General features: G+C 40.9%; 1 protein-coding gene across 34 annotated transcripts; it reads right to left on the reverse strand.

Moving 5' to 3' along the window:
• Nucleotides 1–4,013: 4,013 nt before the first annotated feature.
• tcf7l2 (transcription factor 7 like 2) lies at nucleotides 4,014–92,709 on the reverse strand. 34 transcript variants are annotated; one of them, XM_053866127.1, is made up of 16 exons: nucleotides 92,045–92,706; nucleotides 91,864–91,930; nucleotides 91,563–91,687; nucleotides 65,156–65,257; nucleotides 57,172–57,231; nucleotides 23,210–23,342; nucleotides 21,885–21,987; nucleotides 20,479–20,565; nucleotides 15,449–15,589; nucleotides 15,210–15,372; nucleotides 13,235–13,343; nucleotides 12,654–12,716; nucleotides 11,870–11,920; nucleotides 10,320–10,392; nucleotides 8,226–8,250; nucleotides 6,039–6,185 (listed from the first exon to the last, which is right to left on the reverse strand). In XM_053866127.1, exons 1-15 carry the CDS (start codon nucleotides 92,231–92,233, stop codon nucleotides 8,244–8,246), a joined length of 1,473 nt encoding a protein of 490 aa, XP_053722102.1. In that variant the 5' UTR covers nucleotides 92,234–92,706; the 3' UTR covers nucleotides 6,039–6,185; nucleotides 8,226–8,243. The 34 variants fall into 34 exon arrangements, with proteins under 34 accessions (XP_053722078.1, XP_053722077.1, XP_053722081.1 ...); XM_053866122.1 differs by having other exon boundaries at nucleotides 8,226–8,286; XM_053866124.1 differs by lacking the exon at nucleotides 8,226–8,250 and adding an exon at nucleotides 9,799–9,871 and having other exon boundaries at nucleotides 6,042–6,185; nucleotides 92,045–92,709.
• Between the last annotated feature and the right edge of the window lie 28,098 nt (nucleotides 92,710–120,807).

Below are 120,807 nucleotides of genomic sequence, written 5' to 3' on the forward strand. Positions count from 1 at the left end.
CACAAGAATGATAGACGAAGCACAGAGTCATGCTTTTGATCACCCCGGCTAACGCGTGCTAATGCGACGGCAATAACGTCCTCTGATCTTCTGGTGCCAACTAACCATCAAAAAGACCTGAGTGAAGGTGAAGGAGCTTGCGCAGCCACACATCACCCCGTTCGATCACAGTCATGTACATACTAGCTTAGTCGAGCTATTAACTGCATTATCCAGATCGTGCAGCAAGACTAAAAGCAGCTCCAATTTCTTAGCCAGACTAATGCAACAAATTGGTTATTTGGGCCGTCATGGAGCCATGCTCACAGATATGACGTTCATGCTACATCGAGGAGCTTAGCTTGTCCTAAACTTTCATGTCAGCAGAATCTGTGAATCAGCTGCTGCCGCTTTTAAAACAGTGGGTATGATGCATTAGCCGCAGACTGAAACACCAGTTCAGCTGGATTTCAACTGAATTTAAGCATGGAATTCATGCTGGAAATGAATCTAAGGGAAGAGGAGGGAAGAGATCCTCACCAGGAACACTGCGCTCCTCAAATCAGCGTCTCATTGGGAGTTACTGTGACGTCAAAAAGTTGAAAAGCAGCAACAAAGCATGGCACATTGTTGGACTTTAGTATATATAGTTCAATGTGAAATGGTTTAGCAGTGAAGCGGTATAACTTGAACATGGTAAAACCTTGAAATAACAAACAAATCTGGATGTGAAGTCATTCTTTCTGTATATTTCTGTATCTTTCTGCTAGTATAGCAGTGCATTTACCTTGACTGTACTCTGTGGTCTTAATTTTAAACACGATGGCTCAGTTTCAGTTTTCGAAAAATAATTGAAGATTTAAATTTTTTCTTATCGGCACAAATTTTTGAGTGGAAAGGTTAAAGTGGAAAAAACTTTATTATCTTAATTTGACCTTTGAGACATCCAAAAACACAAACAGATATGGCTGACTCCGGTTTGCTGGGATGCACATGCTACAAGAATGGACTGGCACTGATATCTACACCAGCGTTACTGAAGATAAGACAAGCTGAATTCCACGGGGGTTCCATGGCTGAGTGTCATTGACTGGATTGGAAAGTCACGTGCCTGCCTCCTCTGCTTCACCCGTAACAAGTATTGACATGACCCCAGAACCCCGGATCTCTGAAATTGCTTCTCTTAAAACTGCAAAACAAATCAAGTGCCTCCAATGCACTCTACCTTCGGATATGTGACTTGAGTCACTGGAGTGAGCGACTCATACAGCCAACAATTGCTTGAGTGCTTTCGATATCCCAGTCTCGTCGGTGCACAGTGGCCCTCTTTCCTGGGGCTGTGGAGAAAATGCATGGAAGTTGATAAGGAACCAAAAGACAAGGCTTCCCTAGGATCATTCAATGCAGAAGCAATCACAGAGGCTTGTTTTCAAAAGACCAAAGAGTGACCTCTTGAAGAGTTTAACTTTCGACTGAAGGTAAATGGACGTATAATAAATGAAGGGATAACTGTGTAGACAGGCTGAGCTGCAGCATTGTCAGAAGTGTCACCTCTACCCTCCTCCTCCTCCACTATTTTTGCTATCACCCTCCCATCGCTCATTTTAGTTAGAGCGCCACTGCGTGAGTCACAGGTCTCACCACTCTATTCAGTGGCTTTCGAAACAATGTGTTTTGTTTATTGTAGTCTAGAAAACATGTTTAATGTCCTGCAATGTTTTTTTGATTTGTTTGCTGCAGCGATGGCCTTCAACATTGTTACACAGCACACACACATCAAACCAAGCCCGTTTCTTTACTCAGAATTACAAAAGACTCTTCCCTCCTTCAAATGTAATGGAACCATAGCAGACATGTCCACGGCTTCTATTGATAGCCAGAACGGTTTATAGTTCAAGGGTATTGGCGTCACAAATGCATTAAGTGGGCCTACTGTATACATCCAAAGGCAACAAAGAGGAGCCCCAGATTCACTTGATCGCCCCTCCCCCTTAACTTCTTGGAGGACAGAGTGTTTACATCTCAGCAATGTTCAAGTACAAGCATATGTTATGTTGCACCTCAGATATTTCTATCGCCATCTTCAGCTTCGTTGGAGATTGAAGACAACATCAAATAAATAAGGAGTCAATGTGCCGCTCCTCTGTGTCCCTGAATTGATAAAACTCACAAACATAGCTTGTCCATTTGCAACATCACACAGGTGAAAACCAAAAACAACACAACAGCCTTGCCAACGCTTGTTTGCTGCGTCTTTGCACACGGATCTCCCAAATGTTTTTGTGTTTATTTTGTACATTCGCAGACCAGAATATCATTATTGGAGTCTTTGATGAAGCCTGCCTCTTGTCCAGTCGAGGCCGGCAGCACCATCCCGCAGGTCAGTGCCGGACAGAGGTGAGAAGATCAAGAACACACCCTTAATTCACAGATGGAAGACTTGACTGCTTTTGGAAGGAGAAAAAGTTCATTTCAACCGGCCGTTGCAGCACACAAACAACAACTGACGTCAATGTCATGTCCGGGATTGAAATAGGAGCAGAATGAAGACACTAAAAATAATGTTTCCGCTTTATTGTTGTATCATTGTTAATAAGGTTTTCTTCTCTTTTTCCAGATAGAACTATTTCCGCAGAGTCATGTTAAGGTGTCTAGTTTTGCGGGTTGTTTTGAGGAGAACAGGACATGTCAGAAGATATTAAGAGATAGTGAATGAAACGTCCTTCAAAGGTTTCCCTGATCCAGAAGGCAATTCGGAACACAACCAAATAGCTCCGTTTTTCATTTAAAGATGTTTGGACCTGACTTGCACACTGCCAGTGTTTTGAGTCTGTTTTTTACAGCAGAACGCAATAATTCCATTTCTTTCAGCTGGTTGACCACCAGGTATCTCAGCTCTCAGGCATAGCTCCATGTTTCTGTGTGAATAGCTTTGTTTATGTGGCTATGGGGGTAGCCCTCTTCCTCTGGGGTTCGGTAGCTTGCTACCTATGGTTGGAAAAGTGTAAAAGCTCTGACAGAATCATGAACAGCATGATGTCAGAAATTGTGTCAAAGTTGAGTGGCAATGCGTATTGAGAAGAACTCATCCACTTAGCCTGCATGCAAGGTTTGGGCACTCCGCTCCGTCTGGCTATAACCATCCGCTGTGAGCAGCAGTGGCCAAAGAGAGAAGGTGAAGACGACATCACAATTTCAGAGGTGGGCTGACCCTGGCCTGTTGACAAAAACTTCAGTGGCAGTACTTTTCATTGTTACTTTCAGTGGTAGACCTTGACAACAGCACCATTCAAACACTTCTGAACTCTGACTTTGTAGTCACGGTCCTTTTTACAGTAAGATTTGTCTTCCATCACTGAGGAAAAAGAACCCAAAGACTTTCTCTCATTTGTTTGCATCCCTGATGGGTGAGAAAAATGTACTGTATCGGTACAAAAAGTATTGACAGTTACTCTTTTCTAGTGTGGCGTTTTAGCTCTCCTCTCTTGTTGGCGATCATTGTTACTCTCAAGATGTGAAACATATATATGTATAAAATAATTAACATACATATATATATAATGTAATTAATCACACTTTTGTGACACGCAAACCTACAAGTAACTTGAAAGAAGGTTTTATCAGCAGAGGAGTTTGTTACAACCCATTAGAACAGATGCAGTACAGTCCAGGATCCTCTCTGGGCATGCCCTAAAAACAACAGCACAATGATGGTGAACTTACACAGAAGGAATGCTCATCTTTCTTTGGCTGAGAATGAGTTCAATTTACAAGTACGTCATTACACGACTTAACAGTGCATCAAGTAACAAGCAACCTGTCATTTCATCAGGCTTGTTTCTCTTTATTCTACTGACGGTCACGGTATCAAATAGATATGATGCCTAAAAACCTTGGATGATTTGATATGATTTCAGGAAGTTCATTTGTTAACCAGAATGTCACTCCACTAACTTCCTCATCACAACCGACGCTAAAATCCCCAAATCGGCTTCCCGTGATTTCACCTGGGAATAAAAGTCCGCACACGCGCGCACATACTAAGTTGCTTTTATTAATACAGAACTGCATGCTACAGAGACTGTACAGCATAAACATTTATTCATTACAAAAAAACATGGTTTAGAAACCATTTAAAATAACAGAAAAAACAAACAGAAAAAAAGATAAGAGCATAAAATAGAACAGGAACATCACAGCCGTTAAGGAAACATTCAAACTATTTATCATTAGCATCTTAATAAACCAGAGAAGAAATAGACAGATTACAGTCGCGTCATGTCAACTACAATGGCACCGAGTGGATGATTCTCTTGTAGCTTTTTTTACAGCCTCTTGCAACATCAACATGCCTATTTTTTCTATCTACCTATATGTAGTAGTGTACTTAAAAGTGGCAGTTTGTGTATTTTTTTGTATTAATAGTTTTTTTTTATGAACCTCCTAATATACATAATTTGGCCCTCAAGGGTTTATACAGCACAATGTCCGTCTTTTATTAGGTTTAAATTTAATATTTGACAAATTGCTACCAAACACATTTGTTATAGCAACATTTATACTACATACATAGCAATCTATGTAACGTCACAGCAAAGAATGGTATCAAAATGAAAGAAAAAATAAAGGCCCTACTGCTTTGTTAGAGGGTCAGAAATTAATTGTCACGAAATTTTGGCACGGAAAAATCTGTACACAAATCTACAGTCTGTGACTGTGCAATAAAAAAGAAGGGCTTTTAGACATTTTCCCGACCACTGAAGACACGGTACCCGCTGCCTCTGCTTCAAGTTCAATCTTCTTCTTTTTGTTAAATGGCTTATAGACGCAGAATTTCTCCAAAATGAAGTTGTGCATACTTCTGTTCATGAGATCTACACAGTACACAGAGTGGAATTCCAGGTTTTCAGCGAAAAATTGATTGATGACAAAACAAAACAAAAAAAGGATTTGCCTTTTCAAAACCTCCTTGTAAAAACAGATCATTCTTAGAGAAGTCGCTTACTTTAAGAAAAAATATTTGTACAACATATTTAGAAAGAAAATAAAGGTCAAAAAGAGACACGTACAAGATACAACAAGCAATCTCTAAAGCAATAAATACTACTGGTCCTAGCGTTGTGACATTTTCAATTGAATAACCCTCAACCCGCCCACCCCGACCTCCCCTCAAGCCCACCCAAACTTTCCTGACTCCGCCCCCAAAGGTAAACAAAGAAAAACAGACAAAGCAGTGGAAGAATGCATATTCAACACAGTACCCCCCCCTCATCCCCGTTATTCTGTACATTTAAACAAGAACAAGTAACAACACAATTACATTAGGGAGGTGGGGGTCTCTCGCCCTCCCAGAGTTCCCACTGATGACAGATGATTGGTTCGCAAGCTCGTATTTAATACAAATAAAGAAGGAGAACCAACTCTTTTCTGAAAAGGGCTCACTGAATAAACCCGCCCCGCCTCTTTATATCTGTCTATTACACATTTTTGAAGTTGAATTAGAGTTTCTGTTTGATCACTAAACGTAAAAACTACCAAAAAAAAAAATAAAAGATTTGGCAAATTCATAAAGCTATATCCTACAGCTCATTGTATCCTTTCTGTATAATAATTTGATTTTCAATAACGATGGGTCAAATATTGACCAATGAATTTAATACAACAATAACTAAAGAGTTCGAAGCCATGTGGCACAGAAACAAAAAAAAACTGACAGCAAAGGTGTGTGTTGTTAGAAAAGAGGAGGAGAAAAGGACTATTCTATAGACTTGGTCACCAGTGACAGAGGCTGTGAGGCCGCAGAGGAGAGAAGCGAGTGGGAATGACACAGCAATGGTGAGGGCCGGGCCATCGACGACGCCACAGAGGAGCCCGATTGCCGCGACGACGAGACGTCTCCGAGCTCCAGGGCTCCGTTGTGGGAGGAGGCCACTGCCGTTTTGTGAGTCGCTGTGTCCAACTGACCCAAAGATGGAGGTGGAGGCCCAGCCAGGAGGTGCGGGTGGTGGAGTGGCTGGTGGGCTGGTTTCATAGTCAGTGAGAGAGGTTGCATTTGTTCAGTCTGAGGTTTGGACTCTTTTGCAGAGGGGGAGGGAACAACGGAGGAGGGAGAGGATGGGGGGGAGTCTAGTAAGCTTCCGTCCGAAGAGGGAGGACTGGCACAGCTGCCTTCACCTTGGATGTAGCGAATGCACTTTTTTTTTCTCCTGTGGGACAAGGCCAGATAATATTGCAGTTAGCATCACGTTGGTGTTGGTGATTCGCAGTGAAGCTTTCTTGAATGCACAAGTTTCCCAATTCAGTTGATTATGGTCGTACGTGACCATGTTTGATTTGGACAGGTACATTCAAGAGGCTTTCTAAAAGGCATGCAAAGAAAGGAATGAGGAGGAAAAGTACATGGAGCAAGGATCACAGGTGAAGCATCTGGACAGAGAAAGCACTGAAACAGGTGGATGGGGGCGGGACAGATGAGTGAGATGTGGTGCCGACTGCTCTCCAACAGTGAACTCTGCATTTCTTACAGGCAAAACCCTCAACTAGGGATCATTCTGTTCTCTGCAGCAACGTGAGGTTACTGGACCTGGTTCTGGTTCTCCTCCAGGGATCTTACTTTCTACACAATAAAAGTCAACAAGCACCACACTATCCACCATCTGCCCCACAGACACAGTGTGTGTGTGTGTTGTGTGAGAGAGCGGGGTCAAGATGTCATGTTTATATTCCTGCCTGAGGTTGGGACCCTCTCCCTGCCTACCCAGTCCCGAGGCTTGGCCCATTGCGCTCAGTGGAAGCTGACAGTCGGGCATGTGGAGGGGGAGAGGGGATTTTGTGTTTGTCTTCGATGGCTCTGCTCAGAGATGGTTAAGGGGAGATCTCTGCCCACCTCATCTTTAGCCTGACCCTGGCAGTGACCCCTCTCTTAGCTCGCCTTCCTTAAAGAAGGATGCCCAAAGGCCATGGAGCTTTTTTACCTTTCCCTTCCAAGTCAGTTTTTTTTTTCTTTTTTTTTTCCTTTTTTCTCCCTTTGATTCGTTTCACACGTCTTCCAAGTACTCAGTACTTCCAAGTCTCAGACTAACAGAGTATTCATATGTTAAAGGTTGGCATATGAATAGAGTTTAGTATACGAAGGCGTTCACAGCCATTTTACCAGCACCTGAATTCTGGTTGTCTTACTTGAAATATCAGTTATTCGTACTTGCTAAGGCTTACACATTTCATACTCGCTGTGAAACTTCTCTGGGAGCATGAATCCATGGAACAGTCTGAGTCACTGCAATTTAAACTTAAAATAAAATGTAACCACAGTTGCATACACTCTCTTTATCAATCTATTTTATTTTGTTCATCTGCGTCTGTCAAGTCTTCCTCACTTGGTTTCACGAGTAAAGCTTCAATATGTGCATCTTTATGCACTTTATCTTCAGCACCTGTTCTTCACATATTACTATTTACTAGATTTACACCAGCAATGCACCTTATCGCATTGAAGCTGGTATTCCATAATGGTGTCTTCAAAATCACCTCCTGTATGACTGACAGTCAACAAGTGAGTCTCTGAAGTCTGATGGTTTTGTATTCATTGGCATATGGTGACCATTTTCAATGACTGCTCCATTAAGGGTTGCAGTTTTGGTGAATTACCATACACGTATACATTACCTTTAACTTGGCTTTTTACATTAGCCTTTGGTAATAATAACATTAGGGACCTTCTCTGTTGTTAATTGAATCTGGCACTGACACGGCATACAATGGTGGTGGTGAGTATCGACCAGCAGTAAAAAGGTATCGTTTTGCTGTTATCTAGGCATTTGCTCTCACAAACTGTCTGTCAAACTGCAACAAGTGAGCCAAGTATCCATTTTTTTAACAGACACATCGATTGATAGTATGTGTCTGTGTATGCTATTGATTTTTCCGTCTCAGGGGAAATTATAACAGATGCTTCTTTTCCGAAATGGAGCCCAGCGAGAACTTTTAACCTCTCGGCTCCTCTAATGAGGACTGAATTATAACACGATCACTGCCCTCGACCTTGTGATCTGTGATTATTATATTGGGACTATAAATAGCATGTTGGCTCTATGTCTGTAGGTTGATGTGGGAACATTGATGCATTGAGAATCTGTATTTGGAACAAACCACTTGTCAAGATGGTGGAAAATAAAACAATAAGAAATGTATCATGGGTGTAGGGTGGACACAGAGAAGGGAATAACTTAGCAGAAACAAATACCTACCATGAAAATATTCCCAATTCAAAGACTGCTTGTGTCAGAACAGAAAGACAACAGGTAGGGACTAAGTAAGGGTTATTGAAGAGGAGTTTGGAGGAAGAGAAGGTGGAGAGGAAGGAGGAGGAAGAGGGCACAGAAAAGAGTGTCACTGAGCAGGCCCTCAAAGACAGCAGGGCGAAATTTGTAAGCACGACATAGTTATTATTATATCAGGAAGCCAATTAGGATACACATGACAGTTAAGGCTACATCCACACTACCACACTTTCAGTTCAAAACGCAGCTCCATGTTCAAGAGGTGAAGATGATAGAACACTTTGCAGTGCTCTTTTTCTGACCAGCACTAAACTAATTGGTCCTAAAATGTTACCCTTTAAGATTTGGTCATTGATAGTGTTTATACATTTTCTCTAACATTGTTTCTCAAACATGCTAAAACATAACTAAAAAAAAATCATTGATAGACCTACCTCAAGTCAAACTATGTTGAAAACAATAATGGACTAGAATGGAATGTTGCAAAACAGGCTGCATTTGTAGACGTCCAAAATTACAAATAAAGTTTTTCTGTCTGTTAGTGAAATTGTTTAAATTGTAGTAGTGTTCCCGATAGCCATCTGGAAACAGAAACCTTCTGGCAGTTTCATCACTGACTTGTGTGGCATCTACAACTGCACCGAGCGAGAGCTGCAGTGCAATGCTGTGTTGTGTTGTTTAAAAAAAAAAAAAAAACCCTAAACAACTTCTACCTATCGGTGGTTGTAATAGCGGTGTTAAACGATAACAATGATCTCACTGAAGAAATAGCCGTTTAAGTGTAAGCTTTGAACATTGTACAACGACATTGGGTAAAAGTCACATAATGGGAGGAAATGGCTTACTCGGTGAGTGTCTGCACTAGCCAACAGTATTTAAATTTAGAATAAAATGAAACAACTGCTCAAATTAGCATGTTTTACAATAAAATATGAATAGAAGTGATAATTTGACCATACGTTGCAACATTTAGCTGCAACTCCATTTCACTCCTAATTTTTTACTCTCTTTCATGTCGGGTTGGGGTTTGTGCCAAAAAACTGTGCAAAACGTAATCATCAAAACTTCATCTGGCGTAATTGTTTGCCACGTAACAGTAGCTATGAATGTTTCCCATTACATGCTGGTGGTCATGTGATTTAAGGCAAACATTTGTGAGCAAAACCTTGATTTCTTTATGAATGTCCAACCTATGTTGAAAAAAATGTTTCACAGAAACTCTGTTTAGAATGAAAACACAGTAGTGTGGATATAACATAAGATGGGAAGGAATGATCCACTACTGGGACAGAAAAATGGATTTCAATGGGATTTCGTCAAATCAAACAATTATATCAATTTAAGCTATGCAGTTATCTTTGAAATCCACTTTCTATCATCAGCATGAAGGGAATTTGTAATTAAGAATATGAAATAAACAGCAAATTAGTTTCCCATCCAAATTCCATATAGGACATATTTTTGCAGGAGAATCTTTGTAATCCAAATATTTTGAAATGTGGATTTCTTCCTCCCATTTGGGCTTCTACAGCAGTTATACCTGCATGGTTTGCACCATAAACTCAGCTGGTCAAGCCCGAACAAGGCACGACACTTCTTTGGGGTATTTGCATCTGTTAGCCAAAGAGGTAGACACAAACACAGACACAAAGACGAAAAAAAGGAGGACAAAAAAAAAAGAAAAGAAAATGGACACATCAATACACAGACAAAAATATATGGCCAGGGCTTTTTTGTTCCGGCTGGGAAACTGGGACGTCCTCCTGTTATCATTCTTTTTCTTCAGACCATCAGCTCGCAGTACCTCGGCCTACCAGTTAGGGGATTTGTTTTTGAAAGCTATAAATGTTTTCACACAAATGTGCTGTACCCGCAGTTAACATCCCCAGATATACTGGTAGGACCGTGACTGGTGGAGACTAATGATGGTGTGACAAACAAGCAGCGGGGAAAAGGAAATAAATGAAGACAGCCACTGAGCGAAAAAAAAGAAGACGTCCCAGCACTGCGTGACCAAACCCTCACCAAGCCCCGGCCTGTGCAAACACACACCATACACACCTGCATGGGCCACACCAGTTATTCTGTTGGTCGAGCCCAAAACGTGCTCGACACTTCTTAGGAGCACTCAGGTCTGATGCCACAGCGCAGAGGGGAAAGCCAGCAGAGAGAAGAGGCAATAAAACCAAAAATAAAAAATTGTAACATAAATGAAAGAGAGAACAGACAATAGTGAGTCTATGAAGCACAGTAGTGAAGATAAATCCCACCCACAACCCTTGTAACACGAGTATTAGTCATATTAACTTCCATGCAAAAGGCCAAATTAATCTGTCGAAATACTGTTGCAAAGAAAGCTGAAGAGGCGCTAGTACTTGTTTGATGAGTGCTGGATGTTATTGATGCTCTGATTGTAATGCAGTCAAGAGGTCAGAAGCTATGCAGCAGTCACGGTAGCAGATAGTGAGTGAAGAATTTGGAAGGTTCCAACATGAAGAGGCGCTCTAATCATTGAGCTTGGGCTCAAACAATTGGGCTTTTTTGTTACAAAAACTGTCAGTCAATTTCAAACTACAACTGGTAGTATTGTCTATCAGAAGTAGAATGCAGTGGCTGTGTCAATGTGCCTCCACTGTTTGAGTCTAAGCCCATCTCAAGCAAAAGTCTGATGGAAGATCATGTGAAGGCTCAAGTGCAGCAACTGAAGCGACAGATTAAGGAGGTTTACCCGGCATCACATCATCGGACATTCTCCTCAGTAACTTCACAGGCCGACGCACATTTATGTCAATATTTGAAATGTACTCTAAATACTATATAAGAACCGGCAACAGTTGTAGGACTGCACAATGTACCCATGGACATCAGACATGAATTAGATCAAACTTGGGAACAGTAAGTAAGTTAACAGTAAAAACAAACGGTTTCATTGATAAATGACTTTTATTAGCTGCATTGCTGTCACTCAAAGTACAAGCTCAAGTACTTAAAGAAAAATAAGTGCTGCTTAAGTGACAAAGCAGGCGAGTAGTATTCATATTAAGTATGTTTATTATATTCTATATACCATAAAGCAGTGTGCTGTTACTACGCAGTTAACCGCCATTATTATATTGCTGCCTTATGCATCTACTTTGTCTGCTGTAGACTCAACGTTGTAGCAGGGACACACATCAGAAGTGACACATGATATCCTGCCATCCAGCAACCAAATAGCTCAAATGCTTTCATTTAGTTAAAAAAAGATGACAAGACTGAAGATGAAAATGGAGCCAATTGACTGAATTACACATGTTCAATTAACTTGATTTTAGATTAAATGGCCATTGCTTAAAACAACTTGCTTGATTAAGTAATGTCCCCTCCCAACAGCAGCAAGTAAATAAGTTAAATTCATGTCGCAAGGGTACCGGTAATTGTGCAGTCTTACTATATAATAAACACAACAATATATGGAGAATAAAGAACAGCAAACATAGCAGAGAAATTATTTGATAACCTTACTGACACACTGACTAAAAAAACACATCCAATGGCAAATACATGATTTAAAAAAGGAAAGGAAAAAGTAAACAAGTTAGTAAATTTGAGACTCAAAATGACATTAGCACCTGTAATCGGAGGGAGTGAAAGGCAAGGGTTTGGAAAATATTCTCTGTGTTCTGAAACAAAAAAGAACAGATAGAGAGGCCTTCAAGAAGAGATCCGTCACCAAAAATAAATAAATTAGATAAATAAAATTTGAAAAACTGGGCGGAAGAATGTAAATAAAAACAACAACATTGCTCCCGACATGAAAGGATAAGATGGATCAGTCAGAGACAGAAAGAGAGAAGAGAGAGCAAACCTCCTTAATATAATGTATTGCTTTAATTAGATTAGAAAGCATGCAATAGCAGCAAGCAAGGGGAAGCAGACAGGCACACACACACGCATGCACACACTTATACATTACAGAACAGAAGTCTGTGCGGCACAGGCATCGTAAAACAGCCATATACAGTCATGTTACACATAATGCTGCCAAAGTTAATCACTTTCACAATGTTTTAACTTCACATTCTCAAAACACACATCACAATACAAGAAAGCTAAGGGGCAAAGGGAGAGGGAGGTTGTTGGGACAGGGGAAGGGCACGGGTGGGGGGAGGTTTGAGCGTCTGGGGATGTCATGCATATTCAGTTGTTATTAGCAAGGGATAGTCATGGGATGAGGAGGGATAACAAGAAGCTAGCATTTAAATATTGAGTAGCAAATCAAAAAAGGGCAGGCAAAATAACACGCACACACACACGCACGCACACAAAACAAACACTTTTATCTTGCAAGATGTCACATGTGCCTGACACATGATGGGGCTCTTCTAATATGAGAGATAATTGCAGTTCACTTACCGTTGCTCTCTGCTTGCTGCTTCTCCCTTTTTCTCTTCTTCCTTTTCCCCTGTTGGTTAGCCGCCAAAAAAATAGAAAGAAAAAAAAAACAGACACAGACAGGAACCTTAGTTATTATATTGCAGAATGCCCAAAACATGAAACAGAAGAGAACTCATGGTGATGTTTACTTATTTATTCATCTATTCTTTTCACTTTTTTCCCCTCTCTGTGCCTGCCCTGCGGTTTGGATCAGCCACTGCAGGCCACACCAGAAATCCTCTCTTTTTGTTCAAATCTTTTGTCTTATTGTTCCGTCTCTACTCTTAAAGACTGTACGTTGAGCTAAACTGGTCATCCAGAATCAAAATCCCACATCTGATCAAAGTTTGACACTGTTCATCCCTCGGACAGATAATGAAGTCAAAGACGGACAGCGGTCAGTGAGTTTGCTCTGATATTCATATCAAAAGAGCATTACAGGAAGAGATGAATCCCTCTAGGCTTGATTTGGAAAAATGAATGGAAAGGAGCACTAGTCCTGTTCAGCGAGAGCTGAGGGAAAAGAACAGGATGTTACGACTTGAAAACTTAAAAACTTACATAGTTGTCCCGCGCTGACCAGCCGGGGTACAGCTGCATGTGGAGCTGTCGTTCTTTCCTGGCCAGTTCATAGTACTTTGCCTGTTCCTCTCGTGATAGTGCATGCCACTGTTAAGAGGAAAGAGTAGTTGATGAGAAACAATTCTGGTATAAACCGCTGTCATCATGTTTTCTCTGTGTTATGTTGTTTTCAGCATAGTCAATAACGATAACCACCACCGTCATGTGTCTCCATTTCAATTTCTGCAGCAAATTACTATGGTCATTTCCTTAACAATAGACCCAGTGTGTAAAAACAGCTGATGTACACTATGTTACCAAAAGTATTTATTTCAAAATCAGGTATCACAATCACTTGGCCTGGCTAAAGGTGTATAGGCATGCAGACTGTTTTGACAAACATTTGTGAAAGAATGGGCCGCTCTCAGGAGCTCAGTGATTTCCAATGTGGAACTGACATAAGATGCCACCTGTGCAACAAATCCACTCGAGAGATTTCCTCGGTCCTAAATATTCTACAGTCAACTGTCAGCTTTATTATAAGAAAATGGAAGACTTGGGAACAACGGCAAGTCAGCCATGAAGTGGTAGGCCATGTAAACTGATGGAGAGGGGTCAGCGGATGCTGAGGCGCATAGTGCAAAGAGGTCGCTGACTTTCTGCACAGTCGATTGCTACAGAGCTCCAAGCATCATGTGGCCTTCAGATGTATACTACTAAGTATACTACGCAGAGAACATCATGGAATGGGTTTCCACGGCAGAGCAGCTGCATCCATGCCATACATCACAAAGTGCAATGCAAAGTGCCAGAAGCAGTGATGTAAAGCCACCACTGGACTATAGAGCAGTGGGGACGCTTTCTCTAGAGTGATGAATCATGCTTTTCCATCTGGTAATCTGATGAACGATGGTCTGGAGGTTGCCACGAGAACGGTACATTTTGGACTCCATTGTGCCATATGTGAAAATTGATGGAGGAGGAATTATGGTGTGGGGTTGTTTTCAGGGGTTGAGCATGGCCCCCTAGTTCCAGTGAAAGGAACTTTGAATGCCTCAGGATACCAAACATTTGGAACAATGCCATGCTCCCAACCTTGTGGGAACAGTGAGGGAACATAGCGGATCAGTCACCGATCGATGGGAGCATTTCATTTCAGCGTGATTGGTGAATGCTGATCACGACCTGTCATGGCCGATCACAACAACTGATCACATATGACATCCGGTGGTGTGATGAAGCCCGGCTGGTTGTGATGCGTCCGCTCCTCCCTACACACTACTCACTGGGCAGCAGCATGTCTGCCGTGAAAATTCTTTCAATCTGTCATGTTAAGTTTGTATCCTGCAGTACATGCACAGGACAATGGTCCTCACAGTCTTTCTCCTGTGTCGTTTATACGGAGACGTAAACGGAAACAACCGATTCCATTGAACCTTTTGTAGTCAGGTTCGTCAGCCACCTCAATCTGAAGCGTCCGAAGGGGAAACTTTCGTAAATGGAGACCCGCTACAGGCGGCCAGTATGTAAATATTTCACAGACATAGTGAAGTCTCCATAGATTCACTAAACTGGGATGTCTCACATCAAATTAAATGTTTTTCAGTTGGTCCTTTTGACATAATAGTTGCTGCATTCTCCAAGTTTTTTTTTCTATTTTGTGCCACCTTGAAGAGGTATATTAAAATTTATCTGAATTAAAATGATTTAATGGTTCATATTTTCACATCATCGACACAAAAGGTCTCATCATTTTGATTAAAAATTCATTGTCAATTAATGTGATAGTATCGGCGATCGGCACTCTGTCTGATATTGGCAGCAAAAACCCTGATCAGAGCATCCCTAAACACGACAATGACAATTTATGTGATTATCAATATATTAATCAATATATTAAGATATTTAAAAAACAATTATGTAAAGATACAGTCTTTTCATACACAAATTCTTTCTAAAGGGTTTTGGACTCACCCTTCGCCCGAGGATCTGGTTGATGGCAGCACTTTCCTTCAGTGTGCACTCGGCCACCACCTTGGCTCGCATCTCCTTCATGTAGAGCATGAAGGCATTCAGTGGTTTCTTTATGTGGACCTGTTTCTTCTTCTCCTCCTCCTTTTTAGCATCTGACTGTTTCCTGTCAGAAGTTAAGAGCAAGTTGGTTTGAGACTTGTATCAGAAGTAGGCACTTAATTCTTGAAAGGTCGACTCACGAGCTATTCAGGGAGCTGATGTCGCTGTGGGAAGATTCCTGCTTGACGTTGGGTGTGACGATGGCCGGGTGTGGGATGCCCGTGGTGTGCAAACTGTGGTGAGGGGGTACCATGTGTGGGGGGAACCTAGAGGACAGAAGACTGTGTAAATCGTCAGAATGGACACGGGTGAAATGAGGAGATGGAACACATGTCAGCACACAACTGTAAATATCTTATTCTCTTCCTGTTTGCACATGCAAGCAGTCTAAAAGATGCAGGACAGGAAGGGAATAAAGGGATCGGAAGACAGACATTAGCAACAAATTCAACACTGATTGATCCATTTATATTTTGTTGTTAAAATAGTTAGTGAAATAGATAGTAGAACTATTAAAGGAATTATGGAAAGAAGCTAAATATTGTGTGGGACCAAAATTAAGTTAGTACTGCACTCTGGAGTCATAACATGTTGTCAAAGATTTACACTGAGTTCATTTCAGGGGATTAGACATGAACAATTCTTTCACAATGACTGTTTGACCAACCATCTAAGCGTATAGTTGGTGATACTGTAGTTTGTGGCTTATGTTCATTCATTTAAGCAGGCTTCTTATTTCAGAGACTTGGTGGAGTGGGATGGGTAACCGTCTGGCCACTGTAAGCCCATCAACAATAGATGGTAAAACACAACAGTTATACCACTTTCCAACTGCATTCTCGAAAATGATGTTGTGACGCAAAATGTAGGTGCATCATGAAACAAAAGACACAAAAGTTTCTTTCAATACAACTGCAATTGCTCTGTTGTGCTTGGTTAAGTCTGCACAGTCAGCACAATCATTTACACCCCACACGACAGCCATCTTTCGACAGCTTAGGGCTGCTTCAACTCACAACCCCAAAACCCCGATTTAGTCGCGCTGACCGCTGCTGTCCCAAAATGCTGTTCTGCTGCGTGTACGAGTAATTACTTGTGAGATATTATTTGAACATGCACGCGTATATTCTTGTGTTTTTACTGGTGGGGGAGCTTTGGCTTTATGTGTCCATACACAAATTTACTAGAGAAGCAGGAGATGAAGAAAAAAGAAAAAAAAAAGAGACGGAATAATTCTTTGCTTTTTTTTTTCCTTCTTCTTTTTTTTTAAAGCAGCTCATTATCCAGCAGTGTCTGGCTGCATGGCTCCGAGCCAGAATATAATGATGAGAATAAACTCGCCAGGAACAACTAGTTTCTGTTGGAGGCCATCTCAGGGGAGTGCCAGTGCTCTTCCCCCTCAAACTCTTTCCCTCTTTTTCTCCTTTTCCCCTCTTCTTCCTTCATCACTGACACATTGGTGTTTGTGCCATGTCATCTGTTGATGGGGAGCTCGGCAGCAGCAGCGGCGGCTGCATATTGCCCATCATTAGAGCACTTTTACCCCCCGCACTTCGCTTCCTCTCTGTTCAGCCTCCCTCCTTCTCTCTGTGCACTTGTTAAAATTTTCTCTGTTCCAAGATCTAGCTTTTTTTTTCAACTGTCCCTTCACCACCTCCATGCTTCCTTCTTCCCCTCCTCCCACTAGCCCAGCATGGCCCAGGTTATGGTTTAAACATGACGACTGTCCCTTTGAAGCGCAGGGGCATCATCGCAGTCGTCATCACCATCATGGCTTATCAGTAACAAGCGGTGCCTTGGACCAATTTACCCAACACAGACAGGGTTGTGAGGCACCTCAACCCTGCAGCTGCTACATCTCAATCTGAAAGGTAAGATAGCTGCCGGTGGTGAGAGAGGTACAGGAAGGGAGGGTGGGTCACCGGTGCACCAAGCCCAGTGTCATCCAGTGCTGCCTAATTACCAGACAGAAACCCCTCCTATATGCGTGCTTAATGTATAATGATCTGGCCATTGTGATTCTGCCTATCCCATGGAAAAGAGACGGCGGGGGACATATCAAAGGGCAGGCTTAAGCATGTGGGGCAAAGGGGGCTTCACATCCTCCCACCTGTCACACATAAATTCACATGTACACTCACTATGAGGGACTTGCACTGGCTGCAACCCCATTATCAAAATAATGTCTTTCATTTGCTGTACTGACCATCTCTGTGCTGCCTTTCCTGTCCTGAAATCATGTATTTTTAACAGGACCTGGGTGTAAGGTATTCGCTACAGGATGACAGTCACCCCCCTTGCATCTGAACTCTGATTGACGAGAAGTCTGTACTACAGTGATGCGATCCTCACAAAAGTGAAAGGCTACAGTCAGATCTTCCACATTTCCATGGCAGCCAAAACGCTTTTTGCCTTCATTGCCAAGCTTTTACAGAAGGCATGGAGAATGTGCTTTTGCATGGGGCTGACATAATGTGACCAACTATTCAACTGATAGAACAGCTGGGCATCAGGGACAGATATTTTGACAGTTGAACTACGCCTTTCTTCTGCCACTACAGCTGTGATACAGAGCAGAGAATGGATCTCTTCACCTGACCCTTCTAACTGTCACATGATGCTCAAAAAGACAGAGGTGAAAGTGACATCTTTAGAGATATACAACACAATTTATGTGCAGTAACATTGTTCAAGAACACCTGACAGTAATACTGGAATAAATAACCGATATCCCACTACTCTCTCTGCAGTTTTATATCCCAGGACGACCATCTACCACATAGATGGTGTTATTCCAGTATTGACAATGCTCCAAGGAGGTATAGTGAGCAGTGGCTAGCACAAACTATTAGCCAGCCTACTCCCTTATGCCTGATGATGGCCTGATAATGTCTGTCACCATGTTCACAAAACTGGCAACACCATTAGGTAGATAATACAATACAATGAGAACAAGTGATGTCAACAGATGTAGGATTTTCCGGTCTGAAAGTGGGAGAATCATCACCACCCAGAGTACGCAATCCAAAGGGCTTCACCGAACATAAATAGGAAGTAGAAGTTTTCAATCAATTAAATACAGCAACATAAACTAACAATCTGCGAATATGTTTCATGGACACAAACATCATCTTTTCCGACTTCCATAACTGGAAGGCACTGAACTCAGCTGGGACACGGTCATAATTTCACCAACATTAGTAATGTAATGCTAATACTGAGAAGTAAGTAATTTTAGCAACTGCCTAAAGCTAAAAGGATATGCCACTATAGATTTACTTTGACTCTGAACACAGGGAACACAAACTGACTAGCTTCTCTTAAACACTGTGGTTCAATCCGTACAATTCAGAGAATGTCATGCAAATCACTCATTTCCATGTCACATGTGCTTTATTTAAATGACATTATACTACATATGTGCATGCTGAGAAAGGAAAGCTTTCTGGGACACAAATATCAACAGAAACATTAACAATATGGCAATAAGCAGAGTGTTCTTTTGTAGCGTTTACATGAAATATGTAAGGAATGTTCAGAATGAACCACAGTTGATATTCCACCATTTCCTCCTCGGAGTATTTTTCTATATCTGAGGTCAGTAATGGACTGAACATTTCTGTAAAGGATGGGGAGTTGTTAAAACCCTCCCATTCTCCAGAGAGCTCTTAGAGCCTTCCATCTATTTGGTTATCCTAATTAAATTAGGGGCCTCATCACAGGGCATTAGCTCATCCCCATGTACACCCCCCACACCTCAGACAGCAGATTCAATTAGCCACACTGGAAATATGATGATCACATTGGAGAGGCCGTCATTAGGTCGCAAATTAGCAGTCACTTACAGCTCAAGCCAGCGGGATGCTGCTGCCAGATGCCAATGCCTTGTCCAGCCTACCGTCTGCCCCACTGCACCTGGCGTTCGCATAGGCAGGACCTGACTCCTAACTGGGTATTTGGTCAACTGCCTCAATTCTATTATATGCAATTACATCGAATCATGGAAAGACAAAAAGGGGAGATATTTTTCTGGCGGCCTCACGATGACCATGATAATTAGGTCAAAGGATTTAACGTCTGCTAGAGTTGAAGTTAAAGTTAAAGTGAGATTTCCATTATGGGTTATAACCTAGACAAAAATGTTCCCGATCAAACCACCACATAATAATTGAGATTATTAAACTTACTGACTTAAGTTAGTAGTTCATTGTTATTGGACAGGCATTTTCATTTGCTGGTTTAGTAGGTTGGTTTGGCTTGGCTGAAAACTAATGACTTTCTTGTGGCACACTGTCACGTCACGTCACATCTGTCATGTGAATCGATAAGCTGGAAAATTGGCACACAACCCCACGCTGTATACTATTAATATAAATTATAAATCAAAAAAATAATCGATAAAATGCAGAGGGTAAAGAGAAAATTTAAGTGTGAAAGGCATAGACACCTTGGTAGAAGTATGTGCACTCCCTGTTCCTCGATAGTGTATGTACATTATATGTACAGTGTTTTGATATGAACTGCCCAGTGACTCTGAAAGATGGGTTGTTGTTAATTTACTACTGATGTTCCCACACGTGGCTAACACAGCATGTTTCCTGTTTGAGAAGAGGAGCCAACTGAAAAATTCTAATTGAAATCTTTAACTTCCCAACATAACATAACATAAACGGCCATCATTTCATACAAAGACATGTACAGGATGGAAACATACATACATACACTCAACAGCTGCACAGAGGTACACAACAGCAAATATGCTGCGCCCTAACAGCTGGAACAATGTGCTACCCAAGTGCCAAGCCTGGGCTTTTATTGCTGCCCTTCCTTTGTTTATTTATCAGCTCCAACTCAGAGCAAGGATGAGTGCAGGCTCATTTTTGTGTGATATGCAAAAGGGGTAAACGTTCTTCCGGGGCCTCATTAGAAAATGATAAATATAATTAATATTTGAGAGTGCTCTCTGGAGCCCCACACGGGAGGATTGGCCTTTTGAACAGACAAGGGGTCGTCCTTCAGGGAGAACTTACTCTTAACCATTTCTGCATGAGAACACACTTGAGAGTTTGGCTTTGAGACCGACACAAAAAACATTCATGTGCACAATAGTGTGTGTGTGTGAGACGGAAAGAAGGAGAAGTGTGTGTTTAGTTCTGAGGACTCGACTCACCTTGACATGGATGCATTGACAGTGAGCGCTGTTGGGTAGGGGTGTCTGAAGCCCCCTGTCGTGATAGGATAAACAGGTTGACCTTGCCTGGGAACAGAAGAAGAAAGGTAAAGCAGGAGCGATGATGGAAGAGGAAAAGGTGAAGTCCCGTGTCTGTCTCCTCTCCCCACTGTGGGCCTCTTTATTCTTATTTGATCAGGACAAAAATCTAGGGGATTGCAGAGTGCGGATCAAAGCCAAGAAAACTCGGAACAATTTGACTGCTACAAATCTTGATAGCGATGGCTAATTAAATTTCATAACCCTTCGCTCTGTATCGACGGAGTGGGGACCTCTTCCTCCCAAAGCTGGAACTAGGTGTTTTGTTGTGATAATTAAAGAAGACGTGCGGCTCTCTTTAATGGAGCCATCACGCTAATTGAGGTCTACACATCCAAAGACAAACAATAATGAATGTAAATTTATACCAAAATAAAGTGCAGCAAATCAAAGGCTCCATGGCTGTGCTTGGGGCCTTTCTCACTATTTAGATGGCGACGAGAAAACATTAAATTAACAGAGCTTAATTTGTAGCCTTTTGTCATATTAACAAGTGTTGACAAGAAATACCAGGGGACAGCCCCCATGTGGAATTGAGGGTAAAATACAGGCAATCACAATTCATTACACTCATTGAACCATACAGAGACATGCTAAACAGTATTTGCCACAAAGTAACAAGTTGAGTTTGGCAAGGACCAGAACCAAGTGTCCATGAGGGGATTTGGTTGACTGTGAGACCTGAACACCATACAACTTGGCAAGTCAGCTTTTGAAGCCTTGCTTGATCATGTAAAGTTCATACCCCTTTGAGACTTGTTATTCACCTTTCTCTTGATCTAATAGGTAATGGCCAATGCAATAGTACCCTGTATTTAAAGGTAGGTAACAAATCTGACACTTTGTACATCTCCAATGTCGATTGCATTAATACAAATTCCAAATTAATAAAAATACCTGCCTGAGTTGTTGTGATCCACAAATTCCCCACAAGCTCCCTTAGAATACCATGAATGCATTACAATATTAAAAACAACAATATTGTAACAAAGGCTTCGCCTAGGGTTGTTGACATTTTAGCTTTCAATTGTATCTATTGTATGCATAGTAGTAGCATAATTTACTTGTGCCATTTTATCCGAAAAACAGAAGGCAATCAGAGGGTATAGCAGACGTTTACCAGTACTGCTTCAAGATTTGCCATAAACACTGGTAGTCACAGAAAGAAATCGTGCCTAAATCAACATGAATGTTGTTCTCCACATGTAACATTTGGACTGCATTAGTGAGTAAAGACATATCAGGTCACATCAGTGACATGGTATCACAAACACGGAGCAAAAGAGGAATAAAAATGGTTTGCTTACTGTGGTACTAACCATCCTAAAGGATGGGGTATCTGGCCAACCGTGCCAGGTGACAGCGGGTAGTATGGCGATATATCTGGGGGATGTGGAGGCCGTGGAATTCCTGTGGAGTGAGATGGCATGAATGGTCTGCACAACGCATACACAGCGATGATTTCAAAACATGAACAGTTTTTGTCCAAAATAATAAAGAAGGTGGAAAAAAACAGGTTAACTAAGCTCATTTCTGAAAAAAAAAGTACTGATGTTCCCTAGCTGATCTTACTGTACGTCTTTATCTCACAATAAAGCTTATTGTACATTTTGGATTGGGGAGAGTGAGAGGGCTATCGAGTGCCAAAGGTACCATGGCTGTACAAAGATGCCAAGCCAATGTCACCAAAGGACTGTTGTTTGGATATCTCTGAACCAAACTGCACCAAGATTCAATGAAACCCTTGCCTATATTATCCAATCACCACCCAGTGGTTAAGACATAATGAACTTGATTAGTTAATGAAACACAATGAGCAAAATTAAGATGCCCCATTAGGCACTACAGCAGCTACAACAGCAGCTGGCAATTGATTTCCTTTCGTAGAGGCCATCATAATAACACAACATTATTACCTAAAGCAGGCTGCGAGCGCCCCCTAGAGGGCTACTTAAAGTTTTTTTGTTTTACATGGCCGTGAGAGGCTCAGTTTGAAAACACTTGCCACATGTGGCGGCTGTAGTGAGTCATTGAATTATCTGGACAGCTGCAAATTTGTGATAGTTACCAACTATGGAGAAGTTCTTGGAAAAAAAATGATAAAGAAAGTGATGGCGTCCCAACAGTAAAAACTGTTCATGAAAGTACCTGTTGGTGCAGTTTTTAAAATTAATGAGTAGATTTTATGGTGGTACTTTCATTAACACTTTACTTATCTTCTTTTTAGTTTATTTATGAATAAAATGATATTTAGACGTCTTCTATTATTATTCTAGTATTCTATTTATTTCATTGAGACATCTATTCATAACGAACAGTTTGCATCAAGTACATATTTTTTCCTTCTTATTTTCTTCTACTAAATTTGATGAATATGACTTGCACCTGATTCTGCTGCTGGTTGGACTTTTAGATGACAAATATCTTTGTGCTGATGACATGGTTTCATGTCATTTCACAAGGTCTTGGTTTGTTTACATGTATGCTTATTGAACATAAATGAAATCAGTAATAGTAATGAATCAATTCTATCCCACCATTTGTTCTGGTAAAGGTGGGTCCCGAGATAAAAAAGGTTAAGAACCCCTGACCTGCTGCATTGATAGAAACCAACTGGGTTCTGAAGTAATACCTGTTTTGGGATCCACGTCAGTTTGTAGGTGTGGAGGGGGGTTCCCTGGTGTGAAGTGCTCATTGCTGTAGGTGATCAGCGGTGTGAGAGGATGCACATGGTGAGGGTGCTGTACCACTGGAACCTTATTAGACTGTGAGAGGGGATACAGAGAGATAATAGAATAGAACAAAAAGAGATATAGGTGTTAATATTAGATGCAATTGTTAAATGTATTCATAAAGCATACTGCAGAATAAAAAGCGTAAAAGACAGCACAGGTATAGTTTGAAAAAAATGCTTTACAGAAGGCTCTTCGAGAGCAAACCCTATCACTTTCAGAATGTCCCTGAAATATTGTAATGCATGGACAAACATCACTAGACCCATTTTGAGTGAGAGTTGTGCACACTGTCAGATGAAATACCAAACCTACAGCGCGATTAAGGTGGCAAACCACAAAACTTCAGAAGAAATACTGTGAAATAAAAAGCACTTCTGAGGTGTCCCATTGGAATTTAGAAACATAATCTGAGGAAACTCATAAGGTTGCCAGTTCACATTAGGAGCACTTTTGAACCGCTGTTGTAGTCAGGCAATCGATCTTCCGTAAATGACAGCATGAAGGCAGCGCGTATAAATCCACAGTTGTTACAGTCAAAGCTCAGCTCCCAAACCATCCTGTTTCTCAGCTCCAATCCCTCATCTATTCCCCATGGGAGGATTGGTTCGTGGAGTATGGGACTATGTTGCAATAAAAGTGTTTGTAGAGGGGGGTGTGAGCTGAAAATCCATTTCTGTATTTTTGCCAAATTAGTTTGAGCTATGTAATCTTCTCTTTGTGCTCCTAAGTGGTGCAGGCCCCCTTTTTTCAATTACCCAAAGATTACAGTTGAGCTTTAGGGGAGTGTTGCCGTGGGCCCCTGTGTTAACCAAAGCTCAGTCCCTCTCATCAGGGCAGGCCCTGGATGACACTAATTCATGCATGGTCCCCGGCCACAAGATAACTAGATTAGAGCTCTGCTGTAGATTAGGCTAGTGGCAGCTCTCGCCTCTTTATCCACACATCCTTATCCTGCCCTCAGCAGTCAAAGAAGCAGCACTAATCAGGCTTATCATAACGTGGATGATATGGTGAAGGGGAGAGGAGTGAGACACCAAGCTGCATGCGTCCATGCGAGTTCAGTAAGCTCCCTGGCAAGCTTGTGCCACGTGTTCGTCAGCTACTTATAACAATGCGTCTTCTGACTACATAATACACAGGTTTACCGAATATTAAAAACCTACCAGCTGTACGCTCTGTACAGCCATGCCCATCTTGACTTATCCCGTATAAAAAAGAAAAAAGGGAATGGGGCATTCCCTATCGCCATGGTCTCAATGAAAGATTAATGAACTCCACTAGAACTCGAGGGAGGAATTGAGACTCCAGGGACTCATTCAGTGCCGTGGGCCGAAAAGGCTGGGGAGAAGAGAAGGAGGTTGGGGATGTGTGTCAGTTGGGGAGGGGGGAGTATGAGTAGGAATGAGATTTGGTAGGACAAGCACAAACCAAGACACGTCTGTCAATGGTGTTATTTTTTAAGTATTTGAGTAAATGACAAACAGACACCAAGACGTTGAAATGACTGTCGTCCACCTTACTACTAATTAATAATTAGTTTTTGCACTATTGCTACATAAGAATGTTGTCAATTCATTATCGGGTAAAAGCATTACTTAAGATACAATTTGGGACGCAGGGAGAAGACTTGACTCACAAAGACTGAGGTAACATGAGTCAGGAAAGCAGGCAAAAACTCAAGTACAGTTGTAAAAGAAAAGTAAGTCGCAGAGATGGTTGAGCAATATGCTCATATTTTACATAGATTATGTGATACCTGACCCAAACAGTAAAATACAAAGGCATGTGACATCTCAATACAATAAAATGTAGACTGCATACATAAACATACCTAATATTAGATTACTAGATATGCTTGGCGTCACACATGTAGTGTTTATAAACTTTCCAGCACCTAAGCAATGTTCAGAACAAAACCACAAAATATTGACCAAATAATACATTATACTCAACAGTGGATAAATAACTTATAAATAACAGAATTTCATCATTCACCAGGATCAGGTGTAACTCATGTCAATAAAAAAGTCATCCAGCAGACCACTAGTCTTTCATCAAAGAAATAATACCAGTGTAAAAGACATTACCCACACGGGCAATGATAGCCGTCAAATGGTGTATTTAGAAACAGTAATTCAAATATATGCTTGATCTATCAGCACACTGCTTTGCTCTGCAGTGATATGTGGTGCTTGTGCTGAATGAATGAATACGACTATTTTGAGTCAGATCCGCTGGACAGGAGAAAGCACAGGGTGCGAGAAACAGCAGCAGAGCAGAGTGAGACAAAGGGTGGGCGGCAGAAGCGTAGAAGTCATTCAGGAAAAAACAGTTGGCCTTGCATTTCCGCTTGGTGGCACCTCATAGGACCTCTGTGAGCCCAAAACGTGAAAGTGATGACCTTGAGGACCCCTGGGGAAAGAGGGGTTCCTGCCTCTGTCTCTCTGCTTCACGTCTTGATATGATGAGAAGCCACAACAGCCTACGGTCACTAAAGAGTTGTGTCGTGGCCGAGGCAGGAATGATAGGCAGTGAAGAGAGCAGCAATGTAGGGATGACAAAGCTTGACGGATTGAAGTTCTCTTAGGTCAGTGAATTCCACAACAAGCAAAGCATTTGGCTGGAACATGCATGTGTGTGGACAGACATGACGTAGAAAAGAAACCTGTTTTGAAGGTGAACGACAGGTCACTTGTGAAAGTAATTGCAAATAAATAGTGCAAATAGTGGCAAAAAATTAGTGAACACAGTAAACACAAAAGTTGTCTATTTAGAGGTAAAGAGCACCCCCTCCAGGAAAATATCTTAACTTCAAAGCAAACTTCATCCACACAAGCATGTTAGAATTAGAGTCAGTCACATTAATGGTTGAATTCAAGAAGACCATTTAAAGAGATACTCGGAAATTAACGCCAGTGGAATATGAAATGCTCTGACAAATTTCAGGCTTTCTGAGGCATGATGCAAGAGCAAGCAGAAACGATTAAAAAATGTTACAGTTCAGAAGAAAAATTTCTTGGTTAATCAGGAGACCTAACCTGGGAATTGTGGAGAAAAGAGGGAGGAGAGGGATTTGTAAAAAAGATATGGAGGTGTTGATCAGTTCTCTTGCAACGAAGATGCGTCTCAGAGGGCAAAGGGCTCTTGAGACGGCAGTATATTTAAGTTAATCTATTCACTTTGCAGCCATGGCATGCCGACTGCTAGATCAGAGCTCTGAACAAAAATATTATGTGGGCCAAAGTCTTTCACTCCCTTTACTCCAGCTCTCGTTACTAGCATTCAAGTCACCACTCATATTTGCTTCCCATCTTTGATAGTCAGCACATCAAATAGAATTGCAGAAAGGACAAATGCACAGATATGTGACAGATAAATAAAACGGCACACAAATCACTTAAATATGAAGTGGTATTTGGTAGAGCTGTTGTACTCTGTGAAGACAGACCTTCTCAGACATGAGTTGAAGCGTTCCATTTTACCGTAAACAGCCTCTTGAGCTCTTGCACCTGAGATACAGGAATTTCTGAGAGGTTTTTTTGTATACCAGTGTTAACAGCCAAGCAGAAGTCTTTCGTTTGAAATGCAATCACCACTTCAAAATTGCAGGTGAAAGACAAAGAAATTAATAATGCAACCATAACAAAGAGATATGTCGATCTGCAAGTTTTAATTTACATTTCACGAGCTAAATATTGTTTTGTCAAGTCTGTACTGTTGCAACAACAATAAAACATATTTGATATATTTTATGTAAATTGTTAAATTGCTTGGTAGAATATGAGGAAACAATGGTAAAAGTTCTGATACAAAACAACATATATTGAAATGAGCTGCAATTTGATGAGAAGCTATACATCCCCACCCGACTGTCAAGAAGAATCTCACCACCACTTCATCAGAAGGAGTGGCCAGAAGAAGCAGCAGGGTAGTTACATACACACCTGCCCAGATTGAGTTGCCAGCACACCAACTGCTGGAGGTGAGACAGCCCAGGGCCCAGCACTTGTGCCTGGCCTCCCATCTCCTCGGGCCCAGCTGGAGAACCACCCTGCGGGTACATGACCCCCTCCCTTGCCCCTAGCTCTATTCCCCACAGCCCGAGCTCCTTAGACCCTTAAATAATGTTGCTTTGGTCGATTGCTTCTTTGGCATTTTCTTCCTGTGTTTGACGACCAGGTGCCATGGCATGTGAGAATGAACTTATTGTCGTTTCTCGTTTTGAGGCTGGCTGACCATAGTTCCCAGACTTCCCAGTCATTTGTCTTGATTCTTAGGCCAACTTATCCCCAAAACTGACCACCTATGCAAATCTAGGAAAACCTACCACCCACCAAGCTCCAGCATTAAGACAAGTTCCCTCGAAATCCTTCAGTTAGCCCTGGCCTTGTCTGTTTTAGGAAAGTTTTCATGCTTGTGACAAGTACCAAAGACAGAATTACTATGAGCACCATCTCACCATCTGCAGCAGTCTTCCCACAAGCGATACTTAACAAAAAGCACACTCACACACTCAAAAAAAACTCTTATTACCCAAATCCCGACTGCACATAGTGAGTCTTGTTGTGTGCCTGTGTGTGGGCTCTGCTCTGCCTCCAGGATGCCCAGAGACCAACTGGCAGCTTAAAAAGCTTTGGCTACAAGGTAAAGTGAGCAAGGCGAGAGAAGGAGACAAAGACGAGAAACACACACACATACAAACAAGACAACAACATCCACAAAGGGAGGGCATGCTCGATAAAGAATGGCCAACAGTCACTTCTCCTCTGTGATGCTGACAGTTGCCTCTTTCCTGGGGGAAAGTGACAGCGAGAGAAAGTCCTCTCATCGACGTCGCTTTCTCTCTCCAAACAAAACCCCACAGTTGTGAACAATCTCCACTTCTCCCAACCTCCCCCAACTTTTGTCTCTATTCAGCGTTTAACATGAACAAGGCCTTGCCCCCTCCTCAGAGGCCTCTTCTCCTCATTCTCTATTCATTTCTACACAAATACACCTTCAAGTCTCTTCTTTTCAAGTTAAATGACTTTATGTGGTCATGGCACTCCCAAAGCAGGGCAAGGGTTTATTCCCAAGTGATTGGTGGTCATCACTCACAATCACACATCTCTATATATAAGTTCCTATTTTGACCATCTGTCATACCAGATTATATGTACACAGAACATTAAAAAAAACAATTTTGTTGAATCTGTTTCATTTGAAAGTATAGGGCATAATATAGGGAACTATTTGTACATTGTTGGCCGAATGAAATCATACAAAATAAAACATATTTTTAATGGTAATAATATGGCTAGGGTAAGCCTTGTATTTATGACACCAGACTATACACATGCATTTGGCCTTTATTATTATTTTAATTAACAAAAACAATGATAACAAAAAAAAAAAAAAAACAGCAAACACAAGCATTAAACATTAAGCGATTTAGAATAAAGACAACTGAGTAGTGCCATAAATCGACATGTAGAAATTGCTTTGGCTTCCACTGGCATATGGAAATACTTTTGTTATGATCTTCATCCAGTTATGAAATACTGTTAAAACTATACATATATGTGCATGTTCATATTTTCAACTACAATGTGTCATAATGTGTACTGTCAGATAAGACCAGAATTCTGCATATCATAATTAATACACCTGTCATCCCACAAATGTGTTTTTTATTCTCTTACAGCGTGAACCTGACTACGCGACCATGGAAATTAAATATTTATAGAATAAATTATCTCTAGTTCCACATGGGCATGTTTCATATATATTTGACAATGTGATTATTAAGACTAACGAAGATTTGTTAAGTGGCAGTAAGTGCGGACAGGATCTCAATTTACACGGCAACGGTGGATAAATGGAAATTTAACACACAGTGCATTTTTAAAAATTGACTACATTTTTTTTATAAATTTCCCTGAGCTGAAACTTGATTTTTTTTTTTTTTGGCTTTTTGCTGACTGTTCCTGGGCCCTGCAGCAACATGCACAGGCCCATCAAGGCAAAACAAAAGGCCCCGGGAATGTCCTTTACACAGTGCGGACAATAGCACCGGGGCTCCAACTTGACAAGTAAAAGCGCCCCGACAAGGCAGCAGCTAATTGCCCGCCCTCCTTCCATTCAGCCGTCAAGCCACGCTCCTGCCATCTCCTTTTGTCCCACGTGCATTATCTTAAATAAAGTGCCAGCGCGCCGTCCAATGATGGACAGCTCCCAATCGCGGTGCCACAAATGCAACATCGAAAATAGTGTGAAAACAGACCAAAAACAAACACCAGGCTAATTTTTTTAACAACAAATGAATAACAACTGATTCATTTTGATGTAAAAGCTCCTGTTTTTCTTCATTAAGAATCATCACAGCCCTTTTAAAATACATTGTAATTTAAAAAAAAGATACGTATGCAATAATTGATGAATAAAATTGACGGTAAACTAATGTAGAAAAATAGATCGGAAAAATGAGACGAATTTAAAACTCAATAATTTCAACATCTTAAAAAGCATATAACAATAAATGTAAACAATTGTCATCATTATGCCCATTTTATATTGTTTAAAAATACAATTTTCAACTTCAAATAGCCAATGTATTTGAATTAAAAATAACAGTGCAGCTTTCAGAATGAACACAAAATGAATAGATTGTTCAGTAGGCACACTATTTTAATTGCATGTGGCATTATTTGGCCAAACATTTTCGATTTTAGATAGAAGGTTTTTGGTCAAATGAATAATAGAAGAGATAACAATGAATGAATAAGTGAATTTGTTTAAGGTCAACAGATGCCAATTCTAATTCATCCACCTTAAGCCAAAAAGATAATTACCACATAATCCTTTTTCTTGACAGCAAAGATCAAAATACTGTGATTTATCTGTGCTTTACCAGCATATTTATGATCAGATGTAGCAACATTCCAATAGTGAAAGTAAATTAGAAAATGTTGCACTTAACTGCAAAAACAGAAAAATATATATGCATTTAGATGCAAATATTACACCATAAAATTCAGATTTTTCCTGTTTAACTAGATGTCAAAGCACAGCGCAGCGCTGTCAGGCTGTCAGGACAAAGCAATCAAACACTGCCTTTCATTATCCAAATTGTCAATCTGTCACTTAGCAACATAAGTGTTCTAAATTGCCAAATGGCACCCAGAAGACAAATGTATATCGGAGGATAAATCTAACCATACTTAGCAACAAATAAGCGGAGGAAAAGGCAAGCAGAGCTGGAATGGATATATTTAAAAGTCTTACCATTTAAAAGAGCTGGATTTGGGATGCTGCTCAGCTCCTGGTTAAAACAAGCATGCTGCGACTCGTGCTCGTGCACACACTCCAAGCAGACTCCCACCACCATGTCAGCCACTAATCCGCTGGGGGGCAGCACCACGACTACGGCAGCCCCCTCGCAACCGCCCGATGGGTTAAGTCGATAAGCGAGCGGCCGATGTAGCGGGAGAGAGCCGGGGAGATGGCAGACGGAAAAAGCTCTCTCGGACCAGAGAAAAATGGAGCGGCTGCAGTTGCACAGGAATTCAGCCTGCTCTTTTCCTTGCCTGTCCGGGACTCCCTCGTCCTTCCCCCCCTTGCCCATCTTCATTTCCCCCCTAATAAGCCCCTTTGTGTCCATCTCTCTTTCTTTGATAAGTTAAAAAAGGAAGGAGAAAGAGCGAGCCTTTCATTCAGGCATAAAGGTAGTGGAGTGCCGTCTATACGAGTTGACCTAACTTGGCTAAACTCAAGCAGCAGGGTGTCTCTCGTCATGTCATTAATCCCCCAAGAACTAGCCGCGCTCCATTTGCCGCTAGTCACAGTAAATTAAACGCAAAATAACACAAAACAGGAGCTCAAAAAGTATCTTAAAAAATAAAATCAACAGTCAATGTCGATGCAGGGATTCAATACCTGACGACCAAGACAGACGTCAACCTCACATGCCAAAAAGACAGAGAAAAACGAATTGCAAAACAAATATAAAACAGTTTGGTTCTCAGGCAAGGTGGTGAGCCAAAAATTCAGACGGTCCAACTGGAGACTGAAAGAGAGGAAGCCCACTCTTAAAGCCGTGATCCGACCATCCACTCCACCACCGCTGTGAGCCTTTCAACCACAGCAGAAAAAACACACCATTGATCTTCAAATGGTGATAATTGAAACGATCAAAAAGATTAAACAAAAAATATATATATCACGAGGAAGGAGAAAAAAAGTGACAACTTACCATGTTAAGAGTCTTTTTTGTTGTTTTTAGGAAGAAATAAAAGAAAATATCAGCTCAAAGATGCAGCATTTGGTGTCAATTTCCCTCGCCGGCTCTTGATCGTATTACTTCCACAGTCCCGGTTTCCAATGCGTCTGAACTTTTTCCCTTTCTCTTTTATTTTGTTTGTGCTACCTAGCCTTTTTTTCTTTTCTGAGGTTTAAGACTTAAAAAAAAAAGCCTTGAGCAGAGTAAAGCTGCACAAATTATCTCGCCACCTTGCTCAGCTCTGATGCTTTGGCCGCTAACTTTGGAAGGCCCTTTACTACTGCATCAGAATTAGCATTGTCAAAGCAGTTAATGAATATTAATATTGTATTTGTCATTGGAGCTGGCCCAGTGCTGAACTCAGAGTCCTCCATCAGGGACAAGATTAAGCACACAATTATTTCTGACTGACAGGGACCAAATCTGGAAGAGGTTTTTTTTTCCTCCCTCCCTTCCAACAATTTAAAGAAAAAGATACAACATCATCTTAAGGTTCCTCCCATGAGAGTGGACCAGATTAATACACTTTTAATGAAGCAAGAGGAACAGCAGGAACCAACGGCCCGGAAGAAAGAGCAGTAATACTATTTAACTCTTTTTTTTTTTATGATTTCTTAAGGGCTGTGAATAACAAATTACTTATTTTTAAGAGAGTTTTAAGGTCTTTTCTTGATGCTTTTTTCCCAAAGAATGTTAAATTGGCTGAGTGATGATAGTTTTAAATGTGGATGGTCACTGCTTTTTCAAGCGCATTCATTGTAATTTCAGCTGACGGTAATTGTTATTTGTGACTCTAACAATTTTTTTTCTTTCCCTCTTTAATCGTAGGAAACAATAGATATGAGTGTTCTTCTTTTCTTATATAGAAGTCCATGCTTGTTCTTTTAAAATCACATTATAACTGTCATAAAAACAAATCATATATAATTCTCATCTGTTTTTTTTTCCCATTTTCTTTGCTTCTTTGTGCAACACCGTGTTCCTGAAGTTTAAAACAATTTTGTATTGAAGATGCTTATTTTACATTATGAAACTACAACATTATGATTGAAATTATTTTGTTGAAGAAAGATCTCGATACATTATCTTTGCACTTGCACTGATTCATCCATTGTATGAAACACACAGTATTTTCATCGTTTATTTTCAATTAATTTGATGAGTTAATTTAATAATTGATTTGAGAAACCATGATTATGATCAATACAACAATATTTTATTGTTCATTCTGAAATTAATATGGAGTTTATAAAATTCAATCAAATGAGAAATAACATCAATATGATCTTTGATCAATTCATTTGATAATTTAATTTTGACACAAAAATAATTTTCTTAAATCGTGGTTCATAATATATATAATTATATTATTATTAATGATAATAACTTATTATTATTTTATTATACAAGTACGCACAACTTTTTAATACTGCTCAGTTCTAACATTCATAGACACCTTCATCCTGAGTGTTTGCACATGCACAAAAGGCTATAGCTGAAAGATTATCTAAACATTTTAATTCCAACCAATCTTGTTGCAATATCCTATGTAAATGACTTGACCTAAGAAATAATTAAGAAACAATCACCTTGAAGAAATAGAAACATTGTCTTAAATGTAGTAATAATCTCACCACATGTACTAAATAATCTGCAAATGTTACAACAGAATCTTATCATCTTGTGTATTTTTCTTTTATTTATTTATTTTTTAAAGACAGTCTTATTACAAAGCCTCATTGAGCTGGAAGGTTTAACACACAGGTAGATTGTCTGACCTTAAAGCCTAAAAAATGCTCTCACTTTCCCTTTAAATCAACAAAACCCCATTATCCCTGAAAATGTATTAGTCTGCTTTATCCTTTATATATTAATTTAAAGCAAATATTCAGCTGAATATTCAATAAATCATTAAAAAGGAACTTAAAAATGAATTATAATTACATTATTAGAAGTACTACAAATATACGATTAATAAGGAGATTAATAATAGGCAAGGGCATTGCAGATTCATTCCAGACATGTTCAAATTGAGACAAACGCAGTACATAGACAAATATAATGTTGAAGAAAAAAAATGAAATTATTACGAACAATTCACAACACGCCTGGACTTTCAGCGCTCTGAGCAGAGCCAGCACAACGCCGACTGCTGCGGACCACACACGAAGCCTCTGTCTCTCTCCATCCAACACATCACGCTAGCATGCACGGCATGGTCAAACACACACAATATTTTTCTTCTAACATTGGAAATACTAATTTAAGTGGAAAAGATTGCTTCATCGACTCATTAAAACCACAGAAATTTAAGGCTGACGGCAAACTCATACAAATCTACATTTAAAAAGACTGTACTGCCTGAAGCTGCAAATATGTTTCACATAATAATGAGCAACACAATGAGCTCAACTGTTGAATATCAGTCAACAAGAATTTGGATCAATGTCTCACCTAAATTTTACGGCAGCGAAAGAGATGGGGCAAATAAAAAGTGGTGAACGTGGCAGATGCGGGGCACTAATGCCAGCGGGCCAGTGAATCACTGGGAGTCTGGGGGTCAAGCAGCAGCCTCACCTTGCTGCATTAGGCCCCCGCCGACCACCCCGCAGGCAGCCTAATACCATTAGCAACCCTTAGATGAACACATTAAATTGCCCTTTTGTTCTGCAGGTGCCGGTCCGGCCTCCAGTGCTCACTGGCACCGCTGCACCAAATACAGATGGTTCTGCAGCATTTAAAAGAGAGAGAGAGAGAGAGAGGAAAAAAGGAGGATTTTTAAACAGACAAGGAGAGCTGCAGAACCAGCTGATTTACACTGTCTTGAAGCCGACGGCTTGGCCGGTACTACTCAAAACTCCCTCAATGTTAGCTCAGTAGAACATGAAAAGTACAATTACAAAACTATTTGCAATGTAATACAGATGTCCACCTCATTTCAGTCAAACAAATTTCAGAAAATGTAATCAATTAAATAAATAATACAAAAAAAAGATAAATAAATATGAAGAATGCATTATTTTTTAGGTGAATTACATAAAAATATGTTATCATATTTTGGGATATTGATTTCCGTTTTCTTCTTTTTGTTTAGAGTTTAGGTCAGAATTTAAGATAAACGGACAATTAATAAACAGACACTTAGGCAAATAAAAAAGAAATAAAAAGTAATGAATTCCAGTTTCAGTTGGGGCCAGACAAACAATCATTTCTTCAGGCCATTTATGATTATCCGACACCAAACAAAGCATTTCATGAAGGATAACTTTTGGTTGACAGCCTAAACCAGGTCCGACAAAATGTTTACACTGTTAATCAGCACTCAATATCAATAAACTTAGTGACTTTCAAACGTATCAATTGGCTATTTGGACTCTAAATGACTTGATGAAGTGAATCCTGTTGCTGATGACAGACCTCAAAAGTCTGTCACCAGAGTCGGCTGCTTTGATCGGCCACTCAGCTCCAAAGGATCAGCAGAGAGGGCTTCCCAGTGAACCCCCGATCCAACCCTTGTCTCACCCTGAGTCCAGCTCTTTCTCTAGCCCCCTTTTTCCAACACTGCTGATGACCCGTAAAGAAACCATTGCCAGCAAGTTCTGATTGACAACAAAACAACTGACACAAACACGTGAGCGGGAGAGAGAGAGCGAGGGAGAGAGAGCAATATGATGTCAAAAAACATGAATACAGCGGCCATCTAAGCATGCTGGCATTAAAATTCCATAGCGATAAGATGGGGCTTCTTCATGCCAAATACAGCATGTAATAAGGTCGACAATGAGCGAGACAATGCAGGGAGAGAGATAGCAGCACTATTGTGAGCTGAATACATCCCCCTCTTTGCTTAAGGCCACTCTTCCCTCTACATGAAATGGTGCGTGTGTCTGTGTGTGTTGCCAATCACACCTGCCTTCTCTTCACTGCTGGTACCACTGGGTGGAGGTAGCTGTTAATGTTTGCAGCTGTGCTGCATCTCTATTAGACCTAATCCAAAGCAGAAGCTGCAGCAGCACAGCAAAATGTGAGGTAAAAAAAAAAAGAAACAATAACGCGAACATTCGTCCAGCTCCTGCACGTTCTGCCGAATTTTAGAATTATTTTTCCCTCCACTGAGCTGCCAACTAAGCAGGATGGAGGAAAATAAATATCAACAGCTACATTAATCATTGGCGAGACAATGTGTGCAGTTCTCACACGCAGCGTGTGTGTTTCTGTGTGTCGGGCTAAGCTGTGTATGTTTAATTAAGAGGACTAAAGCAGATGACAAATGTGAGATAGTTAAACATTTAATGTGCGCTCATCTCCCCCTCATTTATTTTGCTCAGCGCCTCAGAGTGGGTGGTGTTCAAGTGTGATGTGCAGGAAGAATGATGGAAAAATTTGAAGCCTAAGAAGTATATGCCGTTGCACACACACACACACACACACACATTTAATTTTGGTGACGCCTCAAACAGAATGATCAATGAAAACTGATGCACAGCTTCTCGCGGCACTGACGGACAGAATGTATACCTATGTATGGGTGAACATTTACAATGCATATCACATGACTACACACAAAGAGTTTCTGCGCGTGTCAAAAAATGCCTCTTGGTTTTTCTAAAATGTAATATTTATATTTAGTTGAATAATCAAAAATGTTACACGTGTGACTTGTAAAATGTGTGTGTGTGTGTGTGTGTGCGCAGCTAGTAAAAATCGTACATTTCCAAAACAATGTTACAATTGCTAAAAAATGCATAGATGCAGCACACACTTAAAAAAACACGAGCATCAAAACCTCCACACGCATGCATGCTTCTACATACACACACACACACACACACGTTTGCCCAACCAAGCCCCCACACACACACACACACACACACACACACACACGATATGAGGTTTAAATACCGTTGATGATAGTTCAAGCAATTCAAGATATAAAATACTACATTATATAAAACTATGCTTTGCATTCTTGACACATGCATGTTACTGAATGCCCACACAAATTCAAGGACACATGAACTTGACGCATGAAAAATTATGTTGATAAGTGATGAGGGACACTAAAAATGTGCTTAAATACAAAAGTAAGTGTTAATGTCACTTGCATATAAATATATCATTGTTCTTTGTAGCCATTAAATATGTAGCTCTCCAAATGGCCTTGTTTTTTGTCCATTTCACCTGACATGTATTTCACTTTTTCCAAGCAGGTTGAACCCTAATGTGTGTGTCCACGTATGCGTATCTATGCGTGTCAATGCGTGCGTTTCTGATGGACGTTGCCTTCAGTCAATGTCAAATCCCAACTCCGATAGCTTCGCATAAAAATATAGAAAGGAAGACAGCCTGCGGCACATACATCTCTTTACTCAACCTACTTCCAATATAGCAGACAAACTTCTCACTACCAATGTGACAGTGTTCACTTTAAAAGCAGTGGCCTTATATATTTATGCGCATCTATGTCTAACATGGACAGATTGTCCCAAGAAAGGTACAGCTGGGTGGAATATGCTGAAGTGTAAAAAAATGCAAAAAGAATGAGAAAAAGAAGAGTAAGAGGAGGTAGGGGATTTAAAAAAAGAAAAAGAAGAAAAAAAACGTGTGCCATGAGCATATATAAAAGAAGCCTTCACCAATTAGTGAGGAGAAACGAGAGAGGGTGCTGCTGCCGCGTCGGCACTCAAAGAGCCAGGCCTCGCGGCAAAGCTGTCATGTCGGCAGGATTGATCAACAGGCCTGCAATTTCTAATGGCATGTTGTCATGAAGCTGCAGCCACAGGGAGCCACCTGCCGTGTTTCTCGCTCTGCTTTGCCAGTAGGTGTGTATGTGCATGCATGTGTGAGAGACCGAGTTGGGTTACTGCACCAAATGTATGGTGCTGTATCTTTTCATTTGGAACCAGCCTGAATGACACTCCTCCCACTTTGCCAACGCATACTGATGGTGGGAGGATTGCGCAGTTTTTTTTTTTTGCTGTGCATAGCGCGTAAATGGAAGGTGTATGATTGGAAAAAGCCAATGAAAGCAAATGGTTTAGGTGATGTGAAATCAGCAAAAAAACGAAGATTGGAACACAAAAAAGCCAGATATTTTCCTATCTTTGCCGCTAGCTATCAATAAAAAGACTGCATGGATTAAATGACTCAAAGTAATAATGCAAAACCCACTTGATTTGGACTTCTCTTCATTCAAAAAGAAAAACCCGTAAATGAGATCCTTTACAAAGTGGAAGGAAAAGGACAATTAAACTCCGCATTTGTGTCACAGTACTTCCACTTCAGCCAGTGCGGTCACACCAACGCTAGAAGTCAAATAAAAGTTACCGAACTTGACAGTTCAAGGTAGCCGCAGCTAGTTGGTCTGCGTGTCACGTACAGTTAACCTTTTTATCGGGCACGCCTGTGGTCTCATCAGTCGATGGGATTCTTTGCCGACGGCGCTGGCTCAGCCGAGGGACACGAACCAATAGAAAAATATTTCATTGTGTTAGCATTTCAAATGGCGGATGGAGGGTGGAGAGGAGGGCATCTGGAGGGGCGGGGGGGAGACGCTCGAAACGATCGTTGCCAGCCGAATTAATTGCCTATTCTGAGAATAATGTCCCTTATCCATCGTTCCTCGGAGGGCTGAACGCCACTAGCACAGGCGACTTTTTTATTCTTTGTTTGGCATCTTCAAAAAGAAGAGCGCTTTGGGGTTCTGGTCATGCAAGGGGGTTTAGCCCAGCTCCCTTTTCGTTTGGAAAAATTAATGAATGACTAATCGGTGCAACAATATAAAGAAACAAACAAGTAAAAAATTCATCACGAAAGTCGATAAATATTAAGGCTTAATTCAATGTGATACTATTAATTTTGAGTAAACTTAAAAGTGCATCTTGCGCTTTAAGCTGGATAAACGGCTCAAGACGGAGAGACCCTGGTGGCTCGTCTTTCTTTTTATTTCAGGGGATTTGGGTTCAGGCTCCCTAACACAGTGGCCAAACAGATTCAGTGACCCAGACGTTCATCGATACATCTTTTTCAGCACATCTTAATCTGATCTTTCTTTTTCATTAAGATCCGTCACTTTTCAAACTCAAAGCAGCGTGAAGAACAATCATCGCTGAAGTGAGGAAAGAGTCAGTAAAAGAGAAAAAGTCACGGCTCTCCATTCCACACAAATTCACAATAGTGGAAACAAGAAATAAATCAAAATAGGGAGAAGTCTAAAAATGTTGTTTAAGGTGGAAGGGGTGATTGGAAAGTCTTCATCTGTCCGTATCGACCTCTGGAGCCTCTTCCAGTCCGGTGTCGATTTCATCCGTCGGCAGATAGACGGACGAATTTGCAGCCGTTCCCATTACACGCCTCTCTGTTCACTTATTGTGAATTCAGTCAACGAAGTCAATCTTATTAACTTCCGCGACGGTTCACACGACATTTTCCTCAATTTTCTTGCCAACATCAAATACATCAATTAGCTGCCCGAAAATGGGAAAGTGCGAATGACAGACTCTGATAACGGCAAGGCATTTGAAGCCGTGGGTAAATCTATTCTCTGGGTCTGAATGTGTTCATTACAATTGGTTTTTCAAAGAGGACCTCCAAATAGCAATACAAATTAAATTTATCTCCCAGAAATGTACAGAAATTGTTTTTAGCCCTCTTTGTCATTTCTTTTCCTTTTTTTAATCCCATGTCTATCTCTGTGCCTCAGCGCCATACCGCTATGACACAATGTGCATGTGGGCTTTTTCTCATTACAACAGATCACAACTCAAACAGAAGCAGAAACCTGGCCTGCTAACCACTAGTGAAACCTCAAAAAAGATCTTGGATGTTTCCACGGTAAAATAATGATGCCAGCACAGACTTAATACACAAAATTGTAAATATCTAGATAAGCAACAAGATAATTTCATACATCAATGTCTCAGATCTGTCTCAGTGACGAAAACAAAACCCACCTCCATTGTAAAACCAAAAATCCTAAATGAATAAATAAATGAAAAAAAAAATTATAGAAATCAACAAGAAACGTAGTCAAAATAAGAAGCAATGAATAGCAATTTCAGAGGAACAAGTGAATGGAAATGTGGAGGGAAAAGTAGCTACTAATCGAAACAATTCACAAGTAAAAAAAGGTTCTTCTTTTTTAATGACAAACAAAAGAAAAAATCTAAATAATGTTGTTAATATTAATATATAGTAATATTAATTTGTATTGAATTATAGAATTATATTATATAATATATTATTATACTATATAATTTTCCTTCAGGGACTGGGATTTCATACACACACGCGTCTGTTTTTCTATCCTTGTAGGGACATTCTGAGGCCCTCTCATTGAGATAATGCTTTCCCCAGCCTCTCACCCAAAACCTAGCGATCCCAAAACAAATGGCTCACCTTAACCAGGACTCTGAACCAAACTTAAACCCAATTATAACGACACAGTTATTTTGAAGTCTTGAATATGGTGCCCACCAGGATAGTGCTTTGTCGAGAATAGGTCCCCAAGTAGTTTAAACAAGCACACACACAGACACACACACAAACACACACACACGTATATATATATATGTTAATCTATATATATATATATATATATATATATATATATATATATATATATATATATATATATATATAAATAGATTAACAATACAACCATTTAAAATGCATATTTTTGTGTGTAGCACTCAACATCCAAACACAATTGTATTGATCATTATTTGCTCTTTGCCATGACATTCTCATCAAAACGTGAAACAAAAGCCATCGCATTAACAGTGCTCTCCCTTCTGGCAAAGATGTAATTCAATAAAAGCCGTAACCTTTAAGTAAAAGGCTATTTCTGGCCCAGATCCAAACCATTGTCCAGTGGCTTTCTTATGCTTGAGTTACATCTCAGAGGGGGTGAAAAAAAAGCAACTTTCGTGGCAAAGATACAAGGGTTGGGGATCGCGTTCCTGTCTGCCATTGATTTCTGATCTTTTGACATTATTTAGTAGCTTTTTATTTTCTCGCTCCTTCGTTATTCCATGTCACAAAAGACAGAGATGTCCAAACAAACGACGTCGGCCGTATCTACTATCTGTCAGGAGAGCAGGCCTCTTCCCGGCATTTAAGCAGTCCGATGCTCGGATGCAGTGCCCAGAATCAGTAGGATGAAAATATCACCCTTTATAATGGAAGCCAGTCAGATACTTTCAAGCTATAAGGAAACATGCGGCGTGAAAAAGCTGTAACCAATACACTCCTGGAGCATCAGCGTGACCCCTAGTACAACAATCAAAATACACTATTCCATTATCTGACTTACTACTTGCCCCCACGAATGGAGCTGAAAGGACAGTGCACATCTTCAGACACTGCACAGGATGAACGTCAAACACACGAGCATGATCAGTTCCATTAAGCAGAGGTTTGATCGTCATCTCCCTAGTGCGCTTTCAGTGGTCTGCTCCAGATTAGGTCCCTGAGAAAATGGCCAAATGATGTGTTTATCTCTTTGTAATTATGCTGAGGTTTGATGACAGAGATCGGTTGTTTGCAAGCGACTTAACAAGTGCACAATGGGAGGCGTACCAACACACACAGATGCGTGCTCTCCAATAATCCATTCGAAACTATGAAACAAAAATAAACGGAACAGAGAAATGTAATTAAAGCAGAACATGACTAAGCATCTGACTGCATTTAATGCGCTTTGTTGACACAAATGGACTTTCAATATGGTTGAAAAACAGTGACAATGTAAATTGTGGGTATGCCATCAAATTTATGATTCGTGAAAATTCATTGAACAGGTATATAAAAACTTAATTAAATTACTGAATTAAAATGACTTAATGGTCCATTTTTTCACATCATGTACACAGAATGTGTCATTGATTACAAATTTATTGTCAATCCATGTGATCGGTATCGGTGGTGATCTGAACTCTGGCTGATCGGTATCATGATCGTCAGCAAAAATCCTGATTGGAGCATCCATACTAATGATGTCTACTATCTAATTATGCACTCCAGTTTGTTTGGTCATGTTGTAAACAACAGCTTGACCTGCGAAGAATTGCTCCTAATCCTTGAGTAAAATATCAGAATAAAGTCTAGTCTAAGTCTAAGTCTCTCAGTCTAAAGAAAATATTAGTTTTGGTTCAATCTCTATCACCTTTTCTTCACCAGTGTTTTTGCCGGCGACTTCAGATTTCAAACCCTTTCGTCTCTACCTTGCAATTACTTTTAAGAGTTTTGGATGGACCCATTTGCACTTTCATGTCCACTATAAGTGGATGAGTCAATGCTTCTGGCCATGAAGGGAGAGCTTTTTTTAATGAGCTGAGGTTTAGGTTAATTAGTTGGTTAAGATCTTTCGTTCACTTGGCCTCACATGAAATTAAATCTGTTTCCTCATATCTTACATTTAATAACAAACACTTGGGATTTGGGTTCAGGCTCCCTAACACAGTGGCACACAAGCACCCTAATTTCTGAGTTTCGAAAGAGAGGGAAGAGGGGTTGGAATGTTCACGCTTGGGATTATTAATTGCTACTCAATACTTCATACAAAAAATTGCCAGTGGAATAATTATAGAGTCAAAAAGCAGTTTCAGTAAAAACGCTAGAACATAAAAAGGAGATCACAACAATAATAATGCTCAAAAGGCAAATTGAGCACAATGAGACATAAGACTGAAATCAACAATAACTATGTCTACATCAGTCATGCCAACTTCACATCCATCTACAGAATCTATGAACCTCTTACTTCTCAATACAAACCTCAAAAATATTCACTGGCAATCAACAAAAAATGTCTGCAGTGTTTTACGCAAAACAGAAAATGTAGGTCTTTTTCAGAATAAATGTGTGTTTATACCACATATACTACATGTTTTTAACAATATACAATACATCATACTTGCACACACCCTCACACTCATGTATACATTCAGATATGTCCGTAAGATCAAGACGAACTGAACTGCAAGCTGACCTCGTTAAACAAGTGACACTGACGCTCCACAAATTGCTTGTTTTGTTTTCATTAAACTAACAATTGTGGCTGTGGCCATTGGCTGATAACTCTGTTGATTCAGTGTGAGGCCTATGCATACACACATGCACAAACAAACAAGCACGCACACATGCACACAACTGAGGCATTCACTTCCCATTAGGAACTACATGAAGCAAAACGGCTCAGACTAAAAGACAACCCAGCTGTAAATGTGTTAAGTTTAGTGTCTGAGAGAGGTGAGTGTAGGGGGTGGGTTCAATGGTCTTTACACTGTAATTACGGGTTGTCGCCACAAAGCAGAGACCAGCGCACTTAGCACTAATTCAATCCATCTTCATTTCCAGGAGCAACGCCCCAGCTATTGATTGATAGTTATCATTAGAGAGTGACAATGCACTGAAACCACTGAGGCGCTAAAGAGTGTGTGCATGTGTGTGAGTCCGTACATCTCTTAAGTCAAGAATTCAGCAGGATGTGTCCCCTCAGATTCACATCACGGGACAGTAGGATTATATTTAGATTACTACAAAGTTGATTAAGAAGCGAGTGGACAGGGACACTAATTAAGAATGATGTATGTATGCACACGCAAAAGTGTCCGCAGACACACAGGGGTGCACACCCTGCGTACAGAATTCCAGGGTAGGACATACATGCGTGTTCACATACACATCCAAATTGTTGTTATACTGACCGGACACAGAGACAGGCAATCTACCACTCACCAGCCGTTTATAGCCAGCAGCTCAAAATACTGAGGCGTGCACGTAAGCACGCAAGCACGCACACACTCCCCCTGCTTTTCACTTACATACACACACAAGTCTAGGCACCGTCTGCAGCCAAACCTGAAACCACAGGCTGTTATTGAGGAAAGACTCCTCTATACTTTTAGTCTATATATTCAGTCATGACCGGCCTGTATGTCTTAATTATGTGCGCCAGTTCTTTTCCAAAAGGACATGGCAGCAGATTGGTCGGCAAAACAGCTGTGGAGCAGCAGGACCCTGACTGAGTCTTAATGCGGTCACAAGCTCAGAGACTGCATCATTACTTAAGTTTAGCCGAGGACAGAAACCAACATGGCCATTCCATTCAAGAAGGCCTTTTTTTTTTTTAAAAACGTCGAACACTCACATAAGTAATACAGACCATCAGAAATTCCTCTATCCAGATGGTGATTCAGATTAGTCCTAAAATTGAATCTTTTGTGCCTTGTCATCCATATCTATGCATAACCTTTCAAGTTATTTTGAACAACTACAGACAGACAAACCAACAACATTGAAAACGTAACCTCCTAGGTGGAGGTAATGAAAGGACTTTTAAAAAACAATGAGATGACTTCCACTTTGTTTACCTATTATGTTAAATATCACGGTCAGAGCAGTTTAGTGAGAACAAAACAAACTTGCATGAGAAAATGCTTCCCGGGTTTATATCAAGACAGAAATCAGTTGATAGTGTTCATAGCAGTTGCTCTAGTAGGTGTGTCCTAATCTAATTATTCATTATTATTTTGCCTCTCATGATGTTGCCAAAGGAATATCAACGGTATTGTTGCATCAACAACATATTCATATTCTTAAAATTCACACACTGGCACGGACACGAGCAAGCAAAAAACAACCTGAGCCGAGCTGTTTAAAAGACTCAATTGCATCTGTGTCTCCCCTTCAATCATGTTTAGTGACCCAGAAATGGCCCACATGGCGAGTGTCTGCCTTGTATTCACTGACGGATCATTTTTTGGCGGCACCGTTCGACAGCCAGCAGGGGGGGCTGCAGAGATATATTTTTTTATAATGCAAATTAGGACTTGTAATGCAGCAATCTACTTAAAAGCAGCAATAAAGCCTTTATCTAGTAGGCACAGGATTCAAACCAGCAGGAGGAGGTTCATTGTCATATGACACTGCCTGCTGGAATTCTGACGATTCTCTGACTTGCACGCTCATGTTCTGCTGCTTTGCTCTATAAAACGAATGTTACATCCCCTCAATGTCCCATTCACCTGCAATTACATTTAACACTCACTTGCACATATTTCTGCGATGCGTGTTTATGAAGGCTTGTCTCATAGGACTGAGAGCAGCGACCAGCATGCAGAAGCAGACCGGCTGGCCTACCAGCAGACCCTGTAGTTTGTTTAGCAACACTCCTTTTGACGACGCCCGAAGGGTGCAATTAAGCCCAATTAGAGCCTGTCGGTTTTATTAAGAGGCACAGACTGGCCAGGCTCCGGGGCAGTGTGGGGAAGAGGAGGAGGGAGGAAGAGTAGAGGGGGAGAATTTGCTGCACCAAGGAGCTCTAGCCTCAGCAATGTTCAGAGGGACCTAATGTAAATGCATTCAAAACTTAAATTAAGTTGAACAGACACATGACCCAACTACTTAATAGCTGGGTTCAAAGGGTGACCCATCTGAATTAGGGGCAAAAGGGAAAAAAATGCACATATTGACATGCAATGTATCAATAAGTCCATATCCACCGTTAATTGGCGAGGCATTCCTCTCCACCCACCATGCCTCCTCCGCTGATATTGAGCTCAAGCCCAACAACTGTAAATGAAATTAATACAGGTACAGATTTATGGGCATTATGATGTCATCACAATTGACAAAAACCTTCAACTTCATTGAACTCCAGTGCTTACACAGAGACTATATGACTGAATGCTAACCGGAGCTAACGTTAAGCACTTCTTTTAGTTAAACCTCATCTTAAACTGTTTTTTTTTAAATCAACATTACTCAGTTCACTGAACCGACAAACACATAGTTACTTTGAACCCTTTATAACTTAAAAAATATAATCAACATAGGTTCTGTGCAGTTTGGCTGTGACAAAGTAATAAACCAAGTAACGCTCTGTCCGAGACTCCAGCCGACGACAGGACATCAAACCCTGGAGTGCGCGCTCCAGCCTCGGAGGTGTTGAGAGTGAGCACCTCCCCTGTGACACTCTACCACGGTCCAGTACGGAGACAGGAAAGGTTTTACACCTCAATATGAAGAAAAAACAGTAAGTAAATGTAGCTAACAGGACACGTCTGCATACAGAGGCTGCGTTATACACAATAACAAAGCGTGACGTGGGTCAGCTGATCGGTCCACGCACGCTATGTTTTTTTCCGGCTTATTTCTGGAGCGTTCGAGTTCTGGATTTTCGTTCGAAATCTGAGGTAAAAAAATCTAGAAATGTTTGTTGTCCGAGACGTTTGAAAACCAAGGCACCACTGAACATACGTCATAAAATTGTAAAAGTACTAGTTAAGTAAAATTGAGGCACTATAGATGTAACACACAAACATCCAAAAACAACTGAAACTATATTCAGAATTATTGAGAGGTCTGTGTTTGTGTTTTGCGGGGTTTAGCAAGCAGTAACTAGGGTTGCTTCTTCTTCTATTATTCATTATTATGATAATCACTACGGAAATATTTTATTAATAATAGTATTATTTATTTAATTACTTTAATCATGTTGATTATATCCAGAGTGCAATGAGCTTGATCGGATAGAAGAGGGTCATGGAGCCCCTATGGTGCAATCAGACTGGAAACGTGAAGCGGAGGGAATGTATGAATTGTGTTATATGAACTACAAGTTTCCTGTTCATGGAGCTGGTCACATGACGTGATATTGCCTTGTTATTCTCAAGGGAAATCAATGGGGAAAGAAACAAACAAAAAAACACCCCTAAACCAAGCAAACAACCAGAACAACACCAAAAGCAAATTACTGAAGTTACCAGAACTTAACGTTTTGCAGATACACACTACATAATTACTGAATGTACAAATAAACAGAAACAAAATACATATAATTTTATGATGAGGATTACTATTGAGCAGCGGTTATCATTACAATACCAGCAAGTGGCATGCTGTAGGACATACAGACTGTTTAGTCTATCTACATTTATTTTAGAATCATTCCATTTTTTTCTGTCACAAATCACAGATGCTATCCAATGACGGTTTTCAATGGATAACAACTCAGGAAAAAATGGGTTAATCTGAAAGCAATTTGAGTAATTACAATACTATACTACAATATGTGGATGGCCCATAAACACTCAAGTAGGCACTCAACATCCATGTACACATCAGGTCAAAGGCCAATAAACAAAGATGAAATGAGTACAAATTTAACCCAACTGGTTCATTTGAAAACAAAAATGAACCATTCTATAAATAGTATCAAGCAAGAGTGAATGCAGGCATGTGTGGATGCAGATGTCACAAAGCACTTTGTAGAGCGGGTTAAGAGGTGGCGGCTGTGTAGTTGTGTGTGTCTGCCCTCATATATTAGTGGTGTATTGAATAGGGCAAAACAGCTGTCTCGGAACAAAAAATGCTGCATCTCTTTCATCAGAAAAAAGAAAGAAAAGAAAAAAGGCAAATGAATGTATCATTTTCGCTCCATACAATTCCTTTTCAGTCGACCCCAAAACGGAGATGTTTACAGATAGCTATCATTTCTCCTCTTTTTCACATTTGAGCTTGGACACGTTTCAAAAGAGCTGGCCTTTTCATCTGCATTCTCGCAGTGAGGAAATTTGCTCCTTAATAGCTTTCAAAACAGGAAGCTCAAACAATAAATAAAGGAGAAGTGAGAAGAAAGCTTTGCTCCCCAGTCGCCTCTTCAATCGACGCATCCTTTGCTAAGCTGCATGCGGCACTGCACCCGTGCCAAGGTGCCAACTGTGCCAGTCACACTGACCTCCATCTGCAGGCAACTTGATATCATCTATCCAACCGCTGCATGCACCAAATGAATGGGCATGCTCAGTCACACTAATGTCTGAATGCCACAGAAGGCTCAGTCTTGGAATTGTGTTTCATCTTTGTGTGCTATTGTGAACTTTGTTCACAGCTGCTGGGGAAAAAAAATCCCTATATCACTACTCTGAATACTAAATCACTTGCATGGGTGGAATGCGCACAGGAATCTATTACCATCTAAAAGCAAATTACTTCACTGTCAGGCATTTAATATGTCTTTATCAATAACCCTCAAAGGTGCTAGGTAAAACTACTACGGACCAGTCTCAAATTACTACTTACCGTGGTCCCTTGCCAAGTACTAGGCTTGCTATTTTAATAGTATATGTAGGTGTCTGTTTACTCATGTTGTATTCATAAATCCGCCTCCTGCAGGGCATCTGTGTCCACCAAGTGCCCTTGAACATGCCATGAGTAGTCTTCCCGCGCCTCAACAAAAAAGAGACCTGAAAGACAGCTACACACGCTTCAGCACAGTTGGATAAAACAAACCTTAACCACACAATTCAACCTCAGCAAAGAACTTGCTTTTGGTTCAAAAGGATGTTCAGATGGGTGTTTTTTTCTTATTCTTGTCTTTTCTCTCCTGGGGTAGAACAAATGCATCATTTTTCTTATATATATATTTTCTCCTCCCCCCATTGTGCCATTTCCGTTCATGGGAGTTTTGCCTCCCACTGATTTCCACCAAGCCAGAGTTCTACCAGGCACTCTCGCCTGGTGTCATCGCCTTCGCTTTTAGCTTAGTTTTCCCTTGTGTGTCACATCTCAACAAATGGCCTATAAACGAAGGCTGTGCTTCGGGAGGAAAGAGTGGTACATGAGCTCAGCGTTTAAGCAATTGATTTCTTTTGATGATTGAAAAAAAAGAGAAAATGCTATCATATGGATCAAGCCTATTTGATCACCAATTTGATCTTTTTTTTATTGAAGCCAATATTATGCATAGAGGGCCAGAAATCTCTCTCCCCGAAAATAGAGGGCAGAGATTCCTTTTTTTATTTCAATTCCCTCTGTCTTGTTCTTTTAGACACTGGTCAAAATGTGTGACTATAGGTGAGAGTAGGGATTTAGTACGACCGGTGCGAGAAATGATATCCATAGAAACTATAAACAGAAAAAGAGTCATGGCATTCTCACTGCAAACCAACCTCAGGCCTAATTCCAGGGTGAATCAAGTCCGGGCAAGGACAGTCATTGCTTTTTCTTTTATGACAATCTTCAGTTCGAAATTTTGTCGAGCTGCTTATCTTTTATCCTGGTTGTCGTGGGATACTATATAAAAAAATATGTTGTAAGACAACAACAAAAAAAAAGCACTTTAGTGTTCCTAGGAGTGAAAAAAAGAGTGGAAAGAGCAGTAAAAAAATCCAACAACCAAGACAGTTGATGACACGCCAATACATGTCGAACACCCTCGTCAAGATGAGACTCCAGACGAGACAGAATAAAGAATTGGTGAGAAAAGCTGGTAAAGCCTCTCTCGGTTCTCTTCGACCCTATGTGATGTGAAATGGTGTCCACTGGGGGCTACAATTAGCCCGTCAAACTCATTCAAGCCAGGAATTCACACAACACCTCTCCGATTCCCTTTTCTGCTTCTGCAAAAGACGGCAATGCTCTAAAGAGACAGCAGACTTGTAAGACAAGGGGGGTAGTCTTTGATGTGCACCCATCTGCCTAGACCCCTTTTGCTCATATCAACGGTGCTGAGAAGATACAATTAAAATTGTAGGGAGGGAGACGGGCATACAGGGATTCACCTAAACTAATCAGGTCATTCAGCATTTGCATTTTTAAGAGAACTATATTAACCATGACATTTGTGGCTAAGGCTGGGCCATTACCCAAACGTTAACCGATTTAGAGCTTCTAACCAACACTAAACTGCTGTTTGTTACTTCAGTTCCTCCCTGTGGTAATTCCCTCTCTACAAGAGTGTCCTGAGTTTCCTCAAGGCCCCCTTGATTACGCATCTCTAAGGTGTCACTGACACGTTCAGAAACACGCTCAACACAGCGGCAAAAAAAAACAACTTTAACATTGTAGGCAAACATTTATTTTTATACCCGAATCAACGTATACCAAAGATGCATTGCAAGACAGTTAGCCAAGCTATGCTAAGACAGAGTTTCTCATTATCACGCCTGTGAGGTTGCAGACACTGGATTAATACTCATATAATCATGCTCGGGGCTTGTTCATAGGATGGTAGGGGAATGTGCCCTTTCCTTGCCCCCTGACTGGCTAGAATGGCTCTCCTCTGAAAGGCTTTTCCCAATTGGCTGGGCGAAAAACTCATCTTACGTTCATGGCAGGCTGAACTAAGGCAAGTAGCTGAACAGTGGCACATGTATTAAAACAAGCTGTGCATTTATCCACAAAACAATTGAGTTTGAGAGTGGTTAGGGTTTAGGTTAGGGGGTAGGAGTCATTCTAGCCAATCAGAGGCGAGGATGATAGGACCTTCCCCTAACAGCCCATGATTCGCATATTCGCATTCTGGGGTGTAGATTAGAACTGTGGTAGAATTAGTATGTTGGTTATTAAATCAGGATCAGGTCACTATATGATGCAGGCTCTCAATCACTGAAGCAATTTAGCACCAACGTTTTACTGACATAAGGTGTTCTTGCACATAAACAGCCTTGTGTAGGTATATAGAATAAATAATATTCTTTAACACTTTTTGCCATAATCACCCGGCCCAAGTTGTGCCCAAATATAGCACCTCACACCTTGTGTATTGATGCTTAAGAAAATCATAATGACTCATGGCGGTGGTTTTCTAAGCAAGTCGTTAGTCCTGGATGGAATAGTCCTTAATGGAGTGGCAGCAGTTAATACAGTTTCTGTTTGTTCTATCACTTGGCAGCCATTAAAATTATTACTAGGGCTATAACAATTCATTTTGTAGCTCGATTAATATCCCTACAATCCCACTAGGTCAATCTGTGATCCGCAGGTTGGCCTTCTGAACAGCATATATTGATCTAAAAGTTTTCAGAAGTAACAATCGATACAAGGAAGTGATGCAGAGTATTCCATCATGGCAGACTTTATATAAATGTGTTTTCTGCACCTCTATAGTGATAAAAGTGTCACTCAATTGAGCAGACCTGACTCAGACATCACGTCATGACGTCATCGCTGCGCTCCTCCACTGCAGCTGTAAACACGGATGACGGAGTGGAAGCAGCGGAGTAAGAAACAATCAAGTCATCATTGTGGTCCAGTGTTTGGAAACATTTTGGCTTGTGTGTGTTTTCATGAGTATTGTCGAAGTTAACTTGTAATTGGTGCTGATGGCAGTTTCTCTCCCAAATAAAATGTGAAACAGTTTGTTTGTGTCCAAAATTCATTAATATTGTATTCCCTAACGAGAAACAGACATTTCACATGCACACGTCTAGTATCGAGGTCATTATTTAACGGTTACACAGGTAGCACAATTGTTGGATTCAAGGCTATTGTATGACTTCAAGAGATCATATCGAATCATATCCCTCTAAAATGAACCAATAACATCCATGCAATGATTCAGCAATGAATCCCCCAAATTGTTATAACCCAATTGTTACAAGCATTTCACTTATTTTCGACCGAGAAGTTGCTTTGTGAAAAATAAGCTGTAAAATTCTACTTGTACAAAAATAACTTCTAAAATCAAATAATGGTTAATAGAGATGAATTTTGTGGCTGTTGCCACATGAATACTTTCTGATGCAGGAGTCTCCTGGGCAGGTCATTTACTTTACTGACAGTTTTGTTCATCTTCTTTTATATATTTATAAGGAACAGTTGTATCAGCTGTGTATCAGTTTTCTAAAATTTTACACCTTTAAGAAATCATCCATTCAAACGAAATATATATGAAGGCCTGCCTCTTGATTAAATAATAATAATAGAACCACTTAAATTGTGATCCCTATTTTTGCCATTTTGCTTGCATTCGGCAAGCGCAGTGCACCATGCAGCGAGCTGAGCTGTGGCGCTGTCATGATAATCCTCCAATGAAATAATAATCCTTCAATTAAAAAGCTCAGAGTTAGATTTGCAAACAATTGTTTAAAGTTTGGAACTTATCAGGAGTTTCCTATCTGGAGTCATCATCGTCAGACATCCCATCAATCCCAGGCATTGAAAAACGGCGAATTTCAATTATATTCAGAGAAATTATCGGGCGGAATACATACATACATATATACATAATTATTATCCCCTAATCAATAAAACACAAAAATATATGACTTTTTCCTTCACCCCAAATCTGCAATGTGAAATTTTTGACACACGTATATCCCACCACCTGTCAATTTTGTATCATGCAATCTGTTTAAGAGTTGAAAACGCCACTCAACGTTGCTAGTTAGGCATTTGTGATGCTTGACTAGGGCAGTACACAATAAGAATGTTGGCCAGAAAGCAAGTTAATTACAAACAAAGCAATAGGGGAGTCATTCTTCATTCAAAACATGGTATCATTTCTCGTCCAGTTCTGTTATCTGGAAAAAGAGATTTGATTTGGAAAAAAAAAATACAAGAAAGAAAAAGGAAGAATTGCCAGTTAGACCTACGCAAGCTATTGATGCTGCCTGTTGATTTAGGTATGCCTCGCTTCACACCCATCAACCCAGACCCGGCCTCACCAGCCCCTCACTTGTCTGCCATTCCAACAGAAGATGGAGATAGTGCCAAAAGTTCCAATTAAAATATCAATTTGAGATGTCAACCCAGGGGGACAAAAGACATTCACAGAAAAAAAGCTTTTTTTTTGGTTTTGTTTTTTTTCCCAGACAGCATAGGAGAAAAGCACAACGAAAAGCTGCCAAAATTCTGTGGACAAGCCACATTCTTCAGTTTTTCAGTCAAAAGAGAGTATTATGTGTGTTTTTCTGTGTGGTGTGTGTAAGGAAGGCAAACAGCGTGTGCATGCATGGGAGTGGGAACGTCTTGTTATGGAGGAACAGAGCATGTTGCAGATAAGAGGCCGACGGTGTTCAAAGAAAAAGGCAGGATGATAAAGTGTGCGGATTCGACATCATCGCCTACTGTCCCTTAATGAGCCTGGAGAAGTCTGGTGTCCACAAAATCTACTCCTGTCTAGCTCCAATCACACTGCCAGGCTTTTTATTTAAATCTTGCATAAAACTGTCACACAGTCAGTCTGGCCATGCTGTTTATCCTACTCTGGGAGGATGTTAACAAGACAAATGAATGAATAAATACACAAATAATGCATTTAGGTAGTGTTAATAATGTATGAAATGGAAGCTGCTTTTTGACAGTAACACTGCACAAAGAATTTCTCCGAACGCGGTGACAGGCTAGTTTATTTTTTCCCAGCATGCAATTTCTTGTAGCATTCACAACAATAGCTGAGCACTGCTGAGCTTCTGGAGCCAATCTTGCTGATTAAAATGGTGCTGTGACACATTCATTTAGACTTTTCTTTGGTTAAGAAGGCTGTCGAGATGGATGCACATCCCACTTCATCCCAAACAAACAGAAGGATGTTCGTGAGTGATCAGAAGTTTCTGATTCACCTCATAATACTCTCCACCTGATGTCTTGTCATCAGGCCATCAATTATCAGGCCATTTAATTAGAGAAGACATGACTTGCACAGAAAAAAAACAGTGAAGGTACATAAGTGTAGCAGCAACATTCGTAAGACAAAATGTCGACTTTTTGGATTACTTGAGAGAACTGCAGAACAAGAGTAAGAATAGCACAGGATGGGAAATTACTTTTTATATATATATATATATATACTTTTCTCGGCCGAAAATCAGGGCCTTAGACAGGCTACACAGCCTTGGAAGATGAAGCGTAAAAAAATAACAACGTGCACATCAAAACCTGCGCAAATCCGAGGGGAGTTCAGATAGGTCTTCATCGAATCTGCCGAGAGGAACAAAACCAAATAAATTGGGGAGGTTATACTTGTTCAAGCTGGCCCGATAAACCAGAAAATACTTTTCACAAAACATGGGGAAGGTGACAGAGGACAATGCTAAATAACACTTGCAAACTCCTACGGAAAGCCCCCCCCCCTGTTTTAAATGGGCACGGATGGAAAACTGAATACTAGGCAGCTCAAGTGCTTTGAGGAATCACTCAGCATTGCTAAACACAAACATGTCCAAAGTCTAGATATGTCTGTGATGGATAATGTACCTATAAAAGCTGGTTATCCTTTGGGGAATTTGGCAAGGCTTCCATTTCTCATCATTGCATCTAAACCCAGACTTTCTATAAATTTGTTTTCCACAATGGCACTCTATATGTATATGTAATATATATTCTCTGATGGAATGTACTAAATATGAAACTTTGCATACTGACTCAGACTTGATGACACAATCTAAACATGGAGAAAAAAACAACATAAGGACGAATGCACCGGATGTGCCAAATTTAGCCGCCTTTCGGTGATGAAGAGTGACCAGGTGGATCAGTGCCTAGTTGATATGTGCTAACACTGCGATGCCAGCACCGTTTCCTGTGGAGCACTTACATGCCGACAATGAAAGTTACCAATCTGGGCCCCGGATTCAGGTGGTGAATTGTGTAAACGAAAAATGCATCTGACACAAAACACAGACGGATTTAGTCGTGTCCATCTCTGTGAAAATGGCACCTGACCATCCAGACACTTCTCAATCTCAACGCAGCAGCATGCATTATAAACCTTGATCCATGAACCTTTGGTGTCCATTAGAGGGCTAACCTAACTGCAACATGAAAAATAGAGACAATAGCATTGCTATTTTTTAAATCAACATGTGCCTTTGATATATTACAAAGTCATGTAACAATAACATTTGGAATAATTTCAGGCCGTTAAAATTAAACTTGTCACAGTTGACAGAAAAAATACACGACACAACACAGAAACTCCTCAGTCCAATTGGGAAGAGTAACAGATAGAAGCAATAAAGTGTTTAAAGTCTTTCCTGGCTTAATATGTTTTTTTGATTTTTACATGTACTACATTTGGAAAGTTGTCGCAGTGACTTACCAAAAAAAAAAAAGAGATGGAGATAGTCCTGTCAGAAAAAGAAATGGGAAGCTTAAACGAAACTTATAAATGGAACTCTTCCTTGCTAGGACAGCTCAGTGTTATCTCTACATATCTGTAGGGAAAAAAAACATTCTATTGGGTCTCATTGTAGGTGAGATGAATGCATCATCAACTCGCTATCATTCCAGCACCTTTTTAGAAGTCCTCTGCAGCATATTGTTTTTCAGAGAAACCAGGAGAGCAGATTCTGTCATAACAAATTGACCTCATTACTACAGCATGGAGAAACACCCCACTCTTCCCTGATTTGGGCAATGAACATAACAGAATCCTTGTAATGGCCACTGAGACATTATTTTCTTGTACTGAAATTGTTCTTAACTCATCACAATCTATTGTATCAAGAGTATGGCAAAACCATGTCATCAGCAAACACCATTTAGAGAGGAATCAGGTCTATTTGGTGTTTGTTATTCATCAAGCAGTGCAGATCAGATAGACATGATACACAACAAAACATCAACCATCGAAGACTGTATGCGTGTTCTGAATGGGGAACAAATATTGGTACAATTCTTGTCAATGTTGTTTTTTTTTTGTTTTTTTTTTGTACCTCTGTGTCGGATATACCAATTAAATATACAGAAATGATGACGGTACAGATTGGTTAACTTGCAATTAGTGGCTTCCAAAAATGTAAAAATATATTATTGGATGCTTTGGTGTATAGACATTATTACATTCTACAAAACTGAATTTTTACTCAAAGAGAAAATGCATAAAAAAAAGTAGGGAATCCATCTCATCATATTAAAGTTTGCTTTGTTTTGATCATGCCTAAATTCAGGATAGCAGCTAAATACTCTCATCCAGGCCCCTCTACTTAGTCACTTCTCTACCTCTCCCTCCTTTGCACTCGGCCAGTGCTAATTGGTAAATCAGTTGAAGCATGCCAGTGCCAACAATGAGACACCTGGAGAACTGTTAAAACGGGTTTCTCACTGAAATCAGTCTCCTCTGTTAATACAGTGACTGAGAGCTGCTTGGCCTGTTGTCTGGCTCAGCTGCAGAGAGGAATCAGGACAGAATGTTTTCCAAAAATTCTACAGGACAAACAGAGAATTTCCCGATCATTTCTAACATTAATGATAGACAATGTTATTTTCCTACGATAGGCTCCTCGTCATGCAAGCCAGTGAGTCATGGTAATAATCTATGGGTCAACAAGTTCAAGTTGTGTGCAAACAGAGCACTGTTCTGACCTCACATGACCCAACTCTAGTCTCCCTTCCCTGAGATAGTCATGGTACACATTACACACAAAGATACAACCAATATTGTGGTGTAGACAAGTCTGTTTGGAAGACACACACAGTAAGACAGACAGCCACACCCAGATATGATCTTAACAAACCTTGTCAAACAAGTTCTAGGAGAAGCACTGAAGGAAAAGGAGCACAGCAGCAGTATTACAAAGGTCAAGGAATGTTTTTCTCCCTGAAAGTCGGGGTCACAAACAAATCCATTGTCACAACCCATCCTTCTGGCTTTACACTATTTCAAAGGCGAAATAGCTTTAATACACGTGATCTGATATCTGACAGAAATCTGTTTCGAATGATGACATGAATTATTTACCCACAGATCTGATATTCGTCTTGAATCGCCATTATGAAAGCGGATACGTATGAAGTCAGGATATTTATGGCAAAGCAGAAAGTCACAGCTTCCACTGTCCTACAAATGACGTAGAACAAATTCTTTTGTGTTTGGATTTTGTGTTATAAAAGAAGCAACAATGCATCGTCTCTTCCTTTCATCATGTCAAATTCTGCTGTTGCAGGGACAACAACAGCACGTGACTGACTATTTTGGTCACTACTTTAATATTGTTAATGTCAATAATGTGAATACTAATGTATTTATCAACTTATTACGATTAAAGCATTACAAGACAGGTTCAGTTTTGATCAGATTTAGATAAAAGACCATCTTTAAATCGCAATTTGAGACATCTTGGTACGCATTAATACAGGTACTTTCATGGATACAGATATGTGAGATGAGAATGTGGGAAAAATGCATTGAAGCAACCATGTGTCTAGAGGGCCAGGAAGACTCAATACTAGGTGTTATTTGCAGACAACAAAGGCCTTTGAGAAGTGTGTAAAATCAACAACCAATTGACTATTCAAACAATCATAAGTGTGCGTGCACATTGTGGTCACAGTGCAGCTAACTCAAACACAGCAGGAAAAAAAAAAAACTTTTGCAGTTGCGATCCTATGCAGTCCCAAATAAGACTGATCAAACCTAACTATCTTTATTTCGTAGACTGCGTCACACAGCTAAGAACAGCTTGATGATCAGTTGTTCTTCAACAAATTGAAGGAATAAATAAAAGACGACAAATAAAAATGTCCCACTGCCATTTGGAAGAGGTTAGAATTTTAGAAGGGCTTTACTAGGAAGAAAAATGTTGTCCGACAGTTACTACGTCTACCAAATTTTAATCAATACCTTCACACTGCGGACTGAAAGGTCAATTCTTCAAAGTGACTTTTTCTCACACCTGAGACGCCTGTATGAAAACCAAGGTAATGGAAGCACAAATGTCAAAAAAAAAATCCCACCAAAACAGCAGCACAAATTACAACACCAGAATTGGACAGTTTCTATTCAGGACACTTGTCAATAATCATTAGTTAATTAGTGTGTGTGATCAACTGTAAAATCCATCATAATATTGTTGGAATTCAAAGGTCTCTCACCAAATGAAATTGGTTAAGGCTCAGATCTGACTGTCCAGGGATTTCCCAGCAGAAGGGCCCCTGCAAGGCAAAGATGGATGTTCCCATGTCACACACTTGTATCAGCTGGCCATAATGATCTTTTTCTCACACGCACATGCACGCACACGCACACGCACACACATATATACATGTGCGTAGTTACATTTCTGCCTGAAATTCTCAAACTAACTCAATGAACTACTTTCTGCTGATTGACCTGGCCATAAGTGTTTTCTAAAATAACACAATACTGCACTTGGTTGTATTAGTGAGCATCTAATACAACTATAACATGAATGTTTGCAGGATATGAACGTGATAGACTGATACACATTTAGATACGAACTACAGTGATATGCAGAGTATACAACTGTAAGATATACAAATTATTTTAAAAATGCCATAGAATTAAGGATGCTCCGATACCGATCAGCCAGAGCGCCGTTCACCAATGAACACCGATACCGATCACATGGATTGATAATGAATTTGTAGTCATAATGATTAGACCTCCTGAGTACATGATGTGAAAACATGAACCATTACATCATCTTAATTCAGACACGTTTTAATGTATGTCTTCAAGAAGGCAAAAAGTAGAAAAAAAAAACCTTGCACAATGCAGCAACTATTATGTCAAAAGGTCAATTGGAAGCATTTAATTTGATGTGAGACAGCGCAGTATGGGGAATGTCTTTAGACTTTGCTTTGTCTGTGAAATATTTACATCCTTGCCGCTTGTAGCGGGACTCCGAGATAGAGGGCACTGCATTTATGAAAGTTGCACTCCAAACACTTTCAGAAGTTTCAGATTCAGGTAGCTAACTAACTTCGCACCCAACTCCAAAACTGATTGATCCAGTCATTCATGTCGCCGCATAAACGGCACCTGAGAAAGGCTGGTCATCGAGCTCTGTGAAATGAATGATTTTTTTGGGGGGCAATTCCGAATGTCACGCTCGGACCGACGGGTGTTGCTAAACGTCAGCAGCCAGTTGTCTCACTTTCATGCGCCCAGAAAACTCTCCATGGTCCGTCAAGTGTTGGCGCTTTAAATGGCGTGTTTAATTTGAAGGCGCTTCCCTGCATAGCATTGCTCCATGCATGTGCAGCAGGATGCAAACTTAACATGACAGATTGTAAGAACTTTCACAGGAGACATGCTGCTGCCCAGTCGGGGATTCATGGAAGCGCCAACTGTCACACGTGATGGGTTGTTGTGATCGGCAATGACAGGTTTCATTCACCGATCATGGTGAAATCATCCAATCGCGATCGGTGACCGACCAATCGGAGCATCCCTACATAGAATATTATGGATTAGCACCAACTTCATGTTTGGACACTGAAAGAATAACAAAATGGGGAGGAAAAATAAGAAAATGAAGGAAAAGATGTCTAAACACTCTTGAGGCAGGGAGTATACAGATGGGAACTACATTAGGTTTGATAAAACTCATTCATTAAGTATTTGATCTGACCTTGACCCTTCAAGGCTCCAGTGCAGCTCTGTGGTAAAATGTCATACAGTGCACATTTATGAACACAAATATCCTTAAAAATGTGTTTTTCATTTTCCACATGTCACACATTTGCTGGATAATCTTATAGTATGTTGACCAGGGTTACAAATGCCACAGAATGCAAAGATGCAGCAGAACAACGCCTCTTCATCTATTCATATATTAAAAAAAACACGAAAAGCTTGCATTTATCCACGCTGCTAATGCATATTGTTTAATCAGTAGATGGTCTTTCTTCGATGGGGATGATTGTGATTTTTAAACGCTTTTCCATTAGCGGAAAACCATTATGGATGTTTACTTGAAAAGGTTGTACAAAGTACATACAAGGAGCAGGAGGTTGGCATTCTTGCTGGCAAAGCAAACACTAGAGTGAACTGTCTGTGGGATCCTGCTGCCATCCAGACTGCTGAACACACAATGACTGAGGTGCTCTCATTCTCATTGTCACTGCTCTAGGGCCTGACACCATGTCTCGGCACCGTCACATTTAGGCCCAAGCTGATGATGTAAGCATCACCCCTTGAACAAACGCCTTGTCTAAAGGAGACATGAGGGGGTGGGTAAGAAGAAAAGCCTTTCCCAGCATTGGTCCTATCTGCTTGACAGTCGGCAGGAGCACATTAAAATTGTTCTCAAGTCAAACTCTCTTCATAGTTGAGTAATAAACAGATGGCTGGTCAAAAAGAATGACGGCTTTGTGCATTAGTAGTGTAGTGATTTTGCATATGACAGTAGGGCACTATGAAATCTGTTTTATTTTTTGTTTTTTCTTTTTGCAGGAACCATGTTATTTATATTACTTATTTCAGAACCAAATGCAGCTTTTTTATTATTGACAACTGAAATTTTACAAATTTAATCCAAATTAACTTAATTTCATGAGGTAAGAATTCAAACAATACATCACATGGTCCATTAATTAACAATTAGTTATTCATTTATTTATCCAGCACAGTCTCAGTTTGAGTGTGAACAATTGTTCTTATGCACTAATCCACGAACAAGAGGGAGCGCTGCACGCAGCACTACACACTACAGCATTTTTTTTAATAGCTCCGGCTGTGTAGCGGGCTCCCTATGCCTTCCAGAGTAGCTTGCCTAAACACATGTCCCCCTTCCACACAAAAACAACTCATCAGCCACATTATGTCAAATTCTGTGATGTTCCACGTTGAAGACTAGATTTCGCTTTGATCAGCCAATTTAGCCACTTCATGATTGCAGAAGTCATAGGGCCATATGAGTGCGTACGATCTTGAATACAAAGAGGGCACTGAGCAGTTGACTGTAAATGAATGAAAAATCATTATTGAACAAAAGGCGGTGTAACATGTTATCATGCATTAGTTGACCAACTATCACTCTCATTAAGCATTCTTGCAGCTTGACTCAAATTTTCACAATGTGGTTTTACAAGCCAGAAGGTGAAAAAGTACAATCGAATAGTGGGAATGTTGTGTAGACATATCTAGGCTGTGAATTCTAGTCTTCTAAATGAGCTAAGCAAGATCATCGCAGACATAGGCCCATGAAAAAAGATAAAAATGGATAAGTTATTTGTCCACATTTTATTACAGAAAAAGAGGGTAGCTAATGATCCCAAGAAGTCATGCTGGAGAAAGTTTAGTAGGTGAAATCCTAAGTGCAATGTGTGGGAGTCCTTTGCTGACTGCAGGTTCGCTCATTAACAGCAGAGGCAGCCAGGCCTTCCTGAGACTCGAGAAATTGTCTGCACAGTCCAGGTGCATGGTCCATTCAACCCTCGGGAAGCTTCCTTTATCCCCATTTTTCAGAATGGACAGAATCAGTGTAAAGAAGCTGAATGTGGCGCAGGCTATATTTTTTCACTGACCAAGGGTACCAGTTGCATGGCCATCCATGGCGCACTGAAAGGATTCACATGGTCATTCCTTAATATATGCATGGTCACAACATACATTCTTTTTTTCATTACATTAAACAAAACAAGTCCCTTCTTTTAGTGCATTTAAGTACACAGGCATCATACAAGGGGAAAGAGATGTTGACTGGTTACAAAGACTGAGGTGGGAGGTCTAGTTTAGATTGCATCACTTTTGCTTCACTAATTACCACGGATCTAGATCAACGTACCCTCCTTTCCTTAGTTCCTAGTCCTCCACCTACAGCACAAACATGGACGCCTGCGCACGCACACGCACACACACACACAAAGGCACAGTAAGAAACAGTTGGGAAATGGTTAACACACCAGCCATCCCCTGCTGCCAGTGAAAGCCTAAAAACAATGGGGACATTGTTCATTTTGAGACTGGGCTTCAGATGCTAAGACTGTGTGTGAGAGAGTATATATTCTTGTCGTGCATGTTTCTGCCCCAGTTCTCAGGAGGGTGAGATAAGAAACATAATTTAATCCCCAAGCCATTATGCAGTGGTATTTAATGATATATGTAGTGCATCACGCGACCAGATCAAAAAGGCACTCTCCTAAGTCATCAGTTATAGCTTGTGAGGATGAGAGACCTGTTGAGCCAATCATTGCAAGCAAATAAAACCTGTGTACATATGGCTCAATGATTTTTAGGGGAAAAAATCCAACACCAGTTTTTCAATCTGCAATTGTGATTTTGATCTGATGCACAATCAAATTTAAAACAAGCACTAGAGCCAAATTCACATTGTACAGTAACCTCTTTGAAGATGACAATATCACATCCTACATTATAATATTATCGCTGATATTGTGTTACTCAAAGCAACTTACTTTACCTAAATGTTACTTATGAGAAACACTGACAAACATTCTATACAACCTATTAACTGAACCTTTATAAGAAATCTTAGCAACCTGATCAAAGTAGGTGAGGGAGAAAAATTGAGCAGCAACTGGAGCAACTTCTCCAAATTGTTGAAACAAATCCACGAGTAAAGCGCATAGAGCAAGCTGAGTGGCCAACAGGGTTCTAAAGAGAACGTGATCTCGCCATATACTGTGTGGTGCGGCCATTTTTACTAAGACAGATGCAGCGCTGCAAGTGAGAGAGAACAGACACGGAAAAAATGGATAGCGCAGCAGGTCACACAGCACATCAAAAAACCATTGCTTTTGACATGACTGTCTTGTCTTAATTTGCAGTTTCTATCAGACTACATGCATCGTTTTCGAATAAATGTGTGTTTAAGAATAGAACAAGATCAAAAACATCATAAAATTGGAATTTGAAATCTGTAATCACATTTGTCTTTACTGATGCCATGAATCGACATAATGGTCTTGACCATGGTTACTTTAAAAATCTAGCTAGAAGGGATGTCGGCATAACAAAGATCGTCTAGACCAATGCAAAAATACACATCAATCAGAGCATAAATATGAAATCACTTCCAGCCAATGACAGAAAAGTTCAGCTGGTAGTCGGTTTTGGGGGCTGCCTGCAGGGTGGTCAGGCACTTCAAACGGGCACTGCATGGCCCTCTTTAAGAGCATTGTACACAGGGGCAGGCAGTGTGGCCTTAAAAAGACGAGCCAGCAAGAGGTAACTTCCCTACTCTGTCTTACTCCCAACGTTTCCATCAGTCAGGCAGAGACCAGCATACATTTCTGTTCATCCCCTCCATTCTCCTTAGCAAAATCCATCAACTAGTAGCGATGCGCAGAAATACAGACAGTATATTTTTTATTTAAATCTCTTCATTTTCATTTGTCATGTGTATAATATGCAGTGCAACCACCAATAGTACACTATAGCTGAGTGGTGTTTCAGAAGGACTGGACTAGATCAGGATAAAGCATTAAAAAGAAGTAAATCATGTCAACAGCTCCACAGAGGAATATATGGACATTGAGTTGGAGAACAAATCAGTGTTTGTTCAACAAAAACAGGGTTGCTCACATAATTATTTAAATGTGCGAAGAAGATAAATTGAAGATGCTAAATTGAATCTGCAATTACGGTAGATACATTTCTAGAAAACAACATTGTATACAACAATCCCATCTGACACTGCTGGGAGCATATGTGGGGTTATGATTGGCGTTCCTACTGCTGTCCACAATAATCCTTCTACTCTTTATGAACGACAAGGCAGTATGATGCAAACCAGGGAAACATTCAATCCCACTTCCTTCTCAGTCAGACGAGGATGGCAGAGCAGGATGGAAGCAGCGGCAACAATGCTAGGAGCATTTCACGTTTAATTTCATCACTGGCGCCAACAGCGAGTTGTGAGCCTGTGCGGCAATGCTGCAACGTCTCTGATCTCAGCAGCATGTGTACTCCTATCAAACAGATCACAGGGGGCCCAGGCAGCATGACCAAAAATATTACAATTAGTGGTGCAATAGATCACCACTGATCTGTGATCCATACAGGACGCTCACCACAGTTCGGCATGCACATGGTCCGCAGATGGGTTGATGGAAAAAAATGTACATGTTCACGGTAAGGCTAACAGTGCCCAAGTTGCCCATAACTGCTTGTTTGAAGCAGAATCACTGCAGTGCATCATTGACAGGACCCAAGATGAAGGCAGCTCTACAACACTCACAACCACTGCGGCATTCAAGCAGCCATTTGAATCCAACCTGGCTAAAGCCAGTACAGAAGCTATTAGTAACAAACTCTCACACAGTTGTCATGCACATTGTGAGCAAATTAACAACAGCAGATCCATCTAAATCTCAACACGTAGACTGATCCCCATCAAAGTGTTTGTAAAAGTAGGAAGCCCTGTATTTAGTGCTGCAGACACAGTGGCATACTCCATCATGCTAAACACAGAATTCAAATCCATGCTTAAAGATGATTACATGATCACATCTTATAAGTGGATTAATTATGCCAGGCATATAATGTGAAAAAAAGAAAGCCCAAAATAAGGCATGACAGGTTAACATGGATATAACATGTATGTACATCTGTATAACATGTAACATGTATACAATCTTCAACAATCGTCTTTGTCTGCTTCTGCTTCTGTCTCTCTCTGTCTGAGCTCTCTAGTTACCTTGGAAGTCTGTAGTGAGCACGACGGGAGGATGATTTAAATTAATTTCATTCATTGGGCAAATGTGCATTTGGACAAAGTTATACTTGTTTAAACGGGTGATGTCAAAATCGTAACTTCAGAGCGAAAACAGTTTTGATTATTACCACAGTAAGAAGAGTGTCTTAATTTCCGCATTAAATTTCATTGGTTAAAATGGACAGAAATGTAACAATTCGTAAAACAATTTCCGCTCATCCTATTGTGATGCAAATAGATTTGAGTCTGTACCTCATATTGTTCATCTTAATTTCACAGTAAAGAAGTGGCCCTTAAGTCTTATATAAAAATAACAGCATCATTGAGGAAGAAAAGCCGGGACTGAACAGAGCATTTTTTTCTTATTTCAAAAGTAACAGTCATTGGTAGTACTGCATCTGAAACACATCATTTGACAAGGTTTCTGTTTCAAATCAAAAGCCATGTCAACTGCGGCTATTTTGAGATGTGCTTAACTGAAATGGGCAACTCACCAGGGAGTCCATGGCTCACAAAACTTTCACCAAACTCAACAATATGGTTTTAATTCTACACTACTAGATCTACTGTGGAAAACTCACAATTGCAGTGTGATAAGGCATTTAATCGTAAACACAATAGCATTAACAGTTACTTAGCCGTGTGTGTGTGTTTTCACAATAACATGCAGAAGATGGACATCTCAAAAACAAGACAAATTCAGAGTGCCAATAACAGCTCCAGGCATTCATGGTCACCTCGCTAATTCTGTACACTCCCCGCTCTCATTGATTTTCTTGGCTCACTGACCTTGTGACCACGAACAAATACCTCCCAATGCTCAACCTTTGCAGTGACCTCTCGAAAACTTTCTGCCTCTGGCAAAATGTTAAGTTCACACTCAACTCTTGCTTCATGAGCTCTGAGCCTCTCAGATATTTGCATGCCCGAGGTGGAGGAGTCTCTTTTCTGTGTATGTACTGCATATGCCCCGGTGGCTGTCCAACCAACTCTCTCAAACAACTGTCCGAATGTTCCTCCAACTCCATTGAGGGGGAAATCAATGTGGAAGGAACACCCACACTTGGCTCAAAAGCTGTGTTTTAGTACATCCGTATTCCCTTCCTCTTCACACGAACTAAAATACTAAAATTCCCATCAGTAGTCAAACACACAAACTGCTTTACACAGAGTGTAAGGATGGTATTTCAAAACCCAACCTATACAGCACCAAAAAGGTAACCCCACAACAAAGCCAACATTTCATTGTGAAATTGAACCAAAGAATTTGTCTCGTTGTACTCATTATAAATAAATGCAAACAGAGTAATTTCAAACGGCCATTCAAAAAGATAAAGCCAATAACAATGCAAAAGGCTTCAAGATGGACAAGCGACAGACAGAGGAGCCTTGAATAGGTAAAGAAGAAAAGTACCGAGTATAGTGTTACTTACAACGATGTGTGCCGGTGATGGCGACCTGGCATCTTTAAGTGCTTGTCTACTTTGAAGACCTCCTTGTTGAACATCTAGCAGGGGCCATTTCATCTGTAGATACTGAATGGCAGAAAGAAAACAAAATGGAAAGAAAGAAACAAAACATGTTAACAATGCAGAAAGCAAAAATCAAAAAGGAACAAATAAAAATAAGACAAAGAAAGGGGAAGGGGGACATTTCTCGATGGTTGTTGAAACACATGAAAATAATTAAGGATCAAGACAACAACAAGATGGATGGACTGAGAATGGCCTTCAGTATTTGTCACTAGTTAGGACCTGTGGCACACACTAGTGTTTCACTTTAACTGACATCAGTATGGGGGCAAAGGTCAGATACTGTAAGTATGCACAAGCTAAACTTGGAGATGGCCAAATGTCATAAATGACTTTTATTGGAGCCCATAAACAGGCTGTAACGTGGCGTCTTACCATGCTTCTCCGAGGCTAGACCTATTGTTTAATTCTATAAATGATTTACTCAGGTGAAGTCCTTGCTGTGGTAATATAGTATCTAGCAAGTAAGACAGGCTATGCCGAGGGGCTAGAAACCCCAAGTATATTCATGTCAAAGGTCACCCTGTTTCATCGAAATTAGGTCAGTCACTCCACTACAACCGGCAATACTGCGCATATACGCGATAAAAGGTAACAATGTTTTGAAGGGCTTCATCATTATTCAGCATTTTATGTCGACATGCTGCGAGATTTAAAGTCATAAGCATTCCTCAAGAAACTTTTTATTTTTAACTAGCTGGACAAAGTTGGGCATTAGATGTAATGAGGGGGGTAATAGACATATAGCTATAACTTGTTTATAGAGGTGGCAATATGACAATATTAGATTGCGAACGATGCATACGTTTTGACGATCTGCCAATGTACTGGACCGTCTCTGTAACATTCTACACACTATAGATCTATGCTGACGCATGCTGAAGACAGTGAAGGTGATAGCCTTGACTGTGGCAAAAGGAGTGGGAAATAAGGACATCCGTGCAGGAGAGGGACGCAAGCGAAGCACAATGCTTACCAAGTGGGTCAGCTTCAGTCCAGCTATTGCAAATGTTCTCACACACACTAATCTGTCGCAGGTTTTACAAACATGCCAAGGAAAACTGAGCCCTGGCAAGGACCAACAGCTTTCCGACATCCCCCGCCCCAGCCCACTTTCCCTCAACCCACTGGGCTGCCCTGCTAACGGACATACTGGCTGGGTTTGAGCAGGCCGTGACCCCTGACCCTTCTGTGCTGCACTACCCCTTCCCGTTCCCCATTCTCTGACCTGAAAACTCTTGTGCTGGGGGGGGGGGGTAACTCAAGAACCATTCCAATGTGACAAATTGTTCTGGAGTTCCAGGGTAGCTCTTTCTTCTCTCTCCTCTTCTCTGCCTCCCACTTACATAAACGCTAACCTGCCCCCTTTTTGAAAGACCCCCCAGCCTGGAGGACCCGCCAGTGGTTGTGCTTTAGCTTTGGGTTGTTCAGCAGACTTTCCCTTTGAGTCTCCTAACAGCCCACCATCCCCCAAGTCCTCATCCCCTGCCCTGCGCCCCTCTGTCCTGCCAGCCTCACAATAGCAGCTGAATGAATCAATTGTCTCTGATGAAGTGAAAGACAAGAGAGTTCTCTAAATCCTAACAGAGGGATGAACTCTCACTCTCACCCTCCTCATTTTCAGTTTCTCTTCTTTAGCCAGTCCAATGAACACATAAGGGTTTCTTAATGTCCAGCCACTATTCATGCTGATATTTAATAATGACGACATAGACAAGTTCGGAATCAATATAGTAGATCTTAATATCGATCTTAATATATCTAATTATGTAAAGTCATATATTATAACATAGATATGTCACAAATGTATTCACATTGTACAAAATAAAAACACAGCAATATCTTAAAAAGTAGTGAGGAATGTTCAGCCATTGAGCAGGTAACGGGAAAACACTGCATTAGGCTGAGCAGCACAATATTAAAACAATATTAAAGAGGCGCTCAAATTGCAATGAAATTGGACCTAAATTATGCAGAATAAATTATTGTTCCAGATCAACCAGGTACTAATACATTAATGCACTGTAAATGTGTTACATGACAAGTTGTGACATGACATTTGTATAAGTATTATATTATTATATCACATGGTTTCATAATGGTTAGATTGCACGCAATTCAGTCAATATTCATTGTTACATTATACAGAGAGAAGAACCGTTTTTGTGATTGCTGCCCCTTAATTCCACCTCGGAACGACAGTTGTGTGTATTGTGTGGTGTGTTACTGTCACTCAGTTTTGTGTTTGTTTGTTTGTTACTTTAAACCATGAACAGAGAGGGAAGTGATCAAATAAAAAGCAAACAAAGGAGACATGGGTCAGGCAGTTGAAATAATCTTCGACTGGTGTGAAACCACTCCTGCTCTGTTATCACTAGACCAGTGCTGATGAGTGTTTTGACACGTTCACAAACAAACACAACGCATCCAGGGGACGTTCTATAATTAACCAGCTATTCCCACAAAGCTGGTTTATTGTGTCCTTTAAATGCCAATAGTGAGTATTATATATATGTATATATATAAAAACATATGACCCCACAGCAGAAGCAGAAGCCACACCAAGGGTGGACTTGGACTTAGCTCATTCAAGCCACCAAAAATATCCTCAATATGTCATGCCTTACTTTGTAGCGGTGGACAATTGGACCAATGACGAACTGAGCTGATGGATCATCAAACACTTTGCTCTTGACAAACGTGAAAAAAGGACAGGAGACAGAAGGATTGAGAGCCGGCATATGGATGCTGGGCACTGCTCTACATGGTCCAGATGATTAGTAATCCATCTGTGGCCAGACTGTGCCACAGTCCGACACAATATGTTCACACAAAACACGGACTGTTATATGACCCTTGCTATTTGCAAGTTGTACACCTCAAAAACAACGTTAAAACATGGTCAAGGCAACAGGCTGTGCTGGCCTCAGGGATGCGGTTGACAGCTTGCAGATTAAACCAATCACGCAGCTGTAAAGAGCATTATTATAGTCTGAAATGATCAAGACGGTAAAAGGAGTGGTTTCAAATCTTGTTGAGCTTAAAGGATTAGTCCATCCAGTGTGACTACAACGATTTGCCTATAAAAACAAGCATGTATGCTCTTGATCTGTTACTGATTGTGTTGGATGTCTCCTCAGTAATAAAAGACAACATGTTATTGAGGAGGGGGCCACCAATCTTTCTTAATTGAAGCAGAAGAAGCCTTCTCTTTAATTCCTGCAGTAAAGACAATTTTGATTAACATTCTTCAAAACAACATTAGTAGAAGGACAAAACTGATCAAGTTGGCTGAGCGTGAAGAGCCCATCAGAGCTGCTACGCTTCTCATAGACGTTTTATGAGTAAATATTAAAAGAAAAAAAGAAACACACATATTCCCACACCTGCTCTGATAGCCGGCGGCATTTTGCAACCAGGAAAATAAAAGCGCAATGTGGGCAGGCCTGGGGTTTGTGTGCCCTGGGGCAGGAAATGGTCCGCTGGGCCTATATTTTCTAAAAAGCCACAGCCGCTTGGGGGTTCTACTGGGCCCTGCAGTGCCTAGGTTGCTGACCAAATCCAAACCCTGCCCTTCGTCTATTTCTACCCTGTGTGCCAACGATCTCAACCCGTATATGAACTACAGGTAACTATATAGATGATGGGGAAAAAAACGTTACTGGCCCCTCTCAAAACAGAATGATCCAATGACCAGTACTGCCAAGAAACCAGAGTTATGAAGAAACTGATGAAAAATTTACTGGTTGGGATTGTTTTTCGTGAGTAAATAGGTAACGCAAATAATAGTCTGGGACAATTAAGAAAAAATCTGGCATTCATCTGGCAATTCTCTCTTTTCCAGGTTTTCCGCTGCACTTTATAGCCTGCCTTGATTACATCTCTAGATCATGGATGAGTTCAGACACATGCTCAGCAAAGCAACCAATCAAATATTAATAATTAATGCGACAAACCTTAATTTTCAAACACAACTACAACAAGAACTTGTGGCAAACTGCTGGTTTGCTAGATCCACATTAATGCTAATTGCTGTTAGCTGCACTTTGCATTCTGTGTTTTGTTTCTTTACGCCTTGAAACAGTGCCTTTACCAAAGATATCATTGTATTTTTCCCCATCTTTGTTGATGTCTTAATTACTTAGATAATCTTAGCAAGAAGCTATTGCCCATAGCTATGCTACAGATGTTTAGAGTGTAGTGTCTTATGATCTGTCTGTTCTCTTTTCTAACAATTCAATAAAAAAAGAAAGAAAAATCAGGATACTCTGTTTCTCTTCTTTGACAAATTCTATTTCCTCTGAATTCACATCAGCCTCTCAAAAAAATTACATTTTACCTACAGCTTAAAAGGTCAGTCATTCTACCCATTATTAATGGGAAGATCTGAACTGCAGTGCAAACATGCCATATTCAAGCTGAAAGTGCAAACTGTGCCACTTCTTCTGCAAATTGTGTATCACAATCAAAATGCTGAATTGCCTTCGCAACTATAATGGGAAAATTTACTTCACGGCCTTTCAGTCACTGGAATTACTTCAACGAAACTAAAGGTAACCATACATGACCGCCACATGAATTTTGCGCATGCTGAGCAGATGTGTTTTTTAAACAACCAGCAATTGACCAAAAAGTTTCAAGAGATTACACAATACGCAGCAAACAATTCACGGAAGTGAATTACACTGACATCTAGACAGACAAAAACAAAGATTAAAAACACATGGCTACCCAAATAGTATTCTTCAAGGAACTGAGATGGTGACATTATTGCCATCTAAAAACGTCCAAACAAGTCAAAGGACGTAAACAGCTTTTCATTTCTGACTTTTACACCCCTCCCCGTCTCCTACTGTCCCTCTCACTGTGTCATTAAGGGTATCTCTTGGCTGCTCTATAAATAGCACTGGGGAGGGTGAAGGCCAGCAGGAGTGGGCTAGTCTACCATCAGTCGCACTAATGAACAGGTGCTCTGGCACCTTTAGCATCAAGCTTCCAGACAGTTTGCCTCTGCTTTTAGGCCTTTCTGTTGCTTCACAGGGTTAGACATGCCCCTCCTCAGTCTTTTTATTATTATTTTTATTAGTAGTAGTAGTAGAAGTAGTATTCAACCCAAATGAATAACCACATTAACAATTTCATTACTCCCTTAATGTAACATAATTCTCCAAATATTATATGAAAGGGAAATTATCTATTGGACTGAAAGGAGAAATCTATTTCTGCATGCATGTATTCAAATATCATATTGAATGAAACTGTGAAATCTGTGCTCCACCTAAAATTGTGTCTTGTGTCAACATTTCATCATTTCACCAAGTGTTATTTCAAATCACAGACACCTCCTGTGCAGACCTGTGTTAATGTTTCCAGCTGTGGAGGGGGAACATTCTACTTAACACTGTACCTAACTTTGCAGAATTTTAAGAGGCCAAGTCATTTATACAACACTTTAAACTTTTCAAATGAAAACTGCTCTGACTCCCCATGTACTAATTCCGAAAACAATAACATTTGCAAAAATATCAAATGTGATACAGCTAGAGAGAGAGCTAATATCCTGCTTCAACTTTGACACATATTGACCTACATGAGATCAGCATGAGGTAAACAATCACATCTGCAGGTGTGCGTTAGGGCTCTTGTGCAAGGTGTATAATAACTACATGTTTGTTTGCACCGAGTAGTGTCAGGAGTGTGAATGAGAAGAATCGAGAGAGTAAAGGAAGAAAAAGGGGAACAGCAGCAGAGCTCTGCTCAGGGAGATGAGAAAGCTGATTGCAGCGCCCACATTGTGCTGGAGAACGGCGTATTTGTTATTGCACTGAAAGAAAGCTGAACGCTGCCCTTGATGTTGGGTGTCTGGTTTTGTTCTGCGAGAGTTCACTATGAATTAGTTAAACGGTAGACTGGATATAAGGAAGCTCTGTAACATGCCTCAGAGGGAGACAATGTGTACAGTCGACAAAGGCTTCCGATATTCTGAAAATGCTGTACGCTATCACACAAATCCACCTACACATATTCATCAATCAGGAATGTGGAAGGCATCAGAGAACAGAGAGATAGAGACAATTAATCTTCACAAAAGCATCACGGAAAAAAATAAATAAAAATATTCAGCTGGTTTCTTTTTGTCTGCACCTGCAAACACTCCTCGAAGCAGTTATGCCTCAATATTGATGAGGTCTGATTCCACCCTCAGTTTGTCTCGAGTGAGGTTTGAGGGCACGGATTTAAAAGAATTTAAGCTAATTCATAAGCCTAAAGCTTTTGGCGTAGGCCCCCAAATATTATCAGAATGATTGCTACATATACTGTATTTCCTCTGATGTCTCTGGGAGAAAACCATACAACTCTGACTAGATGAATGTATGCACTTCCAGCATGGGTGCCAAAGCTTCATCAGAAATTACGCAGAATCCCAAACCAATGTAGGCTGCTTCACTCCTTTCCAACTCTAGTCCTGTCTTTTGTCGGACGACATGTGAGTTCAAGTGTAATGTACTTCAAGCCCCAAACACACGCACCCAGACATCCAACAGGCTCTGTCAGTGATCCACATACCACCCCAGCCCCGACTTCCCTGACTCCATCTTCTACATGCAGCAAGAGTCAAAAAAAAAAAAAAAAAAATTAAACACCAATTGGCTCAATCACTTTTGATCTGTCCATTATGTTCTCAGAAACACATGCTAATAACGGACAAACATTTAATGTGGTGGTTTACAGATTATCTATCCCTTCAATCAGGAAGGAATTAACACATCTCTCATGAGAAGCAACTTTAATACAAATCATTGGAAACGGAAGTGATGTACAACACATTAGCCCTGTATAATTATGCTTGTTCTGAATAGGCCTTAAAAGAGGCTTCATTTCTTTTTCCTATAGCTCGCTCCAATAAAGCCCCAAGACAAAAATCCCACGCCACAATAATATGTCAATAATGAGCCAAGGCCATCTATTGATCAGCTTAATTTTGCATCTATTAGCAAGGGAATGGCTTGCTCCGGGGGCGAGGGGAGCCAGGCGCTAACACGCACCGACAGGCTGGATGGAGATCATTACAACTGATGTTCACACACACGCTGTGATTGACATGGAGATAAGGTAGGAGAGGGCTTGAGCTTGCATGCCTCCCTGCACACTAAGCTAATGATACACCAAACATGTGCTTAGTGTGTGCTTCAGTGTGTGTGCGCATGGGGCACAGACTTGACAGAAAGTGTCTATCTTGGAGGAGAAAAAAAATCAGAAGTGAAGAAAAGCAGCCCTTTGCTAATTGGAATGGTCAAACAGGGGAGGAAAGAGGCAATATTTAGACGAGCACCTTAGCTGAATCCCCTTACCCAATTATTTACTCAGTGAAGTGGCTGTGGCCTGAATTGCATCTATTTCTCTGATATCTCCTTATGTTCAGGAAGTTATGACAGGGAATTCATTTTATTAACTAGATCATTGATTGAACAAAAAGGTGATACCAGGTGTTAAACAAATACAGTGTGATTCTGCCCGCTCTACTTTACAGGACGTTCCAACTGCACTGGTCCGCGTTTGGTATTGACGCAACCAGCTGCAATATAGGATGCTGCATGTAACTCAAATGTAAGGCGGAAAGGTAAGGCCCAGACAGTGGAAATAAATCCTTAGCTTGAACGCGGAATAGAAATAGATGATACAGTATATGAGAGATGACCGGAGGAGGTCTTTCTTTTACGCAATATGGGTTCCATAGAGGTGAAGTCAGTAGCAGAGAGAGAAAAAGAGAGAGAACACCGCTACAATCTGTATGTTTTTGTCAGCTGAGAGATGCAGCGCAGGGATCGAGGGAGCAGGGATGAGATGGGGAAGGGAGCGGGGCAGAGGAGGAGAGAGGAAAAAAAGCCCTCAGCCAAGCCATCAAGTTGAACATTGAACTTCACAGTAGTAGCTGCCTTTCTCTGCCTCACCGTTTGATGTTACCTCCAAAGCTCGCGATCAAAGGCTAGGAGTGTGGCGTGGGGAAGTCCCAAGCTCTTAGCCTGCCAGCCCGTGATATATGCAAACGTCAACGCCAAAAAGAGCACTGAGCTCACTAGCTAAGAAAAAAAGAGTAAGCCTGCATGGAAAGCAGCTACATAGGAAGGTTTGTGACTAATGACTGACAAGGTGGTGATGCAACATATCAGTTAGAATGTACGTGATGGAGACACACACCTGAAGGAATACTCTGTAGGGGTTGAATGAAAATATCGAGAGGCATGATGTTCCATTTTTGACTTATAACATGCCATTACTGATATACTGGGTTGGTAGTAGAAGAGAACACTGTGCTATTTACAAACAGCGTCAATTCATGGTTTTGAAGCTCCTAATAGTTGACTAAAATCCAGTGTCAACTGGTCGACAATTCGACACTTGGGGATTGCACATTTTTTCAACAGGGGGCCTCAACTCTGCAATAGTCAGACTAAGAAAGCACAACTGGCAGAGTTCATGCCTTTATCTCAATCATTTTTATAAACACATTTTCATCAACCAGATCTCATGATCTGGTGTCTATTTTTGGGTCACTAACAGGCACATAGAATTCACTGCGTTGAAGTGGGTATTAATATGGAGAGCAGTGAAGAAAAAGAAAAAACGCAAACTACAAGGCCAGGATTTTGTGTCGGAGTTTGTCAACAGGGTGATTAAGAGAACAGCAGAGAGCATTGCGCATCATTAAAGGTTGTCAATACACCTGCCTCATGACATGGGTGCATTTTTGAGAAGCAGGAGAGAGAGGACAAAAGAAATGTATAGGAAAAAAGGACGAGTACTGTAATGAAATCCTAATTTCCAGGAAAAACAGCTACATTCAAAATGCTGTATGTCAGAATGTTTTCAGCTATGCCCTCACATAATTTGTTGAAAATGTTATTTCTGATTTTGTACTGGGGATCACAATGATGTAGGGGTTTCAACAGTTTGTAATGTCAACAAAACACAGTGATATCTTGTTACATCATTTCTGCTAGTATGTACTTGTCAGTCAGATAGTGACTAAAATGCAGTTGTTGTGGTTGTGACATGATTAACAGCTCAGAGTGTTGATCATGTATATGTCTTATGCCTTGCGTCTTCATCTGGAGTAAAAATCACATTTACTCATCGATGCAGTAACCGGGCCCAGTCGCTTAGTGGCAGCGAATTTGCAGGGTAGCAAGTAAAAAACAGCACACTGCTTCAAAGCCACCGCACTCTAGTATAGTCTAGGATAGTCTAATTAAAATAAACAAAGGTGTAAAGAAGATAGTGGACAGGACAATACAAACCAGCTCATTTGGACTGATGAGGATGTATGGTTATGGTCGTAACTTACTCACGTGCCATCGCACAGACCTTAACTGTGCAGTGACGAGGTCCATAACATGACATTAGTGGTGGTGCTGCTTAAGTGGATATAGCAAGTACATTTTTGGACAAAATTGGTTAGACTCAGCTTTGGGGGAAATTTAGGTGAGGTTAGGTAGCTTTATTGTCACATATGCTACAGTACAAGACATGTAGCATGGATGAAATATCTGACAGACCTGGAGGGCATGACATAAAAATCAACAGACAGGGACAAATAATAATTGCAAATCCAAGTCGCGACGTTTTGACAACTAACGAGAACAGACAAAAATCTATTTAACAATTCACCATGATAACACTGGCAGGGCAGATCACAAGTAAAGACTTGGGCTGGCAAATTGGATGAGTGGGGGAAAGCAGAAAGATTCGGGTGCAAGGTAGGAATAAGAATGAAGCAGTGAGAAAAGGAATAAGCGGAAAGCGAGCAGGAGATGGGAGAAAAAAAATCACAATGATGACACGCGAGTGCAAAGAGCGATTAAGGATTTACTTTCAAAAGGACTACCATTGATCTTTTTTGATAGACCTGCAATAAATCAAACTGGATTGACTCGACTGAGAACCAAGCTTAATCCTTTAGTCAGATCCAGGAGAACTCCAACCAAACCAGCTGTTAATTTAGGCTTTACAAGATAAAGCAGGAGAAATCCAACCTGATGTACCCTTGGGCAGGGGCTTACATCATCTCTGTATAGCAATCAACTTATTGCCAGTTTGGAGAGGTAATCAGAGTCCATACTGAGGAGGGAAAATGAGAAAGAGCTGGTATGCCGGCTGGAAAGAGGAAAAGGAGAATCTGAGGAGACAAGACAAGGTTGAAGGGCTGAAGACACAAACACAATAATGTCTGCTTAGTTAAAACGGTATGAGCCATTAAGCATGCTGGACACAGCATTTCTGCCTGAATCTTTTAAAATCATTAGTGTTACCCAGAAAAACATATTTAAGTCAAACTTAATCATCTGATCTAGGGTTCACAAGAACCGATACAAATTTGGCACAAGCACACAAAAAATATACCAGCCTCTTGCAGCACAGTTAGTGCCGAACATTCTTTGCCGCACCGCAGGGAGCAGTATACACGTGAGCGCACTGAAATTTCCACACCAAAGAGGACCACTGGCCATCCTTTAAAGAAAATGGAGGTGCTGTGAAAACACAGCACTTCGGCTTATTGCTAAACCAGGTAGTTGAATTGGTGAGTTTAGATAAGACGCATCCGAAGCGGATGGATGTGGAGCCGCTTTAAACTGATATGCAGGCGGTGGAAACACTTCAAACCTGGTGAAACACCTGAAGGTTCAAGCTTCACTTGTGTCATGCTTAAGACAAGCACACAGTGCACTGATTAGGTGAGAGAGAACCCTACATTAATGTGATGCTATATGATGGCCTTTCGAGTCATTTACACTACACATTGAATGAACTTTCATTTTAATTCAGACACATGTTTGTGGCAAAAAATAGAAAAACCGTGCAGCAATTATTCTGTCAAAAGGACAACTGAAAAACATTTAATTCTATATGAGACGTCGCAGGTGAATCTCTAGTCCGTGAAATATTTACATACTGTAGCAGGACTCTGAGACAGAGACTGTTCATTCATGAAAGTTTCCACTCCGGATGTTTTCTAAATTTTCAGATTCAGGTGGCTAATGAATGCTGCACCTGACACCAAAACGCTGAGGGATCTGGTTGTTTCCAATTCCGTTTCCGTTTCCCCGTAAACAACACCTGAGAAAGGCTGCTCATCCTTCTTGGTGAAATTGATAATTATTTCTTATCATTCCAAATGTCACGCTCAGACAAGCGGATGTTGCTAAGCATCAGCTGCGCTAACAGCCTGCTGCTGAGGAACCAGCGGCCTCACTTTCATGACCGCAGAAAATTCTCTGTGCTCCGTAAAGTGCTGGCACTTTAAATGGCGTGTTTAATTTGAAGGCGCTTCCCTGCACAGCATTTTCCCGTGCATGTGCTGCAGGATGCAAACTTTACATGTCAGATTGAAAGAACCTCCACAGCAGACGTGCTGCTGCTTAGTGAGCAGCGAGTAGGGAGCCATGGACGCATGACAACCGTCACAAATTCGTTGTTTTAGTTTTCTATGCGATACTTCAGTACTGGCATCCTCTTCATTGTCCCCGGGTTCACTGATCGCAGACAAACTCTTATAGAGCAGTGCTAATGCTACAACCCGGCATAAGTTAGGGACCATCAACAAATTGTGATTCGGTCAAGGCATTCATGAAATCTTCAAATATGCCAATGAAAAAACATTTTAGGAGAGAGAATTGTGCAGATGGGTCCACAGTTAACTTGTTAGGAGACATGAGATACATTAGGGGCAAAAGAGAGACAGCTCAATTCAGCTGGCAGAGCAGTCTGTCAAACACAACCAGGTTCAAGGAGACATGTGAAACATTGAATTTCTCATCTCTCCATTTGGTTAACTATTACATTTAAACATAAACAAATGGTGATGTTGGAGACAAACGCCATTGATAAGTTTAATCACATAATCTGATCATTGTTACATTTCATTTTAATATTCTATGACTGAAAGCCATGTCTATCCATAGGATATTTTATTGCAGAAGAAAAATAACTTGCATACATATGTTTGAAATCATCAAGCAGTTCAGTTGTGATGAAGATTTTTTGTATGAGATGACAACAAGCCAAGTCAGACACATCATATCAGAGGCCATTGGTATAATGTAACCAAAACATCACCTTTCTTAATTTCTCTCAACACCCTGTTAGGGACAGATCACGTCGAGTAGGTGCAAATGCAGTTCAGATGTAAATGGTACGCAATGCACTAATATTACAGCTTGTGAATTTATACATTTCTTTCGTGGCCACGTTGTTTTGAGATAGTAGCATATCGTTTTGATGGCATTTTAGTCCACCATCAACACCTTCAACCCATCTTCAAGAGAAAACAGCTTGATAGACAACGTTTAACGCAAACAATCAGTCGAGGCCTGAATCTTTCCACACAAAAGGTCCAATCTCGTTACATCCAACCCCTCGCCGTTTCAGTTCAACCAGCCACCCCACCCTGCAATTACCCAAGAGGCAAGCAAAACTCGTCACCATTTTCAGTGGTCAGTGTCACCTCAGCCAGGGTTCTGTCAGCCATGCTGTGGTGAGACTAGGGCACAACCACAGTAATTAAAATGGTTATTTTTATTTTCAGGCAAAAAGGGGTGATTTTTTTCCCAGACAAAAGTATTGTTAGGCTTAACCAACACAGTCAGATCTTTGTTTACTGTATGTCATCATCATGAGGTTAAACTTTGGAAATGCTTGTTTAAAACCAGGTTAGCAGACGCGGTGGTTAACGATTGAGAACCACAAAAAACAGCTCCATATCCAGCAGCCATGCACCAACACTAAACTCATTAGATGGTTCTCTTGTCTGTATTAACCACACTGTTTAGCAAACAACAACCAGATCATAGCTGGGATTCATTGATGGGCTGTGCAGAACCCTTTACGTCAACCTTGGAAGGAAGCTTAAGGGAAACAGGCATTGTTTCTGCACACAGTCCAAGGAAAGTCAAACCTAAGGGGTCCGAACAAAACCACACATAAATCAGTGTTAAGAAAAACAGCCTGCAGTCAGTCTGTCATGACCCTAACAGCACACAAAAAAACGGAGGCCCCAATCCTCTTCTGGTTACACAGCATGCACACAGGGATCACAAACTACATGGAGGCCCCCTTCCTATCACTAAATTGTCTGAGGCTCAGTGATTTTTGACTCTAGTTCATTCAATTGTGCAAACATCAACATGCGTACAGAAAATGAATCCATGTTGTGGGGACTAGTACTTGGGGCAAAATAGCATAACATTCATAAATGCAGGAAAAACTCTTCCCACTATTACAGCCTCTCCTAAATTTTAAATAAGCAGTCCTGACCAATTGGTGGTGGATGGCAATAGGCACCTCCCTCTTTAATCACAAGGTCACACTTTTAATTACACAGAGAGTAGTAATCTCAAAAGACAGATGGTAAACAGGCTGCCTTTCGATTACGTTATACCCAATTTAATCATTACAAATGTTATTTTGCCAAATTCTACCAAATAAAACACAAAATAGGATTGAAACAACAAATAAGGGGTTGAGGATTACAGGAATCTGTTGCCAACAGACTGTAACACTGTAGAACAAACAGGCATCTAACAAAAAGCAGTGGTCTCTAGCAGCAGCCCTGTCCATTTTTTGGCCACAAGCTGCTACGTTAATTTAAGTGGGTGCAGCTATAGCAAATATGACAGTACCAAGCTTCTCCCACAACTCAGCAAAGAACAGTGTGTGCAGGACCAACAGTCATCGTGAATACCTTTAGATGATCGTTCTACAGGGTTAGGACAAAATTAAGGAAACACCCTCAAGCTTTTTTGAGCTTGACGGTGTTTCCATTATTTTGTCCAACCCCTGTATGTGGACAGGTGCTCAGACACAAGAGTAGGAAATGCAAAGGAGACGCCGGGGGAGCAGAGCTGGGAATTCAGGGAAACCTCACAGCTTCAGAAAGTGCAAGTTATCTTCGACATGTCAGTCCAAAAAGGTAAAAATGTAATGAATAGGTGGTTATTTGTAAGTGATTTGTTTTACAGTGAACCAGAGTATCTCAACTCTCCTCATCAGCTTTCTATAAGGCCCACAATTTTAACTGATGTTTTCTCTTGTCCATACACTATTTAACCACAGTTTATCTCTATTGACTGACCTCATTAATGTCATGAATTACCTGCCTTAACTGGGATTCATCCCAAATGCAGGGGCATGACGAGGTATATCCAACCTACTCCAAAAAAAAAAAAAAATAATCCAATGCACATGACAATTACAGCTTGAGCTTGAAATTGGTGTGTTCACTTCAATTTTCTGTTTAACATCATATATAATATGCAAATTCCACCTTCTAAATCAGTCCCACCATCCTGTCCAGATATAACTATCTAGCGCAGTTTTCTAAACTACTTCAGTCTTAAGTGCCTTTGACAAGTTAAAAGTGAAAGAAAGCTGGAACCAGATGATGCAAAAAAAAAAAAAATCAATAATGAAATCTCAAAAAGCCTTTTTTGTTGTCAACAAATGTTGTTAATCAAATAAAAAATAATATAGCATTGCAGTTTTTACCCAATAAACCATGTCTGTAAGTTTAATATGTGTTCGTTCTGTCACAGAGCTTGTGTAGCTAACACTCACTGAAGCAAAACCACTCAGTTACTCGAGCTCGGCGAGCTCGGCGGTATGCAAAAACAGTGGTTAGCGTGCCGCCGGCCCACTGAGAGGCGTTGGGGAAAGCTTTGGTTTCAGCAACAAGCCACAGCCTGAATCAGAGAATGGTGGATATCAGACTGAGACACACATGGATAAGGACTCTCTCTCTCTCACCATGATACACACGCTTTTTAAGGGCTTTAAATCACACTTAAGTGGTTCAGTAGGGTTTGATTGTCACTGTGCAGTTGCACACAGTGACGCAGTCAATGTGTGTTAGCATTTGTCACCTGACAGCCAGGCAGCCGACCTCAGGAAACCAGAGTCAGTGTGAATGTGGAAGCTTGTCAAAGACAGGTGCCGGCACTGCCACTCATACTGGTTGCACAGCAGCTGGGGAAATACTGAGGTCCACGGTCAATGAGCGGCCTCTGAACGGCTCTACTTGAATTCCCAATCAAAGCTCAAGCCCTATGACTTCTCTACCTAAGAGGCTATATTGTCATTTGACTTTTCAGACAGCAAATATTTACTAGATATCAGATATAAAAATCAATTCAGATGTATTTATTTCTTTATTTCTAATCAGGAAGAAATGAATTAACATGATCCAGTTTGGCTTGATTCCTCAAAAGCCATCATTAAAATTAAGTTCAATATTGTAAAATATACGTGCCTAGAAAGATCGACACAATTTTGCAGTTAGTGTAGGACTGGTTGATTTTGACTTTTGCCAATTATTTCGAGGGTAGCTTTTCAATAACATATTAGCATTTAGTAAAACTTAAATAACCAATTTTCCATAAGCTGAATTAAAGATCAGAAACGCTACATGCACAAAGAGGATCTGTATCTCTCAAATATTGTACACAAATCTGTTTAAATATGTATTCATGAGCACTTTACAAGCTGAGAGGAGTGTCTTGGTTGGACAAAGACACAAACATGCATTGGCATGCAGACTATGGAGTGTGCAGTTGTTGGCCATGACTGTGTTTCTCTACCACCAAGTCCACTCTAAAAACGATTCACAGAATAGCCAGTACATCTAACCCAACGTCATTAACACAGACGACTGGTAGACACTCAGTCCCAGACCTCCCTTACCACCACCTCACAGAACATCTGACACCAGCCACCCAGACAGCAGATGAACCAGTCTGTTTGCTTCAACTAAGAATGTCAGTCCTCATATGAGTCTCGATTTGACTGCGTGTGTTGTGTGTTTTTGGAACTGCCTTGAGTGGATAAGCTGTTTCAGGAGAGGTTGTTCTCTTTATGGATGAATCCTGGTTTTCATTGTACAGTGTAGACAGTGTGTATGGTGTCAACCGAGTGAGCAGTTTGCAGGTGTAAAAAAAAAAAAACTGTGGTTGACAAGTTATGGTATGGGAATGTGTATGTCATGGACAATAGACAGATGACAAGTGTGATCGTGGTTTTGCTGGTGTTTTTTCCCTAAAATATTTCATACATAATGCTACACGTTACATAAGTCTAGACCAGTGTTATTCAACCTTTTTCGTGAAGGTGTGTGGTCAAGTTAGAGGCACATCAAGTTTAAAAACAATTCAAAGTTGCGCATTTGACTGGCTTCTTCCCTGTGAGTGTGTGGAAAGAGGAGCATAGCGCCCAACACTGCGTGTGCAAGTGATGCATACATCTATAGTGTATAGAAGGGATGTGAACGAATCTATGTAATCGCCTCACGATGGTAGATCGCCAACAGGTTCTCATTGTTCATTATTTATTGTCATCATATCGTCCTCCTCCATATCTGGACAAGTTGGGTGAAACTGGATCACTTCCCACAGCACACCGGACAGTCTCTCACTAGTGTACCACAGCACACCGATTGAAAAACACTGGTCTAGACCATCTGTGGCAACTTCTTATGGGAGAAACACAGTTTTCTCACAATGGGCTTAATTGCTTTCAAAGTAACTTTCACTCAGAAGACTCCAACACCTTCCCTAAAGTTGTTGTAAACATGCAGATTAAGTGATCATGATCATCTGGCATGATATGGCTATCTTACCTTGCCAACAATAAAGCTACCATTGCAGGAGAACAACTGTTCTGAGGGGTCTATAGGCCACAGGAATTCCTCACCCTGACTTGGAAAAGAAGAATTTGTGGAAGTTTTCTATACGCTCTCAGAGATCATTTTACATCAGACAGGCCTCCCAGCACAACTGTTCTCCGTTAGTGGCAGGTTGCCAATCTTATTACAGTCACAAGTAGGACAAATGTTTTTTCCCCACCAATGTATTTGGTTTCAAGCTATAGTGCTTGCGTTACCCTCTGTGGATCAAGTCTCTTACCTTGTTACTTGGAAACTACTTAAATTCAGACGTAAACGGCTGGTGTCAAGAAATGATATTATAAATATATGGAATAAAATATGTACAATACGCATTTACAATATGAATTAATAATAGAAAGTTTGTGCAGCAATGCCATCTGGTTATGACTACATAATTGTACGCTAAAGGTGACTCTATTCATCCTCTTGCGAATTGAGTGCTGTTATGTTAGTTTGAACTTTGACCTGGAACAATACATTTAAAATGTCCAGCTGGAAAATTTAGGTTTGACAGGTATATGAGGGTTAGAATGTCTTGTAAAAAAAAGAAAAAACAGTGGACATTTCCTGCGTGGCTCTCTTCATTTTGTTGTCAAAAACCTGCAGCCATCCACAGTCATCACTCAACAAACACACACATACATACCTTGTGTTGGCCTGACTAATGTGGCCTGCCATTCATATATCATCCATAAATTGGGCAAATGAATTAACCACAGTGCCTGCTTAGCTTTACAGGCTTTAAATGGATTTCCCTCTCTCTAGGTCAGTCCAATAATTGCATTTATCAATCTTGCTGAAGCTGGTTTTACACACTTGCGAAAGATCATGCCAATCCCCAGAAAACATTTGACTCACAGGGGTTTGTTGTTGAATCATAACAGGTTAGTTTGACAACTGTGCCGCATGTCAGTGCCTGGCTCCACATAGGACTTAAGGTGAGAGTAATGAAGTGTATTCCCTTAATCAATGTGTGCACCCCATCTTGTTATGTCTGAGGAAGACAAATTAAGCCTTTCCAGACTGAATCCATCTTGCAGGCCTTTGAGAGGAATCAGCAAACTGACACTGCAAGAAATCACATGATCTACATTGTTCAACCTAACATCTTGGGAGAGCACAGAGCTAGAGCTGTGAACATCAGTGGGTGTCAATGCCACACTTGTGAATGCTTGAACAGAAGTGCATTAGACACAAGGAAAAGAAGAAGGGAAGGGGGGTTGAATTGGCACAATCCAACTACGTAAACATGCAGCAACTTCCTCCCCACCGCTTCACCGGCCATTCACTGAGACAAACCACTGTTTAAACACCATACATAACATTCTTGTAGACGCGCCCCGGCCAGCTGCTGCGGCCTCGCAGTAGGCAGATCTGCTTGGGAAGCCATAAAAACCAGCCTTACAACAGTAAGGGTGATCCGCAAAAGACGAAGGGCTTTTTACGGGCTTGCAAATTTGTGCCCATCTTGGAGAAACACGACGTCCCCAGACATAATTAACTTGAGCTTTGGTTTCTGACGCCACCTGTAATGACAACGCTGCATCGTTATCTTTATTGATAATTCATATATGCAAAGTGTGGTGGCCACTAAAGATAGAGTGGGTAGTAAAAAGGAGATAAGAAGTCTCCCAGTTCTAAAGGGCACAATGACGAAGCATCACATGACCCAAAGGCCATCGTAGCATATTGAAGCTATAAAGTTGTACCTATGACAGAGCAGATTTATGGTTAGTTCTGAACCAAGTTTCAGTTATGTTGCGGTCAAACCATCTGCCATGAATTATAAAAAGTGTTGCTTAACAGGTATTTCATCTTACTTCGAAAATTATCTTCACACCGTTTTATAGAATCAGCATTTGTTAAAAAATATGAACTTAATCACTATGATCGTTTGTCCGTTTTTATGCTTTACTTTTGTAAGCCACCACTTACAATACATACCTTTATATTAGATTATTTTTCCACTTTACAGCTCAAATGCCAATAAGTTTAACCCTTGGAGTGTGAAACCCACTCATTAACTCTGTGAAACTGCTGTCACTAGATTCACTATGACCCCTCAAGAGGGAGTTGGCCAATTGACAACTAGATATATACATACACAAATACATACTCAGGATGTTACAACTACATTAAGAGGAAGACATTCTGCTATCAAAACTATGTTTGACTACATTGACACAGGGTAGTTTGTAATCCATATTCGGCACCTCCAACACCACGTGCATGGGCCTGCCATGTGTGCCAGTCTCAAGCTGTTCAAATGAAATGTTATCTGGAGCTATACACAAGTTGACAGCTGTCTCTTAACGCGTTATTGTGCCTAAATCGAATTTTAACAGCTGGTTAAAGAGTAAACGTGGGAGTTTATTCCTAATCCGTTTTCTACTGGAATTGGCTCGTCCCTTGCAAAAACAGGAGGAATTGGCTCCTCATGAGTGTAGATATTCCATTCCATTAGCTTCATACATTTTAAGTAATCTCACCAACGATTTTCCCGAATCACACTGTAATCCGCAGATGAGCAAATTAATATATTCTGCAGTTAAAGGCTGCTCTCACCTTTCTGTTGTGAATGGACCACCTTTAAGGGTGGCGCGGCAGACGATCGCCTCATTAGTGCGCCTGCTCCGCTTCCCCAACTAACACGCACATAATCACACACACTCCTCAGGGCTTATCCGCCTACAATTAAAAATGTAATTAGTAGATTAAAAATACATGGATTAGAGATTTATCACCTTAAACCCTCCATTATGTGTTTAGCACACACAGTTTGCTTCCCTTACGGGTCAGTTTTATTATCAGTTTGCCGGGCTAAGTTGTGGCCAAAGATGAGAACAAGACAAATAATTATTGTCAGTACGTGTGCCAAAGCAATTTACTTTATTTTGACATACTTTCTGGAACCAATTTTATATAAGAGCAGCATTGCTTCCCATAAAATACAATGATCTCTTCGTGTATTTTGGCTGCCATCATTGAACTCTACTCAAATAGTTTGAAGATCCTAAAGGGTGTCTATTGGGTGACCAATGGCAAACAAATGATTGGGAGTGAAGCCAAATTTTGGCCTTAATAATTTTGTTCAGCAGATAATCACAATAATGCATAAACATGGGAAGGCTGTTATTAGAATAAACTTCCTTCCGGACACCAACATGTAAGAGTAACATACTTTACTCTTATAGTGCAGCGCACCAGAACTTGATATGTTTGAGTATTACATATGAAACTCGTTGAGCAAATAAAACTGACACTACTGAAAATACAAATATTCCATACACAACCCATTATTTGCAGTTCTGCATGACTACTGCTTTGAACAGGTGAAACTATAGATAAGACAAAGAGGCGTTATTGTGGGAGAAAAAAAACTAACAAACAATAACTGTCTCATGTGGGTTTACGGACTGTAACGTCCTTCAAATAGTAATTCAATAATAACAATCATCATCCCTTGAATGTTGGATTGAATGTGATTATTTCCTCATGGCACATACCAGAAAGTTCTACCACATCCCTGAATGGTGTTATACCACAGGTGTTCCCTGCACACTGACAGAGACGGTCATTATCTGGCCCGACATGATCATTAGGCGGTGTGACAGCCCTGTGGAGCCTCACCCACTGCAAAAAAAAACTCTACAGAAACCCCTATCAATCACTGAAAGAAAGATCGGAGAAAATAAATTTCTCTTTCGACAAAATAAAAATGTCAGTCAGCGACCTTTGACCCTTTTTGAATGCGCCACAATCCAGACGGTCAGCTTCACCAGAATTCCTTCAGCATCATGGCAGCCTACGGCCTCTATTGCCATTTTTTGATGACAACAAGGGTGGGAAGCGATGTGTTAGAGAGGGGAGGAAGAGGAGGAAGAATGGGGGAGGCGGGAACTCATGCCTGCTCGTCAAGTGTGGCTGAAAACTTAAACTTGCCTGTTCCAATCGGAGCCCCTTAACATAGACCCTGCTGGGGGTTTTTTTAAACGCAAAAGATAAATGTGAAGCCCAGGGGCACCATTGTTTGGACATCTAACCAGGAACTGTCGCTGCTCTCATTGCCCCAGCATTAACAGCAATTATGCGCCCTATTCAGACAGCTTTTGTGTGTGCGACCCCGAGGCCCCCCTACCCAGAGTTGCCACAGCTCGCGTCTCATTGCACGCACACACAAATGCAAAGTCCTTGCACACATTTCCCGCTTTTCTCCCATTTACACCCCTCTACAAATTCTGCCACTGGTGAGCTGCTGGAGGATTCTGATCCTGTTCTGAATAAGCTTTGTCAGCACAAGCATGCCTGAACACAAACAGAAACACAAAAACCCAAGGAGTATTGTAGAATTGACACCTAAGCTCAAACTATTCTTCATATACACATTAAAACCTCCTGTTAAGGGACAGAACGTATCACAGCAACATTGTGACATGTCTCTTACTGCGAAACCATTACTGATTTTAAGAATGAATGTCATCTGGCTCCACCACCTATCCCTGATTTTCATTGTTTTATGAAGACAAACAAAAGCATGAAGTTCTAGACACACTAGAGTGAGGAAAATAGCAAGTGTAACAGAATTAGTACAATTTCAAAACAAATCTCCTCTGCACATTAAAGTTGTAATTACCATTAAACAGACATCATGAAAATACCAATAATAAATAATAATTATTCTGCACTAAGCATATTTGCAGCTGTAAATGTCTGGAGTGAAGAGTAAATTCAACAATTAATTTCAACTATATGAAGTACCTTTGTTCTTGTTAAAGTGACATCCACTCATCAGTTATCACCTCACGACATCAGTTATCCACTCCACAGTTTCAATCAAATCATTGGTATATTCAGCGCCAATAGGCTCACAACAACGTAACGTATTTATTTACGATTACGTACTTACTTGAATGATAATGAATCTGTCACGACTGCGTGTGCATTGCCTAGATACAACCGATATACATGCATTGCCCTCTAAATGGATTTGCTATTGGGTTCTTTTTAGAAAATTGTTTCATTGACAGAATAATTGATAGAATATGCATTACTTAAGTCATGTAATGCTGCAGCCCAAAAAAAAAAAATAATTAGAAAACATTGGATATATTGGGAAAAAAAGAACCCATCAAACCACATGAAGAAACTGCGAGCATCCATAAGGACAGCATTGAAATTATCCCCTGAAATGGGATCATAAATAGCTATTAAAAATATTCCAAATATTATTCTCTTCAGAGTACAGCTTTATTTCTCTTAAGGCTTCTAGAATAATTATGTAAGCAAGAAGAGGTACTAGTATTATTATTACAAAAGGAAAAAGACTGAAATACATAGAGGGGAAAATATATTTTCAGAGTATCTATAGACTTTATAATTGAACTTTCATAGTTCAAGGATCCTTGCAGCCTGTGTACTAGCAGCAGTGACATCACCGATATTTACCACATGACAAAAGTTGCATTCCAGATGTACAGTACTATCTTTGTGTTGGCCTCCATAGAAATGCATGGAAGACAGCGGCAGAGAGAGCAGCGAGGAAGAGGGGTGTTACACTGAGGCTAAGAGGGGGGCACCAGTGCACAGCTGTTAAACTAATGCCTTTTTATTCTTTGCTGACACTGAAAGTGCAGTTGTTCACCATCGGAAACATGGAAAGACAAAGGAGGTGGAAATGGATCGACACAGGATTTTTATGTTTTGATGGGAGTTGAAGAATAATCCCCACATACCAGCCATAATCTACCACAGTACAGTGAAGACAGAATAAGGCAGTAGTTAATATGGCATTGCATTAAAACATCAATAATTTCATTTAACCAGGGTGAGTTGCAAACCAGGTGACTTTGCCACACCAGGTCTCAAAGTCATAGCTAGTAAAAACACTTGATGAGAAACACATCCACGAAATGTTTTCCTATTTTGTTCGCCTCATTGGTGTTTGTGAGCAAGTGACAGACCGAGAACATAAGCGGTCACGCAGCTCAGCTTGCCGACATCTTCAGTATCAGTCAACTATCAGTAGCTGCCACAAATATTTTCACACACGTGCATTCTCATGGTCGTGTTTTTCTCACAAAATCTTTTTCATTCACCCACCAGGCCTCCAGAAAACCCTACTGTACTTCATCCTGAGAACCACCGCCTCCTCCCCACCAAACCCCCTACATCTGTGATTCATTGACTTTACAATTTACCACATGTCGAGATGGGAGAGGTCGAGCCTCCATCTGAATCATGGCACAAATATGCGAGTGATTTATTGTTTTAAAAACCTCAGGACAATTTGGAGCAACATTACCTCCCCTGAATACTCCTGTTGGCAGAGCATGAACAATTACACTTTGGACTAATTAAGCTCTGCGTTAGCACTGCTAATGTCTAGCAGGCCTTAAGTTTAGTTTAATGGTGCCAAACTTTGCTTGCATCCCCCCTTTGGTTCCTAACCTAGCTCCTTAAATCCAAAGCAGATTTTCATGAGCATTTATTGAGTCGAAGGAAAATAAGAACCCATTTCCCGCCTTTTCCTGACGGTGGATGAGTTGAACAGCAGCACGAGAGGAAGCAAGGGTAGTGGGAGGGAGAGACGGAGCGGCAGCCGCTTCCACCATACTTTGTAAACAAAAGTGATTTGCAAGACAAAAGGAGCGCAACCTTCCGACTAAATTGAGAGTACAGCTTGTGGCTGGAAATGTGTCCGTGTTGTGCCTCGGAACCCCCTGCCGACACCAATTAGGCTCCATTATCATTTAAAGCCAATTTGATAAGGTGCGAGCTATATCCTTTAAATCCGCATTAAAATATCTCTGCTCTTGTCAGAGCCAAAAATCCATTTACAGCAGGCGAACACACATAATCCATAAGATCTACTATTGTTATGGTGATAATGCAACGCGGCTGGGGAGAGACAGTGTCAATTGGAGGAGATAAGGAAAACCAGCACAAAGCCATTGGTGAGCTGTTCAAAGCGTACGATTCATTAGTTGCAATGAGGATATAAACACTGATTCTGTACATGCAGGTTTAGATATATATATATATATATTTTAAAACCATGCTGACAAACCCTAAAAAACCCTGACAAAACCTAAAAATTAGTGACGTTTACAAATCAGAATCAATTCTATTGTTTTAATCACACGTGGAATTTCCACGCATATATTCCATTTAGAAGCTGCAGAGAGCGAGGGATCAGTGCTTCCCCATCAACCTCACGCTCACTTGTTCTTCCTTAAACTACACATTGTTACATGTTGAAATTCTCCACCAAAAATCTGTAGCCAAACTGAGAAGCAAAGCTAGCAGTGGTGTTCAATATCTAAACATTCACAATGTCTGAGAGGCTGTAAATAAAGCTAGTGGATTATGGGGCCTGCGTTTCTGGCGTAGAATAGCTGGACCTCAAACATGTCATACTCTGCTCTTGCAGACACACCCTCTCACCCACCACCCCCCTTCCAAAAAAAAAACATTATTTTGTACCAATTGTACAGCAATGTAACAAAACAAGTTAAATCAGGTTTGGGGAAAAGGATGGCCTGACCACTTGGATTTAGCAAATATGTATAAGAAGGCCTTTGTGCGACAGTGGAGGACAGGGAGGCGAGGAAGGCTTTCAAATATCACACACATCATCACGTTAAATTTCAAAAAGATACTAAATGGTCACTTTAGAATTCTCACAGTAAAGCATTCTTTTTAATATCCTCATATAGCAAGTTCACAATTTTAAATAAAATACAAAAAACATTTTGACGTCCTAAAAATAACATCAGAGCAGTGTCACTCTGAGAGAAGCAGCCGGGTGAAAAATAAAGAAAAGAAAGGTGTCAAAACCTTCGAAAGACAGAGAGAAAGACCGTCTTCAGTAACAGCAATAGCGTTATATTATATGCCTTACATGAGATGTTACAGAGTAAGACAGCTAATCAATGTCCAGGTGAATTATTTATGCTAAAGTGTAATACATTAACATTCCAGGGCTACTGACTTTTAAATGAAATTGGCAGGGCACGCAGCTCACTTGAGACAGTCGGGGGACAAGGCTGAAACGCCATTTAAGCTTAACAAGCTTTAACATTTAAGCTATCTATTTAATGGAAAATGGTAGTGAATTGTTTTTTGGTTTTTCAGTTCTCTAGAGTTGAAATAATGTTTTCTAGACACAGAATCAAAAGTGCAAAAGGTCAAAGACAGTTCCAGCATCACTTGGTCATGCTCCATAATTTCACCACATAGAAGTGAGATAGTCACGCAGAAATCAGGCAAACATCGAGCCACAGAAACAAGGAAGTGATTGAGTGTGGATCATGAGTGCTGTTGTGCATTTCTGTGTCAGTGCTGATGAGAAAATGAGTGACTAATTCTGCGGTGCAGCCGACAGCTTTAACAATACAGGGTTGATTAAGAGGGACAGAATGGTGAAATGCTCCGCCATATATGGTAGAGATGACTTTTGAAAAACAAGTCAAGTATGAGTTTTAAAATCAAACTGAAGCAAAATATGCAATAAGAACACCCTAGCCGGTTCTGGTTCTGATGGTGAGGAACTCAACAGTTGGAATTGTCACCAACACAAAAGGGTGGCATTATGTGTCAGATGTGCTTAAATTTTCAAGGCGTGCACCAAAAAAATAAAAATAAAGGTAAGATTATCTCTTAGCTTTAGCCGAGCAGGTGGAGGGTTAAATGAGGGTGGGGGGTCATATTTCCTAATGCTTGGTCTTTTGCCTTAACCTTGTAAAATGAGATGACAGGTCCTAAAGCATAGACTTGTAATTGCAACCGTTTAAAAAAAAGGGGGCAAGGAGAAAAATAGAAAATAAAAAAATGACACTGCTGAAGAATCGGGCCGTTGTCCATTCGCACTGTGAGGTGCTGAGCAAATCAGCGAGTGTGCACAATTACCGCACAGTATAGTGTGGTTAAACATATGACATAAATGTATTTACAATTGCATGCTATTGTTAAAAACACAGACGGCACACTGCATTGCACATACCGAACAAGTCCAATGCTTTTAAAAATGGAAATTAATTTGAAATAAAAAGACATTTGAAAATATTCCAAATGTATGCACCTGCAGATGTTTTGACGCATGCAAACAACCTCGTTTGCATATTGATTTTTAGTTTGTACTACATTGTGTGAGCGCAGCTAATGTTTGCAGGATAAAAAAGAGCATTTTTAATGAGGTGGCGCTAACACAAGGCAAGTGCATAATTTAGTGGTGCGGAAACATGCTTTTCAAACACACTGCAACTGTCACTAATAATATATGTCGTGGAATTTTTTTAATCACGTGGATTTTTGAAATGGTCGAATAGACCGCATTAGCGTGTTTTTTTTAATCACGTTATAAAGAACGAAAGGCATTTTTTTTCCCTGCTTGACAATACATTTGAGCAGCATTAGCATGCTAACATTCGCATGTTAAGCACTGGACTGCGGGGGGACAGTCCCGTCCACTTGCACTCTGGCAGGCTCTCACTTGTGGGTGACAGCTGGCCCAGTTCTCCGGTCCGGCGTGTCTATGAGTTTTGACAGTGACAGAACCGGAGTGTGTGCGGACAGAAAGTTGTAAATAAATGAACTTACTGTGCGTGCTGTCGGAGAAAGTGATCCGTTGGGTAGGTAGGGGCTTGTGAGATCCGGAATCATTATAAACGGATAGCCCGGGTACGGTGGGCTCTTGAACAGCCCTCCATCTTGCCTTTTCGCAGCTAACATGGCGGGGGGAGAAGAAGAAACTTTTTATATTAAATAAAGCCAGCGCGTTATTTTTCTGAGGCTGCAATAGCAGTATACAAAGCTTAACTGTCACCCGACGGGTGCAATTGCTGTCATAAGTCCTAAACAGACGGGAATATTGACAGTATTGATGAAAATCGAGACTCACCCTCCTCTAAACTTTCTCTGGTTTTGTCCCTGAAAGTTTCAGACCTAGGCGGAGGCCGTCTTTCCGCCTTCAAATACAATAAAAACACAGGGTTGAGAAAACTCGTGGGCTGATCCTGAAACACTGGTGGGTTGCGTTTAAAACTCAAGTACAGTAATACGGGGAAAGTGTGACAACTCACCTCGGAATCCGACGAGCTGTTTTGATTAGTTTCCGACTCGTTTACAAGCGACGACTTGACATCTGCTAAATCCCTTTCTGCCGACGAGTTTTCCGAAATTTTCTCCTCCTGTTCGCCTTCGTCTTTGAAGGAAATCATTTCATCGTTAGCGCCCAGGTCGTCACCTCCACCGCCGTTGAGCTGCGGCATTTTCCCCGAGCAGGAACCGTCCTGGAGGAAGGAGCGCGCGGCTGCAAAGTTGGGAGAAAAAACAACTTGATCTCTGAGAAGAGGGAAAAGTCCCGAGTTTCACCGGGTCGGTTGCACTAGTGTTGTCCAAAAGCTCTGGCGGTTCAAACTAAAAAGGAAAAAGGGGGAATGTTGGCAGTAAAGGGGGAAGCCGGAGAAGGAGCCGAGGCGCTGGATTGAGTGAGTTGAAGTTGGTCGGAGTGGTTTTCAGTTCAAAGGCGGCGCTGATTGACAGATAGAGAGGGATGGAAATAGAGAGAGTCTGGATTCGGGATTATTGACAGCGAGAAACACACAAGAAACTAATGAGATTCAAACAGGGAGGGACTTCAAGTGACGTTTTCGTAAATAGGAGGGAAAAAAGAGAAAGAGGAGGAGGAGGAGGAGGAGGGATGGTGGATCTGCAGCATGTGAGAAGGAAAAGCAGTGATGGTGAAAGAACAGCAAGTTGCTTACAAATATGGATAAAGAAAGGCACATATGGGCGGTCTCCGGCAGGAATTGGGGGAAATGGTTTTCTGCGGGGTGTTTGACTTCAACATTTCCACACAAACGCTCCACGTTTTCATTTAAGTGTCCCTCTCTCTGAAGTCTTATTTTAAGGCCCATCAAAGCGGCTATTATTCTCACACTGCTGCTTTGTCATTTCTTCAGATCTATATTCGATGCTAATTCCTCAGATCTATTTATTTAATTACTATTATTTTTGGACCCCCATGTTCCACTTTACAACAAAAGACGACGCTGTCTCTTAGTGACACAACTGAGACGAACGATGTCACAGAGACAGCAAAGACGATCACAGTCGCTGATGAGCCGCCACCACCATGGCTCTTCTCCCTCTACACCAACTGCTGCACCTCCAGCCACCAGTCATCGAGTTTGCGGATGACACCACCATCATCGGGCTCATCTCAGATGGAGATGAGTCGGCTTACAGGAGGGTGTCCTGGTGCAGCCACAACAACCTGGAGCTCAACGCACAGAAGACAGTGGAGATGGTCATAGACTCCAGGAGACCCCACTGACCATGGCAATAAATTCTATTCTGATTCTGATTCTGATTCTGGACTAGCGCTTCCTGTTGCCTTGACAGGTGTGACTCCCTCTGGGACCAACCAGAACTTCTCAGCAGATATTCATTCCATGATTTTATTTTTTACCTTTTTTTTTACCCTTTTCACCTGGACATGAATTATTTGTTTTTGTTTTAGCGATGCTGTTCATACAACAACAAATCCTATTTGGATTACATATATACAGTATATTACTTTTTTATGCTATTTGGACACAGAATTCTGCAAAATTAGCATCTGAATAAAATTGAATCTGTAATCTATAAATCGATAGTTTTATTTATTTTTAAATAAATTGAGAAAGACGGGGCTTCAACTAAAATGCAAAATTAACTATTTTCAATTTTCACGTCATTTCTAATTATTTCTAATTCATGCAGTTGTCTTTCACACCAGAAATAAAGTATTTAAAAGACAAGGCTGTAGAAGAGAAATGGCCATGTTTGGCTTTGCATTTAAAAGAGGACATTATTCTCTGTTAGTGGTATTTGAAGCGTGTGTCAACGTGCCATTCAAAAGTGTCGTATTCATAACAAGAGGATGTCTATGATGATACATTGTATAACCTAGGCCAAGATGGATTTTTTTTTGCTCTCTGTGGATTTATTGCATTTCAATAATAATAGTAATAATAATAATCGCTGTACATTGTTTTCCGTTGCTAATCTGAAAGGATGTGATGATTAATTGTAACCACCCCACCTAATTAAATTAGTGCTATAAAAATATAATTACATACAGCACAACCCCCTCATAAACATTTTTTTAAAGGTAAGTCCAAAGGTTATGACAGTGAGAAGGTGCGTTTAATTGCCGGAGAGTGTGCACGTGTGGTTGCCCGCGCATGTTTGTGTTTTGCCACTGAGCTCAGCACCTGGGACTCGCTAACCTTATCTCATCAGCTCAGGTCTTGCCATCACTATTATATATTTGTTGATGGAGCAATCATAAAACAAAATCAACAATAAATGTCAAATGCAACAGACAGGAGCACAAACACACATCGTGGCAGAAACACAAGCTCCTTTCAAGGCAAATAAATAATATAAGATGAAAACAAGGCAGAGAATTGCTGATTAAGAATATTGTTTCATGTCATGGGGATGTTGTAGGCGTGCAAACTAAATATTGTGACACTAATTCATGTGTGCGAGCTCCCAGCAGCGATGTCAGACAGCAGATATGGATGCGTGGAAGAGAAGCTGCAGCACAGAAGCAGAAAATTTAGCTCAATGAGGTGATGGGGGATGAGTGCGCGAGTGCTTCTCATCCAAGTCTGTATTTAGGCAGCCGTTGGAGGAAGAGGCACCCCACCGCTCTAGGTCCTCCAAAACCTGTGCCCACACAGACCAGACCAAAGCAGGGGAGCTCAATACTGGCCTCTCCCCGGATCTCCACAGCAGGTTACTGAGATTCTACAGTGGCTGGCAGCATGCAGTCAAGACACCTGCGTCTGATTCTCGTGATTCTCATTTGCAGCGCCTTGAGTAAGAGGAGAATGAGGACGCAGGTTAGTTATCTCATCACATGATTGCCACACATACGCGTGGAGGCGTGGGTGTGAAAGTCAAAGGCCTTGCCTGTGTGTGATCAGTATACTCTTTATTTGATCAGAGGACAAATCCACACACTGATTCTGACCTTTGATCTTAACATTCACCTGAAGTGAATGTCATCATGAGCTATTTAAAGTAGAAAGTAGAGGTATATGTAATATGCAGCTATGTATAAAGAAATGTATCACTTAATAAATTCATTATAATCACAGACAGTGGTTTTGACAGATAAGATAAGAGAGTCTCCAAGATGTTGGGTGTCAATCCAATTCTGGATGCCTGTTGTTCCGTAGCCTTGTTGACGATTTTGCCTGTGCTCAATGTACTCAAACCCTGGGTTGCTACAATAATATCCAAGAATCCCCTGAGCTGTATCACTGTAATATCACTATTATGAAGCATGAGTGTAAAACACACGCAGAATAAGAAGGCAATATAGCATATTTCTCTGTTTTTGCATTTAAATGAAGTCTTGAACCATTTTGGCTTTGTTGTCTCCAAACCTTTTGCTGTTGGCTTTGCTGTGTAGATATGTTACCTCCAGAAAATTGCCTGCTGCTGCAGCACAGTTGGCCATTCCTTATGTCATTGATTGATTAGTCTGGTCAGTGTACTCAGCAGCCACTTTGGATTTTAAACCTATTTCGAATTGAACCATCAGTGCAGTCATCTTTGTCTCGACATTCAGATTTTAGGTTCGATTGAATTTCTCAAAAACTTCGATGTCTTCCATCTGATTCATAATTGCTGGCCGTCCTGGGCAACACTTAATGGTTTCTCCCAACTGACTTCAATTCAAGTCTGTGTGCATGGCGGTTCACGGCTGATTTATGTGTGTTTGTTCTGAAGAATTACAATGACCCACGATTCCAGTCAGTCGTCTATTCTCCTCCATAATCTCAATCAGCCTCTCCCACTACAGGCTGAGTCAGATTGTCCCTCTTATCATCTGGCACCTTTTTTGAGGATTTTGAAAGTAGCGATGTATAATGCATGATGTGAATTGTAGTCAAGTCAAATTACTCAAAAAATGACTCTCATCAAAGTACACAAATAATCTACTGAACTGCAGTAACGTGAGTATTTGTAATTCATTGCTTCCACCCCATTTATGCTTCACAGCATCACAACACCAAGCAAAGCTGACCCAGTAGAATTACAGGTTTAGGTACTTGACCCCAACTTGATCAAACCACTCACTTGGCACAACATGGAGTGCTTGAGTCAACTTCAGTTGACTAGAAAACATTAAATGCTGAATGTGAATTTTAGTAACTTAAGCAATAATTAAACACAAAAGTGATCACACAGCCTTTCAGCCTTGCATAAAATTTGAAATACATAGTCGGACCGCCAGATCCAAGTGAGGTTTGTGAGGAGGTTTGAATGGAGTACAGCAACGTAATTTTGATTGAGAAAGATTTCAAACGTACTCATTGTATGGCCTTCTTTTTGGAACAATCTCTGTGGCCAGTTGTGCTCTATGCGTACCCACTATTTAGGAATACATTTGAGAACTAACACAAAATTGCACTCAAGTTTGGTTAATGACTAAATGATTTAATTGGCATTTCCTTCTCTTATGTCTAAACTTGCATATTCATTGTGGCATCATAACTGGGCCGTTTGCACGTTTAAATGACACACATCTTTGAATGCTCTCTTGAGAAATGACTTTGTACTTTTTGGGATGTAGAATGAACGAGTTTGCATACATTTAACCATCCGCTAGAGAGATTTACAAAAACACATCCCCTTTAAGCAATTTGCCTGAGAGCAAGACAAAAGGAAAGAAAGAAAGCCAACACAACCAATCATATGAGGTCAGACAAACTGCAGGACTGGTGACACAAAAGTGTATTTCAAACACGAACTACAAACTAAAAGGCTTCCCCTTCCAAGTTATCCCCTGGAGTACATAAGTGTGATCTCAGCTCTCTGCAGCCATCAAATTTTTCCACATGATTTTATATTCATACCCTCTGTTGACCACAGAGCAAAGGACAAACTTGAAGTTTCTGGTACGATTGGGGAAAACCCTCAGTCAAAAACAGTTTAAGAGTTTTGTGGTGAAGAACTGGGTGCTGGTACAGGAACACAATAATGCAGTCCGCCATGAGAAATGTTTTATGATATGTCAAAAACGAGCGATTTTGGAAAAATCGACCTCAGTCAGAAAAAAATGAATGCCGCAATTTCACAAAATAACGTTGCTGGTACGCAAGCTTTTATTAACAGTTAGTTTGTAACAAAAATCAAGAGGTGCAAAATATATTTCATACGTTAGAAATTAACAAAAGTACACATCATATTTAAAATCCCAAAAATTCGCCAGTAAACCCATTATGTAAAACATAAATGAAACTATATCAGTGTCAATATAAACTCATCGTGAAATATCAGATTCTCTCTCAAAAAAAAAACTAACAAACAAACTATGGTACATTTGATTTAAATTTTTTTTTCTCTTTTGTCCGCTTTAGTATTCAAAACTCATTTTCTCTAAGAGCAGCTTCGATTAAAAATTAAATTGCGTATTTACATAGATATATCTTGATTACGTTTTTTTTAAATGGCCAGCTTGCTTAAAAATATGCGTTTTACAAAGTCCCTGTCACTCACAGTCAAAAACACACTTGCTATTTCTTAGGAAATTCTGTACAGTAAGCAAAAGAAGTTGTTCTGTGAAATCAGTCGGTGCTGTGGAGGCAATATTTTTAAGGTGCAGTGTGTCATCAATCCCTTGATCTGTAGGCGAACTAATTGGGTAACATATAGTGTGCTTATTTTTAAAACAAAATTACACAATTGAACATGGTTCTTTCACATTTGAGTATATGCCAAGGTGACGTGTCATCTCCCCAACACTGTATAAAACTCTTAAAACAAGGATATGCACAATATGGCCCATTTGAATACAAATATTAAAGCACCACAAAGAATACTGAGGGGAAATTAAAGGCCTAACACAGGAAACACTTGATTCATTTCAAAGTCAATTGTGTCTACATGCAACACAGACATCACCCTGGGATGGAGAAGTCCACTTGGTGATCGTCACTAAATTTTGTCTCCTTGGTGGCGGGAAGTCTTAATTAAGTTAAAATATGTGCAAACTTTCTGAACCTGTTAACCACTGTTCAGATGACCTATTATTGTTCAGTACTGTATGAGTCAAGGGATGACAGTGACTCAGTTGAGGACGAAAAAGGCCAGATCAGGACTTGAGGCACGTCTTGCTCTTGATACACGCATCAGGAAGAAAAATGTAGGTACTGGTGTCTTACCTCAAAGATGACTTCCAGAATCATAGAGAAGGGAAAGCTTAGTTCCTCTAGCATCACCAGGTTTCAATCAGTTTGGATAAGATACATGGATGTATTCTCAGTGGACTGTTGAGAGTCTAACAGTCCAACAGTCCAACATCAAAGGCATCCACTTTGTTGCGTCAGACTAAATGAGGATAGGGTGGAGGTGAAGAATCCCATAAGCATCAAAATTGCACACTCAGCCTCTGTGGTTCACTGGAACAAACTCAAGGTTAGGCTAGTTAGGGGAGCTGCAATGCAATCTGAGTTGCTGTAACTGCTCACCTGAGGTGGATAAAGGCTGGTCCTGGATCACCTTGAACTTTTCAGGGTCCACTCTCACCACAGTGATAAGCAGCTCACAAAATCGCATTTGTGGTGGTTTTTCCGAAGATACTGGTGAACCTATTGTAGAGTGGTTAATGCTCCTGGAAGTCCGATGAGAAGATAAGAATGTTGCCCATATATATATGAGAATGACAAAATAAAATTGACCATATGTATTTAAAAACCATGAACTTGAGTGTGGAACACAGCCAAGGAACCAGTCAGCCCAAAAGGTATTGCTACATACTCTGTACATACTCTGTACCAAGAAGAAGCTGGCACTGAAATTACACAGTAAGAGCATTTACATGGACAACTATTATTGGAATACAGTGGTACCTCGGTTCTCGACCACAGTCTGTTCCAGACGGCCGTTTGAGAAGCGATATGTTCGAATCTGAATCGATTTTTCCCATTGCAATTAATGGAAAAAGAAATAATGTGTTCCAAGCCTTAAAATAGGCTTTTGTAGGAGTGAATGTAGAGTGTCTGCTGCAGGTGCGCTGTTTGTCTATGTGTGTGGCCGCTGCATGTGGGAGGGGTTGCCGAGTGAGTGACGTCTCTCCAGAAGTGAAGAGGTGCCCGGTGCGTGTCCAGCTCTGAATGTACGGTTCTGTGCAGTTTGGCTGTGACAAAGTCATAAACCAAGTCACGCTCTGTCCCAGACTCGCCTCATCCCTGTCCCAGCTCCAGCCGACAACAGGACATCAAACCCTGGAGAGAGCGCTCCAGCCTCGGAGGTGTGGAGAGCGAGCACCTCCCCTGTGACACTCTACCATGGTCCAGTGCGGAGATAGGAAAGGTTTTACACCTCAATATGAAGAAAAAATAGTCAGTAAATGTAGCTAACGGGACATGGCTGCATACAGAGGCTGCGTTACACACAATAACAAAGCAGGTCGTGGGTCAGCTAATCGGTCCGCGCACGTTATGTTTTTTCCAGTTTTTTTTCGGGGGCGTTTGAGTTCTGGATTCTCGTTCAAAATCCGAAGCAAAAAAATCTCAACATTTTTGTTTGAACTCCAATTTGTTTGAAGTACGAGATGTTCAAAAACAGAGGCACCACGGTATACAGTAAAAGTCAAACAATAGATAAATTGATAAAAGTATGATTGACACAAATGTAATATATGCCTGAAGTAATTAAAAGAAACTTTTTTAGTACATTTGTACACAATATTACATTTAAAGGCACTGATGAGATCCAGAGGCCACCGATAACAATCACCATTGTCTTGTAACATCCAGGTGGTGTGGATGAGATCTGGGCGGAAAGGCACATTCAAACTACCGGTGCCCTACTGATCACTGAGCCCAACTCCGAGTCCCCGGACTCAACCACTTCAACAGTGGACGTGCCTGTGGGAATGAATAACTATTAAAAGGCTCATCTCATCTGATGACTGGACTGCAGGCAGTGCATTTTTATTACATTATGTTGGGCACATTATTATCAGACTTCCTTTGTCATTTCCTTGGTCACATGACCCTCTACCACTGAACTGAAAAAACGAAAGTTTTGATTCCAAACACTTGTTTATACCGTTTAAATACAGTTTTATTTGACCAGAGAATTTAATTTAATTTAATTTCATGGAGAAACAGGTTTTACGACTTAAATAAGGCAAAATGTAGTTGAATGAAGATCATTTTCTGGTAAAATCTTGAAGAGGTCCTCTACCTTTCAACAATGCCCCAGGTTAAGGTCAACATTGTCCCGTCTCCACTGTACACACTTGTGTGTCCCCTTCAGCCATTGAATGTTTAAAAGAATCTCATTGAGGCTGACTGAAAGTACTTTTCACTGATCTCTCATGACTTTCCCCTAATGACAGCCAATGCCTTACACTGCTTGGTCTTTAGATATGTGTTATTTACCTAGAGTCTCATGAGCCGAATACACTTGACACCCCTCCTTACATTATTGTTACAATACGGTGCTGCTACTTCTGCAGATTTTTAACTATTGCTTATACCCTTTGCGATGGAACACAGTATTATTAATATTACTGCCAGTTCAGTTTCATGTGTGACAAATCATTGCTTTTGATGATGATGTTGTTTTTGCCATCTATCTATCTATCTATCTATCTATCTATCTATGTGTATCCACTACGGAATGCTGCGGCTGGTGGATCCAGGCCGTGGAAGTTGCCATGTTGATAACAAAATCATCAGCAGCAACAAAAAGTCAACATCAATATATAGGCGTGAAAATTGGAGTTGACACACCATATAGATCAACACTGTACATGTTCACAAGGGAGAAAAAACTGAATTTCGGATTGAGGCCGATACTTGAGCATCTCAGAAAAATACATATTAACACAATCATCTTGATCAAAAAAGAAAGATGAAATACTTAACGCACAAATTATATATATATATATATATATATATATATATATATATATATATATATATATATATATATATATATATATATATATATATATATATATATATATATACACACATATATGTGTGTGTGGGTTATATATATGTAGGTATATGTAGGTTCTCACACAGGTACCGCTGCCTCTCAAAAGGTTTCATCTCCAGTCACAAGCCCCTCCACTTGTATCATAATTTCACACCACCATTTCCGAGTGTGTTAATCCTCGACAAGACGATAAGGACAAAAAAAAGAAAACATTAACTGAAAAATACAAGACATGGAGCTCATACCTAAATATCCTGAGTTAATATTTTATCACACATTTTCCCCGTTGCCCTCCTGAATTCAGCCTTATAAATCAATAATCTGAATGTAGGCTGTCTCAGAGGATGCTTTCCTCCCTCAAATGGGACCAGGAGGTTTCATGTGTGGACTTGCATCATTAATGTGCTTTTTTTTTTTTTTTTAATTCGGCTATATCAGAAGCATCGTTCACTATAACGTGGGAACCTAAACCAGGCATGGTATGTGAACCAGTGCCAAACACCCACAAAACAGAAACAGATGAGAGAGTCATTAATCAGGGTGTGAAACAGGTCCTGATCTTTTTAAACATGGAAAGCATCTGAGAGTCGAGGTAGCCTGTTTGACTCAGGCATACACACACTAGCGTCACCCGATCAAGCAGATGACGGCTGTTGGCTGCAAAATCTTACCTAGAAGTCAGTCAGCAGACGCACCAGTTGTTTGACTCACATCTTCACCCTGGATCTCTGAAGGAGTTTTGCATTTTGTTTTATTCTGTTTAGGTGGCGATCGAGAACATTATCTTGAGTCAACACTATCAACGCTGCTTGAAAATGATTGTTAAAAAGGTCAAATACAGTGGTGTCATAATATACTGGACGATAAAAGTATGTGGGTTAGCTAAAAGTTAGAAATTGCAACATAGAAGCAATAGTGGAAAAAATAAAATATCAAAATATTCAACATCACTTAAAAACAATGAGCTGCCACTGGGACAAGGATTTTTACATGGAGAAAAAGAAAATGAGCCAAGCACGCCTGGAAGACCGCCGATGCATTGAGATCACGAAGAATCATGAATTGATACCTGGACTGATTCCTTTTCATCCAAGGTGTGGATATAGCCATATGTGTGTGCCATATCTCCTCAGGAGAAATAAGCTGCGTTGTGAGAGTTAGCCCTGCACATATTTATACTGTACACAAATATCATGGCGACAGTCATGTCTTTAAAAACGTTCATTTTGGTTTTGTTAATGCCAATCGAGAATGAACTGAGTACCGTTCGTTTGAAACAATTAATTACAAGAAAATGGATTCACGCATTAGGAAAGAACTGTGACAAAAAACAACCAGACAGGACCTAAACATCCAAAACAATACAGGAATCCATTTCACCGCTAATCCGTTATTTACGTGCTCAAAATGGATTTCTTCAAATTCTTTGATAAATGTAATGGCATTTCCTTCATTCCTTCTTTCCTTCCTTCATTTATTCATTTTCTTTAGCTTAGTTGTTAAGGCTCGCAATGAGTTAAATCATATCGATGAAATCGTACTGATGAAATCAGTCAGGATCCGTACCTTGCTGTCTTGCCTGAAACATTGTCCACAAGAACAGCAATTGCGACTCATCATTATAGTCATAAAAGCATTTTATATATGAGGCTCGTATGTATGTGAATTTGATGCAATATATATTAAAATAACAGGGGGATTATTGTTAGGCAAGCAGACAAAAGGAAACTTTTGTCTTCTCTGGTCATGAAAGATGTTTTAAATTTGAAACGTTTTCTGCTGATGTTCACTGTTTGACTTTGATTGCACATTTGTAATTTTATTATTTATTTATTTAAATTTGGAGTTTTGACACTTAAACAAGCCAAGCTGCAAATATGAACCCTGATGTAGTTATTACTATACGCAACCAGAGGGTGGACACCTGCCACTGCAGTCTGCAACAGAGCAAACGACTCATGGAGACAAGAAAGGTTGTAGTTTAGTCGAAGGAGCTGTACACATAACTGGGGAGTGAATTTTATTGACTCCGACTCCGATGATAATCGCACAGTGAGACAAAATAAAAGCAGAATCATGACAGGCTTGACTTCGTGTGTACACAACTCATCGGTGGAGGAGGATAAGTGATCTTTGATGACCTGCAAGAGAAGTCTTTATTCGTTCAAGGATTGAAAACTTGATTCTTTCATTGTTTTTACTTTCACGTGTTTATATGTAAACCATTAAAGTTTTACCTTCGTGGACGGAAGCAGTGTAAATAAAAAAAAAAGATTGGGGCTTAATATTTTACATGAACTTGACTCTGTTGCTCATTTCTCAAGTTGTAAAGAAGCAGCTGTTTTCTTCACTTCTATTCATCAGTAAATGAGCTGCGGAAACAAGCGCATCTATAATGCCTCACACACCCATTAGCTAGCGGCACAATGCCGGTGTGACCCTGACTCAAATTAGCTGCCTGTCAGTACAAAAGTGTCGACTTGTTCATTAACAGAACGGAGGATGAGTCGGTTAATAAAAGGCTTCACTCAATACCCTTCGTGCAATCGCAGTCAAAGGAACACGAAACATCATCAAGGTTAAGTGGCAAGCAGGTTATGATTAAGCCGTAAACTATTTCCTGTCATTATCTCTGTTGGTCAAAAAGAAAAAAAAATACTGCTTGTCCAAAAGTGTGTACAAACTCATTTTTTTTTTGTTTTTTTTTTTTGAACCAAAATAAAGCATTTAAGTCAATACAAGCAGTTTAATCAAAAGACTGGATAAGACCATGATACAGGTCAAGTGCTGATGGAGAAAAAGAAATGCTTGCGTGCTTCAAGGCCTGTTCCTCGAACCAACACCATATTGAGGCTATGAATATTTGTGCTTTCGTGAGCTTCCTTCACAATGCTGGGCAAAAATAATAGGTTAAGTCTGCCATCTTGCTTCATCTTTAATTTTTATTCATTTCATTTTGATGCACATTCTGAACAAACATATATGTTTCCATGGATGGCAGATTTCATCACACGTGTGTAGTGTGTATTGCAGAGCAAGAGAGGAGTAGATGCTTGATGCTTGACTAACCTAAACCACTTCATCATTATTATATTGACTATGATGGAGAATAATTCATTGTTGACAAACACCATATCAGTTTAAAAAAAACAAAAAAACATTGGACTCCTATGAATCCCTCTAGGTGATGAGCTGTCACTACCCTACAATTGGCAAGAAACAGCAGACAAAGGACTTAAGTAAAACATCAAGAGGATGGATTTCTTCGTCTAAATCTCGCCGGGATGATATTGAAACGGTGCGCGAGGCTTTTCCTTGGGCAGGTAATGGTGCAGCTATAAAGTTTAAGGCCTCACTCTGTGTATTGATTACCTTTCAGGTATAACCCTTACCGCTGAAAATTGATCCCAAAATCCTTGATAATGTATTGCTGTTCATGTTCAGATCAGCATGTGTGATACAAAAGTACACATTGCAATTCTCAACTGGATGGTGTGGCTACAGTGCTAGTGGTCTTCTTTTAGGGTCTTAATTAAGAAATTAATGCACCAAAATCAATCAGAGTCATCGTCTCAGTGCATCCAATGCACTGCAGAAGGCTTCAAGCGAGGAGCGGTCAATGATCTCCACATGCTCCTTTGTTTACCTACTCAGAGCTGGAGGTTTCTGTTGCACGAATTTGAAGGAATTAACCTCCAATAAAATACAGACTTGTGCTGATTTAAAACAGGTGACTCAGGACATGACGTGAAACTTTGTTTGAATTTGGGGTTTGTGGGAAACAAGAACTCTCCAACTTACTTTTTTTGTGGCTCATAAGAGCTTTAAATACATTAACTTGAGTGAAATTCATTACAGATTTAAAGCCACAAGTGTCGTGATACGTGACTCACAAAGTTTTCTTGCAAGCTGAGATTACAGAATCTTCTACAGATATATCAATAGTTCTATATGATATTTCATAATGCCCCCATTTATCTTAATAAAACCTAAAGCAAACTATTTTTTTTGTGCTTGTGAAACGGTGGACTTTTCAGTACATTGTCGAGAAATCAGAGCCTTTCATGCAGACTGGAGCAGGGCCATTCACAAGTCACACACTTGAAAATGTATGAAGGAATTTGTGATATTCAATATAAAACAGTTTCAGTCCTTTAAGTTTCTCTTAATGTGAGGAGGGGGGCACGCACTGTGTTTAAATTGTGTCCTTTTGTGACTCAAAACGCTTCTTAGTGTGTAGTGTGATTTGCCCTTCAGTATTGGGATGTTTGAGCATTCATCGCATTGTTGGGGGATGATTCGCAGTGTTTGGCGGCTTCTGCTCACCAGGAGGATATTAGCCTATCTACAGCCATTCTTGACTGCAACACGCCATCGTCAGGTCAATGAAACGGCAACCTTGAGTTCCCACCGACACAAATCTCTTTTGAACCTCCGCGAGGGGGTAACAACCTTTCTGGGACTCAAGGCAACACACAATACACTCATAAAGCGAGACGGTGAAAACCTATGTTTTCACCTTCTGTCTTCAGTAAAGAACAGGAAATCCTTCCGAACAGGAGGTGAATGGACTTTTGCTTGTAGTTGCTGCATCGAGTAAATGAGTGCCATGTTCCTCTTTGTGCTCGTTAACCACCTTCCAAATTCATCAGAAGCCCCAAGATCAGATCACAGAAATATTTGATCAATATTAATAAGGATAGGCAAACTCTTCCAGTAATTACCACAGTCCCAGGGCTTTGATTTGGACCATTACTAACGCCTCTGCATCTTTAGATTAAAAAAGAGAGCCCCTTTTATTTCCTGGCATTAAATCCCTACGTGCGTCTTCTAAAAGCTCTAATAAGACAAAGATTAGATTTGCATCCCCATACAAGTGTCTTTTTCAATTGATTAGGAGGCTGCCATTGATGTGCGAGAAATTGATGTTGTTCTCTGTTCTTAAGGGCGGCTAATAGAAGGGGCGGGCCTCCAGGAGGAGACTTTCACACTTTGATGTTCAATCAGTGAAAAATCCCACTTCTTCTTTGTCAGACTGTATTTGGTAAATATCAGCGACACTCTGCTGATGCCGAGGGAAGGAGGGATGGAGTGGTTGATAAGAGGAGAAAAGCGACAGAGAGGGTTTAATTGGAGGGAAATATCTCCTTTTATAGATATTCTGGGAGCGAAGATTTGAGCCCCCCTCCCACTAGACTTCCACTTGAAAGACCAAAATTATTTGGAAGGCTAATTTTTTTATGCGGATGTGATTTAGTTTGGTTTTTTTGTGCTGGTCTGTTTTGTTTGTTTTGTCCAGTGTTTCATTTGTGTGACTTCAGTGGTGGTCTAAAAGGGACAATCATGGCACATCCCTGGATGGGACCATGGTGTGCTGTGGGAAACTACCACGCCTCTGCGAAGACCTGCGCCGCCAGAGTTATTTTCGCTCCAGTCTCGATTCAATCTTACCAGCTCAATGAACCCAGCAATAGTTAGTCAAGGCGCTCACGCCAGCAGGGTGATGCCATTTGAATGAGGTGCCGAGAGTGTGTCGGATGATCTCAAGACTTTGTCCACTTCACACTGCGGTACCCAACTCTTTTCAAGTCACCTAGCCTGATCACAGCACGCACACAACACCTCATCTGCTATTGGAATGTCTCCATTCAGGCTGCAGCCACTTGTCTTCCCCAGTCAGTTGATCGCCTTCTTTCCAACAAACATCAAGTTCTCGACCGGGACTACAGACCCAGCCAGAAGATGTGGTTGTCCATCCTGGTTCAGCCCGGGTGAAGACTTCGTCCACTGGTACCAACAAGATTGTGAAGCTCATAAGCTGAACAAAGTGACTGCTATCAACATCTCCTGACTGAAGTCCCCTCAGTCCCGCCAGCGAGCCTCTGCCACCAACCCGCATCATCGACAACCATCCTGCCTGGAGACTCCTGCGGGGTCTAAATGTAGAAACGCCTAGAACTCGATAATGGAGGGGCTGCCAAACACAAAGAGAGGAGGGTAAGAATAAATTGAAAAAAAATTAAGTGATTATGAAATTACACTTTAAAAATGCACAGAAAATGTTTGTTTGTTGTGTTTTACTTAATTTAAACCACTTTCCATCTAAAGATTCTCATACATTTCAAAATCAACTTTCAATTCTAAAAAAAAAAAAACAAGGCAAAAATGTTAGTGACAACAACAATGTCAGTTTTATAGTTTTAAACAAATAAATAACGTCAAAGGGCATTTGGGCCCCGGGCCGTACCTTGCCGAGGTCTGGTCTAAAATGTCAACTTTTTTTTTCCATTTTTCTGACTATGGATTTCAGATTCTACATTTTTCTGCAGTTTTTCAACAGATGTCACAGACGCAATGTGAACCAGTGCATAAATGTACTGTGTATTTCTCAGCATGGCATTTTGTGCAGTTTAACAAAATTTGTTGATGAAAGTCAAATGTAGCTTCGATGATGGTTTACATTTCTATTTAAAAGAACTAGAACAGGAATCAAATATCCTAATGATGAAATATTGACTCACAGTTTATAAAGAAGAGTGGTACATTATGAGGGAAATTACTGACAGTGGCCTTGTTGGGATTGAAATGAGAGCAGTAGATAAAGAAAAGCCCACAGTCTAGTTAAAAGGGACATGAGGCAGGTGGTGCAATGGGGAGCGACTGGATCGAGGTGGAGATGAAGCGGTGCAACAGAGGGAGCTCAGTGGGAGGTGGTGGAGAGGTTGGGGGCAGGCTCCAGGCATACGAGTGTGTGGAAGGATCTACATTCGATAAAGCCTCCTCAACAGGGAGAGAACCTAATATGCCTTTAACACATGCATGCCGCTTGTGTGCTCATGTTTACGAGCTGTAAGCAAGAACAGAAGGTGATATCAATATCAACCAGCTACAGACAAATAGCAGTCAAGGGAAGGAATTGGTGCAGAGGTCAAAACTCTTTACCCACCTTTTTATTATTCAGAGATGGAGCGGTGTTTCAAAGCTGCTGGGTTGGATTAGGTTCACATGAGGCACAAGTGTTTTTGTGAGGAAGCTCCATCAGGCCTCATACTCAGAAACTACTGATCTGGGTTTGACCATATTAGCAGATTTATAGACAGAGTTGTGTACACAGTCACTTTCAAAGACTGCTAATGACGCGCAATTCAGTGGTTCAAAGGCCCACTTGCTCAACTAAGAGGGGCCGTGTTCATTTTTACGGAAGTCAGATTAATATAACCAATAAACACACTCGAAGGAAGTCAGGTTGGTGACAGACTTATGATGAAGCACTCCACCAAGGTAATGTTGTTTTATGTTTATCTGTTGGTTTGTTTGCCAGCAAAAATACCTGTGAACATCTTTCAATGAAGATTTTAGGAAATGTTCATAATGGCACAAGGAACAGATGATCATACTCTGGTGATGTTCTGTTGTTCCAATCTGGTTTTAAGAAGGATTTGAAGGACTTTTTTTTTCCAGCTGCTCTTCACACATTTGAAAAAGAAAATGAAGAAGATATATTAATGCAGTTGGTGTGGAATTTGACTCATTTGAAATCAACAAGTGTGGTTGTTAATGAATGCTTATGCGCTTATGGATAAATGCCTTTGTTGCTGTAAGATAAAGATGATGTCACTAAGTGGATGGAACGATATTTCTACTACTCACCTAGTTTCACTGACAGCAGCGTCCCCCTGTCGAAAAACATAACTCCCATAGGCCGAAATCTCGGCATCCTATATGACTCCTCGAGTTCTTTTGAGCCCGGTTTCCCTCAAATGGAAATGATCTCAAAAATGAAACCCATTCCCTCACATGCCAACTTATAAAAACAAATTAATGTGTTCTTATTCTACCGCCCGCATGACTGTAACTCTTTTCTCAGCTGGTTCAGAACCCAGCAGCAAGGCCTCTTTATCTCTAAAACTTTTTATAATTTATAACTTTTAAAGCCTGTCCTGGCTCCTGACTATCTTGCAGAACTGCTGACCCCCTATGAGCCAACCAGGACCCTCAGATCCTCAGGTGGGTCTCTGCGAGTTGTCCCTAAATCTAGACTTAATACTAGAGGTGACAGAGTCTTTTCTTTCAGGGTTCTTGAGCAGTCTGAATTATTATTATTATTATTATTATTATTATTATTATTATTATTATTATTATTATTATAAACATATATTATCATAAAAATATTTATTTTGGTTGCTTTTGAGTTAAAATTGTGATTTGCATTTTGAACAAAGCAAGAACAAAGTCTAGTTTGATAGTAGTCATATGTATGTTGTGTGTTATCCTACCCCTCTATTTTGCTCTAGGTGTCTATTGAAAGTTGACTTTGCTCGTATGACTTCTGAATGAAGTGTGTGGCCTGTTGTAATGGTCAGCGGTATTCATGATTGCTGCTGGTGGAGGGTGAAATTGCACGTTAGTCTTGGCCAAATTGGGCGCAGACATACAAATAGCTGGTAGACAGCTATGTATAGCTGGGGGGTTAGGTTCCACCAACACTCACAGAACTGGAGGGCCCCACCACACTGCGCTGTTCCATGACTCAAATAGTTTCAGAAGTACATAAGCGCTGCAAAACTGCTGTCTTTACATTCATCCTTCATGTGAGTTGTATGACATCGGTGTGCCGTTACTTAAAATACAGTAGTTGAAGTCTTCAACAAAAAAGTTCATTAGTAGTGAATGCAAACATCAACAAAACGTTTTCCACAGCAGGGTAGGCCATGAAGTAAGGTCAGCAGATCAGACTCAACTTTGCCACTTCATAGCTTTGTTCTTTGTGTCCACAGCGAAGACAAGAGTGCAGGGGCACACTCTGCTCTGTGGACAACTCCGATACATGCGATGACCTCCGATGCCTCTGCAATTGAGGGTGAGTCTTGGGACGACGGGAACCTGGAAGAGAACTTTATAGCATGCTGTTGGCACCTCAACCTTTAGTTGTGACATGCACTGCGATTCAATATTACACGTTTCCTAGTGGCATGGAGGGAGTGTCTGGAGTAGGCCCACACCCACACTAAAAATATATATCATCCACCATATATATGTTCATACAAACAGATCCATATTTTAATGGAATGTCAGCTTGATTACCAAATGAACTACAGACTGTGGGTGACAAGTACCAAAGTTTGATTCAGGAATGCTTAATACCAAAAGTGCCAACACTGATGAATGAATGTGACAGAAATTCAGTAATTGCTCTAAGCGTGGTAAAACGCAGAGATTCAAAATTGTCTGAAGCTGCTTCTGTTGATCTGATTTCCTTATCTGGATGTCAAGCTGCGTTGAGTGAAAAATGTCCAAAATCATCAAACATTGTGTATGGTGTACATGTTTCATTGACAAGAGAAACTGTCATTTCTCAGTTGATTAGTTGTACTTTTCTTTATCTGTATCATGACTGTTTGGTTTACTTGTGCTTTAACTGATCGCTAAGTCACTTCAGTCAGAGTACATCACTGAACATTCACATTGATTGTGTCGTGCGGGTCTTAAGTTATAGCTGAATGATGCCGCTATAAATGACATTCAAGAGTGATGGAACAACAGTCTCACATGTGATTGAGAGTGAGTGAGGGTGTGAGCCAACTGAGCTGCTGCTGCAGCTCCACAGAGGACTGAAGGCTTCGTGTTTCAGGTGCCGCCTCACTGAAGCCTCCGACCCATGAACGACCAGCAGCTTCTCAAAGTAACTGAAGCCAAAAGTGAACATAAGAGTCTCTTTCTTCCTGCCCTGTTAGCTTTTGCATCCATAAAAAACTTTGGAGCTTCACTCCACCTAAAGCTGTCCTGCTGACCAAACACCTCAAACCAGAAGGATGAAAACAGAGCAAGCTACACAACCTGGAGTGACAGTGGTGAGTACACATTTGTATTTACTGGTTTACACAATTGCCAAAGTCATAAATTGAAGTGTCTTATCGATACATTGATACATGGACCAAGAACAACTGATTCCATCCCCAAGTTGTTTTTTTATGACAATATTTAGCCTCAAATGACAAGCATTTTTTATAATTTATGTTGTTTAATTGCTGCTTTATTATTATTTCGCACATTACATCTTTGTATCCTTGTTTAACCACTTGAACATAATGGTCTGTGATACCTGACTGCTGTCAGTTTCAAGCCCTGAATCATTTTCAAGTAAATCTCCAGTTTAGCACTTCTTACTTCAGGGTGGTTTTGTGACCTCTTGCCAGTTCATTAACAGTAAAAGATGTCTCAAATGTCTGTAGCCGAATATCTAGAAATATTTACTTGGAAAAATATATTGCATATTTTGACTTGAAGAGGTTGAGCTGCAGTGTCAAGTTTTTAATTGCATAAAATAATTACTACCTCCACCAAGCGGCAAAGTTGACAGCACTGTGGTTATGTTGGGTTGTCATGCAAATGGTCCAGCTCCCAGACATGGATGGAGTGGAGTCAACCTCCAAAGTTATTTACATGACCATTAGTCATCGGCGTCAGTATAAGGGGTTAGTTGTTTTTTTTTGTTGTCATTTTTGTCATTTTGTCCCCACACACACAAATCCTGTAAGAATCAGAATCAACATCAGAAAAACATCTCCACTGTCTTCTGGGGGTTGAGCTTCAGGTTGTTGTGGCTGCCCCAGGACACCAGCCGCTCCACCTCCCTCCTGTAAGCCGACTCATCTCCACCTGAGATGAGCCTGATGATGGTGGTGTCATCCGCAAACTTGATCAGCTTCACGGACTCGTGGCTGGAGGTGCAGCAGTTAATGTACAGAGAGAAGAGCCATGGAGAGAGAACACAGCCCTGAGGAGACCCGATGTTGAGGGTCAGAGTGTCGGAGACAGTCGTCCCCAGCCGCACACGCTGACTTCGGCTGGTCAGGAAGTCTGTAATCCATCTACAGAGGGAGTCAGGCACGTCAAGCTGGCGAAGCTTGTCTTCAAGCAGAGCTGGGAGAATTGTGTTAAAGGCAGAGCTGAAGTCTACAAACAGGATCCTGGCATAGGTTCCTGGGCAGTCCAGATGCTGCAGAACGAAATGAAGGGCCTGGTTCACTGCATCGTCCACAGATCTGTTGGCTCTGAAGGCAAACTGCAATGAGGTGAGAAGCAGTGATAGATTTCAGGTGAGAAAAAGCCAGCTTTTATAGTAGCCTAGCCTAAAGTAAAACCCATTATAATCATCGTCCCCACCATAAGCCACTTTTGCTCCTCATTTATGTGCCCAACACCTCTCAAAACAAACGCCATTAGTAAATCATGTGTGCAGTACACAAGGTAACCAATAACCAATAAAAACAACTACCTTATTGTTAAAGAAGTCAAGACTGCTATTGAAAAAACTCAAAATCCAACAAGGACCAGTTGTCAAGAAACGTAGCTAACCTTGCACGGAAAACCAAGGCTTACAGGAGTCCTAACTGACTGACTTATGAAGCTCCAATAAATATGTTAAATGTCCTTGCTGAGTGTCTCCAAGCAGGAAACCAAACTTTGTTGTCCTTCTCAGGGAATGACAATTTCAGAAGGGCAGCTCCATTAGTGGCCCGGGTGACTCCCACCATGACAGGAGAGACAAACTAACAGAGCCTCATCTGCATATTTGAATAATACATACTGCTTATAAGCATATTAAATGGAATGTGGCCACGTGTCATTTGAAGGCAGAGATTAGACCTTCCCAGTTAATTATAAAGATGTCAAGAGTCAGAGGGTGAACTGGCACCCGGGGGTCACTGCCTTTAGTTTGGCGATTATATGCACAAACCATAGATAACGTGTCATCATACGGGCTATTAAGGTGCTGAGCCTTAAAGCGGAGCGTCGTCTCGTCTCTATTACTATGCAGCATCTGTCAGAGGAGGGAGAGACCAGAGCACACGCCACGTCTTCACTTTTCTCCCTCTTTTAAATTCATCAACTATAATGAATATATCATGGAGAGACTGCTTGACGTGAGTGATTTCAATAGCCACTTTTTTGTGGATGGAAAACCTTGGAAAGGAGCTGTTTGTTGTATTTGTTCAAGTCTTTTTTCCGTGACCAGTCGTAAAGCAATAGCATTAGCATTTGGCTCATATTAGCAATGTGAGTAAAAGCTTTTATTTTTTTATTCCAGTTAACCGGTCCAGCTGAAAAAGGTATTGTGAAGTCTGCTGTAAGTTTGATATACAGAGACAATCAGGGTGTGTCATTACCGTGCTATTAAGAGCTTGACGGCGCAGTACAGTGGAAAGAGCAGTGGGCCTGTGAGAGCACCTTCGGGCTTTCACTGACAGCGCCGCCAGTCAGACGGCTGTGTTCCTGTCAATCTGCCTTGCCTCTGAAGTTCATTTAGAAGGAACAGCGGCGGCGGCTCACTAGCTCCTAACAGGTAAGAAAGACAAATATTATCAGCCCTCAGAGGCAGATAGCCAGCAGTCTGATGTGCTCTTTCAACTGTACTAAACTGTCTGTACTGCCAACTGACTGGACACACATGCACACACACCAGTCACACAAAAGCAACCCGGATCAAGACAAGGGAAGAGAACAAGCAGAAAGTGAAACAATTGGCAAGTAGGATACAGTGGGATTTTTGTGGTGGAATTAAAATAATACCTTACATTAGTACCACAGTGAAAAGTGCGAGGACGAGCCCTAACACTAACCGTTGCTTAGATTCATTGTTTATATGTGTGGAGCTTCAAGGTCTAAGAAACTGGGTGTCCATTTCAGTGTCAATTCGAACTTGCTAGATTCTCAACAACAACAGATTTCTTGACTTGTGCGGACATACCTGTATTGAATGATGTGACCGAAAGCTCTGAAATCTAATCGTGGCGCATGCACTCACTCAAGGACATATGGTGAATGTTGAGTGAAAAGTTTATTTCAGTCCTCTGATACATTGCAATCCTGTTACAAGTTACATGACATTTGTGTCACCATTGTATCACATGGCCTCTTAGTTGCGTACAACAGAGTTAATAATTCTACTTGCGTTATACAGAGATTGAAAAGGAGCAGAGTGAAGGACATTTCTTATCATTTCTGCCCCTTAATCCATCCTTTCCCTATTTTTCGGGAAACTGTGTGTAACCGTGTGTAAACTTGTGTCTGTTTCAGGTCCCCTCGCTTTGCTGAGCCGCTACCGTTCCATATCTGCGGGAAGTCTGAGTCCATCAACAACGGAAGTGTTGTTGTCACCTGCAATAAAGATTGACATTTTTATTTTATCTTCATGAAAATGTCCAGGATTTACTTCTGCTTGAGAAACTCTTTGCTTTAAATAAATGTTCAAGTTACAGACCAAGTCACATGACCAAATCCAACACCTGCATCAGTAGCAATGAAGCAGAAGAACAAAACTGCTGTCCTTCACATTCCTCTCTGAATGCTGGAAAACATTGCATCATGGAAGTTCTGAACTTTCCAGAAGGGAATCAGGAATGTGAACAATTAGGACCGATTAGGATTGTTGTTGTGAATTGTCGGGCAGTTAAGAGTTGTGAGCAAACTTGTCCTCCTTTGACTGTCTGTCTCAGCATGAGTCGAAGAGCGTCTGCTAAGTGTTGTTGTCTCCATGATGTTAGCGGTCCAGATCCTCAGCAGACTAGTGCTCGGTGTGGGAGTCGGGCCTGCATGGCCTTGAGATAGTCAACGTGGCTCCATCCCATCAAATATTGAGGAAGCTGGATGGGCTGGGCCTCACGTCGGTGTGTGTGTCTGATGGTGGAAGTAGAGGATGTTGTATCAGATCCCCCAAACCAAAACAAACTCTTCTCTCCCTTGAGTGAAATAAGAAAAGTAGATTGCAATAGCGCATCTATTGAAAATAGAACTTGTTCGGTCTGCTATTGTGCGCCCGCCAACACCTCCCCCTCTCTCCAACACACACTCCAACGAACAAATAAAAAAAGACACACAGTGTGATAATCTCAATTTATTTCCAGAGCAAACTAATCTGTGCCCCACATGTCCCACATGTCCCTGTGTCCTGAATGAAAAATATATTGGTCCACATCCAACTATTGGAACCCGGGTCTCCCCCTGCATGAGGCGGTGGTGTCATCATTATTAGTGTTAGGTTTGACTGCACTGACTTTCATCAATGATCAACTTAGTCACACATCAATGTGTCCCAAATATGAACTATCATTTGAATTATGAATGTCTTGATTCAGCTGACTTACTGTTCCATATGAGAGTTTATTGACTGATTAAATGTCCTTTATGGCAGGTTATTGCTGGCCCCTATTAGCTGATACATCATGAGTCTTTTTCTTTTTTTTGACCGTGAACAGGAGGAGAGCAGAGGCCAGACTTAGTGCAAATGCTTATTGACTTAAGCCAGACTTACAAAGCCTTGCAGTTAGGTTGCTGGCCTGGACACATGGCACATATGATGACGATGATGATGATGATGATGATGATGATGGCTGCGTCACTGACAGGTGTGTTTGATGGAGCACTGAGAAATCATGTCCGGTGGGTAAAGGTGACCTGCGGCGCTGAGACAACGCAGACCAAAAAGATCATGTTGATGTTTGTAGATTTTATAAAAAGCAGCATCCAGTTTTGGCAGTGTGTCTACAGAAGCATCAAACACTCCAGTTTTGCCACTCTGCCTTGTTTTGTCTAGATTTTCTTCAAGCTGAGTGTCATTGGAGAGTAAACTATGTGTGTTTCAGTCCTTTGTATTCGCCCCCTCCGCCTCCCTCGTCTATCTTGCCCGTCTGTGTGTGAGTGTGTGCAAACGGACGTGTGCAGGCTTTGTTTTCCTTTTGAACATCACTTTGATGTGGCTGTTTATTTATTTATTTGATGCCTGCGCAGACCCTTTCTCGCTGGCTCGGGCTGCAGCGGATTGGGCTCCAGGATGATCTGAGTGGCATTCGTCAACGGCGGAGTCTCTCTGACGGCTGAACCAGCGACCCCAGCTCCCAGCAGAACATCAGCTCCAGCTGCACCGGGGAGGGGTACGGGGGCTGTTAAGAGATGTGCTCGGACCAGAAGGGCCACCGCTTCATCACCACCTAGTATATGTGCGCATCACATGTAAAACAAGAATTTCATCTGCGGCCAAAAGGAGCGGCTGCTTCCTCGCTGATAATGAGGCAGGCATTTGGTTCTTACGTCCAAATAAATGCTTTCACTTTTTGCCTCATGCACAACACCAACACAAACCTCTTCTTCTCCAGCGAGTCGCCGATAAGACGACGCCAGCGAATGAGGCCCACCATTTCCTTCTGAGCATATTCATGTGTTAGTCGCTCCCAATTGGTTTTTCATGTCTGAAAGGTAAGCAGACCTTTTTTGTTGCTGCATCGGTGATTGAGTCCTGAGAGTCTGATTTACAGCTTCACTTGTTTCTAACAGGATAGAGACCGAGATTCAGGGCTGTTTTCTATTATTACAACCAGGCACACAACTGATCGGCTTCCTCAGCCCTTATTCCACTTACAGTTTAGGTGTGTTTGATTTAGGGACAACGTTATCAACAAAGCTCTTAAATCGATATTTTCTTGTTGGTTTCATCGTTCTTTTTTATTTCATTTGACATTTGCTGACTGAACAATTTAATTCAATAATTTGCCAGCACACATTTTTTCATTTTCAGATAGAAGGCTATAGGAGCGATTGAGGTAAGTCAAAGAATGACGTGTGTTGGTTCTGGGGTCGGGTGTGACTATGTCAACGTTGTTCATGCTGCTGGAAGCCAACGACCGGTCTTGTTCATTGACTCTGGCTTGACTCCTTCACCCAATCCAGCATGCGTCCTCTCTCCTTTATTGTTACCGACTGCGACAGGGCTGGTGTTTCTGTTGCATGAGGGCTGGTGCTAAATTATTTCATCATTTATGGCACAATTCAAAAAGAGCTTCCTGGAGGATGTTTCTCCATCTCAGGGTGTGTGAATTCACAATTCTGGGCAGCACCTCCGCGCCTGCCCAACATGGCCATTGAAGTGTGATCCATCACTTGTTGTGGGACAGTTCCACACACGACCCAAAGTTTTCAGATTGCTTTCTGATCGCCTGACCGCTTAATAGTCATCTGATCGATTCCGCTGCCCCTTTGATTTGATTTTGGAGCGCTCAATTGTTTTCTCCTGGCTCTCACCTGGAGCAGCCTCAGCATGGCTCTCTCTAACAAGCGCACCAACAGGATCATGAAAGGACTTTGGCCCCTGCGCCCCTTCCTACGCTGGTCATATGAAGGCCTCTGGGCCAGGAGCACTGTTGCCTGTTTAGCATATTACACAAGCATTAATTCCCAGAGACTCAATTATTTTGAACAAAGTTTGGTCGCCACTGCAGGTTACGAGGAAGTGTCGGCTTTGAAGACCTTTGGCTGCCGGCCATGCTGATATTGGCCGTAATTGCAGATACCGACATGCATTACTTGAAATCGTTGGTTCATTCATTCATTTTTTTAAAAATCCATTTGTGATGCAAAATTATGCACAGTGTTTGTTTTCCGTCTGGATCTTGTTCAGATTTCTAATCAAAGCCAAAGGGAAAGTGTTGGACTCCCAGGTCAAAGTCAGCTCACATCAAATCTTCTGAATCTGTTGATGCAATGATCCGTCAGTAAAACTCACATGACGCAGCGTTCTTCTCGCAGTCATTCCCGCTCCTCCACGCTCATGCCCCGCAGATCCAGATCTTTTACCCATAATCCCCCGCTGACTCTTTCCCCTTCCTCACACCTGATTAGAATTTCTGCTGTGGCCTCTGGGATTGGACCATTTCGACATATTTTATTTAACCGCTTTTGTTCGCCCTAATATTCAGCAGCTGTGATCTATGACTGAATTACAATTCTCAGGGTCAAGGAGGGACTCTGCAGTGAAGGGGAGGGGGTTACAAACGCTTTGCCGGATGGGGGTGTGTGTGAAGGGGGTTGGACTAGGATGGAAACAGAAAAGGGGAAGGAAGAATCTGACGAGTGGTCTTTAAAAATGGATGAGAAAATGGGTAATCCCAGAGTCATCGCATGAAAAGAAGCAAAATCAATATGGCCTCTCAGCTCACTCTGGGGTCCTCATGAGTCCTTGAGATGAACAAAAAGTTGTGCAGTTTGTTGCCGCCTTCATACGTCTCAATAGAGAGGTGTGTTGTTGAGCCGTGTGTGTTTTTTTGGAGGTGCAGCCTTGCGTTCGCTGGCCTCAACTCATGATGTAAACAAGGACGAAGGAAAGTTTGCTTTCACATTTTCGGAGTTTTCAGACACGGGCAGTGAGATCGCCACATATCAAGCCATAGCACAGTTATTACTCACAGATCACAGATATTACTCATGATATAACCTTTCATTATCGAGAGAATTGGCGTTCGTCTTGTGGAAAGTGAAAAACGTGATTGCAGTGCACAGGAAACACTCCAGGTGAAACACAAACAGAGCAATGGCGCCACGTGACTCATTCATGAGTTATCAAAACTTGTCTTTAAGATATTTCCAAGAAGACATTTTGAACAGCCGTCTTTCATTTTAATTTATGTACTGTTCATTGCAATGTTTCTTGCTTGCATTATACATTATATCCGACCAACAAAAAGACATAAAAGGTAACATTCGCGGTGCCAGTATTTCTTGAGTTACTAACTTGTGTTAGAGCATGAAAGTCAAGTCAACAAGTGGCTTCACGATATTTCTCAACGCTCCGCACGGGTCTCTGATCGGCTGTTATTTTGGCAGCTCAGTAACACTGAAGTTTGGAGCTGCACTGAGGGGACTGAGCCACACAAGAAAGGCTTAATTATTTGGCTTCAACATACAAATGCCGTTTCATATTTTCGTAACTGTATTGAGTCAGGGTAATTCTCACAACCTGGTTTTGCGACCCGATCTGACCATGTGTTCAGATAAGAAGTGACATTGGTCCCAAGTTCTGTTAACCTGCTTACGTAGAAAAACGCCAGATTCGCCAGAAGAGGAATTTTCTGGCGGATGTGGAGACTCCCGTTCCTGTGCTCAGGGATCGAATACTCCCACATGAATATTTCATCGTCACCACCTGAGGGGGGAACGGAGGTCGGGCTATTTTTCTCCAGTGCCTACATTTCTGTCACTGCTGCCTCCACATCCACCTGTCCAGTTTAGGTGAAACTGTCTGTCCACCTGCCCACGCCACCCTCCTCTTTGCTGTCGGGCTAAGTGGTACCCCCCCTGCCCCCTCAGCGTTCATTAGCAAGCTCTTCAGTAGCCTGTCATGGCGGATGTGCTCCATCAAAGCTGATCGACTCCGCGTTTTTTTTCCCAGAAAGATGTCGCGGGTTATCACAGCATGCTCAGATCTCCGTCTACAGGAGGAGCGTGACTGGCAGGCCGTCGTTTGAAGACACTGATTCCTGCACTGATGCCTCCCAGTTGGAAATTTAGAATCGTGTCTGCTAAGACATCATATGCAAAGCAACTTAGTGTAGAGGGGCGAGACCAACTAAACTCTGCACTCTGTTTCTGAACATCCAGACCAGTCAAGACCTCTGTGGATCCACCGAAGCATTGTGTTATTGACAACGCTTGGCTTTTGCTTTTTCCACACAGGAAAATAACACTGACAGCAGGAAACAAAAAAATAAGGTCTGTTTGGTTCCTCTTGACAGAAGTCATGGGAGTTCCAGATTGCTACCTCTAGCCACATGGCTTATTGTAACCACCATTTAAATTTTGATGTCCAAACCTTCCTCGTCATCTCTTCTCTGCAAAATAAAATCCCTCAAATGGTAATATGTCTTGTCACAGAGTAATCCCTGGCATCTTGTTGTGCGGTCCAATGTGGACAAAAACTGGACTTGGGGCGTCTGGATGGAGCTTTGTGTTTAGTAGAAATGACAGACACGATGCAGGGAGGATTGCTAGCCTTGGTCGGGCCAAGAGATAAAGTTCTTCACCAGATCATGTGTGACGTAGACACAAATGGCTGGAGTGACTAACCATTCGTTGACTTGAGACTGCTAATGCACAGCGGTCATATCTAAGTTTAGAGTGGTTTTAAAATAACAGTTGGAATGAACTCCAGGAGTTGAGGCGCACTAACATGATCTGTTCGACAGTTGTAGAAAGCATGTCATCCACCCTCATGTTCATTTGAGCCAAGTGAATGTCAGTGTTTAGCGTGATGTATAATATGGTGTCGCAGTGTTTAATGATTTATAGGAATAGTCTACTACCAGTGTGGGTCAGGTTGTGCAGGACTGTTTTGTCATTTCCCCTTTGTTTGATAGTTAATAACTGACAGCAGAAAGGTCTTTGTTTTGTTTATATCTAATCCTTTTTATTTGTCTGAATTTACCCTTTAAAACCCATTCGGATCCAATAGATAAACAATCAATATATCATCACTAACATTTTTAACATCCAGACATGTACATGAATTAGAGTTGAATATATTGTTTTGTGCATATTGTTTTTATCGTTTTTGATTACAAACACATACATTGCTTAGGAGTCTCTGGACTGTGGGGGCGCTCTTCAGGTCCTTCGCTCTACTGGAGTAGCAGCGAGACGACAGCTCACAGGAACAGATCAAACAAATGAATCAAAGAATGCCTTAACTAAATAGCAGCAGTGGGAGATACTGTCGGAGGATGTTGGTCCACGCTAAAGAACCGCCTCACCAACCACTGACCAGCTGCCTCAGTGACTGGCTGGTACAGGCCAGGTGTTTCAGTGGAAGATAACGTCACTATTTCATTCCTGCACCTTTGACACTTCATTGTGATAATATTGGGAGAATGAAGAAAAAAAAAATTCTCAATGAACTCCACCTTGTCAGGAGTCTCACAATAATGGGCTTTTTCTTAACTTAGAAGCAACTCATGGCCACGATTGGTGCCTCACAGAGAAACAGGGGTCTGGCAACAGA

This window comes from Synchiropus splendidus, chromosome 5 (genome assembly GCF_027744825.2).
Source record: "Synchiropus splendidus isolate RoL2022-P1 chromosome 5, RoL_Sspl_1.0, whole genome shotgun sequence".
NCBI lineage: Eukaryota > Metazoa > Chordata > Actinopteri > Syngnathiformes > Callionymidae > Synchiropus > Synchiropus splendidus.

What these genes read in the sequence shown, in the direction of transcription:
- tcf7l2 (XM_053866103.1), bottom strand. Translation starts at nt 92,233, where the DNA reads ATGCCGCAGCTCAACGGCGGTGGAGGTGACGACCTGGGCGCTAACGAT. An exon ending in CATCACCGGCACACATCGTT is followed by an intron (nt 57,232 to 65,155) that starts GTAAGTAACACT and finishes TTTGCCTTGCAG; the next exon opens with GGGCCCTTCTGCTGGGAAAT. An exon ending in TTCACTCCCTCCGATTACAG is followed by an intron (nt 9,872 to 11,869) that starts GTGCTAATGTCA and finishes TTTGGCTAACAG; the next exon opens with ATGCAAATACCCCAAAGAAG.